This window comes from Vipera ursinii (genome assembly GCF_947247035.1).
Source record: "Vipera ursinii genome assembly, chromosome: 7".
NCBI lineage: Eukaryota > Metazoa > Chordata > Lepidosauria > Squamata > Viperidae > Vipera > Vipera ursinii.
The window spans coordinates 36,174,613-36,306,000 of NC_139521.1; the positions used below are offsets into that span (position 1 = coordinate 36,174,613).

Consider the following 131,388-nt stretch of genomic DNA (forward strand, 5'->3'; position numbering starts at 1 on the left):
CCCATTAACCACATACCGCACCCTCAAACATGTACTTGTGTAAAGGGCTTTAATCAAAGCCAGGAGTCTGGGTTCTATTTTAACAGATGTCAATTTACTCCATAGTACGTCTCTATTTACCATATGAAATGCTGCTGTAAGGTCTATGAAAGCAGCAAACAGGGGTCTCCTCTTATAGGCATATTTGGCAATTAGACGGTTCAAGACAAAACAGTTATCAATAGTAGATCTGTTTTGTCTAAAGCCTGCTTAGATTTCAATTCTTTCAAAAGGTACCTAGCATATATTTTTGCTACAATGTCAATCAGGCTGATGGGCCTATAATTACTAGGATCCTTTTTATTCCCTTTTTTATATATGGGGACAACTATTGCCATCTTCCACCCATCTGGTATATGGCAGGTGTTATTTATGTGTGTAAAAAGACCTGCTAATACAGGGCCCCACCAGTTGGGAAATTTCTTAAATAATTCTGCTGGTAAAAAATCCTCACCTGTGGCTTTACTGCTCTTTAAGCTTTTAATGATGGACTGTATCTCCTTTTCTGAGACTGGTGGCCAAGGGGGGAGTTCTAGGGTTTACTAAATCAATGTTTAAAAATAATTTCTTTACCGGTTCGGTGGCGGCAAACAAGCACTGATAATAATTCTCCCAGTCCTCAGCAGAGATTCGCATGTCAAATGCAAATCTCTGTTCCTTCAGGATACCTGCTACAGAGTGCCAAAATAATACTGAGTTATGACTTCTGGCAGCCAACTCAAGTTCTGACCAGATTGAAATGGCAAAAAAAAAAAATTCTTTAATGTTATAGGTATTTATTTATTTATTTATTTATTTATTTATTTATTTATTTATTTATTTATTTATTCAATTTATATACCGCCCTTCTCCCGTAGGACTCAGGGCGGTTCACAAGGTTTTTAAAAACAGTACAACAAATTACAAAACTTAAAATCAATTAAAAAGATTATATTGACCTTGACTAAAACCCCAGTTAAAATACAATTAAAATCCCAATTAATATTCTCAGACTAGGCCAGAGAGCTCAAAGAGCCAGGTCATCAAGAGGGAACTGTCGCTTTAAATCTAGGCTGCAACAGCCCTCACACTACTAAGCCTGAGGCTGCTGCAACTGAACTGACCCTGAGAAAGCAAAGAAGCAATATACAAACTGTGTTACCCACAGCTGCAGGAACTGCTGAGGATGTGCCAGAGGAAATGTTGATTGACCTATTCAGTGCATTGCCAGAACCTGAGCAAGTTAACATCATTCAAAGATTGGCTCCACTAACCACGCAACCTTGTGACAATATATTTAATCACCAATCTGCCTTTACCTCAATAGTAAAAAAGGCACTGTCACACAGGCTGACAATGGGGTAACTGCACTGACTGACCCAGCCTCTGAGAAACAACTGAAAGAGAAAAGGCTTCATCACACAGTGCCCCCTAAGCTGACAAACACTAAGGATATAATCCAGCTTCCATCCTCATTTGATTTAGAAGTTCCCACAACATCTTTCCACAAGATGAATCCTCAGCTATGCCTCTCCAAAAATGGACATAAATCTACATTTATAGACTTAAGCCAGAGTACCTGCCCATTGAAAAAAAATCATTCTTGGAGCAAGAGCAGAGGCACACTGGCAACTGAGATATAGAGGAGCAACAACAAGTTCTGCAACCCATGAGGAGAAATATTGAACCTCACAACAACTGTGTTTATATGGGAAGCTTAGATGATATCGACCTGGCTCCAATGTCAAGTTGACATCTGGCATTTGTACCATCTAGCCAATCAACCAAGCCAGACCACCTTGCCTCTGAGAACCCCATACAGTTGATGACCTGGAACACAGCTGGCTGGAAAGGGATGGTTGATAGTGGACTAATGAGCTTTCTCTCTAGATTTGATGTAATAGCGTTTCAAGAAACCTGGCTAATCGAAGTGGACGAACCAGTACAACTGCCAGGCTTTCAAGGATGGGCCTCCCCAGCCCAAAAAACAAAGAACAAAGGGAGACCCTCTGGTGAGCTATGCATTCTTATAAAGAAAGAGTTGCAATGGGAGGGAGAGAAATTATATAACGAAGATAAGTATCCGTACATTCTAGCTGTCAAATTTGAATATGACCAGTTTGAGTTAATATTGGTAAATGTGTATATTCCTCCAAGCACATCCCAGCACTACAATTCCGAATATTGGATGGGCTTGGAAGTTATCCTAGAAGATATATCTATACTGTACCCTCAGTCCATAGTGATATTATTAGGAGATCTGAATGCTAGACTGGGTCCCTCTCTGTATGAGCTTGCCCAGAAGAAGGGAATCCCAGGGGAGTTCTTTGATAACCATCCTCAGTAGCTCTTGAGAGACTGTAAAAGTAATGCCGCTGGCCTGCTCCTAGTCTCCTTAATTTTTAAGGGTAATCTCCAAATTTTGGGAGGTAAGGACAAGAATTACACATACCCTTATACATACCACTCAGCCAATTCAAGTAGTGTGCTGGATCTCTTTTGTGTGTCTAGAGATAAGGCTGACCTCTTTTCAGAGGTCACAGTACACCTTAGCGACAATAGCGACCATCAGCCTGTAAGCGTGACATTGCAAGGCTGCTCAGATTTAAGACCATATAACATGGCTGACATATGGCTCACCAAAAAGGTAGAGGTGACCCAAAATAAAAGGTTAATTTGGGCCAAAGTTGATACTAGCCTAGATTTAAAGCGACAGTTCCCTCTTGGTGATGCTGTTTCAGGAGTGGGCACACTTTTTCTGAGCAAAAGACCCTTATTGGAAATACTGAGAAGGTGCTCAGAAAGGGCTTCATTCTGAAGAGCATGGAGGGAATTGTGGGCTGCTTGAATGATAGGAAAATTCTCATACATTGCGTTCTTGCTGGCAGCCACGGAGCAGCTGGCTCAGGGAAAGCCTAATAGCTTCTCTATTGCTTCAACACCCTCTATTTACTCTCTTGTCATAAATTTGCAAAGTAACCTGGTTAGTTTGCAGACTGTAGTTATATTGGTCATCTATTAGGCCTTTACCTGATTGAGTGTTTTCTCTACGTGTGTTCAAATTTTGGGGAGGAAAACAAGGTCCTTCTCTAGTTTCATTTTCTGAGTTAGCCATCCCATGTCTATCCATAGTTATCCTCCCAAGTCCTTCTACAGTATTTGGGTGGCTCCTAACAAACTTTGTGAAAGATTCTTTCAGGCAGTCAACCTTATTTATGACAATTGACAAAAGATCATATATTGCATTTACAGTTTGAGCTGTAAGCAAACATTGTGTAGAGAGGAAGTCTGTCACATTTTCTCCCTTTAAATTTGTTACATCTCCCTCCTGTGCAAAGAAGGCTGCTGCTGGGCTGCAAGGATGGGAGCCATTCTCCGAGAGGGAGGAAAACAGCTCTACATGCTGTTTGCCCTACAGTTCAGTTTGTAAGTCCCATTCCAATGAGTCACATAAATTAAATTTATCTGATAACGTGCCTGTGAATGAGTTACTTACTGGAACAGACTGTCCATATGCAATATAATCTTCCATTTTCTGCTGCTTCAAAGCCTTGGATAAACTCTCTGCTGCAGAGTGCTGTCTCTTCCCCCTTTTCCCCATTCAAGTTTGTTAAAACAGGTTTAAAAATAAGTTTAAAACTAGGTTTTAAAAGGTTAAAATGGGTTAAAAATGGGTTTAAAAGGTTAAAAGGGGGTAGGTTAAAAATACAATATTAAAAGAGGTTAAAAAGTTAAAATAAAGTAAAATAAAATAAAACTTTTACTTTTGGAGGAGCTCTTTATAGCCTTTGCTGCCTGTCCACCATCTTGGCTCCTCCCCCCAACTCAAATCAATCAACAACTTTTATAAATTATGTATTTGCCTTAATTTTTATTACTTCATTTAATGGATAAAATATATGGTCACTAGTAGTTGAAAACAGTTTGATAGCATATAATCAATCAATTATTCGCAACACTACACTACCTTGGTTTTTTAATACATTAGTTTGAAATTCATACTCCTTGTTCTATCATACAGTCTATCTGTTGTGTAGTGGGCTTCTTGAAAGCAGGAGGCGAGACGAGAGGGTTCAAACAGGAACATTGCTTTATTGTAGTAACAGGAACAGAACTTGTAACCAAGGCTTCTACGCAGCTGCTTATACAGTTGGCCACTAGGTGGCAGCCAATAGGTTTGAAGGAACCTATTCCCATCCCAGAGCCAACCAACGATTGTTCTGGAGACTGCATATCTGGGCAGCCAGCGACCGTTACACAGACACCCTGATTAAGCAATCTCAAGCAGCATTCAAAGACACGTGAAAACAGTTCAAGTAAAAAGGCCCAATATATTACAGCCCTCCCTCCTAGAATGTACAAACATTATTAAATTTGTTAAGAATAAAGTACAATATTATTAAAATTATTTGAGAATAAAGTCTTGTAAATAGGGTGGTGGTCTGCGTGACCTTGCAGATCGCCTGGGGGATCCAGGCAAATCCTGGTCTACCAGCTTTCTCACCGGGCTGGTTAGACCAGGACTTATGAGTTCACGAGAGTCGAATTGACTCAAGTCCCTTTGGCTGGCCATTCCAGGTCGGCCCAGACCAAAGTCCAATGAAGAAGCAGAGTTAGCATAGCAGCTGTCTTGAACGGGTTGACTTTCCCCGTCAGGGGACCCATGTTGCACTCCCGAGCTTTGCCCATCTAAGACCAACTCCCCATTGTACTGACTGGTGGAGTCCTCAGAGCATGTGAACTGCCCTGCGTGGCTGCCAGTTTCTGGCTCTAGGAGCAGACCCGTCGTGAGGTCCTCGCTTTGTGGCTGTTCTGCAAACCACTTCCGCAGCTGATCAATATGGCGGCGAACGACTCGCCCCCTATCCAGAGCCACTTCATACAAGAGAGGGCCCAAGACCTTGACAATTTTACCCGGCACCCACAAGTTCCCGTACCCATAGTTCCAGGCCCACACCCCATCACCCACTTGCAACCCCCTTGGAGGCTTTGGGCGAGAGGTGTCTGCTGCCACCCAGTCAGGATGCAATCTGTCCAGTTTTGTGATGAGCCTTCTTCTCCAGCGAAGCTCTGCTGGGCTCTTGCCTGTTGCTGTGCAAGGCGTTGTGTGCTGGCAAAGCAAGAAATCAGCCAGCCTATGGTGCCAATCTCCAGTCACTATGCACTTAAGTGACTCATTTGTAGTACGCACCATCTGTTCGGCCTGCCCATTAGTCGAGGGGTGAAAGGGAACCGATGTAGAATGCCTTATGAAGTTAGTCCTCAAGAAGGCTTGAAACTCTGCCTCTGTGAACTGGACCCCGTTATCAGAGACTACGACGTCCGGTAGCCCATGTGTGGCAAAAAGCTTTCTAAGCACCTGGATGGTCCTAGCAGTAGTCATATTTGCAATAGGAATTACTTCCAGCCATTTAGAGTGGCTGTTGACAGTGGGGTAGCGTGGAGGGTGCAGGGGGGGCCGCCTCACCAGGCGCAACATCTGGGGGGGCGCGCTCGCACTCGCAGCTCTCTGCCCCTGCCTGGCTCACTCACTCTCTCTCACTGCAGTGTTGGCTGTGCGAATCCGATCCGAGCCTCCGGGTCGCCGCCCACTGTGGAGGGGTGTGTGTGCCAGGCATGCGGTGCAGTGCGGAGAGCGAGGGACTATCTGGGGGAGGGACAGTGCAGCGGCCGCCCAGCGCAGCGCTGAGCGCAGGAGAGAACCACACCAGACCAGACCAGGCAGCAGCAAGAAGAAGCTAGATTGAAGTTTGGTTGGTTCAACAGGGATGAGACAGATTTCGATCCATATGTAGCTGCTCCAGCTCAACATAAGTTGATGTAAGCCAGTGGGTTTAGCAACCATTAATTAATTTATTTATTTTTTTGCTGAAAGAGTAAGGCAATAGGCATGAAGGTGAATAAACATTATGTTAAGAGTAAAGAAATGGTTATACAATGAAGGGGTGCTAAAAGTGCAGCAAGGCAAGAAAGTGATTTTCTTTTTTTCTTTTTTAAGAATTTTAGGAGAATACTACACCTATATCATGCCATACAAAAAAGAATCTGGTGCACAAGGCAGGAAAAGGAGAAAGATAGAGACAGAGCAACAAGCTAAGTTAGCTGGAAGCCTTCACCGGTTTTTGGTGAGTACTGCTGAAATTACAGCAGGACCATCAGCAGCACCACAGGAGACTCATAATCCTGATCCTGTGTCGGTGGACATTCCTGTTCCTGCATTAGAAGCAGAGACAGTTTCATCTAAGGATGTTTATACTCAGCCAAATCTGCCAGAAAATATTGACCAAAAAGTTTATACTGATATTGGCTATTGGCCTGAAACCATGGATGAAACCTTGAAAACTGAACTTGTCAGGCGAGGGACAGAGGAACTGCAGAATAAGGATGCATGGTTTCCAAGAGACAGTAATGGCAGGTCATTTTCCAAGGATTGGTTCTACATACAATTGGAGAATGGTGAGACTATGTTAAGGACATGGTTGGTGTTTTCTCCTGTAAACAATGCTGCATATTGCTTTCCTTGCATGCTTTTTCAGAAGGCTAAAGGGAAAAGTTCATTTGGAAAGTCAAGTGGATTTAATGCATGGAGAAAGTTAAGCCCTAGATTACTAGAGCATGAGCGCAGTTCATATCACTTGAGTGCATTTACAATGTGGAAAGAATTAGAAATGCGGCTGCATAAACAGGAGACTATTGATGCTGCTGCCCAGCTTGCACAACAGAGGTCATTTGAAAAATGGAAGGCATAATGACATATGTTTTTTTCTCTTTCTTGCATTTTTGGAACCCAGTACTAACCGAAGTAAATGATACTCAGATCTACCTGCAGCAAGAAGGACTTGCGCTTGATCAATGCGTGCAAAAGTTAAAAGCATTGGCTTTATTTTGTCATGAAAAACGTGATAGTCTAGTGTCAAAGGCAACTGAGAAAGCTCTGCAGGTATGCAAAACCTATTGCATACCTACAGAGAGAAGAGTTGGAAGACAGAAGAAGATGGATGGTGAGAACAGTTGCGATGCTGGCTTGACCTTAATACAGGAAACAAGCAGAGAAAAACTGGAAGCAATTGATCAGCTTCAGGCAGAAATTAAAAAACGTACTACGCAGATGAATACGCTTCACCAGCTATTTGCTTTTTTGCAAATCCAAACATTGTTGGATACTGGAAAAGATGATTTTATTAAGAAACAAATTCAGCACACATGTACTCAGTACACAGAATTGAATGCTGCATCTATGCTCACCGAAATAACTCGACTTCGGCACCACATTATCTTGTATAAGGAGGTCAATCCTGATCAGCAGGTTGCAAACTGGTCAGCTTTAGATTTGCTTCGCTGGGTGTATAAGTGGAAGCTGCAAGAAAGTTTAACTAACTTTGTTGTCACATTAAGAATCTTTCTTACTATCACTGTTTCTACAGCGAGTTGTGAAAGAAGTTTCTCAAAACTTAAACTAATTAAAACATATCAGAGATCTACAATGAGCCAAGAAAGACTGAGTAATCTAGCAATACTGTCCATTGAGAGAGACTTTAATGTAGATTTCAATTCCGTTGTTGAAAAATTTGTGCTAATTAAAAGCAGGCGAATTTAAATTAATCTGTATATACAGATTGATATCTTGCACTTCTATTAAAGAATTACAATTAGAGGTACAGGATTGAGGAAGTTGGCTCCATCTAGCCCAGTCTTGGATCATCTCCAGGGTATGGTTTCATTTTGATGTTTAGTTTTTGTTCTTGATATTTTTTGTCGTTTACGATGGTTGTGAGACGACATATAATAGCATGGCCCATGCTAGGTTACTACATTTGTAGATTTGTATTCATAGACCTGCTGAAAATGTGGAGAATGTGTAATGCATGTTCGCACTCAATAAAGTGTTTGAAAAGAAACTTGTATTTAGATGCATTTTACTTTAATTACATCAGTATTTTCATAACAAACAATACATGTGCTTAGAGGGTAAGGGTTTCTTTAACTAATATAGTGGAAGAGACTCGAGTGCTAAAATCCATGGGTTAGGGGGCGCAAATTACTTGCCTTGGCCTGGGTGCTGACAACCCACGCTACGCCACTGGATGTTGACCACTATGAAAAATTGCTGTCCCTGAAAGGGCCCAGCAAAGTCGATGTGAATCCTTGTATGAGTTTCCTCCCATCTGTGGACAGGAGCAGGTGGCATTTCTGGTCTGGACTGTTGACACATGTAACACCCATGTACTTGAGCCTCGATAGCCTTATCTAACCCTGGCCACCATAGGTAGCTTCGTGCCAATGCCTTCATCCGGACTATGCCCGGATGTCCCTCATGCAGAGATTGAGTACACGATCCCTTAATGAACTGGGGACAATAACCCTGCTCCCCTATAGAATGCAACCCTTATGAGCTGAAAGCTCATGTCTACATGTGAAGTAGCTCTGGAACTCAGGTCCAGGACTATTTTCAAGCCACCCTGCGTGAAACCAAGACAATGCCCTACTTAAAACCTTGTCTGCAGCAGTTTCTGCAGCTACATCCCCAACATGGAGGGGAAACTCAGGCAAATCCTGAATTGACAAAATGTGAGCTGCTGGAGCCAGATCTGGCTCTACCTGTGTCTGTGGCAACCTGCTAAGGCCATCTGCGTGGCCCATGTCTTTGCCAGGTTTGTGAACCAACCTGTAACTGTAGGCTGACATGAAAATGGATCATCTTAACATCCTAGGGGACAGAATTTGAGGCGTCTCCCTATCAGTAATAAATAATCCCAGCAGTGGCTTGTGGTCAGTGAAGACTGTGAATTCCCTGCCATACAAGTAATCATGGAATTTCTTCACCCCGGCCACAATGGCCAAGGCCTCCTTGTCAATCTGAGCGTAATTGCACTCAGCTGAGGACAAAGTCCTTGAATAATAGGCAATGGGAACGTGAGTCTCATCACTTGACAAATGGCTTAGGACAGCCCCCACCACATAAGGGGATGCGTCACACGCAATGCATACTGGCAATGATTCTTTAAAGTGAATGAGCACTGAATTGGAGGACAGTAGTGATTTTATTGCCTTAAAGCTTTTTTTCGTGAACCTTGGTCCACTTCCATGGGGTGTTTTCGTCTAAGAACCGGTGTAACGGCTCTTCCACTGCGGCCTTGTTAGGAAGGAGCGCATGATAAAAATTAAGGAGACCCAGGAATGCCTGAAGCTCTCCCTTTGACCTGGGGCTAGGTGCCAGCTGAATGGCCTTCAGCTTGGACTCGGCAGGGTGGATGCCTTCAGCATCAATACGGAAACCCAGGAACTCAGTAGAAGGGACCCCAATGTTACATTTATTTCAAGTTTAAGGCCCGCTTCACGGAACCGTTGAAAGACAGCTTTGAGCCTCCTTGCAAGCACCTCAGTGGACTCACCGGCAATGAGTACATCATCGAAATAGGGGCAAACCCCCAGAATGCCCTTGAGCGTACGTTCCATGACTCCTTGAAAAATCCCAGGGGCCATTGAAGGCGTTTAATTTTAAAAGCCCCCCTGTGTGTTACAATGGTTTGCGCAGCTGCTGTGGCCTTGTCCACAGGTAACTGCTGATATGCCTGTGCCAAATCTAAATACAGTACCCCCTTGCAGTGATGCCAAGATGTGACTAACGACTGGCACCAGGTACGTGTGCTGCTTAAGTGCTCTATTTATAGTGCACTTGTAATCAGCACAAATTCTGACCTCCCCATTGGCCTTAAGTGGCGTGACAATTGGGGTTTCCCATTCACCCCCATCTACGGGATGTAGTACCCCCTGATTAACCAGCTTGTCCAGCTCTGCATCAATCTTATGTTTAAGTGCAAATGGCACTCTGCGGGGTTTGATCCTAATAGGCATTACGGCAGGATCAAGTTTAAAGGCTATCGGAGGGCACTTGTACTGTCCCAGGCTAGTGTCAAAAACGTCTGCGAATTCCTCACATACTGATGCCAAGTTCGCCACTTGTGTCCGGTGGATTCCAGTGACTTGGATGTCTAATGCATCAAACCTATCAAGCTTGTTCTCTAGCCCTCCACCACAATCACATCCAGGGGTCCCGAGAACCCCTTCAACTTGATGGCCAAAGTGTCCTCACCTTTGATGGCAACTCGGGACTTTTGGAAGTCAGTCAGGATGATGTCGGATGGCCTAAGCTTGGCCCACCTCTTGCAGCGGTTGCAGATGAAACAGAAGGTTTCGAGGGAAATGATGGACACAGCTGAACCAGTGTCCAGTTCCATCCTGCAAGGAACGCCTTGCAGTTCGACTTGAAGTCGCAGTTTTGGCTTAAGGGGGCAGTGAGCTCCCGTGCAGCAAACCCTCCGACGACTGGAGCAAAACCCTACACTAAGCTGCCCTGGGGCTCCAGTACTTCTCCTGATCGGAACGTCCGATTGACAATCCTTCTGGCGACCACTACAGACTAATGCGATGTGGCCTGTCTTCCCACAGTCCCGACACATGGCTGTCCGGAACCTGCAGTCCGGTCGTTGGAGGAAAGAAAACTGCCTTGCAAGGAGTCTTTGGTTCTTTGTCGTGGTGCTGTTGGATCTTTTCAACTTCATGGTCGAAGTCAATGTCTTCTGGAAGTTTGGCTTCCTCGTGGTGGATGGCTTCCTCGTGCTGCATGCTTTTGGCAGGCCGCATGGCTTTCACGGCTCTGCCGGCAGCTTCGTCCACCATAATTTCTTTTAAGGCTTCCTGAAGCAAGAGAGTCTGTTTTGCAAAGAGTTTCTGTTGTAGCTCTCTGCTCCTAAGTCCACAGATGAGTCGGTCTCAAAGCCTTTCTTCTAAGTCCGAAAATTGGCACAGGCGAGAAGCTTGTCTCAACGCCGCAATGAATTCCATTGCCATCTCTCCAGGTTGTTGAACTTGTTGTTCAAAGATGTGCCTCCAAGCTATCACTGACAATTTGGGCTGAAAATGGTTGCCGAGCCATTTCTTCAGGTCTGCGTAAGTAACAGACTCCAGCTGCGCTGGTGTGACCACGTTCTCTGCGATATTGAAGGTTGCAGGCCCGCAGACCCAAAGGAGTGTTGTGGCCTTCAGGCCATCTTCGGCAACTTGGTTGGCGCAGTAGTTTTCAACCCTCAAGATGTAGGATGCCCATCTCTCTGGGTGAGTAACATCAAACTCCTCAAGCTTTCCGACTTTCGCCATCTTCGGGAAGTCTTCGTGGCTTGGGCCTCTTGTTGGCTCGTCCTGCTTCTTCTGTAGGCCCTGGGACTTGACCGCAGGGTGGGTGGTCGCTAGGCCGACCAAGGGGGAGGGAACACATTCCCTGCCAGGCACTTTGCTGGCCTCACCTCCTAGTGACTTTCAGCTCTTCCAAAGAAGCAGGATCCCACCTTCATCGCCAGTGTTGTGTAGTGGGTATCTTAAAAGCAGGAGACAAGGCAAGAGGGTTCAAACAGGAACATTGCTTTATTGTAGTAACAGGAAGAGAACTTGTAACCGAGGCTTCTACGCAGCTACTTATATGGCTGGCCACTAGGCGGCGGCCAATAGGTTTGAAGGAACCTATTCCCGCCCCAGAGCCAACCAATGATCGTCCTGGAGACTGCACGTCTGGGCAGCCAGCGACCGTTACACAGATACCCTGATTAAGCAATCTCAAGCAGCATTCAAAGACACGTGAAAACAGTTCAAGTAAAAAGGCCCAATACATTACACTATCATTTGCTGAAAATTTGCGTTCTCAGTTCCCTACCCCATGCAGCCAATCTCTGCTTAAGCAGAGATCCTTGATCAATCACTCTTCATCTTCCTCTCTTCTCTAAAATCCTCTTTCCAGCATCTCTTCTTTTCTCATCCCAAATCTACTATCACTTTTATCATAATTTTTATTATTTTATATATCCTTCTGATTTCTACAGGTTTCCCCCTTAAGCAAGGGTCTTGCTTGAAAGCACATCCCCCAGTAATTTGTATTTCAGGTTCTTTTATGAATTTGGAATATTTAAATCCCTTGGGTGGCTTCAAATGAAAATTTAACCTTTTTTACAATGGAAAAATGGTCTTCCATAATCGCTATTCATAGGTCCTTTGGATGGAACACTGGTTTTAAAATACATTAAAAGAAAGCACAATTTCTCACGGAATCCTCATATTAATACCACTTTCGCACTGACAGGGAGAAGGTAGTAATTCCATCCCCGCTTCTGGCCTGAATGGTACGTTCCGAGTCAAAGTCACTTCCCTCCCCAGCTGTTGGTAAATTCCGAGCAGCGAGTCATATGAAGGAGCGGCTGCCCCGGGTGGGAATCACGTGTCGGAGGAGCCTTTTTAATCCCCGGAGCAATTGGATTTGGTCAGCTGGAAGGACGATGCGGTGTTGGGTGTTCCTAGCGGTGGTGGCCGCAGCTTTGCTGGCCGTGCGAGCCCGGGATCCGGTGAGTTCCAAGCAGGGCGCCACTCTTCCGTCTCTGCTTCTCAAGCCCTGGACGGCTGTTCCTTCCTAAATAGTGAGAAAAGAGCTTAGTCTGTTGCGGTTCCAGAGGGGAAACGGGAGGATGAAGGATAAACTCTCGAAAGCGTTGCCATGTGAATTCGATTGGGGCAAGAGAAAAGAGAAAGGGGCTGGTATTGGCCCGGCTCGGCTGTCTGTCTCCAAGGTTGAAAGTAGGGGAAAGTTTCTGCGCTGTAAGAGTTTTTTGTTGTTGTTGCTGGATGCTGTGCGTGCCGCAACAGAAATTAAGAAATCATAGGATTTGCAGCAAACCTTGTAAAAACTAGAGTTCTAAGAAGGAAAACACCAATGCGTGTTTTTTTTTAAAAAAATAAAATAAAATAAAAAGAGATCCTAGGTTAGTTCCAGATTTATTGGAACTTAAGAAAGACCCAGTGAAATCGGTGAGATGCAGTTGATTGCAGTCATTAGTTTCTGCTCCTACCTGGTCAACTTTGGGCTGGTAGAAAAAGTATTTGGTGCGAGTACGATCCATGGCTTTGGATTAGATTGAAATGTTGAAAAAAAAAGTTCTGGAAAAGTACCCTGGGAAACTATTACAATGTTGTGAACAAGGAAATAATATTGGCCTGCCCTAGTCATAAATTGTGAGGAACTGAAAGAGCTCAACTAATGCTCTTTCTAGATAGGAAAACAGATTATAGTTCACCAAATAATAGTTCATATTGAAAAATAAGTTCCCATTTTATAAGAGACTTGGTACAAAACAAGCTATTCTGCACATTAGTGACAGAAGAGAACAACTTGATGCTCCCTAAATAGGGTGTGGTATTATTTGCCTCCAGTTATATGGCCATTTCTTGTTTTTCCTGGTGAAGGAGTTGTAGGTCAACAAATCTGGAGAATTTCAGAGATGTTGAGAAAGGCTGTACTAAGCAGTCTTCAAAATTGTATTCAAAAGATGGACCTTGTTAGTCAGATTGACTTGTTCCATTAATTCTCAGTTGACTGGCAAAAAAGGATCGGGCTGAAGGAGAAACAAGCTTATAGTAACCACAAACTTAGGTAGACAGTTTGCAGGTTGCTTGTTAGCCTTTAGAAGTATTGAAGTATGAATTTATACAAATATAAAATAGTGCAGGATAGTCTTCTCATACACCAAATTAAACAGCATTTAGTAGAAAAGTGCTACCCAACTTGAGCAATTTGCCCATTTAATTCAGTGACTGTCTTCATATTCTAACAGTAGATTTCACTTTAAACTTCCTGTTTTACTCAATACTGCAGAGAAACTGAAACATTATTTCTCTGCCTCATTGCATGGTTTGCAAGTATGGTTGCATGTCTCTGAAATTAATTATTTATAGAGAAAAAATGAATGCTTGGATGGTGACTTATATTCAAGAAATTTCTACTGATTATTTTGAAACTAGGTAGTTGTGTGTCAGTAAACCAACTGAAAAATTTAGTAAATGACAATGTTATTTCTTTTCAAAAGATTAGCTTCATGGTTTTTTTTCAGATTTATCAGGGATACCAATTATTTCAGAATTAGGAACCACTAAAAGCAAATTGCATTTCCCCCCAAAAAAGTAACCCAATTAATTCAGATTTTAAACCGCTTAAAAGTTAAGGTGTATCACAGCATTAAACCAAATCATACTGGCATACATTACATAAATACTTGGAGGAGAAATGGATGCCATGATAAGTGTAAAAAGTTCCAAACATACATGAGAGGCAAGAAATGTCACTGTTCTGAAAAGCTCACCTCCATATAAGAAAAATACCTCCATATAAGATCCATTGGGACACCCTCTGAAATGTGTTCTATTTCAGAGGGCATCCCAATGGATCTTATATGGAGGTGTGATTTTTTAAAAAAAAATTAGTTTACTTGTGTGCATTAAATTATTTGAAAGTAACAAATCAAGAACTGAACAAACATAGCTAAAGAACATTCTGGTGCTGCCTTCATGGGAGTTATGGAATTTTTCTTATGGTTAGCATCAGGTATGAAATAAGATAGTTCATAAATACAATATTTACTGGGATTATATGCATGCCATCAATCAAATTGGAACAAATTGGCTCATATCTTTTAAAAATGTGTATGGTTTTTTTCAAATCCATGCTGGCAAAATTCAGCTTCTGGCAAAACTCAGCTGAGATTTCCATTATCTTCTAGCTTTTTGTAGTAGCTTTTTTCCTCTGACTTTGCTATTGCATCTTAAATTATTCAGATAACCAGTGCTTTTTCAGATTCCTAACTGGATTTAAGCATTTATTTTTAGCTCAATTTTGTTTCTAAAGTTTTCATGAGCTATTTTACTTGTAGCCCATACAAGAACAAACATATTCTTTATTAAAATATTTTTTCTTCTATTTTATTTTTACATACATAAATTATTTATAATGTGAAAGTTCTAGCACAGACATGTCAAACACAAGTCGCGGGGGCCAGATCCGGCCCGCGAAGTGGTTTCATGTGGCCCCCGAAGCCACCCTGGAAACAGTGAGGGAACGGTCCCCACTGCCTTGGCCCTGGCCCAGAGACCCTCCTTTTGCCAGAGACCCCCCCAGATCTGTCCCACTCCTGCCCAGGCCCCCATAGGCACCCTTGATGCCAATGATGTAGAGCTGGCCATGCCCACCAAGTAGGCCATACGCACTCCAGCTGCGCCCACCCAGTAGGCCGTGCCCACCCTGGCCATACCCACCCGGCCCCCTGAGGGCAACCACAATGCTGATGTGGCCCTCAATGAAATTGAGTTTGACACCCCTGTTCTGGCATGTTCAAAGAGAACAACAATTAAACTTGGAATAGTTTTATGCTCCATACAATTCCTGTTCTCTTCTCTCTTACTAGTAATATTGTTAGAATGGTTCTGGCAGTAACATTTTGGCTTGAAATACCAACGTATTAATGGCATATGTGGGGATATATGATGGTATTCCATGTGCCCGTTTTCAGGGATATGCAACTGCAACTTTTCTTGTTTTATTTTCTCTCATAGGCCCACAGATCAGGTGACTTGGGTCAGAAGTATAGTGAAGTTTTAATAAAAAGTAGTTTAATGAAGAGGGGTTTTTTTTGCTTGTATGCTTGTATTTAAGAATAAAGGAGCAAAGGATCATATATATCTCAGTTCATGAAGCAAACATATAATCTTCCTTACACACACCAAAGACAATGTCACCTTAATATTAACATCAGAGTAATTAGGAACAGGAAGAATATGAGTAACTTCAGAATTAATGTTTGTACTTTTCTAGATGCATCTTTGATCTTGCTGCATTTCTCACTCTGTATATTTTAGAAATGTGAAACTGTGCCTTGATTAATAATTCATTTCCTTGCATGATCTTATTTGAGATGCCTTTCTCTTATTTTGGCAACAAATAACTTCCAACATACTTAGAATATTACTTTATTTGCCTATTGTTTGCTTACCTGGTCATTCTTTCTGTTTTGTATTCATTAATATTTAATTTCTTGCATAAAGAAATTGCTTACCTGTAAGGAATTATATATAAAAGATACATGAGCCATATATAAAATGATATACAATTAGAGATGTCCCTGCTACAAATTGCTTGTCTTTTAGGAAGTAGATGCCAAACTCCATCCAATAGATGTACTCTAGTTTCTGGAAGCTCATTGGTGTCTCAAGTAAAGTAGCTCCCCTTTCTTTCCAAGGCCCCCTCTCTTTCCTATTATTTGTATCAAAATCATGTTTGCAAAAGCTAAAGCTGGTCTTGGCCATCATCACCTTCCCTGATGGTCCCCACAAGTTAGAACAATTAACCAGCGGAACAACCTGCCTCCAGAAGTGGTGAATGCTCCAACACTGGAAGTTTTTAAGAAGAGACTGGACAGCCATTTGTCTGAAATGGTACAGGGTATTATGCCCGAGCAGGAGATTGGACTAGATGATCCCTTCCAACTTTACTATTATGATTATGATTAAGTGACAAGAACTGTGTGTGCCGATTTCCTGACTAGATCGCTTGCAAGCAAGACTTGTTGTAAATTGAGAGGTGAGGAAAACAATTGGGACATTTCTGGAGCCAAAATAAATGGTACTTTACAGATGCGCAGCTTCTTAAGTATTTACTGTATCACTGTCTCCAGTTCTGTTTTTTTTCCTTTTACGTTGTTGCACCTGCAATGTTGAAGCAACAACTAATTTGTACCTTTTTAATAAACATGTACATTATCTTTGCCATTAGAGATTCCCTGATTGTGCAGTTTCTCAACATTGCAAAATTCCCATCCTAATATATTCTTAGGTGCAGCACCGGAAACCAAATTTTTGCATTTCTGCTAATGAATATCATTGAAATAGATCATGGAATGGGAAGATTACCACACTACTATTTAACATTGAATTGCATAGAAAGTTGTACTTCATTGCTTTTTCAGGTTTGTTTAGCCTACAGAGGAGATGCCTGAATTTCTTTTCCCACAGAAGATAAAACAAATAAGATTCTTTCATGGGTATTTGATTTTATTTTTAAATGTTTACTGGGTTTCCTGAAAAAGCCCAAACTTGAACTGTTGTCATCATTGTGTTTATTTTAGCTGCATGATCTAGTTCAGGGCTTTTCAGCCTTTTCACCCATTGTACCACTTTTAGGATATGGTAACATCCGAGTACCACCAGTCAACTAGGAAGGTGTCAAAAATGTGATGACCAAAAAAAAAAAAAGGAAAAAAGTGATGAAGTTCAGGTAGTCCTCGACTTACAACAGTTTGCTTAGTGACTGTTCAAAGTTACAATGGCACTGAAAAAAGTGCCCCCCAAGCCACAGCCGAGCAAGACACCTGCCTGCCTGCACAGCGGCGCTCTTCCTCATGTCCGAGGTTTTCATTGTTGTGAGCATTTCTGTTGAGGATTGGCAGCGGAGGTGGGGTGGGGTGGGATGTTTGGTTTTTATTTCCCCCGTCTGCTGGGTGGTTGCAGCAGGTTTTGGTCACTTCACGTGACCCTGGGACACTGTGACTGTCATAAATATGAATCAGTTGCCAAGCATCTGAATGTAAATCACAAGACCCTGGAGATGCTGCAACATTCCAGCTGATTGGCGCTTCTTCTGGGCTCAGAAGCGCCAGGATCAGTGCCAAGCTCTAACTGGAGCCTGGTTCTGATCCTGGCACTTCCACTGAGCCCTGACAGCCCCAAAGAAGCGCTGATCCTGGCGCTTTCGCTGAGCCCTGACAGCCCTGCAGCTCCAGCCATCTCTCGCTTAGGCTTGTGTGGTGCTGCCATCGGTTCAGCTCATTCCCCTCCCCCGCTACTTTTCTAGGATGGTCGCGTACCACCTGCCAGGTGCCAATGTACCACAGGTGGTACGTGTACCACTGGTTGAAAAGCCCTGATCTAATTAAATGATACTTTTCAAGATCTATTGGCTTTGGTTTTGGCTTCTCAGTGGATTTAGAGGTGCACATATTATCAGGAACAGAATATTTTTGTGAATGTGATCTATATAATACTGCATTTTTAAAAAAAACATATTTCATTCTAACTTCTTCTGCCACATTTCTGTTTTTAATAATGAAGTTAATAAATACATTTAATGAATTTAATATACATTTGAGGGGGACAAATCCTCTGACTAAATGCAGTCAAAGAGGAATTTATTTAATATGGTTCTTTGCATAGCTTGATTCATGGAAAGTGATTATCTTGTCCTGCCAGCCCCCTCTATGTGGCATCAGGTTTGTACCATCACTTTGAAAGTCAAGAAAAAATTCTGGGAGCTATTGATGGGAAAGAAATTATACAGAAATTATATGTGTCCCAGGATAATGTTGCAGGATCCAATCTGAGTGTGTCACCATGACCAAAGATTTATTCTTTCAAGCTTTGGGGCTAGTGCTGGAGACACTGTTGCAATAGTTATTCTAAGAAAAGATAATGTTGACATAAAATTATTCAAGCACATTCCCAAAAGGAAGTTCATCTTTTGATTTTATGTTTAATAATTTTAGTTATACCTAGTGTTGGAGAACACTAGTTAATTTTTCAGAAAATTCTAGTACAATGATCCTAGTTTTAGAAAAGAATACCAAACCTATTGTTTAAATAAGAAGAGCTTGCTGGCTCCAGAAGATTTGTATTTATTTCTACATTTATTTTATTAGCTATGGTAGCAAATGATTGTGGTATTGTATATTTGGAAAGCTATAATTGTGTATCCCTGTTTAAATCAATTATAAGTCTCCAACTCAGAGAAACTGAAAGCTCTTCCTAATTTATAGCCAAAGTAACTTTTTTCTAAGCCTCTCTTCAGCTAGTAAAGGATGGAAAGGAAAATTTTCAGAACTTCAAAAGTCTCATCAAAAAGGAGCAGCTTTACAACACAAAGTAAAATACACTGGGGCCTACATGACTTAATTCTTGCACTGTGTGTAGGATTGAACCTACAGTTCCTTTTTTCTTATTACAACAGCAAAAAGTGCAAGGACTCTATAAGTGTTTTGTACTTCATTTATGTAAAAATGCAGCTTCTTAAAAAGGCTTTTATTTTACTCCCAGTTTGCTGAAGATTGCAGAATAGATGAATATCCTCCAGCTGGACCAACGTATGTAACTTACTAACAAATCTTCTGATATTTGCAGATATAAAAAGAACCTTGTTTACTTAGGAATTTTGAAGTGTTTGTACTATATCAGAATTATGGTAGTATTACAAAGAAAATTAGGATTTTCATGTATTGCATAATAAACATACCTGATAGAGGTAGTCCTTGATTTATGACCAGTTGCTTGGCAACTATTTGAAATTCCAATAGCCCCCCCCATCATGTGGTCACATTTTGAATTCTTATGAACCAGCCCATGTTTGTTGCTGTTTGCAGAGTCCTGTGCTAACATGACTTTTGCCAGAAACTGGTGTTTATTTTCAGTTTCTGGCAAAAATGTCTATTAGCCAATGGAGTCAATTAATGCTTGTGGTGATTCACTTAGCCGCTCCAAAACAGGTGAAAAATTGAACATAATCACAGCACAACTTAAATTATAATTCTGTATATCTGGAAAATATATATATCTCTAATCACACATCTGATGGGATTAGAGATAGTTCTAATTAATTCTCTTTAGAAATAACAGGTTTGTCAAGACAGAAAACAATATGTGCCTGTTTCAATAAACATTAGAGAAATCAAGTTTTATGTAAGATGCACCTGTCTTAAATATTGGTGAATTAAAGCTAGGCCGCTAAAGTAATTGAGACAATAGCATAAGAAATAATAGATTGGAAATTAACAGTTTATATGTAACAGTTTGATTTGGAAATTTATGGAAATTCACCTTTTTTCAGGTATAAAGGAACAATTCCTGAATATGTCATAAACCTTGACCTACCACCAAGTGAGAGATGGGTCCAAGTGGTACATGACAAAAAAAATGAGGTAAGGACCATAGCAGAAAGAATTAAGTTGGCCTCATATGGGTGCATTCTGACATCACTCTTTGCACCCCTCACTGTCACTTTCCAGGTTGAAATGAGGCAGTGAAGGATGTTCAGGAATGTGAATAGATTCCCACTTCAAAGCTTTTTTATATACACAAAATGAAGGTTCAAAGTGCCTATATAAGAATAGATCAGCAGTTTTGTAAATTGTTGTACATTATTTTTTGCACTTCTTTATAAAGTTTGATATATTTCCATTTTATTAGATCTTGCATTCCATTCCACCAACATAGGTTAATCTCTTGTCTTTTCTTACACTTTTGTAGTTAAAGACTGTAATCAAGATTGTTAGAGATATTGTATTGTCATTCATCCCTAATGAGAAATTCGTAGCATCTATGGAGTCAAAAATAGTGAGTATATTTTCTATGTTCAGTTTGGAGAAGAAATTAAAGAAATTAAATCAAGTATAACATTCTAGCTTCTACTTATGAATGAAAGACTATATCAGTGGATGGAGACTTATTAATAATTATATATGTGACCTGCTGTTTAAGAATATAATCTCAACCAGTAAATATAGTGCTTCTTTCTCCCAAAATAAGACTACTTTTTTAGGAAATGGAATGTTTTTTAATGAGTACAGTAGATTTTCCAGAGTACAAGGCTCATAAGTACCCCAAATTTGGAACATAAAGGAATAATCCAGTCTGATTATCTATTGGCGCATTATACCAACTAACAATAGTGGTACTAGGTATCATTGTTCATTGGCCCAGCCAGACAGAATAGTCTGGACATGTTCTATACAACAGTGGATTCTTTTTTCCAACTGAGGCACAAAACTGAAACTTATTTATGGACAATTCCATTGATGAACTGTACATTATGATGCACTCCAAAATGAGTTTTTGCAGAGAGAGGAGGAATATAGATGTATAAAAATGCATTAAAATAAGGTAACCAAAAGCATTTTTTTATATTCTATTAATGTTATATACCTTAAAATGTTAATGTCATTCAATGTTCCAGTATTTTAATGTGGGCTCTTTTATTGGATTTTTGTGCTTCTATTGGTTTCAGTACAACTTACTGTGAAATTAGAAGGAATTGTCTAGTTGCTTCACTTTAAAACATGAGATTTAATTATTTAATGATCTCATCCATTATCACTACTGTACTCCCAGCATATGCAGTTATGGGAGTTAACATAATAGCAATAGCACTTAGACTTATATAGCACTTCACAGTGCTTTACAGCACTAAGAAGCTTAGTGTCAGCATATTGCCCCCAACAATCTGGGTCCTCGTTTTATCGACCTTGGAAGAATGGAAGGCTGAGTCAACCTTGAACCAGTCAGGATAAAAGGAATTGAACTGGCAATGTGAGCAGAGTTGGCCTGCAATATTGCATTCTAACCTCTGCACCAAGATAATGAAGGAGAACATAAAAGGGAAATATAAACTTGACAAGCCCAGTATGAGCTTTAAACTACATACTTAAAATCATTTGGCTCCACGAATTGAGCCATCATAAAATCATTCTCTTCCATTTTCCTACTGTGACATTCTCTTTTGAAACAGGCTCTTACTAAAGCAGTGCAATATGTTATTTTATAAAATAATACTGGGATGGTCTTCAACTGACTTGCTGGATTCAAAGAAAAAGACAACCGTGTAGAATTTAGAACTTTCAGCAGTTTTGGTTTCCTAGAAATAAAATATTTTCATATTTCTTTGGTTGACTTGTCCTTGAAAATCCATAGCCAAATGACTGGCTTCATTGTCTTCTGCAGGAGTTGTATTTTTTCCTGTTTTTTATCATCCTTATCTGAACATTTTTCAGAGATTCAGACATTGCAGTTAATGAAATAATAATAAAAGAAAGATGTATTGTAGTTTATAATTTTTCAGCAATTTCAACTATTCTGAAATACAACAGTGTTAGTCTTTGTTCTTTCTATAATATCTAAAGAAGAGAGAAAGAATAAGTTGTCTACTGCAAATTACCCTAAGTGAAAAAATAAAGTTGATTTTTTTTAGCATATATCATAATTTGTCAAATCTAACTAATTAATTCATGGTTTCCTTTTAGGGTTGGTTATGCTCTACCCTTCCCTATCCTTTCAATGAAGAAATAAAAGGCATTGCTTCTGCTATTGATGGTCCTTTAGGTAATTTCCATATTCCTGTAGTATTTGACTTTCAAATATATAGGTTCCTTTGTTGCCACAGTTTCGCTACTCCAGCAATCTGTGTTGAGGTTCCAGCAAAGGCATGGATCTTCAGTGCCCAGGTGTACAATCTGCATGTACTAGAAAATATGCATAAAATCAGATAATTAATTCAAATGAAGAAATGCTAAGTCCATTAATTACTTCCATTAAATATCAGTCAACAAACACTTTAATGAAGTCTCAAATGTGCATTATATTTTTTCTAATTTTCATGTAGGAAGCATAATGTTTAAAGCATTTTAACTTCATGTATTGGAATATCTGATCTCCTTTACCTTATAACCTTTTTCCTTGTTTTTCATAAATTGCAAAATACGGTATTATATAATTCAGAAAGGCATACTGGTTCTAGAAAGGCATGCTAGACAATTTATGAACAAATGCAAATTAAAAGTAACATCAGATAAGGTTTATAAATTCTTTTATGGGAAGTTAAATACTGTATGAAATAGTATCTTATGTAGCTTCTAATGTATCTCAAAATAAGAGAAAGGAGTAGCACAGATTTCTTGTATGCCTTTTCAACATTTTTGAACGTTTGTAAGTTATTTTTTGTTATTATTTTTCTACCTATAATCTAGTCACCTTTGATTAGTGTTGCCAATTATATTTCTTGCTTTGGTTTGTACACATTTGTGTCTATATTTTATTGAAAATTCAGTAACCTTTTCTTCTGCATTCCCACTGTACAGGTGATGTTGTTTTGTTCAACATCTTCTACGAGATCTTCACGGTGTGCACATCCATAATAGCTGAAGACAAAACAGGTAGGCAATGCATAGCTATTGTGATTCATTTGAGAAATGCTATCTCAAAACATATGAAGCTCCGCTTGAAACACCACCAGTCGATTGCAAAAGGCACCATACTTTTTTCAGTGCCATTGTGACTTCAATCATTCAGTAAATGGATGGTTGTAATTTGCGGACTAACTATACTAAGGCAATGAGGCCTGGTACTGTGCCCAGGTCCAGGGTCCAAGGCGTGTGAAAGGTCTCATCTCCTGGTTGTGTTAACAACCATCAATAGTGGTATCTCCCTCATCAGCTAGATATTTTATTTTTTGTATTTATAAGGAGAATTTGTTTTTTAACTTATTTTATAATATTGTTTGCTGTTCCCAGAGTTATTTGCTGAGATGATTGGCCTTCAAAATTGAGTAAATAAATAACAATTAAACATGTTTTCAAATTTGTTTTGTTTTCAATCAGGAAAGCTATACCATGCTAGAAACCTTGATTTCGGACTGTTTCTTGGGTATGTAATAGCTGCAAGATTATTATACTTCTTTCTGAATGTTAGTATTATTTGTGACTTCAGCATAGTGATATTTTCCATTTTTCTTTAAGGCAATGTCTTGTTTACTTGACAATGCATGTTAAATCTCCTATTTATATGTGAACTGAAATCGAGGATTAGTTTTGTTTTGGGCCCTACACATTACCTAGAATTTGATATCTAATAGCAAAAATATCAGTGCAAGTATTTGCAGTTTCAGAGATGCAAGTAACAGTTTATACATTTGCTTAATGCTGGGTATAAAGCTGGAAGGTCATCACAGATTTTACAGTATGTCCTGTCTGTATATGTACTTTTTGTTTTTTAATCTGTAACGGCAGATTACATCCTGTTTTGTTTTGATTTTAACAGTTAACAAGGTACTAGGGTGTCCTGATCTTTCTTAATAGAATTAGTCAAAGCATTATGTTTTACACAGCATAGACGAATTTTAAGATTTAGTGCTTGGAGTAAAATTCAGCGTTAATGAAAAACAAGACTGAATGGGATGAGGAAATTGACAATGTATGCAAACTTTTCCATTAACTAGTGAGACTTATGTTACACTTAACTAGTGGAGAAAATAAAAGTGACAAACACATGCTGTTCTACATAGTAATTTTTGTTAAACTGAACAAGTTGTTGAATATATTACGGTATATTGATATAAACCCATTCAAAATGTGAGGGTTAGATCAAAGATGATGGTTAGAGTGACATATTAAGACTAAGGAGATGTAGGTTGAAATCCTAATTCAGGCATCAAGATCATTGGTTATGTAGACCAGACATGTCAAACTCGCAACATCACATGACATCGCGCGACGTATCAGGACTGTTTTGCCATTGCCGGCAATGGGGTGGGTGCAGCTTCCATATAACGCGTCTGGCCCATGGGCCAACAGTTTGATACCCCTGATATAGACCAATCACAATCTCCTAGTTAAACTTAGGATAGGATAAAATTTTAGAGACCTTGGATCCTCTACCAGTAACTTTGAATGCACTATTTATGAATCAAGGAATTTGAAGAAAGATTCTTCTGTGATATTTCCAAATTAAGATTTATAAACCACCCTGTTGTGAAGATTAACAGGGGTGATACTATATCAATGGTTCTCATAAGTAAACATGAAGCTAGCAAATATTGACTGATCTAGATGATGAGATACAGTCTTTGACCAGAAGAAGAAAAACTCCAATTTCCATAGCTTTGATCAATAGGTGAAACTCAGATGTTATGTAGTCCTTGTTAAGTGAGCAGCACATAGATTACTAAATAGTTTTTCTATTGAATGAAGCTGCCAGAAAGGACTCGGTATAGTTTTGAATATATATATATATATATATATATATATATATATATATATATATATATATATATATATATATATATATATATATATATATATATATATATATATATATATATATATATATATATATATATATATATATATATATATATATATATGTTTTCTGAGGTTTTCGCGGGTGCCTGTATGTGGATCCTTGGTTTTTCGGGTTTTTCCCCGCGTAGAATTAAAGGTGTAGGCGCAACGTTTCGACGGAATCCCATCCGTCATCATCAGGCTTCTGCTTCCTTCTTCTGGGAGAAGCATGTGGCTGTTTGTTCCTCTTTTTTAAACTGCCAGAGGGGGTGTGTTCTGTGGAGGTGTGCTCTGATTGGGTAGGGGACCAAGTGTGTTCTGATTGGGTGTGAGTGTGTTTTGAATCGTGGGTTTGTTCTGATTGGGTGGGGGTGTGTTCTGAGTGGATGGGCTGGTCTCAGCTGCCAGCTTCAGACCTGAGCTGGTGAGTTGTGCTGCTTTTGTTCGGCTTCGTGTTTGTGGTGGTGCCATGTTTTTATAGTGGGTGTCAGTTTGCTTATTGTGTGGTTTGGAGGGGTTTAAAGTGGCTGATGTTGCAGCTGTAGTTAGGTTTCTGTTTTGTGGTTGTGTGTCTTTATCGTTGTGGGTTCGGATTTGCTTTTTGAATGGTTGTGTGGTGGTGATGTCATGTGATGTTATCATGAGTTTGGGTCTGGTATCATTCTTGGTGGTTGGGCTTCGTCTGTCAATCAAGGCGGGTTTCCAAATGGCTGGTAGACGAGAGGTATCATCTCGTTTATTCATGCTGTGGGGGCGTTTTTCTATCTCAATGGCTTCTCTGATTATTCTGTTGTTAAAATGTTCAATTTTGGCGATAGTTTTGGTTTTTTTAAAATCAATTTCATGTCCCGTGGCTTCAAAGTGTTGGACCAGGGATGAAGTTTGTTCTCCCTTTCTGAGTGAGTTTTTGTGCTCTTCAATGCGTGCACTTATTCTTCTGTTGGTCTGTCCGATGTATGTGGTGGGGCAGGTGGTGCATGGGATTTCGTATACTCCTTGGTTTTCTAACCCAATTATGTCCTTGGGGTTTCTTAGGATGGTGGATATTTTTCTGTCTGTGTAGAATGCTGTTTTGATGTTGTGTTTTTGGAGGACCTTGCTGATTCTGTCTGTGGTCCCTTTTAAGTATGGGAGGAGGGCTTTGCCATTTTCTTGTTCTCTGTCTTGGGTTTTTGTGGGTGTCTCTCTTCGGATTAAGTTGGTAATCGTGTTTCTTTGGAATCCATTGGCTGTTAGTACATTAGTGAGAGTGTGTAGTTCGGTTTTTAGGTGTTGTTCGTCAGCTAGGTGTTTTGTTCTGGAGATGAGTGTCTTGGCTACGGAGTTGATCTGTGCTGGGTGGTGGTGTGAGAGTGCGTTCAGATAGCGGTTTGTGTGTGTTTTTTTATGGTAGATAGTGTGTCCTAGGGAGCCGTTGGATTTCTTGTAGACTAAGACATCAAGGAAGGGAAGTTGATTGTTAGCTTCTGTTTCCATGGTGAATTGTATTTTGGGGTGTAGGCTATTGAGGTGTATGAGGAAGTCATCCAGTTTTTCTTTGCCGTGTGGCCAGATTACGAAGGTGTCATCTACGTATCTGAGCCAGAGTTTGGGTTTGTGGTTGGATTTTTCTAGAGCGAGGGTTTCAAAGTGTTCCATGTAGAGGTTTGCGATGACAGGTGAGAGGGGTGATCCCATGGGTGCTCCTTCCATTTGTTTGTATCTTTGTCCATTGTAGATGAAGTATGTGTTAGATAGGCAGTGGTTGGTCAGATCTAGGATGTGTTTTGGGGGGTTGTATTTATTTAGGATAGCTGTCAAGGCTTCTTTGATTGGCACTTGGGTGAAGAGGGATACAACATCGAAGCTCACAAGTAGGTCCCAGGGCTGTAAGTTTAGTTTACTTATGATCTCTATGAATTGGAATGAGTTTTGTACGTGTGAGGTGATGGAATTTGCATAAGGCTGTAGTTGTTTGGCAAGAAATTTGGCTAGATTTTGTAGAGGTGAGCCTATGGAGCTGACTATGGGTCTGAGTGGGGTTCCTTCTTTGTGTATCTTGGGCAGACCATAGAGCTTAGGACATCTGGATGATTTTTCTCTGGGAATGATTGTTTTCTGGATCTCTTCACTGATGGGGGTGGCTTTTATTTTTGATTTTGTGGTTTTTTCCAGGTAGGTGGTGGGATCTGTCTTGAGGAGTTTGTATGTGGAGTCTCGGAGTAGGTTGGATAATTTGGTATGGTAGTCAGATGAGTTCATTACCACCGTGGCGTTGCCTTTGTCTGCTGGCAGAATGATTATGCTGGTGTCATTTTTTAGGTTAAGTAGTGCTGTCTGTTCCTCTTTGGGTAAGTTGCTTTTGGGTGGTTTGCTGGTGCAGAGGATGTTGGTAACTTCGAGTCTGATTTTGTTGGCGTCATCAGGGTTAATTTTGGTCAGGCTGGATTCGACTCCGCATATAATGGTTTCCGTGGGAATGTGTTTGGGAGTGACTGCAAAATTAAATCCTTTAGACAGGACGTTGGTTTCAACTTCCCTTCCTTGATGTCTTAGTCTACAAGAAATCCAACGGCTCCCTAGGACACACTATCTACCATAAAAAAAACACACACAAACCGCTATCTGAACGCACTCTCACACCACCACCCAGCACAGATCAACTCCGTAGCCAAGACACTCATCTCCAGAACAAAACACCTAGCTGACGAACAACACCTAAAAACCGAACTACACACTCTCACTAATGTACTAACAGCCAATGGATTCCAAAGAAACACGATTACCAACTTAGTCCGAAGAGAGACACCCACAAAAACCCAAGACAGAGAACAAGAAAATGGCAAAGCCCTCCTCCCATACTTAAAAGGGACCACAGACAGAATCAGCAAGGTCCTCCAAAAACACAACATCAAAACAGCATTCTACACAGACAGAAAAATATCCACCATCCTAAGAAACCCCAAGGACATAATTGGGTTAGAAAACCAAGGAGTATACGAAATCCCATGCACCACCTGCCCCACCACATACATCGGACAGACCAACAGAAGAATAAGTGCACGCATTGAAGAGCACAAAAACTCACTCAGAAAGGGAGAACAAACTTCATCCCTGGTCCAACACTTTGAAGCCACGGGACATGAAATTGATTTTAAAAAAACCAAAACTATCGCCAAAATTGAACATTTTAACAACAGAATAATCAGAGAAGCCATTGAGATAGAAAAACGCCCCCACAGCATGAATAAACGAGATGATACCTCTCGTCTACCAGCCATTTGGAAACCCGCCTTGATTGACAGACGAAGCCCAACCACCAAGAATGATACCAGACCCAAACTCATGATAACATCACATGACATCACCACCACACAACCATTCAAAAAGCAAATCCGAACCCACAACGATAAAGACACACAACCACAAAACAGAAACCTAACTACAGCTGCAACATCAGCCACTTTAAACCCCTCCAAACCACACAATAAGCAAACTGACACCCACTATAAAAACATGGCACCACCACAAACACGAAGCCGAACAAAAGCAGCACAACTCACCAGCTCAGGTCTGAAGCTGGCAGCTGAGACCAGCCCATCCACTCAGAACACACCCCCACCCAATCAGAACAAACCCACGATTCAAAACACACTCACACCCAATCAGAACACACTTGGTCCCCTACCCAATCAGAGCACACCTCCACAGAACACACCCCCTCTGGCAGTTTAAAAAAGAGGAACAAACAGCCACATGCTTCTCCCAGAAGAAGGAAGCAGAAGCCTGATGATGACGGATGGGATTCCGTCGAAACGTTGCGCCTACACCTTTAATTCTACGCGGGGAAAAACCCGAAAAACCAAGGATCCACATACAGGCACCCGCGAAAACCTCAGAAAACAAATATCTTACCTCTACGGGGAGGAAATCTACCAGCTAACCAAGACCTACGAAAAACTCGAAGTACGAAGAGCTTCCATTCTGTGTGACCTCACATTCCTACGCAACTGCCGAGATCAAAATTTAATCCCCACATCCTTCCAATTGAAATTCCACTCCAACTCTGCAGCCATCAAACGCATCCTGATAAGAACAGAACTGGCCCTAATCAGAAACGAACTCCACACAAAAAGATTCCTCTTGGACCGAATCAACAGAGACCTCCTCACACTTCACCTCAAACTCAGCAACAAGATCCACCCCACACTTTGGGACAAATTCAAACAAATCGCCGTCTGGAGAGCTGAAACAGAGACTGCCTACAAAACAGACACACACACCAATAAACTCCGAAGACTAAAGGAACGCCAGAAACAAACCCCTCCTCTCCCACAGCAACACATGAAACAAACTGTGCACAACATCTCAGATAGGATTCTCACCAAAGCCGAAACCAACGTCCTGTCTAAAGGATTTAATTTTGCAGTCACTCCCAAACACATTCCCACGGAAACCATTATATGCGGAGTCGAATCCAGCCTGACCAAAATTAACCCTGATGACGCCAACAAAATCAGACTCGAAGTTACCAACATCCTCTGCACCAGCAAACCACCCAAAAGCAACTTACCCAAAGAGGAACAGACAGCACTACTTAACCTAAAAAATGACACCAGCATAATCATTCTGCCAGCAGACAAAGGCAACGCCACGGTGGTAATGAACTCATCTGACTACCATACCAAATTATCCAACCTACTCCGAGACTCCACATACAAACTCCTCAAGACAGATCCCACCACCTACCTGGAAAAAACCACAAAATCAAAAATAAAAGCCACCCCCATCAGTGAAGAGATCCAGAAAACATCATTCCCAGAGAAAAATCATCCAGATGTCCTAAGCTCTATGGTCTGCCCAAGATACACAAAGAAGGAACCCCACTCAGACCCATAGTCAGCTCCATAGGCTCACCTCTACAAAATCTAGCCAAATTTCTTGCCAAACAACTACAGCCTTATGCAAATTCCATCACCTCACACGTACAAAACTCATTCCAATTCATAGAGATCATAAGTAAACTAAACTTACAGCCCTGGGACCTACTTGTGAGCTTCGATGTTGTATCCCTCTTCACCCAAGTGCCAATCAAAGAAGCCTTGACAGCTATCCTAAATAAATACAACCCCCCAAAACACATCCTAGATCTGACCAACCACTGCCTATCTAACACATACTTCATCTACAATGGACAAAGATACAAACAAATGGAAGGAGCACCCATGGGATCACCCCTCTCACCTGTCATCGCAAACCTCTACATGGAACACTTTGAAACCCTCGCTCTAGAAAAATCCAACCACAAACCCAAACTCTGGCTCAGATACGTAGATGACACCTTCGTAATCTGGCCACACGGCAAAGAAAAACTGGATGACTTCCTCATACACCTCAATAGCCTACACCCCAAAATACAATTCACCATGGAAACAGAAGCTAACAATCAACTTCCCTTCCTTGATGTCTTAGTCTACAAGAAATCCAACGGCTCCCTAGGACACACTATCTACCATAAAAAAACACACACAAACCGCTATCTGAACGCACTCTCACACCACCACCCAGCACAGATCAACTCCGTAGCCAAGACACTCATCTCCAGAACAAAACACCTAGCTGACGAACAACACCTAAAAACCGAACTACACACTCTCACTAATGTACTAACAGCCAATGGATTCCAAAGAAACACGATTACCAACTTAATCCGAAGAGAGACACCCACAAAAACCCAAGACAGAGAACAAGAAAATGGCAAAGCCCTCCTCCCATACTTAAAAGGGACCACAGACAGAATCAGCAAGGTCCTCCAAAAACACAACATCAAAACAGCATTCTACACAGACAGAAAAATATCCACCATCCTAAGAAACCCCAAGGACATAATTGGGTTAGAAAACCAAGGAGTATACGAAATCCCATGCACCACCTGCCCCACCACATACATCGGACAGACCAACAGAAGAATAAGTGCACGCATTGAAGAGCACAAAAACTCACTCAGAAAGGGAGAACAAACTTCATCCCTGGTCCAACACTTTGAAGCCACGGGACATGAAATTGATTTTAAAAAAACCAAAACTATCGCCAAAATTGAACATTTTAACAACAGAATAATCAGAGAAGCCATTGAGATAGAAAAACGCCCCCACAGCATGAATAAACGAGATGATACCTCTCGTCTACCAGCCATTTGGAAACCCGCCTTGATTGACAGACGAAGCCCAACCACCAAGAATGATACCAGACCCAAACTCATGATAACATCACATGACATCACCACCACACAACCATTCAAAAAGCAAATCCGAACCCACAACGATAAAGACACACAACCACAAAACAGAAACCTAACTACAGCTGCAACATCAGCCACTTTAAAACCCCTCCAAACCACACAATAAGCAAACTGACACCCACTATAAAAACATGGCACCACCACAAACACGAAGCCGAACAAAAGCAGCACAACTCACCAGCTCAGGTCTGAAGCTGGCAGCTGAGACCAGCCCATCCACTCAGAACACACCCCCACCCAATCAGAACAAACCCACGATTCAAAACACACTCACACCCAATCAGAACACACTTGGTCCCCTACCCAATCAGAGCACACCTCCACAGAACACACCCCCTCTGGCAGTTTAAAAAAGAGGAACAAACAGCCACATGCTTCTCCCAGAAGAAGGAAGCAGAAGCCTGATGATGACGGATGGGATTCCGTCGAAACGTTGCGCCTACACCTTTAATTCTACGCGGGGAAAAACCCGAAAAACCAAGGATCCATATATATATATATATATATATATATATATATATATATATATATATATATATATATATATATATATATATATATATATATATATATATATTATTTCTTATATTTAATTGTAGGTGGGATATACAAAATAATTCCTGGGACACAACGCTGAAGCTGAAGCCATTAATGGTATCATTGGATTTTCAGAAAAACAATAAAACAGTATTTAAATCTGCGAATTTTGCTGGCTATGTGGGAATTGTATCTGGAGTTAAACAAGTAAGTGTCCATTTATCAATTTATTGATCTATACCAGGGGTATGCAACCTTGAGAACTTTAAGCTGAAGTCCACAAGTCTTAAAGTTGTCAAGGTTGCAGACCCCTGATCTATACAATGTAAATGGCATTCTGATCTTAATAGCACAGAAATATCATAATTTATTACTCTCAACCTGAACATATTTAAACTTGGGGGGCAGGTGCCCAGTTTCTCTTTTTTGTGACTGACAGCCAAAGCTTGCCACAGAACGTACAAAGCATAAAGTGTGCAATTTTTCAATATCTGAAAAAGGGTCTGCTCTTATTTTGCATGTTTATTTACTGCAACATATATGAAATCAGTCATTTTACCTTTTCTGCTTGAGTTCTACAAAGGTAAACAGAGCAAATCAGACCAAAAATTACATGATTGGAGAGATGAAGAGGTTAATTTTGGCCTAAAACTTTCTTGGGTTGCATTTTTTGTTCACAAAGTATATTTATTTGACAGTTTGACTAGGAAATGAAATTTGTATCCTGCGAGTTTCTACAATCCAGGCTGCCACTGGAAGTGCCTCATGCACAAGTCTTAAGAAAAAACAAAATAGACATACTTCATGTTATATAAATATGTTTGCTTCAACTTAATGTTCTGCAGTTTGGGCATTGAGATGGAAAAATGGTTCAATTCCTCTAAATGTCAGGCTTCCTCCAAATTTATTTTTATTTTTGAATCAGACACACCCTTCCCTGTTCTGAGGGATTATTTACATGAATAATTTTGAAAGAAACACGACATTTTCAATTTTTCTCTTCTCTGTTCTGGTAATCTTAACTGGTGTAACAAATCAGGATAGTTGACAGCGAGTTAATGGTACAATCATTTTGCAGCCCCTGTGAAGGCACTATGAGGCTCAAGCATCTTGTCTCCTCTGTCATGAGAATTTCTAACTAATTACACACAGTTGATTGCTTCAAGTTTATTGATGGTTTGGGATTCTTTGAATTGTGAACTTGAAAACAGTGGCTTTGGGTTTTGGGTAGATGAGCCAGTTTTAGCTTACTAGTGAACCACTATTAAACAAGGTATGATTGGATTAACACGTTAATCATGTTAATCCAATGACACTCTTGCACACAAACATATAATAAATATCCTAAGGTATAATTTCCTTATTTAAGCAACCCTCATTGTCTGAATTCACACAGCTTGCTATGTCAATATGATTTACAATTGAGGCTGGTGTCACATAGCACATTAGATTATAAACCAGCATTTATGTATGATTAAGTCCATTGTATGCAATCATGGTGAACTGTGGTTTAATTTTGCCTTATTGCATAATTTATAATTGGTTTGCACATCATTGCAAGCCAGAACTCATTGCTTATAATCACAAGGATGGATTCAGTGTTTTATGCCATATCAAAGGATCATATGATGGTTTAAAGTAGGGGTGACCAACCTTTGCAACTTTAAGATTTGTGTACTTCAACTCCCAGAATTGGCTGGCTGGGGAATTATGGGAGTTGGAATCCTCAAGACTTAAAGTTACCAAGGTTGGACACCCTTGATTTAAAGTGATTTATTAATAGAATCATACTGTATATAAATAGTGGAGCCCAAAGCTCTCTAACAGGAAGTCTGCTAGTCATGTAGTGCTCCTTTTCATTAGATATGAAAATATTACAAATGAATTTACTTTATTCAAGTAAAGTATTGCATTATTTGGCTTCTGTTTTAGGGCTTGTTTACATTAACCATGAATGAGCGATTCAGTCTTAATGGAGGTTACATTGGTGAGTACCCCTAATGAACTGCTCTTGTCTAAAGGAAAATATCAAGAGTGTCATTATATTAAGAGATAAGTCCTAAATTCCTCAGATTATCAATTATATCTGATGTCAGCATTGGAAGAGAAATAGTAAGATTCAAAAGATGAGGTGTAACTGAATAGAATTAAAGCTCTGGATCTTTTACAGGAATCTTTGAGTGGCTTATTGGCAAGAGGGATGGTTGGTGGATGAGTTTTCTCACCAGAGCTGTGTTGGAAAACAGCACAAGGTAACATGTTAGGTGCTTAAGCAGTCCAAGATAATTAATTGTTCTGTAACTGCTGTAAAGTAGCTCAGAAACCATTTATTTTATTTTCTGCTTGCGCTCTTTTCCACTTTTTTAATCTTTCTTTTTAAATTTCGTTCTGTATAATTTCATTCTTATTTTTTATTTATGTGAAATTCTTTAATAAAAATTATTCGAAAGTTGCTTAAGCAGTGAAGCAGCAGATATGACTATATATTGGTGTTGCAACTAATACTGTTTTCTTTATGTTTCTGCAAAGTTAACCATGTGGGGTTATGTCATCAGTTTTTTCCCCAAAAATTGGGATAGGTGCACAAGATAAGTTATGAATGAATCATTTTGCTTATGTAGATAATGATTATTAAGAAAAAAATTGTCAACTCCTAGCAAATCTAGAAATAGATTTTCTCCATGACAGTCTATCCCCTACTTAATCTTTTAGGTCGCACTCATCAGCACTGTAACGAAATCCATCAATCTTGCTGCTGTCCTTCCTAGAGTTCTCTTTCTTCCCATCTTTTCAAGCATTAGCATTGTTCCCAAAGAGCTAGGTCTTCACATAATGTGTCCAAAGTAGGATAATTTGATAATTCAATCACTTTCATAATTTTATTTTCAATTTTAAGGCTGCTTGTTCTACCTGTTGTCATTAGTTTTGTCTTCTTTAAATATAATTTAAGTCCCATTTTTATTGTGTTCCTTGACTTTTTTTTGCTAAAGCTTATAGATCTTTTGCGTATTTGGCTATCAAGGTTCATGTCATCAGCATAGCACAGGTTATTAAAGTTTGCTGCTCCAATTTTAAAACCACATTCTTCTTCCAATCCAGCTTCCCTTAATAAATATTCAGTACATTGGTAGCTCAGTACTCGTAGTTAATAGATTCCAGGAGGCGTGATGAATACCAAACATATTTTTCCCATAAGGAATAAAGAAGTGAGTCATAAGGCAGCCAACACTGACAAGTTCTAGCTTGTGAATTGAATACAAATGATAAGCATTGGGACAAAATTTTCTCATCAGAATGCATTGAGTACCAAATTCGGTAAGTTTCAAAACAGTTGAGTACCAAAGTTCCACTGTATATAGATTGGATAAGTAAAAGGAAAATCAAACTCCTTTGCCAACTTTTAGCCACTCTGTTTCATTATGCTCAGTCTGAACTGTGGTTTCCTGACCTGTACATACTGTAAGTTTCTTGTGACAACAATGAGCTTTTCTAGGATTTCCATTTTTCTGAGCACATTCCAGATCTTGACCAGAATAACACAGCAAAAGCCCGTTTTATCATCAATGAAGCACCTAGCATCTTCTTTTTCATATTCTTTGGCTTTCTCGGTTATCTCACCTGCAACAGCAATGATGTCTTGTGTTCTTCAGCCTTTTCTAAAGCCTGTTTGGACATCTGACACCTCTTTTTCAATGTAGGACTATAATCGGATGGTCCTAAGCATTATTTTGTTAACATGTGAATGTAGATATCTTACCCATTGATTTATTTTTAGGACAATAGTGAATACAGCCAACACGTCATGGTTGGCTTGAGTCATATTTTCTGACTTGTACACAATCACATGTTGATCTTGTGATCAAACTCTACTCCTTTTTATTCTGATTGATCTTCATTGCTGCCTCTGAATAGCAGAATAACTATTTGTCATAGAAGAAAGGAAGAATAGGAGAAACCATCTTTCCCATTATTCTATTGGCAGTCAAGGAGCCGCATTAGAGGCACATTAGGTCATGGGAGCTCTATTGGTGGATGGACTAGAGGAAGTGTTATAAAGAGAATCTACTATTTGTATCCCTTGTGGCTTTCCTACCATCAGTTGCCATGGTTCTAATCCTTTTTAAATTAGCCATGCTGTAACTGTGTCCTGCAGATACATAAAACAGCCATTCCTAGAAGTGACACTGAGAATGACTAATATTTCTGGTGGATTCCAAGTTCGGTAAAGCTACTTGAAAGTTTTTCAGTATCTCTTTTTTTGTTGCCTGTTTTCTTGGGAACAATACAATGCAACTTGTCTTTCCCCTTTCTTTGTCTTTTGCAGTAGAACAATATATCTCTGTCCATCCATCCATGCATTTATTCTTATACACTGCTCTATATGGTACATTCCCAAACTGGTCAGAGGTTATTACATCCTTGGGTATAGGTATCTCTTCTCTCCCCACTGCCCCTAATCATGCTACTGAAACTTACAAGTACTAATGACTTGGTAATCACTGAGATAACTTTTTCCCATTATTTTTTGCTGGGAAAATGAAGAGAAAGCCCATTAAACAGCCACTTTCACAGTCTTATGCTGAAAATAATAGAAGGATGTGTAGCACATAGCCTCCACAAACATATTTCCTATTCTGTGTATGGAGCATTTTGTTTACTGTATAATGCTCGTCTGTTTCTTGTAATCATTACATTGTTTCTCTTGTTGCATATAGTTACGAAGATGCAAAGGATAAATTGGTCAACACAAAGCTGCTGGCTCCAGCTTACTTCATAGTAGGAGGAAACAAATCGGATGAGGGTTGCATTATTACACGTTCTCGAACTGCTACTTTAAACATTAAGAAGTAAGTATGGCCACTAAGGGAAATATTTTTATTTTATTTTATTTATTTGCAATTTTTAATTTATTTTTAATTTTAATTTATTGCACAGATGACTTTAATTTTAATTTTATCTTAATTTCTGTACTTACTATATGTTATTGTTGTTAGCCGCCCTGAGTCCTTCGGGAGATAGGGCGGGATATAAGTCCCATTAATAAAATAAATAAAATAAAAATATCACCATTGCCTATAATAGTATGTGTTAAAACAGCCATGTTGATATTTACAATGCAATAAAGGAGGTGGTTTTAGCCAGTTTTTGTATTTGTTTTCAATCTCATTACATCAGCTGTGCTTTAATAATTTTAAGTTTTCTTTTTAAAGATGAAATGTTTCTAACTGTGAGGGAACTGGGATGTGTTTTTTAAGAAATAGCTTGAATTTACCTGCTAATATTTTAGAAATATCATATCATATAATCTTTGGTAGAAAATGCTAATATTTATCTTTTATTTCAAGTTTGGATGCAAAGAACGGCAACTGGTTTGTTATAGAAACCAATTATGACCCCTGGAAGGCTCCACTTATTATAGACGACCGGAGACACCCTGCAATGAATTGCTTGAATCAAACGGGTCAAGAGGTAATGCTGTGTAATAGGAAATATAATTATGCAGAGAACTAAAGCCATTAATTTGATTCTCTATGCAAGCTGGTGTCAAGATGGAACATAGAAGTACCATTAAAAGAACAGCTGATGTGGTTGTTCCAGATAGTCAACAAATGTACTGCAACATAACCATGGTTGATATAGCATATTTGCACTAAATTAAAATATGATTCAATCCTAAGGAACATATTATTTTCTTCCTGTTTGTTTTGGCAGTAAAGTAGTTTTAAACTACAGTTTGTCATCTTATTGACTAGAATTATAGTTTAATGACAATGCATGATTTATGAGTTTGACATGTTTTTGTGGAACAGCTGAATGTCTAAAACATGCAAGGGACGAGGGTTAGAAAGGAAAGGAAGTTTTTTTAAAAAACTTTTAAAAAAACAACAACTACAAATTGGAACTAGCCATGTCTGTCACAGGACTGAATCTTGTGTTAAGCATGGCTAGTTTAGTTCTTGTCTTTAACAAATAATGAATTAGTCTCATGTACGAATGCAAACAATATGGTTAATAGAAATAATTTTCATTCTAAAATTCAGCTAAAATAGTTTGACTGGAGTAATAAACTCAGTCACAAGCCTAGAACTATTATTCTACAGCTGGCTGGATGGCAACATCTCAAAGCAGATTTTTGACTCTATGATGCAAAAATCATTTAGGATGGGACACCTGTTGCTGAAATCAGAGATTAGTTAATAGTATTCTGTACTATAGCTACTCTAAAGATTAAAACAGAACTTTTAATTTTGGTTTTAATCTTTACTCTCTTCCCTTCCTTAACAGAAAATCGCATTACCAGGTTTATACAATGTTCTCTCCACAAAGCCTATCCTCAACAAGGTAACATTGTTTTATTTTTATTTATACCTCACCTGTATATTTTTATAAACAACTGCAGGCAAGGAACATATCTAATAGTCCTCCTCTTCCAATTTTCCCCAACAACAACCTTGTGAGGTGGGTTGGGCTGAGGGAGAATGACTGGCCCAAAGTCACCCACACACTTGCTAAGGAGAGACTAGAACTCACTGTCTCCCAGTTGCTAACCGGGTGCATTAACAAAACTGGCTGTCTAAACTTTTAACTCCTTATTTGATGCATCCTGAAAGAATTCCATTCATTCTTGTCTATCTGCCTTTCAATTGTTCCATTTGTTCTTAAACTAAATATTGTTTTGAGCATTTTGGTTCTGCTTAACCCATTATGTGGTTGTAGAATGGAAGACAGCAGAGCTTGTCTTTTAAACTGGGGCAGTAAATTGTTTGCAACTGGAGACACATTTCCCCCCCCCCTTTTTTTGGTAATCAACAGAGTTCAAGGATATAGGCAGGATGTAGTTTCCTGCACTTCTTTCGCTGATATCTTTGAGAGGGAGAGAGAAGAATCACATTGATTTAAGTCAGTGATTGTCACTTAACGTCACAAGGCTAAGTCAATAAAAGGGACATGAAGTTTTAAAATTGTTACTCCAGCTGCAGTTTATGTGTTCTTTGCCTTGACAAGTCTGTAACTCATGATCATGTATGCTTGCAGCCAAAGATCACTGTATTCCATTATTTTCCTTGTCATACTATTTTTGGGATGCAGGTGACATTGAAAGCCCGTGAGCAGCTTTCCTTCTCCAGGAGGAAAAGCTAGGCCTCAGAAGTCATCTCTGGATGACTTGGATCAGGGCTTTTCAACTGGTGGTATACCACTTGTGGTACTTTGCCACATGGCAAGTGGTATGTGATTGCTAGCCAAGTGTAGCAGGGGAAGGGAATGAGCCTAAGCGAGCCAAGCCTGAGAGAGAGAGCTACAGGACTGAAGCCCCAGGAGCCGGCAGGGCTCCAGCTGATTGGCGCTTCCAGAAGCAGCTCGGAACTGGAGGTGAACTGAAGGAAAAAAGAGGGGGGGAGAGGAGAGGCTATAAAAGAACATGGTTTGGGTGGGGGAAGGGGAAAAAGACAACAGGAAAGGTTTCATCTCTTTGAACAAATGTAATTAGTTTTACCCCCTTTGAGTCTGTCTGTGGCTTTTAGAAAGTTTTGTTTGAAGGTGAACTGGCTTAATCTAAAGCTAAAGCTTTTCGCAATTGAACGAAGCCTTTCTGTGTGAGTTGCAACATTATGACATGTGACTCTCCTGAGGCAACTTAAAGAGGAAAAAAAATGGAGTTTGTGTTTCTTTATATTCTTGCTTTGCACTTGATTACAACCAGCCATGAGGGCTGAGGAATTCTGGGAGTTGGTCCACAAAAGTGCCAAGTTTGAAGAGCCCTGAACTAGCTGGTAGTGGTGCATATTAATAAACATGTATAAATTCATCATACGTTTGTCAGTGCAAAGGGAAAGTGATTCAGCAAAGGAACAGCCACCAAAGAAATTAAAACTGGTACCTTTTTCCTTTTTTTTTCTACAGCTGGTAATTGTTTATTAGATTATAGAATAAAATACAAAAGCAAATAGTAGGACACAGTGGGGAGGAAAAGGGGGGGGAAGTGAGGGGGAGAAGGGAAAAAGAACAGACTTCCTCTGTTGCAGTAGAAGGAAGCATTAAACATTGAACCTCAACTTTTTACTTTTCCATATTATAAACTAGCCATTTTTATAACAACAAATGAATCTAATCAGTAAAACCCAAAATCCGCCCTTTTTTTTAGTCATCAGGTTTTTGCTAAGCACTGGTGGTACTCAAATATTGTCATGACCTAAAAGTGGTATTGTTTTGTTAAAGATAAAATGTATTGAAAAACTTTTCAATTAAAAAAATATTGTCATGACCTAAAAGTGGTACAATCTGTGAAAAGGTTGAAAAGCCCTGACTTAGATAACATTTACTCTGAATCCTGCTAAATCTATAGACAATCTCTTTGAGATGATGCAAGATTACATTTTCCACCATTGTGATAAGTTCTACTTTTTGCAAAGATACAAATGCCACAAATCTAGTTGGGTTTGTACAGTTGATTGTTTTTGATTTTTTTGTGATATAATGGATGTTATTTGCTTAGCATGGTCCAGCTAGCACATGATCTATTTTTTAAATTTGTGTAAGGTCATGTAACGGCAAGCAAATCTTCATAATTTTTCTCAAGATTTTAACTCAAAGTGGTTCTGGCCCAGGGACACAATTTCTGTTTCAGTAAAAACTTGGCATTAAACATGACTGTGACTGTAAACAATATGTGGCATGAAAACATAATTCAATCGGGGCTTTGTTGTATTGTGGCAAATTAGGTATTGTTGTTGTTGGTTATTATTATTAACCCTTATTGTCACTTTAAATGTACACCAGTTCGCATATATCAAAATAAAATTTCAATGCATACAGTTCTCAAAGGGTCACCACCTTCGATATATACCCTTTGTTCGTGGCCAGCTCAAGTTTCAGAATGTCCATTTTAGTCTCTAGGGAGCAAACGATGGCAAACAGGACAGATGGAAATGGAGCTCCATGTGGATTAGTCTTCAAATTAGCTTGTATTCCTGCATGACCTCCTCACCTCCTTTCTTTTTTCTGATCCTGTCTCTTCCACCTTTTCCTTAAAGGGGCCTCGCTCCTTTTTTCCCCTGGAGCAGGCTGCTGCCACCTCCAACTCCTTCAAAAGCCTCTCTCCCTTCCTCTGGGCTTACCTTACTATACAGACTTATGCTAAAGCACAACAGCCCTAATGTAGCATAAACATTGAAAGGAGAGGGTTATTATTTTGAAAAAACATTTGTTTTTGTCACATTGCCAAACTGACATTTTTATATGAAACTTTCCCCCTTATTTAGTTGACAGTATCAACCACATTGCTAGAAGTTTCTGAAGGCCATATAGAGACTTACCTGAGGGACTGTCCAGACCCCTGCAGTCCCTGGTGAGGGCCACAAGCCTGCAGAATACAACTCATGGAAGAGGATCCCTTGCTGGGTGAACAGTGGCAGATGTTTTCCAGTGCCAAGAGCCTCTTCAACTGCAGTATGTCTCCAGAGAAACCTGGATTTAAGTGCTTGCAATTCAACCAGCAAATTAACCCAGTCTGCTTTCCAAATGTATACTTTTCATTGTATGAACCTTAAACAGGGTTTGGGGCTTCTACTTCTTCCTATTTAACATCAGTTGATCCTTGTTTAGATACAGTGTTACTAGAGAATTTCTTAAGGCAAGTATCTTATTGCAGTTTGTCCTATGAATCTTTATTCAGGAATAAGTCCCATTGCACTTGGTATGCAAGGTGTGTTTTAGGCAGGTGTGTATGAGTTTTAGAAAATCATGACAGCTTGAACTGATATTGTCCAATCCTTTGAAAGAACTCAGTGTCTGCCTTCTCCTTGGCTGCCACCTACTTTGGAACATCAATGTGTAAACTTGAAATAGTGCTCTGGAGTTCTTAACTCCCTCTACACCTACAGACTTCCACCTACTCAGCCCTGTCTCAGAGGAATAGCATGGCACTCCTCTGCGCTTAGCAAACATGCCTGGAGCTTTCCAGGGTGTTCCCTCTGATAATCTTCAGAGATTCCCAGTTACTTCTGCACCTATGACTGTTTCTCATCTTCAGCCACAATTTAAAATTGCTTATCTTTCAAGTAGTAATTATGAAGGAAATCACATTGCTGTTTTCCATAAAACATAATTGGCTAAGATGGCAGACGAACAGGAGTTTTGGGGCAGTCTGGTGAGGCCAACCATGCTCCCTGCTCTCTCTCACTGCAATGTGCCCTCCAGTTGGGCAAGTAGAGTCACACTGAGGCATATCAGAAAGTGTGGTGTGTTCCAGTGCACTGTCTCTGACTTGGTATATTTTTAGTGGTACTACTTGTTAAAATGTAGAGCCACTACCCCAGGATCACAACAGACTGAATGTTTCAATTCTGTTAATTGATATTAAAAATGTACCATTAATGTGTACTTGATAATTTTGCAATTAAAAAAAATAAATTACATTGTGTCTCTTATTGAAAAGAAGTGATATTGCAGTGATAAACAACAGTGTGTTGCATTTTCTAAATAACTTCTTTCAGTGTTTACTAAGCTAATATATGAATCAGTATCATTACTTGACTGCATAACAAAACTTATCTTTTGATAACCTTAAAAATGGCCCTTTTAAAGCAAGCCATATGCATATTTCATTGTTTGATTTGTTTGGCTATTAGCAAATAATTTTATTATAGTTTATATGAAGTTGAAGGGATGGATGAGGCAGAATAGCCTTCAATGTATCTGTAAATGTTGAAAGTTTGGAGACTTCTTGCTTTCCTGAAAGAAAATCCTAAGTACTTGACACACTGGTGGTTTATTCCCGGGCATGGGAGATTAGCTGAGTAGGATAACTAAATGTTGGTACAAAGGAGAGCTTAATGTTTAAGAGCTTAATGCCAAATATTCCAGATGATGTGAACTAACCTGACACTATTTCATCTGCTATTTTTAATTACTGCCTTAATAAGAATTTGCTTTTGCCCAACAAAGCTTTTCTAAAATATGTCTGAGGCATATTTCCATAGCATGTTTAACTTGCCCCACTGGCTGGTTTAACTCATCCCACTCTACTGCAGTTTATATCCTCCTACTACCATGACTGTAGGATGTAAAATGAATACATTTGTTCTTTGATCTGTTTTTTTAAAGATTCATTACATCTCATTAAAGTTGTTAAGATAAAATGTTTTCCATTGTGGTATTTTATATCTATGAATCAGGTAAATCTTTTAGAATCATATTTTCTCAGGCAAATAATGCTGCAGTTCTGGGCAAGATATGCAGCTTAAGCCTTTGTATTTAAGAGCTGTGCTTAGCTCTGGTCAGGGACTGATAAAATGTGCTTCGGAAATCAAGGAGCTTGAACTGAGCCTCTCTGCAAAGCAACTCTTCCCAGAGTGTTAATTGTAGATAAATTATATATCTGCATCTATCTGCACTCTTAAAAGCTTGGGAATAGACTGACATGTTGCATAGCCATGCTGTTTGTACATCAATGTGTATACATGAGAGAAAAATCAATAGAAATATTCGTTCAGAAGGAAGCAAAGACTGGCTATTCCCATTAGCTTTTTTTTTCTCTCAAGGATAAAAAATACATTTCACTGAATTATATTCCTAAAAGTTGTTTCTTAAATGAGAAGTCTCATTCTGTACATACTCTACACAGTGAATTCAGAAAAATTAATTAAATTTCATCTGTCTCTTAATTAAGCGTGTCAAAATCTGATGATTTCAACATTTCTCATTCTGCCAGAACCAGTTCTGCTTCAGCTTAATTCCTAGGGCATCTTTACTTTGCAAACTTAAAACTGACTAAACAGTTTACAGTATTAAGTACAATGCCTAATTATTATTGGCTTAACCACAACTTGCTAAATCACTAACAGTGCCTTGGCTTACATATTCTGCTATCCATAACCCATAACTTACAATTAAGCATACTTTCAAACACATACCTTTCTGGCTCAATGCAGTAAGTGAACTCAGCTTCCTTGTGCCTTGGGATCTGATAAGGTCTCATAATTTATTACTTTCAAGGATATTGTGACAACTTGTATACCTGTTGGCTCATTTGCCTCTTCACCAGGTCCTGCTCCATTACAAAGAAAAACAAGAATTATCCCACAAAATTAAAAAGCCTAGGCCAGGTACACAAGTGAAGATTACCTTATTAATGGATAGATGCCATTAGAAGGTAGAGATATATCACCATCACCACTACCATTCATCTTCCAAATTAGCTCCAGGTAAATCAATTTCTACTTCTGTTGCATAAAAGAAAGACATAACCCTTTCCAAATTATGGCCTGGTTAATAAATTACATTCTGTTGGTCTTTCAAGTACATGGTAAATGCACTGGAGCTATAGCCTATGTGGAAGATGATGGCCAGTGTAGTTCAAGGCTCTAGGAGGCATCCGCTGCTAAAGGAGCACCACAGCACAGCATAGTCAATCACAAATTTCCAGCCCTCAAGTTACACACTGAAAAAGGTCTCCAGTTACACAAAGCATGCCCTAGTCTGAAGTAGTGAAGGTTGTAGCCAAAACGATGGCTTCCCACTCAATTTTTTAGGATCAACCATACAGAAACATGGTGTTTCATCATACTGTAGTTTACTAATAAGCCAAAATTGACTGGGTTTGCAAATATCACTGGCTATAATTAACAAAAGATAATTGCTGGGATAACACAGCAGACTTCATTTATTGGTGAGCCTTTACAGCTTTGGAAACTGAGTGAGGCTATGGAAGAATTAAAATTTTAACACGTGAAGCGTTCATACTTTATAATGCCTTGGTAAGACCACACTTGGAATACTGCATCAACTTTTGGTTACTACGTTGTAAAATAGATGTTGAGACTCTAGAAAAAGTACAGAGGAGAGTAACAAAGATGATCAGGGGACTGGAGGCTAAAACATATAAGGAACTTTTGCTGGAATTGGGTATGTGTAGTTTAACGAAGAGAAGGACGAGGGGTGACATGATAGCAGTGTTCCAATATCTCAGGGGCTGCCACAAAGAAGAGGGAGTCAAGCTATTCTCCAAAGCACCTGAAAGCAGGACAAGAAGTAACAGATGGATACTAATCAAGGAGAGAAGCAACTTAGAACTAAGAAATTTCCTTACAGAACAATTAATTAGTGGAACAACCTGCCTCCAGAGGTTGTGAATGCTCCAACACTGGAAGTTTTTAAGAAGAGACTGGACAATCCATGGTATAGGGTTTCCTGCCTGAGCAGGGGGTTGGACTAGAAGACCTCCAAGGTCCCTTCCAACTTTATTATTATTACTATTACTAATAATATAGTAAATATAGAAAAACAAAGATGTTTGAGAAAAACTATATGAAAAAGAAATGAATTCCATATTATAATGCCATGAGAGGAACCCATTATTTATGCAACACCACCCACTTCTAGCCTCCAAGGCAAAAATAAAAAAGAGGAAACATAAAGAGCTTTTCTGACCCACAGACCCAGGGAATGCAAAAGGATGGAAATTGTATTACTGAGATCTCTTAAGGAAGAAGTCATTACACTATTGTTCAGACAATTGCGCAATGCAAGCTCAAGAAAGCAATACTTATTTAAATACTGCTCTTTAGCCTTTCCAAATGGGATATGCTAGGTGAGTGTGTGTGCAAGTGCGTGCATTTACACACACCTGCTTGCTAGACATTCACAATACTGCAGGGCAGGCTATAAATTCTTAGGAATTCTTTTGGGAGTACCGACATAACTTTTTGTGCAGAGACTGGCATTCAACCTATTAAGCAAAGCACCATAATTAGACCCTTTAAGAGCTTGGAACAAGCTAAAATTCCTTTAAGATCTCCTAGATATCTAAACTTTTTACCATTATAGTAAATTCCCAGCCTGGGGCCCACCTATTACTACAACCTCTTTTCCTGTGTGCACATTGTAGTGTAACGTGTGTCATGCTGATTGGTAGCATTGGCAGTGAGGCACTCCACTAAGGAATACTGACCTGGTTGCTTGCCATGCAGTTATACTAAGCCATAACAAGGAACAAAGCAGCTTTCCAAGAACATTTATGAGTTGATGCTGTTTCCATTGCTACTGAATGTAATGCTAGTGGCTGGAATTCATTGCTAATTCTCTGGGAATTGCCATATATATAATAGTGTCTTAGTGCAGAGATCCCCAACCCCCGATCCATGGATTAGTACCGGGCTGCAGCATGCCAGCAACCGGTCTGCACAAACTAGCAAAGCCCCATCTGCGGGATGCACATAGCATACAAAACCACCCTTTGGTCCATGGAAAAACCTCTCTCCACAGAACTGGTCCCTGGTGCCCAAAAGGTTGGGGACCTCTGTCTTATTGAGTCTTCTAGATGAGTGCATTTTGCAATATTCTGAATCTTTGGTTCTGTTTATTTTCCAACAAACCCTACAAAGTATGTAGGTATTAGTGGAAGACTATGGCATTTTTACCTAAGTACCTGATTTTGGTTTCTATTGAATGAATCTTCTTGTCACTACTCAGGTTTAAGCATAAGCAAATATACACAGTCTTCTCAAAGCAAAAGAATTTGTTCATTTGTACTTTTTAGTTGAGCTAAGACTAAACAAGAGTACAAGGCACAATTAAATATTTAGTATGTTAACCTTCAAAATATTCACTTCGCAACCCCAGGGATGCTTGCAGGCACTGCCCTTTTTGCCTTACAATGCTCTGATCCACTCTGCATCATTCACCTGAATAGCAATAGACTTTTAGGGTCACATATCTATTTTACATAGTGGGTTCAAACTGTGTTTACAAGGGAAAAATTTACTTATGAGAGATATGAAAACAAATACATTATTTCAAATATATTCTAGCCAGGTTGGTAAGGCATTGCTGGTATTTTTATAGAACAAAATTAGGCATTAGTGCCATCCTGCACATTCATGACAAGAAGGAATTTCATACTGTGGTAACAAAAATAACATTCTCATAGTTCCAATCTTGGGAATAAAGGACTCTGGGTTTAGATGTGTTTTCACATAATATTTTATCACAAGGTGAACAGTTGTATTCAGAAGAAACAGTTTCTAAAGCGTACAAAAACAATCGGTGAAGAATTCTGAAGTTGTTGAAATAATGATATATTTAATATATTTAACTTTCCCTAACATTTTCTGGGCTAGTCCCTTTAATCAAAATATTCTAAGAAGAAAGTACTGTATATACAACTGTTTGGTGGAGATGGTGTAAGGGAATAAGTTAGTTGGTCAGTTCTTACACACACATAAAAAGTTTACATTGGTTTGGGATACTGTCCCAAACCTTTGTCCACAGATAATCACCTCAGCCATGTAATCACTTTTGAGCTAAAGCTTTATGATGACCGATAAAAATGGTTGAGGGAACAATCATTAGAGATTTAACATTATAAGTTATAAAGACAAAATATTTATTATCATGTTATACGTGCTAAGAGATTATTATTATTATGACAATTATTTAGAGAATTATTTTTGTTTCATTTCAATCTGATCTTTTTACTATTGTTTTTATTACTCTTCATTTTCTCTTTGGCCTCTAAATCACTTTCTGATGAAATAATTATAGTCCAGGAAAGCTTATACTGTAATAAATTTGTCAGTTTTAAGGTACCCCAATATGCTGTTGATATTGCAAGAAAAGCAAAACTTTAAAGAGCACCTTTGGATCAAGCCCATTATTATGTGATGAGAACTCAATAACACTTTTAAACAAGCTACCAATAAACTGTTTTTAGAAATGAACACTTTTCTCCTTGAATCTATTATTACTCATGGATCATCTTAGCTTCATATACCGTTGTTCAAAACACACCTACATACAAGTCAAACTTTATTTAAAGCTACAGAATAAAACTGCTAAAATCACAATAACAAAAACATAAGAACTGCAGCCAGATTGAAAATTTAGCTGTTTGAACTTTTATGAGAAAAAATTAGCAAGTCTATTCTAAAAGGCAGTGTGTGAAAAACTACTTTACATTTTATACAGATTAGAACACATGAAACGTAGTAGTGATTTCTATTTGCATTTATCAATGAATTAGGCCACAGAGACATTCCAAGGGTCATTTTCATGCACTTTGAGCTCCAACAATCTCTGAAAAAGAAAATAAAGTAACTATTCACCAATTATACAGAATACACCTTTATACTGGAAAGAGTTTTGACAAAGGTGTTTTTAAACTATAGTCAACAAATATATATGATCAGACCACATGACTTCGTTATTCTCATTGTGAAGATGTGAGTTTATTGTTCCCCACAATTAATACATATCAATGTGTACTTCCATCTATGTAAATAGATAATAATTTTGTGCGCTGTCAAAAACAGTTTAATAATTCAATAACAGCAGAAAACAAAATAAGATTATCACTGTGCAGAATGTTCTGGAAATTCTGGATAGTTCCAATCTCTCTCCTGAACATCTTTGCTCCTCCTCCTAAACAGGTTGTTTGGGGATAGTTCAAAAATTTCCAGAAGTAACCTCTTTAAATGGGCAGAAATTTGCAGTGTTGAATTGCTTCTAGTTTAGACATTATTAAATATCCCTGTGAATAGTTTTTGTTTAGTGGTTAAGGTACCATGCTAGAAAGCAGAAAACCATGAGTTCTATTCCTGCCTTCACCATAAAAGCCAACAGGGTGACTTCGGGCCAGTCACTCTCACTCTCAACCCAATTCACCTTACAAGGTTGTTGTTGTGGGGAAAATAGAAAGAAGGTGCATTGGGTATATTCACCACCTTGAGTAATTTGTAAAATTAATAAAGGCAGGAATCAGGATACAAATGATTTTTTTTTTAAAAAAAAAGAAAAATAGGAAGGGCCAGAATGGGAATGGAACATTCCAGAGTTCTCTAGGCCAGTGAATTTTGTATATTTTTAAGAAAGGCTAGGAACTGCTCAATTAAATTTCACTTTGTTAACTGGTTCACAATCATAGCAAGACAAATTATAAAATGTAAGTGTTCTCTGACTTGATCTTGATTCCTGGTCATTTCACTATATAGTTCTGTTGGGCAATGATTCAGGAATAGTTTCTAACTGCCTTATTCTAGGAAGTTTCTTTCACTTCCCAGTCTTGCCTTCAGCTCTGGGTTTTTTTGATGATTTGCCACTCAACTATAACAACCCCCTCTTACTTTTTTAGGATGGCTAAAGTCACCAAACTTAACTATATAGATTTATTATTTCAGTTGATAAGCAAAAATGCTTTGAGTCTGAATGCAGAACAAAACTAAAAATGTTTATTCAACTTTTCCTAGTTCTAGAGTCTACAATCTGCATAAAGTAAACTAGTATGAGTAGAATAAGTATAACTAAAGTAATCAAAGATTCTCACCAGGTTCCTTCAACATTTGAGGATCTCCTACTAATTCCTCACCCTGCCTTTCTGCTTCAGCTAGAATTTCTTCCGTGATACTATTTGTCTGAGACTCTGCCATCATTTTTTTCATTAGTTCTTCCTGAAAATGGATCAAAAGAGTAATTCTCACAATTTACTAGTCATGTCCACTTGTTCTTCACCATACTCTTAAAAATAACCTTTTTGCTTTGTACATTTCTTAGCATAATATTTACCTCTGAGTAGACTGCAAGTTTACACTGTATGTCTTCAAGTTTTACAAAATCATCTTCATCAGATTTCTGACTCACATTTCCAGAACCAGTTTCCTATAAAGAGAATGTTTTTAATTTAAAGGAGGTGCCCTTAACATTCTTCAGTTTTATAAGTTCATTGCAATAATTACTTATTGACAACTTTTTGTTATCAACAGAAATAATATTTCAGTAGAACCAATGTAACTGAACTAAACTAAAACTAAACAATAAAACCAAAGTCTAAAAGAAACATTCTAGGTAGATAATTCTTCAACCATGCATTCTTGAGGCTCATGCCACAATACATTCAAAAGTCAAAAGCACTACGTACATATTCATTAACCAATACAGGAGATTCTGTATCAGGACTGCCAACTACAGAGCTTTCAGGTGTTTCCGATGATGATTTTGAGTCTCCACATATTGCGTCTATAGTTTGGTTTTCATTTTCTGCTAATGGAGAGTTCGTTTTTTCTGTAGCTAATATAGTGCTGCTATTAAAATCTTCAGCAACTCTAACAACTAAGGACTGCTTTTCTTCTGTAAAATTAAGATACTGAGGTACAATAGCAGGTATATTTTGATCATCTGAAAAATAAACAATATTTGATTATGCTGCTTGCAAGGACTGGGATTTTATAGCAGTTTACACAAAACAAAAGTTAGTGAATATGGAAAACATTTCAAAAGCCTACATTAAAAGATACATATATTTTATATAAATGATCATGTTAAATCATTTAAAACTATTCTGCCATAAGTAACTCAAAACTTCAATATGCTGAATTCAGTTAGAAATATTAAGATGGTACAAAATTGCAGCCTTAAAGGATGAAAAAATAATACATTGTGTCATTTTGCCAATCAAGTTTATATTCTGAATCCAGACTGTACCTAGAGTTCACACTACAAATAGATTATAATAATAGACTCTGAATAAGCAAAAATTAATTGAACAATTTATATAGAAACAGCATATTTCTATTTGCAGTCCAGAAATTATTAATATGAAGTGTTCTAAGCAAAAACATAATATGAAATCAACCTGTTTTGTCCATCTCTTTCTCTTGTTCTCCTTCTGCTATTTAATTTTTTCTTACCTATTTTACTTGTTTTAACAAAGCCAAAATAATGTAGATCTTGTTAAGGTTACTTATATTTTCAAGTCTAAAAGCATGAAATGCTAAACTATGAAAAAGCAGGATACACTTAATAAGCTCTGAAGAGCTTTAGCACATAATGGAATCCTTTGTGTTATGTTTAATAAGTGTAAAGTATTCATAAAATAAAAACTGAAGAGTAGTACCTAGCTTTTATCTAACTCCTTCCATATAACTAACATAAGAAAAAGCAATGATTTATATGAGTGCATTTCTGTACTCAATAGAATTTATCTTTCTAGTCATCAAAACACTTGTGAATTAATTCCACACCAGACCAAACCATCATTCAATTGCACAAAAGTTTCAGATGATTTCTTTTTTTCCCTAAGAACAAAATATACCTTGTAAATAAGTTTTTCTATATTTATTTTACCTTTAGTATTTACAGTGTCTTGTTCAGAAGATAAAATTTGATGCACATTTAGATTTTCTGATATGGACTGTGAAATCTGTAACAGAATAAATTTATTAACTATTTTCACTCATCTAAACATTAATTACTTAGTATTAATTAAAGCTCTAATCTTACCATGAAGCATATGAAGAATCTTAAATTCAGTGTTAATATTAATGTTCTGCTTCCATTAGTTTAGCAAGCAGAAATATTCATTTATTTAAATCCATTGTTTCTGATATATTATTACATTATTACTGATTAATAATCCCCGTCAAACTTCCAGTCTTCCAGTTTGAAAAGCTACTGTATACTTACTTAGCAAATTTAAATTTCATAGTTTTACCACAGTGCATAGTTCTAAATTTTCTAAACAATTATGTTATATATCTTTCCAAAGAATGAAGACCTGTCTAGCATCAACACACACCGATTCCCTCAATACCTGTTCTTCTTCATTTTCAGCTGTTGTTTCATTATTTGCCTGGAGGGAGGTTTGAACATCTACAGGTCCTTCTTCAAATTCCTCTATTTCTTCCTCATTTTCATCTTCTCCACTTCCATAATTAGTGAGAGCCTGGGTTTCTGCTTTAGACAAGCCTAAAACGTTGAGAAATATACTCAAAACATAAAATAGAGCACAATGGCTAAATACATACATAGAAACACAAACATTAAAAACTTTGGGTTGTTCTTTACCCCAGTCTGAGTTTGGCATAGTCTGAAGGGAAATAGAATACAGGTAATCCCTGAGTTACAAGGGTTCACTTAGCACCCGTTTGAAATTACGCAAGCGCCCCCTAGTGCTTATGAGCAATTCCCCAAATCACGAATCTTGCAGCATCAAGGCAGGCAGTTCACCCTTATTAACAACTGCAGAGGCTCTGCAACATTTACCCTATTTCCCTCCCCCGGGCCACAACTGCTTCCCCTTCCCTTCCTGCCCCTCCCTTGCAAAAATCCCTTTTGTCAGGATTTCTTTCCCTTTGAGGGATAGAAGAGTTGGCTTGGAAATGCTTTTCATGCTAAGAATGGAAATTTCTGGAGTCTGTGATCTCGCATGAGTGTTTGAAGTTGCACCAAATCACAGACCTCAGAAACCTTAATTCTCTATGCGAAAGATGTTTGTGGTGCTTGTCTCCTGCTCCGGCCCCCAAATCCTTTCTGCCTAAGGGCAGGCCTGAAGCCTGCCTCACACCCATATCTAGCCCACCAGAGCTCGCTGTGCAGGAGAAAGTGACCCCGGAGCCTCGGAGACCAGGGGAGACTTCTGCGTACCTCCAGAGGTCAGATCCAGGCCTCGGAGCCCCCCTCCAAGCTGTTGCCAACCAGAATGGAGGTCGGGGAGGCTTCTGCATGTCTCTGCAGGTTGGATCCAGCCCTCAGAGAAGTGCTCCAAGCCGTTTGCACCCAGAATGGAGCCTCCGGAGGTTGGATCCAGGCCTCGGAGGCATCTTCCAATCTGTTTGTGCCCGCAATGGAGATCAGGGGAAGCTTCTGCATGCCTCCAGAGGTTGGATCCAGGCCTCAGAAGACTGCTCCAAGCCATTTACACCTGGAAGGGAGATCAGGGTAGGCTTCTGCATGCCTCCAGAGGTTGAATCCAGGCCTCGGAGGCGTCCTCCAAGCTGTTTACACCAAAACGGAGATCGGGGGAGGTTTCTGCATGCCTGTGAAGGTTGGATCCAGGCCTTGTAGGCGTCCTCCAAGCCGTTTGCGCCTGGAACAGAGATCAGGAGAAGCTTTTGCATGGCTCCAGAGGTTGCATCCATTCCAGGCACAAACGACTTGGAGCTCTGAGGCCTGGATCCAACCTCCAGAGGCATGCAGAAGACTCCCCAAATCTCTGTTCCAGATGCAAACAGCTTGGACCAGTCCTCCGAGGTCACACCGCAAAGAGCGCACAAGTTCAGGCACCCATTCTCTTCAAGAGAGGATCGACTCTCCTGTCCCTCAAAATCAGGAACCGTGGCAGAAAGGAGACAGATATTTTCAAAGTGAGTCCAACTCGGCAAGAAGCGAGGGGGAAGCATGAGGTATCTTAGTGGGTTGGGGAGGCCTTGGGGGCCTGTTCCATCACTGGGCTCCCCATGGCCTTCCCAACCCTGAGATACCTCATGTGCACTTAACAAGATGTGTGTGTCTTAATGAGCAGGAAGTGATCTTGTTCAAGGTATGAGATTCACTCCCACGAATTTTCAAGTTACGAATGGAATGGACAGTTTTCATTACATTCGTAACTTGAGGACTACCTGTATTTCAAAGTCCTCTGAAATGGTCTGTTTACAGTTTAAAATCTGAACATCCTAAATTTTTTGCTTCAAAATAAACTATCAAGAGACATTAGACAGTAGACAAGGGAATTACTTGAATTTAAGAAATACAAAATCAAAGACTACTTTGAAGCATAGAACTAGCTATTTGAGTCTTTAAATTGTAGCCTAAATTCTACAAATTATGCAAAATACTGAATATTGAGTAAAAGCTAGATGGATATCTAACAGCATAATTTTATGTTCATTTATTTAATTATCCATAATTTTATGTTTATTTAATTATGTTTATTTAATTATCCAACATGTACAATGTAGGATACTCCCAGACAGACTCAATGAAAGTCTAAGCCTATTACACAAAGAAGCTACAAATGTTCAAAAATAATAGTATGTGCAGTATAATATTAAAAATGAATATGGATGTATTTCATTTCCTACTGGAGACACAGGAGTGAAAGACTGCTGTTGGAACAGTTCTATTTATACATGTAATCAACTTTATAATGTAAGCAAAATTCTGTTAAATCAGGCTCAAGGCCAACCTAGTCATCAGCATTAACTGTGAGAAGGATCTTGCAGTCCTAGTGGAGAATCTCTTAAATATGAGCCAGCAGTGTGCTACAGCTGCCAAAAAAGCCAACACAGTGTTAGGCTGCATGAAGACAGGGATAGAATCAAGATCATGTGAAGTGTTAATACCACTTTACAATGCCTTGGTAAGGCCACACTTGGAATATTACATCCAGTTTTGGTCACCACTATGTAAAAAAGATGTTGAGACTCTAGAAAGAGTGCAGAGAAGAGCAACAAAGATGATTAGGGAACTGGAGGCTAAAACATATAAAGAAGAGTTGCTGAAATTGAGTATGTCTAGTTTAATGAAAAGAAGGATAAGGGTAACATAATAGTAGTGTTCCAATATCTCAGGGGTTGCCACAAAGAAGAGGGAGTCAAGCTATTCTCCAAAGTACCTGAGGGGCAGGACAAGACACAATGGATGGAAACTCATCAGAGAGAGAAGCAACCTAGAACTAAGAAATTTCCTGACAGTTAGAACAATTAATCAGTGGAAGAACCTGCCTCCAGAAGTGGTGAATGCTCCAATACTGGAAGTTTTTAAGAAGAGATTGGACAACCATTTGTCTGAAATGGTATGGGATTTCCTGCCTGAGCAGGAGGTTGGACTGTAAGACCTCCAAGGTCCCTTCCAACACTCTATTCTATTTTATTCTATTATTTTGTTTCTTAAAGTGGCCAGAAAGGTAACTCTGAAAAGCTTGCAAGCAGGAGACCAGAAATACAACTCTCCCACTATTGATCCCCTACAACTGGTATATGGAGGCATGCCACTTGCCTCAAAAAATAACACTGTGGCAGAGGTAAACAGATAGCTTGTATCCTCATGAATTTATGTATTCCCTGTTAAATCCACCTAAGTCAGTATCACTTTTGTGTCAATGAATCCCACAGATTATTTATGCATTGTGAAGAAGTGTTTTTCTATCATCTTCATTCAGTAGCTCTTGATCCTAGTCTCTTTAGAAAGGCCTCTTTCTCCATGCTCTGCCTGATTTTATGTAACTTAGTTATAAGAATGTGGTAAAACTCCAGAAAACTCTGGAATGCACCACTTGAAAATGGATTCATTTTGCACAGTTCTACTAAATCATGACTATATTTTATAGACTATAGCATCTATAGCATCTATCATGGTGGCACAGTGATAAGAATGCAGTAAGGCAGGCTTTCTTCTGCTGACTGGTGGCTTGCCTGCAGTTTGGTATTTCGAGTCTCACCGGCTCAAGGTTGACTCATTCTTCCAGCCTTCCAAGGCTGGTAAAATGAGGACCCAGATTGTTGGGGGCAATAAGCTGACTCTGTAAACAGCTTAAAAAGGACTGTAAGGCACTGTGAAGTGATATAAAAGTCTAAAGTGCTATTGCTATCTCATTTAAACATAATTCAGGCTCAATAGGTACAATCTACCTGATGCATTTAACAACTGAATTGGACAAACATGAATATATTTATTTTAATTTATTTAGCATATAGCAATTTATCTACAACAAGCTAGTAACAAGCCAAAATTAGTGATCTTGAAATAAAATTTTAATTTCATTCCACTAATGTAGAATGAAACTATAATCAAAATAATTAAAGTTGCTTACTTATGGAGACTGGACAATTTTCACTCTCTTCTTCCTGATCAGAAGGATCTGATCTTGTACTGATTGGAATTTCTCGGCTGAATATTGCAGGTTCATGAATTTGCTTAATAGTTTCAGTTTCATCTTTGTCCTAGAAATAAACAGAATTATTGTCATACAGAATAAAAGCATTTTAATTTTTTAAGATTAATTTTTAATGATTAAAACAAGAACAAATCCTATAATCTCTATTCTATAAAGAATTTTACAGTTCTGCTCAAAGTGCATTATCTCTACAGATATTATTTAAAAGCAACTTGGGGGAAAATACCTGTATTGTGGAGTAAGGAATATGAAAACCATTTAGTGTGGAAGAACCTATTCAGCAACTATTACTCCTTGCTTATGAATCTCCAAGAGATATCTAGTTTGACTGCTGCTCAAAATTTTGCTGGCCACTCTCATTATTAAAAAATTAATCAATAAAAGCTCCAGCAAAAACTGATTCCTTTTACTATGCATCACTTTTAGTTAGAACCTCCTAAGCCCATTTCTCTCTCTCTCTCTCTCTCTCTCTCTGTGTGTGTGTGTGTGTGTGTGTAGGATTATTAACTTCTCTGATAATTTGAGATAAATATAAAAAGTTCATTTATCTTTAAAAATTAATATAGTATTCATCAGAGGTTATAAAACACCTTCAATTACAAAATCTGTAAAAATAAAAGAAATAGAAAGACCTACCCCGAAAATAAGCCCTACCTTGATTTTTGGGGGTGGGCCTAATATAAGCTCTATGGCAAAAATAGCCTAGTTTTGGGGCGAGGCACACGCCTAAAAATCAAGCCAGGGCGGGGTGTGTGTGTGTGTGTGTGTGTGTGTGTGTGTGTGTGTGTGTGTGTGTGCTGTTCCACATACCCTGTATCCACTTATACCTTGCACCCAAGCCTCTCCTCGCCAGCACACTTCTTCTGTGGCATCCACAGGTCTGCATTTTGCAACCAGAGGCCTTTCTGGAAGGTCACTACAGCTGAGAACCGAGCTATAGATTCAATCCATTGCTTGGTTATCAGCTGCAGAGGCCTTCCGGAAAGGCCTGACTGGGAAATGCAGGCCCGAGCTACATTCTGAGCTGTAGAATGAAGCTGCTCCTTTGGCTGCAGAAGAAGTGGGCCGGCGGGGCTATCAATGCTGGAGGTGAGTAGAAAAGACATTCCCCCCAAAATAAGACTTGGTGCCTCTTTTGGAGGCAGAAAAAAAAGACCCAGTCTTATTTTTGGGGAAACATGGTATTCCCCACATTGTTTAAAAAATCCCTTACTTTGTCTTCATCAATATCTTCAGTAGATGAACATACTCCTCCTTCAAGTGATTTTTTTACCTAATAAATAGAAATTTGAAAGAATATTGGCTTCTGTTCAAACTAAATACAAACAACCAGATAAGATGGAGATTGTAGGAGGTATATAAATGAATTCTGAGCCATATATTCATTCTGCTGTGATTTTCTTTTCAGTTGGTACAATTAAAGTATTACACTATTGTTTAATAAGATATTTTACTTTTTTGCAGCTTGCCCTATTAGAACTGGCTATTAGATTGCCTGAATACTTTCTCTGAAGGCTCTAGTTTGATGTGACAGATATATATTTGAGTAGTTAAGTTTCCTTACAACGTAAAAATATAAAGGTCAGATGGTGCAAATCCTATCGTAATGCTAGTATTTTCAAACTCCTTATTTTTGTCTTGTGTCCAAACTGAAGGTAGAGTGAAACCTTAATTAACATTAATAAAAAACTAAGAAACAAACCTTCTATTATTCTACTGTTCTACAAATAATATTTTAAATCTAAACTGAAGAATTTAAAGTACAAAGAACTGAGTCATAAATAATAGGATGTGGTCCTATTATAACAAGCTAAAGAAAACCTTCATGGTAGGGCTCTGTTCGACATTCAAACAGAAATTTCTGCATCCTGACATCTGAAGTCTTACTAATGACAAACAAAATAAAGCAAAATATATGACCTTCCTCAAATTCATGAACACTAATTTCCAAAACATGCCTGTTTGTTTGCATTATTGCATAAAGAACCAAAAATATCCTTTAAAAAGGAAAATGTAAAACATGGTTTAATTTTGAAGCTGCATTACTTTCCAAGTTGAACAGAAATTCTCTAATAGAGAATTCTTAATAAATCCAGATTTATTATCAGATCAGCGCCCATCAGCCCCAGTCATTATGTCTGGTGTTTGGAAACAATGGGAGCTAGAAATGAAAATACTGTATCTGAGACCAACAATTGGGGAAAATTGAATAATTCAGAACTGAATATCACTTGACCTCAGGAAGAAGAATATTGACAGGAAAAGAACTATCAAAACTATAATTTAACAGAATTTGAAATATATTAACAAAATTAATATATTTATATTATATGAAACAAAATTTTATATTGAACTCTTTAGTATAAGATTGTGTTATTCCACCTACTTCTATTTTTTGTTTACATTTTTGCTTTGTTGTCAGACTGTTATTATCCAAGTCCTGCATGAGTTTAAAAAAGGCTAATTCATTGAATAAGACTTCAGAAATCTCCACAAGAAGGTCCTCTCCACAATCCTTTAATTTTTTACCAGCAAATTTTGCCAGTGAATCCTGTGCAACAAAAAAAGAAAAAAGATTTAATATATCTATTATGTTCAACTTTCATCCTTTCCCACCTCCTGATTATATTCAAGGTGGCTGACATAGCATTATTCAAATTTAACATATTAGATCAAAGGCTTCGTTATGATCATTGAATGAGTTTATGAGAAGGTTCTAAGGCATATTGCATGTTATTCTAAAGCAAAACAGACAAGAATTTGGATTAAGTTCTCCCCCTTGTTTCTATGTGACAGATACTACATTTTCCAGATATTTTGATTGTATATTTCTCATTTGATTAAGAAATCAGTTCAGTACGCCAATTTCTAAAGCAAAAATAGAACACATGAATGACAAGTATTCCGGAATAAGCTCGGTCAAAAGAAATAAGAGTTGCATTTCAATCCTTCCTACAGTCCATTCCCCTTAAAGAGGATTTGGATAGTTCTCATTTTTAACCACTGAAGTAACATTTCAAATGATATATAAGAAGCAAGTTTCATTAAAACATTTGTTTTCTCATGCTGTAAAGATGAGATTTTAAGTGTCAGCTTTTACAAATCAGACAAATGGTACAGATTGCACTTTCCATACTTATACTTGAGTTGCCAGATTACTTAAGCACTTTCATATTAATTTTTCAAGAAATTATTAAGTACTTAACTTTGATCCAGTAGTTTAGCTGCTATACAAACTGATTTATTGAAGTAATAAAACCAATTGCCGTCATTGATATAAACATTCACATCAGTCAAGGTAAAATAATCTTTCCAAGCTTTCCCAGCACCATAATGATTTTGAAAATAATCTCTATTTTACGGAGCTCACGAATTATATACTTGCCTGCAAAATGCTACCAAGTTGCTTATGAAATATCTTGACAAATTCTTTGCTTTCATCATTTTGTTGAGTAAGGGTTAAGACCATACGTTTTACAGAAGTCAAGAGTTGGGAAGTACATATTTCATCCATGTGTTCCTAGAAAGAGTTGAGATTAAATTTTATTTACTTATTTTTAATATAAAAAAACTCACTGAATTTACATAGCTTGCTTATAATCTGCATATAGAGATAAGAAAAAGATCAGAGTTCAGTCAATCAAGTGCTTCTTTAGAGAATGCAGAACATGAAGAAATATCTTATCTTTGGTAAGAAACACTTTTATTTTGAACATGGGATAAGTGAAGCACCATCTTCTCTATAGAGAGAATTAGCTGTTTAAGAAAAATCTAGTTATGAGTTTTTGTAAGAGCAAATTCTTAATTTCTAACTGGTAATAACTGAAATCAGCATTATAATACCTTCAGAAAGGGGATAACTTCTTTCATAATTGCTTTTATTTGTCGATCCAGCTGCTGAGTATCTATTCGGGGGCAAGGAATAGAAGATACTTCAGTAGTCTGTGGTGCAGAATGGCTTTCAACTGCATCTGAACCTTTAAAAAAGTATGCTAATATTAATGGTTGTTCCCCTCACAAAAATGAACAATATAAGTAAAAATTTCTAGATCTTTGATTACATAAATACTTCTAGGGTTTTGATAAGCATACTGAAGAATAAAAAGTTCAATATAACAAGTGTATAGTCAGTGCCTTTTTATACAAATTATGTACAGTAAATACCAAAAGAATTACATTCAAAAATCAATGCTAATATAACAGACAGTACCCTGAATTACGCAACGCATTAATACCTTCCAATTTAGAAGAAGGAGCAGTCTGGAGATTACTACAGCAACCATCCTCGGAATCAAGGTTTCCCTCTGCAGCTATTTTCATCCGTTCATATTCTCTCATTCTAGCCAATGCTTGGTCTAAATGAATCACAGTGTTGCCTATAGGTTGGCAAGAAAATCATGTAAAACAGATCTTTTGGCACTGAAAATCAAATATTACCAGGGGTAAATTAAACATAAAACTGCAAAAAGGGGGACCAAGATTATTCTTAAGTATACCTGATAAATCATAATTAGGTTAATTGGAACTTAATGACTGAATGCATGAAGAAGCTAACTATTTTGGAGATTTATAATACTTTGAAGCTAATGCCTAACAGAAGGGGGAAAAAATTGCTTTATATATTAACAGTATTATGTTCTTTAATCTGTAACAATGGGTGTAAATTCCAAGCCACTCCACTAGGTATAAATGTTTTTTCATCAAGTTGTGGCTGTCAAGCCCCACGGGCTCAACATTTCAGAGGGGACCACGGAGGGATACGGGGGAGCACGACTGGCAGCACCTGTGCGGCCCCGAAGGCCCAGCGACGCCCGTGCACACCAGCTGATCGGCGGGCGAACGCTGGACGCGCAAGCACACCACCGGCTGAGGCGGCCGGAAACAGCTGAAAACGGCCGCGGAGTCCTCGCCCCGGCGCGGGTGGCTGGGAGGTGGCTGGAGACGGCTGCCGGTGGTCGCGCGACTCGTCCAGCTGGGAGGCGGTCAGGAACAGCAACCGGAGGGCCCGCGACTACACTACCAGCTGAGAGGCGGCCGGCAGCGTTCTCGAGCGGCGTCACACAGCCCGCCTCGGCACAACCAGCTGGGAGGCGGCCGGAGACGAGTGAACAGGGGCGCTGCCTCACGGTCTCGGGAGTTGGATGCCAGCCGATAGCAAAGCGAGCCGCACAGCTGCGGTCGGACCTTGGGGGTTGCCAGGGGGCCATGGGTGCGACACGGGGTGTTGCGGTGGAGGGGGACAACACGCACGGAACTTTAGGGGGGAGCAAGACTTACACTTTTCTGTATGCTGGAGGTTTTGGTGCTAGTGGGAAGGGCTGGGCGTGGGCTGCTGGTGTAGGGGGGTGGAGTATTTACGCAGGCCAGGCGGATGCTGGTCTGCGCGGGGAAGGGGTGAGGCCCATGGGTGGGGCTGCTGCCTAGTTACAGGCACAAGATAAAAGGTGCGTTGGGGGCGGGTAGCTTCCAACGCTGACTTTGCAATTGCTTGGATATCCTGCTAGTAAAGGTACTCTCGCAGTCAACTGTACTATGTCGTCGTTCTTGCTTGAGTTTCCCGGCATAGACAAGGTTTTGACAGTGGCATTGCTCTTTATCCAAAACCAAACCGCTCTGGAGAATTCTTGTTTAATTAATTGAAAAATAGAATGTGATGGCAATTAACAGTTCTTTTCTTTTTTGAATGCTAAGACTCAAAGAGAAATTCAAGTTTGAAAAAGGAACAACCTGTACTAAAATAGATGTTAATGTGACTGAGATTGTCAGAACCATATATTTCTTGCTTGCCTATATTTCCTGTATCTCTTACAGTTCCTATTATTTCCCTGACCCAGATTCCATTCTCTTCTCTCCCTGGGTTCTGCCATACTCCTGGAAGGGAGGGGGAATGCTTGTGGGTTTATTGCCTTGACTTCTGCTATGGCTACAACGTAATACTTGCTTTCCTTTGAAGTTTCTTCTCCCTAACTGTCAGCTAGAAAGGGGGGAGGAAGCAAGGAATGTAACCTCCAGCAACTGGCTTATCTCTACGCTCTCAGGAGACGGTTCAAAGACCCGCCTAAACATCGCTGTTACAACCAGAGATGGCCTGATGTTATTTCCCTTTTCCCACGATGGACTTAACACCAGGGGATTGGCCAACATGAGCTGACCGGACGAACTATGGAGTGGGGTTTTGCTTGGGGGACACCTTAACCCACGGGTCAGCAACCCGTGGCTCTGGAGCCGCATAAGGCTCTTTCAGCCTTCTCCTGCGGCTCCCAGTCCTCCGCCATTTGCAGAGAGAGAGAGAGAGAGAGAGAGAGAGAGAGAGATACTTGCACTTCCCTTCTTTCTCTCTCTCTGTGCGTATGTGTGTGTATAAAAAAAGAGAGTGGCCTCATGCTGTTCTCCGACAAGCTGACAAGCTTATTGGGCGGGGCTCTTGCCTTTGCTGCATCTCCGCAGGAAGCAGCAGAAAGCAGTTCTCTCTCTCTCTCTCTCTCTCTCTCTCTCTCTCTCTCTCTCTCTCTCTCTCTCTCTCTCTCACACACACACACACACACACACACACACACACACACACTGAGTGGGGGAAGAGGACTGGCAGACCAAGGGCAGGAGAGCCAGCCCAATAAGAATGTGTGTCAGCTTGTCGGAGAACAGCGTGAAGACAGAAGATCGAAGAGAGAGGGGGAGGAAGAGAGAGGAAGGGAGGGAGAGAGAGAACTCATGCACAGCAGCCTCTATTTCTTTTTAATTAAACTCTTCAATCAAGCTCCCCCCCTCGTCCGTGCGCGGGTTTTGCTGCTCCCAGTGTTTTCTTTTCTCTGGGAAACGGGTCCAAGTGGCTCTTTGAGTGTTTAAGGTTGCCGACCCCTGCCTTAACCTATCGATTCGCGCGGGAAAACTTCAGATCCTGTCTATTATGCCTGCTATCAGCTTCTCCTAATAAAAGTTCTTTTGGAAAAGTTCACTTCCATGAGTTCTGCTTTCTTGGGATGAGGTTTTGAAGTGGGCCCTGACATTAGACAGGATCTGCAGTAATAGTCAACCTGGAAGGAAGACCCTTACCGAGGGACTCTGCAAAATCCATGATGTCCGACAACGGTGCAGGGAAGAACCCGCCACTATGGGGGAGTCCTCCCTCTGGTCGGCAACCTGCCAGCTACCGGGATCCGAGACATCCTACACCTCAGAGGAAGAAGTGGTGGAGACGGGCAGCCACAAACCTTGGTGGTTGATGGGTATTGGAAAGAAAGATGAGTGGGAGAAGAGGTCAAGAAAAGTAACTCTGAGAGAAGGCAGCCACCAACCCGGGTGCAAGCAAGAAATGGAGATCCCTTCACCTTAGCGAAGATGAAGGAGATCGTGGAGAGTACTCGAGCTGGATTTTGGAGAAAGTTATTGACTTGATGAAAACAATCCTCGGCTCCTTCAAGGATGAGAAACCTGAACCCCACGGCCGTACCATTACTTTAGGCTGTAACAAGAAAGACACCAAGGGGGAATCTGAAGCTTGAGGTCCTGGGGATGTCCACTGAGGCCAAGACAGCAGACATCGCTTTGGTGGCCCCCACTCCCCGCCAGCCCGCAGCTGCCAACTGAGATGGGAGACATCATCACCGATGAAAACACCGATCCATGCAAAAATTCCCGCCACTGGACATGAAATTCCAGGGAGAATCGTGACGCCTGGGATTCTTCCTGACCCACGTCCTCACCTATATGGAGGAATATGGCTGGGACATCCCAATCGATAAAGCCCGGAACCGCATCATGCAGGCGGCCCTGGATGGCGTAGCAGCTGACTGGGTGGACCTACACAGCTCCGACGCTCCAGAATTTAAACCAGTTCATGTTCTCCCTTAGACGATAGTTTGAGGATCCGCTGGCAGACCAAAAAGCCCATGAAAGAATCAAGACCCTGAAGCAAGGCAGGCGCCCAGTGGCTGAATACACCCAGGATTTCCAAGCCATCGCAAGCAAGTTGAATTGGCCCGAGGACATCCTGCTCAGCCATTTTAAGGACAGCCTGAATTACAACCTCTATGATGCCTGTCTTCCCTGGGGAGACCCACACCGGCTGCACGACTGCTATGTCCTGGCAGAAGCCGAAATCAACCTGCTCAAACCAGCAAAGCCACAACCCACTGCCAAGAAGACCACCGGTTGCTTCAAATGCGGGAAGGAGGGACATTGCGCCACGGAATGCCGTTCAAAGAATCCCCAGGAAAAGGCAGACCAAGCACCAGCCAGAAAATCAGGGAAGTCACCAGCCAAACCGCAAGAGCCAGCTATGAAATGCAGTGAAGCCATACAGTTCCCCCCCCACACACCCAACGTCGGAAGGGAACTCCGGCCGACACTACAGGAGCCTCCAACTTGTCAGACGACAACTCTGAGGACGAACCCCTGGTAAGTGGACCCATCACGCCCCTCACCCGGACAGTGACTATACTACCCCCCCCATGCCCGAATCTGTCAAAGTTAGCACCCTAATAGACTCTGGCTGCACGCGTTGTCTTATTAGTCCAACGCTGGTGAGGAATCTGGGCATTCCGGTGAGGAGGCTAAAGAAACCAATCTCGTTCGGTCAATTAGATGGGTCCCTAGCAGGGGGATGTTGGCCACCCTAGCCACATTACCAATCCATCTCACTCTGGGGAACCATGACATTTGTGGTAACCCCAGGCATGGAGGGCCCAATAATATTGGGGATGGCATGGTTTGCAAAATGGAACCCCTAAGTAACCTGGAGGACAGCTGAACTCAGATTCCCAAAGGGCGATCAACCTGCCATCCCAGGGAATCCAAAAAAGCCCTGAACAGGAAAAAGCTGCAGTGGGAGAAGACAAAACATTACCTGAGATACCGGAGGAATACAGGGCCCTTGCTGAAGTTTTTAGCGAGAGGTTGGACGAGCTACCGCCTCACTGACCCACAGACTGTGCAATTATAATTAAGCCAGGAGCAAAGCTCCCAAAACCCAGACTGTATTACATGAGCCCCGAAGAGCTACAAGAAATGCAGAAATTCATAGATAAGAATATGGAGCGGGATTTCATCAAATCAGCTTCCCCTAAGAAAGCAGCGTGTGGACTACTGCGCTTTGAACGCAATAAGCGAAAGCAATCTGTACCCTCTTCCCCTCATGAAAGACATGTTGTCCCACATATCGAAGGGAAAAGTTTTCACCAAACTGGACTTAAGGGAAGCTTATTACCGCATTAGAATGAGAGAAGGGGAAGAGTGGAAAACCGGCTTCAACTGCCCTATGAGATGCTACCAGTTTAAGGTCCTACTGTTCAGACTATTGGGAGCTCCTGTGGTTTTCATGCAATTAATCAATGATGTACTGAGGGAGCACCTATACAAAGGGGTCCTAGTCTATTTGGTTGACATCCTTATATTTACAGAAACTAAGGATGAACATATAAAATCTGTCAGAGACATTTTGAAAAAACTGCAAACCGCCCACCTTTATGCAAAGCTATCGAAACGCAAATTCCACAAGGAAAGGATAGATTATTTAGGCTACTGCATATCGCCCAAGGGCATCAAGATGGACCCCGAAAAGGTTGAGGTTTTGAAGTGGGCCCTTACACTGATCCTTGTTTAGACAATACCTAGATTGTTCTGGTGATGAAACTAACAAGGACAGGTGGTTCTTCTTTAACAACCACTTATTCTGCAGCTGTTCTAACTTGTGGCATCACTCAAGTTCTGACTGGTGCAGCGCCTTTGTGGTCAAGAGATCACAATTGGGCATTTGGCAACTGGCCCAGATTTCTAATCATTGCAGCATTCTAATCACATTAGCACAATTTGTGACTTTCCCTGCGAGCTTCCTATAAGTAAAGTCAATGGAAAAATGGCAGAAAGTCAAAAGTGACAATTATGTGAGATCATTTCTTAATGATCTTGCACAGTCCTTACCTACCAACCAATAGTACCAGGAACAGCAACTGCTGAAACTGCCATCATGTGACATTGCACTTTGTGCCGCATTGCCTAGCAATGGAAATTCTGGTCCCAGTTACAATTGATTGAACACTATCTGTATTCCAATGTCAACGAATTGCAAACTGCAAATGTCAGGTTGATGCTTACCAAGATCATCAGTAGCAAAAGGTTCAAAATTTGAAGACGTAGATCTAGTACTGCCGTTTTCTCTATCATTTTGTTCAGATTCTATGCAAGCACCTTGGTCAAAATTCTTTGCAAATGTCTCCTTAAAAAAGGCATAACACAAAAAATTGTCAATGCTTTTCCATAATCAATCATCCTTTTTGCATTTTTATACATTATCATTCCAAACTTTTAAGTAATATTATTTTAAAACAGTCTTCTCAGATTTGATCCCTTGCAGGTATACTGACTTGTAAGCTGGGAATTATAGAAATTGAAGTGAATGCATATATTGGGGAACATAGTACATGAGTTCAACAAGACCAAGCCTCCAGCCACCTGCATAAACTGAACACAGATATATATGGAAGTTATGGCTAGAAAGAGAAGAGCTGTATATACCCTTCTACCAAAAAACTGCAAGTAAAAAATGAGACTATAACTCCTCCAGGCTATGCTCTGAAAACTTCTAACAAATCTGCTTATTTGGAATGGTATGCCATATCTGCAATACCTTGGAACTGTTTCTGGTTCAAAGATTTACTTCTGAAAAGCACCAAACTCTCCTGAGGATGATCCAAAGGAGGTGAGGCATGGTCTGAAACAGGACAGAACGTTTCCAAGTTGTTTAGAACTTTCATTTCCCAAATCAATGACTTCTGCACATTCCTAGGACCCCTGACAAGCATCTTGTCAGACCCTCAATGTATTTCTTTCTTATACCTTCATTTTCAGGTTCTGCCATCCTATTGGGGGGGAAGGTTTGTGGTTGGAAGAGGGAGGGGGAACGACCTATGAGTCTTCTACACTTTATTTCCTTTGCTTTGTTCTATCCTCTTTGAAGTATCTTACTTGGGGTGTGAATGTGCCATCTGCCTTGATGGGAAGAAGCTGCAGAGAAACTCGACAGCCTTGAGAACGGTGCCTTATCTGTTGTTTCCGACAACAACTTAACACCTATGGATTGGTTCAATTCAAACCAGCAGGTTGGACAGTTGGGAGTTGGGGTTTGAAAGGGTTCTTTTTCATGGAACATTTCAGACGGGAAATACTCAGATCCTGACTTACTCTCCTGCCATCAATACCTTCCAATAAATACCTATTGAGACAATGCCAGTTTCAAGAGTTCTGCTTCCTTGGGAGAATTAATTGAGGCAGATCTTGCTATTTCTCTATCAAGAGCAATTTTATTTCTATGAAGTAACAATTCTCACATTAAAAAGGATTCTTAATAAATGTCAAAGCAAAATACTAAGTCCATTTAGTATTGAAAGAAATCAGTATGTAATAAGAAAAAAAAACTATGGCAGTCTACATTATCTTGTGATTTTTTAAAAAAAAATCTCTTAAAAGAATGAAGATCAAAATGTTGCAGCAGGGACAAAAGATGGTATGAGTGTTAAGGAAAGAATTAGACTGCGTAGTATAATTCAAGCTGGTTTTAAAAGATCTTCACAGTTCAAGTTTTATAGGTAATTTTATCTACGCTTTACACAAAAGTGTAAGAGTATAACTAGTCCTTTGCAGTTATACAATATGCAACTCAGTAAAGTGGACAAACTAAATCTAATTGTTCAATGAGTTTTATGATAAAATCTAAAATAAAAAATACACCTTTATTAAGTAAAAGATCAATACTGATCTTAAAATATCCCTAAGATTTAGATAACTTACATCATCAGTGGTCGCAAGGCTTTCACTGGGAGTGAGCTCTGAATTTGACCCTATCCAGGCATTTGAGTTCAATTGCTTTGGACATTCTCCTCTTGTATTATCTTCAGATGTATGTCTGGTCACTATGTCCTGTATAAAGGAATAGATTTTGTTAGAAATTTATTTTTCAGAAATTAAGAAAGACAACTTCAAATCAGTTTTCTATGTACCTGTAAAGCATACAATGCTCTTTGCCTCAAATAATCTGTATTTAGCATCTGGAGTTCATGGAAAAGTTCAATTAGAAAATGAGGGCGAGATTCATTTTGAGATATCAAAGTAGCTACTTCCGAATAAATGGTGTCTCGTAAAGCTTCAAACATAGAAAGGTCACTGCCTGTTTCTGCAGAAAGACAAAGACATAAATACAATCATTATGCTCTCTTGATATTAATTTTTTATTAGAACAAAAGTTTTGAGGAGAATATATAGCACAGTTGTGATATGGTCACACCTTCTAGGAAGAAAGCAAGTTCTTCAGCTCGTGTTTGAAAGAAATAAGATATTCCTGTTCAGTAGTTAATTTTCTGCAGGATGCTACCCTAGAGTTCCCTGATCTTAGTGAGGCAGTTGCTAAAAATATGAAAAGTCCTTACATGTGAATGAATTATAGAGCATGCCAATTATGATTCAAGTTATTTTGTACTTATTTTACACTTCTAAAACAAATTAATTTCTGCATATCTTTGCAAAACTAACATTTCCAGAAAAAGGCACCTCATAGACCCAAACACACAGATACTAATGATTAACCACAATTAGATACATTCTCCCATTCACTTGTGAATCTTATTTAAAGACAGAATTAAGTTCAGTAAGAAGTCCCCAATTTAATACTGAAATTCCAAGTGTGTGTAGAAATTTATGTTTAATATACCATAGAGTGAATTTATGATCAGGAATGATATTCGAGCAAAGGGTCAATGTTCTGAACTCCAAATATTAATGCTTTAAATTTACTTCCAAATGTCTCAAACGTTTTTGCCCCATATCCTGATATCAGTTCACTTTTATCTATCTATAAATGTGCGGATTTCTAAAATGATAGCATAGTCATAAATTATTACATACATCATCTATCACCTCAGAGTACATCAGAGAGCCAAATCATTTCTGACATTTATGGACCTAATCAGTTTCTTTACTTCATGGCTGTGTCATGACTGTGAAGAGGTAGGTTATGATACTTTATGTCATAATTTTTTATTCAAGATCTCAAATAGTTGATTTTATTTGCCCTGAATTCTGAATAAGTGCAATTTTAGACATCCAATGATGAATTTTGGCAACTACAATTCTTTTAAGCATTAATTAATTCAGGTCCTTCATTTTTTAAATAATAAAAGTCTTATTCTTATTCCACTTGACCCACAAGCTGTATTTTCTTGCAGCTAAGACTTACTGCCAGAGACAACTAGGCACCAACTCTCAATTGACAGCAGACACATCATTAAAACAACATATTAAAATGTATAGCTATGTTGCGTAATATTTGGATTTTCAAAAGATCACATAATCAGATGGCCTTCAGATACAAATAGTTTATAATAAACTATCATTATTTATTACAGCTTATATTTTTTGGAATGTTAGTAGCTACTCATGGTTGATGATTCAATCACAGTTCAAGAAAAAATACAAAAAATAGTTGCATATTGGCTATCTCAAGAAACAGCTACATATCCCAGATTTACTGGTAAGCATAGCTTAGTTTCTAATATAAAAGATACCACTTATATCCTGTCATAAAAGCCTTTCTTATCTGCACTATCTGCCTCATGATCTTTTAATAATAATATCTATTGAAGTGAGTAAGTAGATAAAAACCTTTCAGTAATGAAAGGCATATTGAACAATTAAATAAGCACATAAAAATAGAAAAGTTAAACAAATGAAGGCAAGTAAGTTTAGAAGCTAAGCAGCTAGTGCATTACCTGGTGCTTGTATGCATGCATTTCTGTTAGACTGCTGCAGTATTCTCCTAGCATGTGCTGCAGGAAAGGTGCGGGTGGGAAGGACAGACAGTGATAAACACAAAATGTGTATCAGAAATAAAGGCAAGGCCTAGTGAAATAACAGGAGAATGTCTACTTTGTAATAAATGATTTTTTAAACTTCCCCTGGTAACCTTTCCACTCCAGAAAAGGAAAAAAAGAGTATCAGATTCAAAAAGTATTTTTCTAAATACATGGCTTTGCAATGGTCTCATACACAATTCTAGTTGAGACCAGAATTTACAACCATTTTGGTGCCAAATAAAGTAAAAAATATAATATAATTTCAACACTATTCTCCCATAATCTCAAAGAGCCAAAAAAAGAAGAAAAAGATAAACATTTCTTCCTTAAAGGTAAAAAGAAAAACTGGCCCTTAATCATAATTTGTATTATGAGTATGAGCCAGTCTCTAGTCTCCTGAGTCAACCACTTGTTTTCTTTCCTCTTCCATGGTAGCTATAAAATTAGACACTTTTGCTTTGGATTTACAAGTTTTTAAAGAATTATGCAAGGTATAAACTACAGTAAAGATAACTGTCACTGGAACTATGGCAAATCTCTGTTTCAGACAAATCCTGAATAACATAGGAGATTAATCTAATTTAAATATGTGGCTGAATAAAAAAGCAAGTATTTGATACAAAACCCAGTTGTAAAGTTACAAAATGATCTGGGGCTTCAGTGCTGCAAGAGATTCTACTGTTTCTATTACTTCATAAATAAGGAAAGGAATACGTCTAGTGACTAGTCTACTTTACAATTAATGGGAACAATACATTCAAAAACTTATACAGTGGTACCTTGGTATTCAATTGCTTTGAAACCCATTGAATTTGGTACTCGATGCATTTGACGTGAAAATGTTGTCCCAATCCTCACTGTTTGTTACTCAATGCACAAGCTAAAACTTGTTGGTGTTGGCTGCCTTGTGACTCACCACATTATTCCTTAAGGGAAAAAACTGTTTGGTGCTCATCATTTTTGGTACTCATCGCACCTCTCAGAACCAATTAATGATGAGTACCAAGGCACCTCTGTATTGCTTGAAGAAGAGAATTGATAGCCATCTTTGAATACTTAAAGAGTTGTCTCAGGAAAGAGAATACAGATCCATTTTTCCTGAGGTAAGATAAGAACCAATGGGTGGAAGCTTTATAAAGAAAGATCCAAGCTTGAAGTAAGGAAGAATTTCCTGATGGTAAGAATTATTAAGTAGTGGAACACTCTGCCCTCTGGAGTTCTGAGTGTTCCATCACTGGAGCTTTCAAGCAAATGTTATGGAAGCAATTTTCCTGGTTATTTTTCTGGAACTGAGAAAAAGGCAATACAGTGGAAGGTCTCAAATCTATTATAATTATGTAATGTGTCTGTAAATTTCATTCCATTCTACTACAAAAAGCTTTTAGTATGTTTTCCCTAATTGAAGAATATTTTCCTAAAGTGCCCAATTAGCCAATTTCTGTAACCTGTTCAAGCTCCATGGCCACATTTACTTTGGATGCAAACAATGCAGCAACGGAAATAAATCAAAAACAAGAGCAAAGGGCTCTGAGATAGATTACCAAAGAAAGAAGACTGGGCTCGCAATTATAATGTTAAACTATGGTTTTGTGGCAACTTCAGACCCCAGAGGTGCATGAAGTTCCTCAAATCCCTTAGAGTCCCTCCAAAGTTGCCAATAAACTGTATTCTTTAATAGTAGAAAGCATATTAACTAAATTTAACTAATCTAACTTGAATGAAATTTGAACTAAAGCCAAATCAAACAAATCTAAATTTTATCCAAGCCTCAGATAACTTTTGGGAGTGTGTAGCTCCAAAAATGTAGGCACTGCTCTGAACACTCCGTTTATTGTTAAATCTGAATATGCCCTCTCACACATTATGCATGTATACCAAATATGTTTAGAACTACAACTGAGTAATAGGAGTTTAGCTCTTCCAAGTGAAACTATTATATATAGAGAAAATGGGCCTTTCTTTTATTGAGTTTAACTCTCATTTATGAACAGAAGACTAAAAGAACCTTATTTTGACTGTGTCCAATTAATCCCTGAAAATACTTCATAAGAGATTAGAAGAGGCTGCTAAATATTCACTGAGAGTGATCTCTGAAAAATGAACAAAATCTTTATCCAAGTCCTTCTGCCTGATTTTGAGATGTCCCCTTCAGGACAAGCTAGTCTATTCATCAAAATCCCCCAATCCTTAGTGAAGTATTTTGACAAGAGAAATTATGTCTATCAGTCCCATCACACATTCTTAATTGCAAATGTTAACACAGAAACACATGTACATGCATGCATATTGGATATATATAATGCACTTTTTTATATATGTATACATACATACATATTTGAACAGTATACTTTTTCACTATATATATATGTAGGCATGTGTATAGTGAAAAAGTGCACTGTTGTACAATTATTAATCAGGAATAATTTGATTCTTGAAACTTGTTGCTATTTACTTGCTTTAAACATTTATTAAAACAAATTGGTAAACGTAGCAATTAAACATGTTATTAACATAATGACAACACAATCTATGAACAAATTATTTAAGCTGAGTTTTAATTTTAAATATGCTTACCTGAATCCATTTGTTATTATATTTAAAAGGATCTTAATAGAATGGAAATGAATTTAGGACTGAAATAAAAAAATCCATCCATATTTTCACAATTATATTTTTTATCAATATACTCTGTATTATGTTCTGTGAATATTCTGCTAAACAGTTAGCAGTTGTGTGTTGTAACAAAAGATTTAAAACCCAATTCTTTATATGCAAACATGAAGAACATATGGATCCATTTATTTTAGAGGTATATCATTTAAATATTTTAAAATAAGTACCTGAAGACATTTCTGATGATCTACTATATTTAATTATTTTCTCTAATTGTTCCCGATTCTTTTTACTGAACACTTTTGCTTGAACAAATTCTTCTTTCCGAGTTGAAGGTCGACCACTATTGCCTTTGTAAGGCTCACATGTACTAGAAACACTGGCACTTTCAAAACCTTTAAATAAATAGATTTTAGTTTTACAACTTATTCTAATTCTCCAAAGCTGTAACATTTTAAAATATCAAACCCAATGTCAATCTATTAAGCAAAATATCTTAAAGGATTCTACTTGTAAGTTGAATCAACTAATTAAAAAAATGGTTTAGATTAAATTAAATGTTGATTTGAGTCAAATAACAGAAGCTATACCAACTAATAAAACCAACCATGTTACAAGACAGTAATATTTCTGAAAGGCACTAAAAAAAGACATCTATAAGCATTATCTACAATTTTTTTTACAATAGAAATGTAAAGTGGGTGAGAAAGCATTCATTCATAAGGTCTTGTCCTATAATCTTCATAGTGTGATTTAATGTCACAAAGTGTATTAATAAATATCGTTTATATGGTGTGAATATTATTTTGAATATAGCAAAAATGTTATTTATTTGTATTAGACAGCAACAAATGATTAGTCTTCAATGTTGAAAAGTATAATCCTACTTTTTTATCAATAGACCACTCTGCATTTAATTTGTTCACTAATTCCATAAATCCCAAGAACTCTTTGACAGTTATGCCTCAAATTAGCTGGCTCGAAAAATCTCAATATTATTGTATGCAAATGTTAAACTACTGGTTGAATGTATGGTTCTTTTCTTCATGACTACTTCCATTAACAATCAATGTCTACCTCTTAAGCTGGAACAATGTCATAAAACAAAAATTATTGATTTCTGGGTAATCATCAAAATCTCTATAAACCTTGGGCTATGACCATGCTAAACATACACTTAATGACATCAAATTTCATGCAGAAGTAAATACGTCACAGAGAAATAGTTTTGGCAAGTGGCCAATTAACTCTCTTCACTGACATTTTCCAAACTAAGGAAAGCTTTCTTTTGGGCATGCATAATATTTTGCAAATGAATCTAAAATATATATTCTAAATAGGGTTAAGAGGGCAAGCAGATCTGCTCCTTGTGCCATTGGACAAGAGAGATTATAAGAGGAGCTTCCATCTAAGAGAAAAATATGAAAGTACTGGTTCAGTTACACCAGGAATTGCCACAGGACCTACCTATAGGGAAAACAATTATAAAGTTTTACACTGATGCAGCCTATTTTAAGAGTTTTGTGGACTCAGTTTTTGAGGTTTTCTCACCTCAAGGAAAAAAATGCAAATACAGAGCAACACAAGCACAAAACAAGCCCAACTTTATATATACAGTTGTCATACCATTAGCTCTAGGTCGTTTTTTAAACTGGGAACTACTCCTCCTCTTATTCTTGGACTTTGGTGTTTTGTCTTTTGAAGCCAGACTGGCCTGTGCAGATGCTTTCCTAGGTTTAAATGTTTTTGTCACAGTAGTTGGATCCACCGGGTCAGGCATGCTACTAAAGCTTTCCAGAGATTCTTCATCAAATTCCCTTTGTCTGCTTACGTCAGGTTGATTTTTGTGATTGCTACATGCTGCATTTTGCATAGGGGTTGCAAATCCAGTCCTGGGAAATGGCTGTTTTTCTTTTCCTCCTTCCTGATACTCATTTAACCAAGCTGATCTATTTTCCATTTCTTCTTCAGGCTGTCTCTGACTTCTTAATAAAGACAGAAACATTCAAACTATATTTCAGTCATAGTAGTAAAGCCAAAGGTTTTCCAAGAAAAGTTAATAAATAAAAATATAATTTAGCACAGTTCCATTGCTACTTTGCACAAATCTCTAATACAGTTCAGCAGCCTTCTTTACAGTGGTTCAGCATTCAATATAATCAGCGTTAACAGCCTTTAGCACATAACCTTGGAAACACAAATATTGGGTTCAGAAAAAGAGGCCGAATGTGTCTTCAAACAATACTGAGGTATGGTAAAAGATGATAGGTTCCTGACCCCACATCATTCTATTTGAATCACTGATATTTAAAAAAAACTACTGTTGCCTAGCAATTAAATTGATATTCAGAGTAATATGGTACTTGTAGCAAGACAAACCAAAATTAAAATTATTCTATAATTTATTTTTTCAAATACAGTTTGAAATTAAAACCAATGATGCTCTACCTTTTCTCTTTATGCATTAACCAGCTGGGTGACTTTGGGCCAGTCACTCTCTCTCAACCCAACTCACAGGCTTTTTATTGTGGGGAAAAATAGGAGGAAGGTGTGTTGGATATGTCCACCACCTTGAGTTATTTGTAAAAGTAATAAAGGCAGGGAAACAACTAAAATACCAACTTTATTAATCAAACTCTATCATAATGGAAACCAAACTATTCAGTGCTCAGAGGTTTCTACTAAGGAAGGTTCTTTGAATACAAAGCATTATTCTGTCCTTATTTTTTTTTTAAAAAAAAGTAAAATATGAATCATCCAATTAGAACAGGCATGTCAAACTCGCGACATCACGTGACGTCACTTGACGTATCGCAACTTTTTCCCAATTTCCAGCAATGAGGTGGGCGCAGTTTCAACGTGATGCATCCGGCCCGCGGGCTGGCAGTTTGACATGCCTCTATTAGAAGATCAGTTATTGCTGAACCTAAATGGAATCAGACTAATACCGAGTACCTTTGAGTAAAGGAAATTCCTCATCTCAACAAATACTGAAATATATCATTTATAAGCACCTCTTTCATTACGTCCGTGTTCAAGAGAAAAGAATACCAAATACAAGAAAAATTTTCTTTTCACAAGCAGAATATCAAGTGTAAAACATAATGGAATGCTGCTCGCCAAGCACTATAAGCGGATACCTCATACTAGGTTTCAGATACCTTTGGTTCTCTGCTCCAGAGGTAGAATTACTTTCAAATGGCTTTGGAAATGCCATATAGTCAGTTTTTCCAGTACTGTTATGGTTTAAGGTTGGCTGATGTTCACTGTTTTGAACATTACAATTATGTGAAAAGTCCCCAGATGGGAACATCTGACCAAGATTGATGCCTATAAAAATAAATGAGATCAGAAATAGGTTATCTACATAATTTAATTATTTTTTTTATCACAGAATACAAGAAAAGTAAATAAACACTAACATATTATTGGGTTTTCAAGTTATGTTGCTATTTTTCTTCAGGATACTCAAAATAGCTCAGATGAAATTATTCCATTTATAACTATGCTATGTTAATCACATGGCTATAAGAATGATTTGAATCCCAGTATATGAAATCTGTACTATAATTTATAGATTTACAGGGGAAAAAAAGTTGAAATAACTTGAGAATAAGAATATATACTAACCTAGATACTACATTTTTTACTTAAATTATTTCCTAGTTAATGCATTTGAGGAGCAAATAGTAAAATCAATCTGCACATTAAGTGCTATTTCCTCTGGCAGTAAATAAATTTTTATGTTCAACTGAGAATGTTCTCTTACAGATGAACAAATGCTGCAGGGACCATATTTCACTTTTAGTTGATTTTAGGGTGCTGTACGAAAGTTCAGTCTTAATTCCGTTATATAAAATTTACTAACATCTGAATCAAAAGAATAGCAGTTCAGTTTTGTTTAGAAAATTGAATGGTTCAAATAAACATTATTAAACATATATCGTCAATTAAATTCCTTTTATATTTTACTTCTCTTCATTCTCGATTACTGTAAGACAGGCAAACATGTACTCTTTTGTTCTTAATCTTTGTAAATATTCTTTTGAATAATATGAATTATTTTTTAATCTTAACAGTACTGGAGGAAAAATATTATTTAGATGGAAGCAATAAATTAAAACCACAAACTAAGATGTCAAATATTTTCTTCGCTATTAAAGAGGCAATTCAAGCATGTTCTACATAATATTAACAAATTTAATTAGTTAGAAGATACTTAAGAAAACCAAGAACAATTCGCTTTGAAGAGAGAACAATATGAAACTAGGTAGTGCTTTCTGGCCATTTGTTTGCAACAAGAAAAGCAGTATCATTGCTACTCCTAAATTCTGAAAATGCCTACCTGGTGGGAAAGAAGAGAAATTTGTGAATCCAGGCATATTGAACAAGTTCATTGCTTGAGAAGGGAAACTAAAGGGACAAAACACAGTTGGTGATGGATATGGTGGTGCCCTGTTGTCTTTCTCCTCTTTGGGTGTTCTGGTCTGCTGTTTTTCTTGCTGACGCATGAGATTATTTAACATTTGCTTCAACCTGTTAAGTAATTATTTATGAAAAGAGAGTAATATAAAGTTGGGGCAAGTAATTAAATTACATTTAATTATTGAGCAGAAGAAAATAAATGTTTGCTATAAGTAGCTATAAGAAAGAATAAAACCAAGATATTCTACATATTTAACATACGCCTTAACCTCTACGTATCTTTTAAAAACTAAGCAAGGCTGTTATAATTAATTCATTGTTGCTATAGTCCTGGAAATGTTCAATCTTTTAGAATGTACTGTACTGTAATAGTAGTGTATTAATTGATTATAACCTTATCAACGTTATAACCATACAAAAAATAAAAATAAAATACAGGATCTAATTCTAGATAAAAGAAAATATAGTAATAAAATACATTTGTGGTGAATACCAAAAATCAGCATGTAGATAAATATACTATCTTTGAGCATACCCTGTTTAAAATAAAGGGTTCTTAGCTTAACCTCCTTAGCTGTAAACCTAGCAGTTCTAATCATAATATATACATTAGAGCTCAGAAGGAAATAGGACAATCTACTACTCAGATCCCAGCAGGCCGTCTTTCAAGTAGGGATGTTAAATATTTAAGCCTAAGAGGGGCATATAGTTGACAGTCAAGTTGGAACACTGTATATACATGTCCACTAACGATATGGCAGGCAATGGAAGTGCACATATTTTGTCATGGAATCCAACACCTCAAAATTTGTTCTAGAAAAGGTCCTTCTTAAGAATTGCATCAAAATCTTTGACAGATATTTCAAATTGGAAAATAGTTTTGTTCTTTCGCCAACCAATTTGAAGATCTATTTTTTGCCAACACTCCTTGTCAGCACTGATATCTAGAATTCTGTTTAAAAATGTTTCTTGCCTGGGAGGCAGCTGAAAGTAAATAATGCATGGCAAACCCATGCCATGAATTAACTTAAGTTAGCTTACCCAAGAATTAGGCTGAAATCATACTTATGTGTTCTACTAAACATACATGAGTAGCATATCAGGATCCATTAAATGAATCCTTTACGAGTATGTAAAAACTTTAATTATTAATTAGCTATATAAGTAATGGTACCTATTTCTGCTATGACTGTAGGAGCTGATGTGTTCTTATCAGTTCCAAGTATGCTTCCATGTATGATTTATTCACAAACCTATGTCGGCAAAAACTATTCCCAAATCAGTAAAAATCCACTTGCTCACTAAAGTTCTTCATTAATCTTCCAGTCATATTTTGTGTCTTTTGCTAAATACCTTCACTTTAAATTTGGTTTTATTGAAGTTTAAAAAAAATAAGAATATAGACGATATTTAGTTTTCACAACAGTCTTCAATGGCCTATTTAATAGTGTGTCATTAGAAATATGTCAGGATATAAAAGGATAAAAATGAATTTATCATGGATCTTTGCATAGGAGTGTCTGAAAACTACAGGAATTCTGGAATATCACAGACACAGAGTGAAAAAGCATCGGGGCTAGAATATAAACCTATCTAACAGCCTTTTGGGTGAAGTTAAAGGACCATTTCCCCCACGCAGACTGTCAAATGGGTGTTTGAGTAGAGGGCCTTAACCAAGAGTTAAGAGTCTGGATTCCATATTTAAGTTCGGCAATATTTTTCCACAAACTGTTTTTTTATAAAACCAAAAGCTGTATTGAGATATGTAAAGGCAGTAAACAGTTTTTTGTCATTAGTTCTTGTTTTGTTATGAGATGGTGTAAAATAAAACAATTGTCTGTTGTGGGGCACAGATCTAGATCCAGCTTGTTCCTCCACTAAGAAATATCTTTCCATTACCCAATCTTTTATTTTTCACCAAAGGTATTTTGCCTGCATTTTAGTCACAATTCCAATAAAGTGTATTGGTCTATAATTTTGGGGCACCATTTTGCCCCTTTTTATATATGGGAACTGTAATTCCCATATGACTGGGATGCAACTTGTATTATTTATAAGGGAGAACAGCCCTGCAAAATGGGCCCACCAATCAATATGTATCTTGAAGACTTCTGGAAGTAGAAAATCTTCTCCACGCACCTTATTAGATTTCAGAGATTGAATAATACATTTGATTTCTGATATTTACAAAGGCTAGAGCATCAGTACTTTGCTTAGCCGGAAGCCCATGGTTAGGATTAATAAATAATTTGCATAAAAACTTTCCTAAATTGAAGCTGTAACAGAAATATGGCAATAGCACTTAGATTTATATACTGCTTCACAGTGATTTACAGCCATCTCTAAGCAGTTTACAGAGTCAGCATATTGCCCCCAACAATCTGGGTCATCATTTTTACCGACCTTGGAAGGATAGAAGGCTAAGTTGTCAACCTTGAGCAGGTGACAATCAAACTGCTCAGCTGCTTGCAACTGGCAGTCAGCAGAATTAGCTTGCTATACTGCATTCTAACCACTGCACCACCATGGCTCATATATATCCAACACAGAACTGAATTTTACATTCATTCAATAAAACAATACAGTGTTACAGAAGAAAATTGAATATCTCTGTTTTGCTGTAAATTACAGATCTGACCATATTTTAATAGTTCAGGAAGCTTTTTAGAGGTTATCAGTTTCTTGTAATCATGCCTAATTTTTAATATTTTAACAATCTTTTATGGCAAGGCGTCCCTGGACCTGGCACATTGCTGCCCTCAGTAACTGGTACATAAATAGAATCAAACCAATTTGAACTTATTTCCTATTAGTTTCTAGTAAGAAGTTCATCTGTTAAAAATTTCCAAGACGATTAGCGAATTGGATCGGGATTTCATCTGGACCTTGGATACAGAAGGAAACTGAGTTTCTCAAAGTCTAGGTTGTTTTGAATTCGGAAAGTTGGATATTGCCTTAGTATCCAGCTAGGCCCAATTGAGTTTTCAATTCTACTGCATTTCAAAATTAATTACTGCTATTACTATTATTAAAATGCACCTGACTAAAGTATATTTTTGCACTTTCCAAAATACGGTACTTTATCTGTAACTTTCACATATAGAAATTTAATGTGAAAGAATTCTCTTAGATCAGACATGTCAAACACAAGGCCCGGGGGCCAGATCCGGCCCGCGAAGTGGTTTCATGCGGCCCGCGAAGCCATCCTGGAAACAGTGAGGGAACGGCCCCCACTGCCTTGGCCCTGGCCCAGAGACCCTCCTCCTGCCAGAGACCCTCAGATCTGTCCCACTCCTGCCCAGGGCCCCATAGGCACCCTTGATGCCAACGATGTAGAGCTGGCCACGCCCACCCAGTAGACCACACCCACCCTGGCCATACCCACCCGGCCCCCTGAGGGCAACCACAATGCTGATGCGGCCCTCAATGAAATTGAGTTTGACACCCCTGTCTTAGATACATCAAAAATAATTAAATGCACATAATTATGTTGTGAAAAAATGTAAAGTTAAAGTGGATACCTTTGAACATTATTTTGTTGCCAGGTCAGCTGTGCATAGCACTGATTTAATTGATGCATTATAAGGTGTACCTGTGGTGAAGCAACATTACCAGGCATGACACTATAAGGACCTGTAAGCAAGGTCTGCAGTAAACAAGAGAGCATCTGCAAACAAAAATAATGTTAAGTATTTTAGACTTTTAAAAAGAATGCAGTAGGTCAAATATATATCGGCCACTATCGTAATTATTTTTCCAGGAGCAGCATCTTAGTCCAAAAGTTCTCCAGGAATACATGAGGTCTGGTAGAAAACCCTCTCGGCTTATCCTATGGCTCAGAGCTACCCAATGTCTGAATTTATTTTCAGTTTATTAAACTTAATTGATTTTAGTTCCTGGTTAAAACTGAGCTAGAAAAATCCAAACAGTTCATAAAATATTTAAGGTATATTACTGAAACTCTAACCATCCCCAAAATCTTTTCGCATAATTTTGCAAAATCTTTTGGTATAATTTTAGAAAGGTGTTTTAAAATGGATAAAATAAAATAACACATAATAGCTCTCCAAAGGGAGACAAGTACTATTTGCTGAAATACTCATTTACAGATTCCTATTTTAAGATCTTACGGAGGAACACAAGAAGAAACACAACTGGATAAAGAAAAATCCACATTGGTGAGAAGGAATAAATTGGATATGCACTGAAATGTTTTAGGATTCTTGACCAAAATAAGCCAAATTCGCAACCTGAAAAAATTCACCCATGCTGAAGAAATCTCTTTAAAAAACATTTTTACAACATACCTGTTGGTCCTGCATTAAAGTCTGACAAACACTGACACTGAATTCAAGATGCTTCTTTAATTGGTTAATTTGCTCTTGCCATTGTTCTTTCTCCTCCACATAAGAAAGTTCAGACATCCAGCGATGATTTTCTTGCCGTCGCATGCTGATGTTCTGTTGCTGCCTTGCTTTAGCTAGAGGGCGGTAGTTTCCATCCGCTGAAAGAGGACGAGGATTCTTCCAGCTAAGAGTATTGTTACAAAAAGAGATTATTCTAGAAAATCATCTCCTGGTACAACCAATTCATCAAATAAAATTGCAGCCATGACACAAATGCAACAGATTTAAAAACCCAGAGACCTCATTTGGAGGAAAATTTATTTCTTTTTTCATACTGTTTTACAAGTATGTTTTCTTCATCACACGTGTATAACCAGTCCCCCTTCTTTCTTAGGGAATTGCTCATCTCTGAATATATACTGGTAAACAACTTGTTTTCATTGCAAACTGAACTAAAACATCCCAAAGTACATTTAATTAATTCTTAGAAGTTACTGAGTTTTAGTAGCTGAAAAACTGAATAGCAGAATGATAAGATGATAAAGGAAATACTGAGAGGTCCTTGATGCTCTCCGAGTTTGTTTTTCTACAGATCTTTCATTACCCAAACCAGGTAACATCACCAGTGCTAGTAGGAAGTAGGGTTTGCTCTGAGTTTATATTCTAATAGCTGGTCCTGTCAATGTTCATGGGAGTGGCTTTGGTGGGCCTTTGGTTGGGCTATTTACTGTTAGCTTATTTGGTGGTTCCTTGATTGGAAAATTGTTTGCTTGTTGATTATTGGTCTAATGTTAATCTCAGAGTTAATCTCTGCTCATCTGAATGTTGATTGTTGGTGTGATGTTTTGGTTTTTTGTTCCCTTTTTGTCTTATTATCTCTTTCGAATGGTATATAGATATCATTTATGTCTGTGTGCCTGTTGACAGCTGATTTGTCGGAGTACCAGGGTTTTAGGAATTCTCTAGTGTTTTTGGACTTGGCTTAGTCTAAGATGGTCAGTTTTCCAGTTGAAACTATGGTTAAGTTTGTCTATATATTGTGAAATTAAGACGTTTTCATCATGAGTTTTGACTATTAGTTGATGTTCATGGATGTGCTCTGCTAATCTTCTGCCTGCTTGTCTTATATAGTAGCTGTTGCAGTCTTTTCACTGTATGTTGTAGATCAAAAATCTCCAACCTTTTTTGATTAGTGGACTGGAGGGAAAGGGAGGGAAGAATTTTACCTGTGTGACAATTGCTAGCACTGCCCTGTTTTCACTGCGCGGCGCCCCGTTTTCATAGTGGTGGCGGCGCTAGCACATGTGGGGGTAAGTGCATGCACACATATGCACGTACTAGCCAGCCTGTTCCGTGGCCTGGTGGCCAGTAGGCCACAGCCCGGTAGCGGGCCGCAGCTCACAGGTTGGGGACCCCAGTTGTAGATGACTCCTGTTTTTCCTTCTGGGGTTGCTGGGTTTTTTGAAATAATCCACTCTTACTTTGAGGCAGATTTACAAAATACAACTTTTCAGGATAAATCTCAAAATAAACAAAATTAATGGTGATTTAAGTAATAGCTTAAGGATTAGTCAAAGGAAATTAAAACATATCACATTACGTTTGGTTACACAATTAGTCAGCTGTTTAGACTGGATTTGGTATTTTTGCCAACCTGTCAAGTTCTTCCCAGGGACCTGGGAGTCAGATTTTGCTGTTTAGTAATTACAGTTGCAGGATTTAAGATGTTCCAAATAAAGCTGACTTTTGCAATTGATTGATGATTTTGCCAATGCCAATGGTGATCAAGTGATGCTCTGCCCCAAGGTGCCTGTGTATAGATGCTTGTCTACTTGAATTCTAAAATCCCAGAGCACTTTAGCTTCTTTATTTTCTATTATTTTGTGGTCCCACTAGTTCTTGCTTGCATGCAAATGGTATTTCTTGTACATTCAAGTTGGTCTTCCTTCTTACAGTTTTCTAGAATCACCTTGTCAATTAAGAGCTGATCTTTTGTCCCTGGGCTGCTTGGGTAGTTTCCTTTCTACTCAAATGGAAAATGTTTTCAAATAGATGCTGTTGGACTGCATTATCTACACCAGTTAGCAATTTGAAAGCTGTTGCTAAATAGGTAATTGGTCTGTAATTACCTGTTACTGCCCATTTTGTTGGATTTTTTATTATCAGGTAAGTTTTGCCTAAAGTTAACCCATCTTCAATTTCATATCTATCATCTATCTATCATCTATCTATCATCTATCTATCTATCTATCTATCTATCTATCTATCTATCATCTATCTATCTATCTATCTATCTATCTATCATCTATCTCTGCCAATCTCCATCACAGAGTGACTCTGGGCAGTATACAGATCAAATGTGATATGTTATTAAAATGTGTCAGCTTGTCTGAGAACAACGTGAAGCCAGCTTGCCTGGTGAGCGGAAGATCGGAGAGAGGGAGACAGAGGGGAGAGAGGGAGATGCACAGCAGCCTCTATTTCTTTTTAATTAAACTGTTCAATCAAGTTGCTCCCCTTGTGTGTGTATGTATGTGCGCTACCGCAGGTTTTACAGCTCCCGGTGTTTTTCCCCCCCTTTGGGAAATGTTTAAGGTTGCCGACCCCTGATCTATACTACACTATGCACTATATACTGTATATTATACACTGTACATTACATTACTCCTTGTATGTACAATCACACTTGGCCAATAAAGAATATTCCTATTATAGTTCATTAATCTGGCATAAGTTCTATAAATTATTTCTCACCATATTATTTATGGGAGAGACACTCTTCATCTGGCTCCTTATTAAGTATGGTTGAACTCTGGCCTAACTCTTACCTTGAATAATACATGTAAGCCCCACAATCACATCAAGGTAGTACCTCATTTATTACTACTACTTATTATTACTACATGCTACCTTTATTTTTAGTCAGTTCCAGGTATGGGACAACTTGCCACAATCAACTCACCATAGCCAACTCACCACGACCAACTTGCTGTGGGACAATTCACCATGGCCAACTCACCACAGGCCAACTCACTGTGGGACAATTTAACAATTCAATTTAATTATTTAAAATAATTTTAAAAATCTTTTCCTTTTTTATTCACATTTCATTTTGTTCCTCCTTTGGCATTCATTCTTTAATGGTTCTATTCTACTACTATTCTACTATTTCTTTGATATTAGTGTAACTCTTATCCCGCGGTAGAGTTCTCTGGTGGCAAACTGGCCATGGTGAATTATCCTGTGGTCAATTGGCCATGCCAAGTTGGCCGTGGCAAGTTGTCGGTGACCACAAGGCAGCACACATACTTAATGCTCCTGCCTCCTATTTGGACATAACAATCTCTGAAGTGGTTGGGCTGAAGAACAGAAATTCAACTAACCTATCTTTATCTTCTTTTGCACAATATGAGATTTGATCTATATTGGGACACATGGACATTTCATTGGAACTACATTCTTGTTCTTCCTCTTCCTCTTCTGCTTGAGCCAGCCCATCAGAAAGGTATACTTCTTCATCACCTTCATCTTCATCAAATGCACACTGTGTAGATCCTCCCCATGTTGCCATTGTCCTAGCATTAGGAATTTTAAAAGTTATGCTAAAGTATAATAAAAGTGAAAATAAGTCATACAGAGCTAAAACATTACATCATATCAAAAACAATGTAAAATATTTCCCAAATGAATATCTTATTCATTTTTTTATTGTTTAGGAATTGTGAGAATACCAAATGACATCTAAAGGATAAATATACATTTTATTAATATACTCCCTTTTGGTGGATTTATATACTGTTAATGCAGAGAAGTACAAAATTGATCTTGGAAAAACTACACAACAGCATTTAGAAACGCATGATCTAAGTCTATGACAGGAAGATTCCATTAGAAATAAACTCTTTAGCTCTGCCTCAACTGTGCTGAGTATGAAGTGAAAATGAAGTGAAAATGCTCTCGTGACTTTCAAAATTTTGTTACACATTCTTGTGGAATGGTATTTCATGACCTGGCCTATTTTAAAGGGTTAATATTATCTATAAAAGAACAAGTGATTTTTTAAAAAAGCAAACTATAATGTGATAGTTGCTGCTCATGTTTATACTGAGCTATAAACCTGACAACCTAACCAGCATTCTGGCCAATTATAGTAATAATTAAAACATGATTGAGAGGATCAAAATTTAAAGACATTTGAGCCCTAGAAATTTTTATTAAGAGAGTCACTTTATAAAAATTTTATAAACCTTATGTTTATAAAAAATAAACGTTTTTATATAAATGGCGCTGCAACCTATTAGGCAACCACTTTAACTGCAGGGCTGATGAAACAGGGTAGAAAAAGGAAGCAACAATATCCCATGCTTATCAGCATTTAGGATAAATTGTAGAGAAAAGGACCCCCTTCTCCTCAGATAATGCTCAGACAACTCTAATTATAACTATTTTAAATGGATCCTAACCCTTTTGGGGGGGAAATAGTCTTTACAGCAATTTTTTTCATACCAGATGAATAGAATTTAATCTTACTTTTCTGTTCTGCTTTGCTGGGGAGTACACCGAGTCTCTGATCCATTACTTTTAACAGATCCAGGTGCAACAGGTGAAGCATCTGCTAAATTTTGTCTTCTCTGATGCTCAGCCATTAAAGCTTCTAGTTGTTTTCTTCTTTGTCGCAATTCTTCTCTTAAAATCTCATGTTTACGCACTTGAGACCACGTCTGTTTAAAAAATAATATTTATAGAATACTCATGAGGTTTAAGTCAAAGTATGTTAATACAAAATTATATACAAGGATAATTTTTTTTGCGAGATACACTGAAACTATGTATGTTTTGCAATGCCTCGAGTTAAAGTACGATAGTATAGAGCACGGGTCGGCAACCCGTGGCTCCAGAGCCACGTCTCCTGCGTCTCCTAGTCGTCCTCCACCGGCAGAGGTTTGGGGACCTGCGTGCGCAGCTCTCCAAACCACCACCGTCCCGTTTGCACAGCTGCCGTGTTTGTCCATGTTTGACGAGCGCGGCAGGTCTCCAAACAGGCGGCAGCGGTTTGGAGAGTGCGCGCGCACCTCTCCAAACCGCCGCCGTCCCGTTCGGTCTGCCGCGCTCGTCAAACATGAACGAACGCAGCAGGTCTCCAAACGGGCGGCAGCGGTTTGGAGAGGTGCGCGCGCACTCTCCAAACCGCCGCCGTCCCATTTGCACAGCTGCCGCATTCGTCCATGTTTGACGAGCAGGTCTCCAAACAGGCGGTGGCGGTTTGGAGAGTGCGCGCGCACCTCTCCAAACCGCCGCCGTCCCGTTCGGTCTGCCGCGCTCGTCAAACATGAACGCGGCAGGTCTCCAAACGGGGGGCGGCTGTTTGGAGAGGTGCGCGCGCACTCTCCAAACTACCACTGCCCCGTTTGCACAGCTGCTGCGTTCGTCCGTGTTTGACAAACGCGGCAGATCTCCAAACGGGACAGTGGTTTGGAGAGGTGCACGCGCACTCTCCAAACTGCCACCATCCCATTTGCACAGCTGCCGCGTTCGTCCATGTTTGACGAACACGGCAGGTCTCCAAACGGGCGGCAGCGGTTTGGAGAGGTGCGCACGCACTGTCCAAACTACCACCGCCCCATTTGCACAACTGCTGCGTTCGTCCGTGTTTGACAAACGCGGCAGATCTCCAAACGGGACGGTGGTTTGGAGAGGTGCACGCGCACTCTCCAAACTGCCACCATCCCATTTGCACAGTTGCCGCGTTCGTCCATGTTTGACGAGCGCGGCAGGTCTCCAAATGGGCGGCGGCGGTTTGGAGACGTGTGCACGCACTCTCCAAACTACCACCGCCCCGTTTGCACAGCTGCTGCGTTCGTCCGTGTTTGACGAACGCGGCAGATCTCCAAACGAGACGGTGGTTTGGAGAGGTGCGCGTGCACTCTCCAAACTGCCACCGTCCTCTTTGCACAGCTGCTGCGTTCATCCGTGTTTCTTTCAAACGTGGAGTAATGCAGCAGCTCTGCAAACAGGGCGGCGGCGGTTTGGAGAGCTGCGCAGCTCTCCAAACCTCCGCCTCCACATTTGGAGAGCTGCTGCGTTCATCAAACGCAGAGGTTTGGAGGTCCTGGAAAAGGGGCAGGGCACTCGGGTGGCTCCGGCGGCGCCCGGGCTGAAGGCGCCGCTGCAACCCAGTGCCCGTCGCCAGGGAGACCCATCGCCGCCGTCGCACAGGTGCCTCACGGCTCGAGGGAGCCACGCTGCAGGAGACGCTCGCGAGGCTTCCTTCGGCCGGGAAAGGGCCCCTTGCCTCCGAAGGGGGCCGGTCGGGATCCTCTGAAAGGCCGTTTCCTTCCTCCACCTGCGAGTCCGTCCCTCCCCCTGTAAGCTGAGTCCGTCCCTCCCCCCCGTAAGCTGGCGGCACTGGGCAGCGACAGGTGCGTGCGGCTCAGGATGCAGTGCGGCCGTAGGGGTGGTGTATGTTTTTGCTTGTTCTACACATGCGCGTGCGTGCCCACATGCGCGCGCACATTTTGCGGCTCCCACTTTTTTGTGTGTATGACGGAACCGGTTCCGAGTGGCTCTTTTGCTGTTTCGGGTTGCTGACCCCTGGTATAGAGAAAAGGTTCCATTCAGAGAACTCTAACAGTAATGTTATTAAGGAAGAAAAAGAACACAAAAAAAATTTTTTCAAGCCACTGAAAAAGAACACAATGCTGCATTGACAAAAAGATGGAGTAAATATTCAGTCAATAAATGATGTAATTAAAGAGGAAGCAAGTTAGAAAATACAGAAAGTTCTTTGTCATTTGTCCTTTGGTTACTTGCAGCTTTCATAATGTTTATTATCAAACATTATCAGAGTCTTTAGGACAGTTTGTATATTCCATTTTGCTGTTTTGTTCTGAAAGTCCACTAAGAGGAAGAGACAAAGAAAACAAGTTTCTCTTTTCAGTTACAATGCTGTTGTATCGGTTTCTCTAAGAGAAAAGTATAGTAGCATTATTAAAGAAGTACACATAGTACCTCACTATCAACTGCCAATTCTTCTGGTTGATTTGGAGACTTGCTTACTGTGCTGATTTCATTAGCAGCTGCTGTGGAAGTATTCCCTGCACAATTATCCAGGCTAGATGTCAGCTAAAAAAGAATTAAAATATTAAAATTTCAATGTGAATATTCTAAAAAAACAAACCAAAAGAACAATATTGTCAGCGCTGCGACAATTGAGAAAATACAGCCATTTTACCTTTTGCTTTCCTTGTGCTTTTTTCTGTTATTTGGGATTCTCAGATGTAGAAGGGGGGAAGGGGGGGAATGCTTAAGTGTTTTCTGTTAGCCATAACATTTGCAGCTGGGTGAGAATCAAGGTCAATGTTACATAAAGTTTTGGCTGGTTGAAAAGTTGGGAAGAGAGCCGGCTTTTAGAATAATTAGTGAATGTCATTTATGACAAACTTTCTGGGGTGGGAATTGCATCTTATTACTTTGTATCAGGGGGAGGGAACTTTAGTCTTGGGTTCAACTATGTACCTACGGATACTTTGTTTCCTAAATAAAATGTTCTTTGAGGAATAAATCTTTGCCTTGAAGTTCTTTTAAAAGGTTTCATCTGTCGGAACCATGACCAATATACAGTATTTTAATTCATTCAACTGATACCTCATGTCAGTAAATGTAGGCATCCTGGCTGTGTACTATGTATCAACAGTAGACTGAAGAGACCTTGATTAGTTTCTGGATTTTACACCTAACTCTTTCTTCAATTTATTCAAAGCTGCACAGATTTTTGCAATCAGAACCAAAGCCCCCTCCTCCCCTTTTTAAAAAATACCAAGATTAATCTTCTTGCTAGTGACTCACAAATAATATTGCCTCTGAGATTCTGTCCTTCCCTCCCTTAAATTAGAAATCGAAATGAATTTACTTACTTGAAGATCTGGACAAGCCTTCTGCAGGACCTGAATTTTTTCTTGAATATTTGTAAGTTTCTTTCTTTCTTCTTGAAGATGTTTAAGTTCTCTCTTTTGTTGCTGAAGTTTAGCTTCATAAAATTTCTCCCTAAAAATAACAAATATTGTGTTACTATTTTCGGGGGAGGGGGGAATTACAGAAACAAATAACAAAATAGTAGCCTTGTAACTTAATAGGCAATTTCTCGTGTTTCTCTTATTTAAAATTTATTCATAGGAGTTAATCTACAGTTGGATGTCCAATGTGAAAGCCTGAAATATATTCATTTTAACAATGAAAATTGGTGAACCTCTAAGTTGGATCTTCCTAGAAGACCATGAAGAGATTGGCCAAGTCCTCTTATGTTTTGTAAACTTTCCAGTATGAAGCGAAAGATGAAGATCTCTATACTTTTCCAGTACGAGTCTTTTTTATGTGGGTTTCAATTCGGGTCCTTCTAATGTGTATCTTCCTAAAATGCACTAATGAATCTGCAGCTTAATTTTATAACATTCCTTAATGAAAAAAACCATACCTTGCTTTTTCATTCAGTCCAACACTTTTCTGTGATTTGTTTGCACTGGTTCGAACGTTGTTTGGTTGTTGCTGTCCTTTTTCTTCCTCAGCCAGAAAGAACTGTTCCACGTTACTTTGTCCTGCAGTCTCTGGTTCCATCTCATCATCCTAAAATTAATAGCAATATCTTCAGCAGCAGTTTCCTTAAAATTCCACCTATTCCTATTTTCAATATTTTAGTTCTCAGTCTTCAGCAATACCTGAATTCAAAGGTAAGTCTTGTCTTCCATTGTTTATTAGTGTACATTACACTAATTTAATGATAATGCAATGTAGAAAGGACATGTAAGAAATACTTATGGGAGAAAGTCTGATTATTTAATTGAAGTATGAACTTCAACTACTGAAGATCCATAGAAATGATGAGTTCCAGACCAACCCCAAATGTAATTCAGTGTTAATTTTGATTGCAAACTATTACTGCTCTCCAGAATCATTTTTTACAATTGGGTTATATAACATTCTGAGGATGAGTGGAAGCTACTGTTTGAAGAAAAGAGAGAAAATGACTTTTAGAATAAAAAAAAATATTTGAATAAGGTATGCTGAATGTAACCACCAACAAGTATATGTTAGAAATGACATTTATTAACCACTACATAAAACAGTGGTTATAATTCAGGACTGTTAAAACCTTTACCTCTGATAACAGAATAAACAATGTTTTTTTGACTCAGCTAAGATGTGCAGAACTACCGTATTTTCCGGCGTATAAGACGACTGGGCGTATAAGATGACCCCCTACATTTCCTGTTAAATTATAGGGCTATACTCGCCGTATAAGACTATCCCTCTTCCAACGCACACCAAATAAAAATTAAAAAACATCAGATTTGATTTTAATATGGTAATTTTAATTTAAATGCTTATGACATGCAGGTGCTTAGTAGGAAAACTGTCACTTATAAACATAAGGCTGTTTGTCATCAAACATGTAAACATAAAACAGTGCAAGTGGATTAAACTATAATAATAATAATAATAATAATAATAATAATAATAATAATGAATAATAATGAATAATAATAATAATAATAATAATAATAATAATAAGAAGAAGAAGAAGAAGAAGAAGAAGAAGAAGAAGAAGAAGAAGAAGTAGTTGTTGTTGGAGGGGACCTTGGAGGTCATCTAGTCCAACCCCCTGCTCAGGCAGGAAACCCTATACCATTTCAGACAAATGGCTGTCCAGTCTCTTCTTAAAAACTTCCAGTGTTGGAGCATTCACCACTTCTGGAGGCAGGTTGTTCCACTGGTTAATTGTTCTAACTGTCAGGAAGTTTCTCCTTAGTTCTAGGTTGCTTCTCTCCTTGACTAGTTTCCATCCATTGCTTCTTGTCCTACTTTCAGGTGCTTTGGAGAATAGCTTGGCTCCCTCTGCTTTGTGGCAGCCCCTGAGATATTGGATCACTGCTATCATGTCACCCCTCACCCTTCTCTTCGTTAAACTACACATACCCAATTCCAGCAACCGTTCCCTATTTTCCTAATTCACTTTTTCACTTTTCCTAATTCACTCTAAAGCTTTCCCTGCGCAGAGCCTTAAGTAACACCAGCTGCCTGCAATTAGTGCAGGTTCGCATCCCACCAGGCTCAAGGTTGACTCAGCTTTTCATCCTTCCAAGGTAGGTAAAATGAGGACCCAGATTGTTGGGGGCAATAAGCTGACTTTGTAATAATGCTGCTTGGGGGGGGGGGATGAAAGCCCTAATAAACAGGCATATACACAGAATGAAGGCTATTGCTAAGCACATTGATTTGTGCTTTAAATTGTAAGCCACCCTGAGTCTTCAGAGAAGGGCAGGATATAAATGGGATTTTTTAAAAAAAGACCAAATGGAAGATCCGCTCCAGGTTTTCCAGCCAGCCCGCCCAGTTCCTGAGTCAAATGTGTCCTTGGAGCTAAGCTGCTGCTCTGGCTGCTGCCTTCCCCACCTGCCTTTCAAATTGGGATATACTACAGATGCTCTTCAACTTTAGAAGGAAAGACGCCCAGACCCCAGCCTGTAAAAAATCACAGACTGCAGCTTCTTCTCCAATTGGTCCCGCTTTCCCTGCGCAGACTAAATGGGAGATCCGCTCCAGGTTTTCCAGCCAGCCCTGTCCCTAAATTTTCAGCACCCGGCGTATAAGACGACCCCTGACTTTTGAGAAGATTTTCATGGGTTAAAAAGTAGTCTTATACGCCGGAAAATACGGTATCACATAATTAACCCTTCTAGCAACATACTTCTTCCAATGCACAAACAGAAAACAAAATTCTTAACACACCAATTATCCATATATGTGGAGTTTAGTACATAATAAAGTATTTCACTTTCATGGAGAAAAATAGATATGCATATTTATAGCAATACAAGGCATCTTGAGTTTAGTTTTGATGATGCCAGTCATAATTAGTTAAATTTACACATTAGATTTACTTTTAAAAGGATGAGAAATTTAGGGGGAAAAATTGAAGGTAGCTGCCAAGGAATATCCAAATTACAAACTATCACAATGAACAGAGGGCAAGAATTCCAGATACATGATTATATGTATACCACCTACATATTAGCATACATTCAACAATACATTTGGATATTAAGTTGTCAATTTAAATGCCAATAGAACATATAACAAACACAAATTGAATACTTCAATTTGATAAAACTATCAGTTAAATATGTATTTCTGTCACTAATGAGTTAAAATATTACACTAAAAAGCTATATGTAATTGAACATAAAAATATAACTATAATTTAATTTTTAATAAACCTTTAACATTAGGATTCATTTTCAGTATTTCACCATTTAAAGACTTCTAAAACAGAAGCCATTACTGAACAAACCAGAACAAATAACACTCTTAAAAATTATCCTATTAATCCTGGCATGATTTTTTTTAAAAGGAAAATGTACCTGAACCATAGCCACAAGATTTTGAAGCTGTTTCAGTTTTTGCTTTGCTGCTATAAGTCTGTTAATCTTCTGCTCAAACTCAGCATCTATAGGACCGTCATCAGCTATGCTACTTCTTCGACTGGATAATGAAGTTTTGCTGACTCTATCAGCTTCAGCATCAATATCCTCATCATCATCTTGTGGGACAATCACACCATCATCCTTCCTATTATAGTGACAATCTGAAAGGGACAATAAACTAAATAAAGGAATGCAGACTTACAATATTTAATAAGCTATTTTAAAAGTAATTAGTGCATTGTTAAAATTAGTGTATTGTTAAAATTCTATTTATAATACAAATGTTTACAAAATGACAGATAACAAGTGCCACCTTAGAGCAGGTATATACTCATAAGGAAGCCGTTGTAGTCCCTTTATTGTCTCCTCTGAAATTTCCCTAGCTTTGTAATATCTTCTTCAACGTATAGCAACCAGAACTATGGACAATATTCCGGGTATGGTCCAACCATTGTTTTTTTTAATAAAGGCATTATATTAGCATTTCTATTTTCCAATAAAATTTCTTATTATCCTAATATGCAGTTGACCTTTACAGCACAGGCACACTACATCAATACCTATGTTGAGCTGCTCACCTTTACTCCATGGTCATTCACTGCTAACACTGGTCTCATTTGTTTCAACAAAGTTACAACTTTAACACTAATATGCATCATCTTACCATATAACACTTGAATGACTGCTAAAAAACTAGAATGTTACTGATTAATTAATGTTTCAGTAAGAGTTCACGTAATAGCCAATAAGATATTGAAGCATACCTAAAGTTGAAGGCATATTTGGCATCCTTATATTAGCAGATTGATTGTTTATTTCACAGGATGTATTGAGATGTCTTCCATTTCGGTTATTACTTCCACACTGCAAATTGCTATTATAGTTAATTTCACCCCAGTTACTGATTCCTTGGGGATTCCTAAAAAAAAATCCAGTACATTAAATATTAGATCAGTATCTTCAATTTTTCACAAGTTATATACTACGACAAAATAACAATTTCCTACACATATATACTAAAATATTTATTTTATCAAAAATATCCCTTTTCCCCTACTATAAACTATTCTAATGGACCTTATCAGAACAACCACCAATCTTACACAAAGCACACTTGCCAAGAAGTTGTGTGCCAATGTCAAGTTTAAAGAATACTTATTTTCATACTGACATGTTATACAAATAACCTTCAAATTCTCATGTTTGTTTCATGCTTTTAACTTAAGTAAACAAAGTCTTGAAATGCAACCATATAATTGTTCCTTTAGGAGAGACATTAGTTGAATTCAGATAGAGGTGAGCTTAGGTAGTTATTCAAATAAAAAAAAATTGATCAGCTTGATCAGCTTTAAGTTTGCCTAAGCCTAAAGATCTAGCCTCAATAACTAAACCAGCAAATGCAAGAAAATAAATATTCTAATCTTGAAATCCTCAAATAACTAAACCCAAACTCAGTTTTGTCTTGTTTCTTGTTAGCTGCCCACATGACCAGTACATACTTCCCTTCAATGAGAAATTCACATAAAACCTTGAAGCTCTAAAAAGTCATCTTCAAATAGGGTATCAACAGTAAACAAAATTCAATTAGGCCTGAAATAAGTACAAACATACAAATGAAAGATGTGAATCAGTTTTAGTCAAGCAGTAGATTAGGTGCTAAGTTACAATTAGTATCAATGTACACTATTAGCATAACAAGTAAAATAAAAAAAATATTGTGAGCAAAGTCCTGAGTTCTCAAGCTCTGAAAAAAAAGTAGCAACACAATCAAGAAAGCTTACAATTGCCCCAGTGGAGCAGATTATCATACTGTCTGTGCATTTTGCACACAAAGAAAGGGTAAACTAGATTATGTACATATTGCACATTCAAGACTGGACAATAACAAATGCTATTAGCACAATTATATTTTGATTACACATTACTTATTAACTTATGTGAAAGTAACCAACCTAATATTTGTAACAGGTTGTGGATTCTCATGTTCAGATTCACAGTCTGACTCTCCAGTCTCTTCTTCCTCCTTAGTATTTTCATTTACAGCATCTGTCATCATATCAGAAGTTTGTTCATAATAGTGGACCAGTTCACGCAATTCATTCAATCTCTTGCGAACTTCATTCAGCTTCCTAGAATAAAAAAAAATCAACACAATTTATTTGTAGATATCAAATGGTAGGGGTGAGCTCTTTAATAATTTGGTTTACTTTTTTTACATAAATGGTTTTGGCTAATGTATGCACCATTATTAAATAATTTTATAAATTATCTTAGAAAGCAGATTATTAGACAAAAGCCAGAACTTCTTTATATTTTGTTTTATTAGTAAATTTTATGATAAAGTACTAGAAAAACCTTTGCGCCAAACCTTTGTGTAATTCCTTTGAAATCTTGAATACTTAAAATACTTAGTGTTCAATTTATTTCATGCTGTATTGTGAAATAAGAAAAGATATTGCACACTTTCTGAGTTGCGCAATATGGCAACATTTAATTGAAGGGACATGGAGTGTACCCACTCTGCCTGCGTTTACAGAGTGCATAAAAATAGAAATAAAGAAGTCCCTTGGCTAAAGAGACCTAATGCATTGTGAATAACATTAAGTTATCTGTTGCAACCCACAGCTTCTGGAACATCATCCTCTACAGAGATACAGAATGTGTTCGCTCTCCTGGGGTTCCAGAAAGCCTTTAGAACCTGAGCATGGGATTAATGCAGTTGTTTTATATTGTGGGGTCCCTGCTATATTTTTCTATTGTTTACTGTTTACAGAGCTGTTTACATGGTTTAAACTGTTTAATTATTTTTACTACTGTTCCTGAGTTTGTAAACTGTCCAGTTTAATAAATTTAATCAAATTAATAAGTATACTATTATTTCTCAATCTCCACATCCCTAGAATCATCTATAAAGATTATCTTGGAACTAAGACGTAATTGTTATAACTCAGCCTTTTAATCACACTACCATCTGTAATAACATTTTTATAACTTTGTATTTTATTGATTTTCATTAACAGTCCAAGTCATATATTAGAATTAAAATTCTGAAAAGGGTATATTGCACTGCTAAATAGCGTCATGAATTTTATTTATGTATGTATCTATTTCAAAAATCCAAACATGTTAGCATTAAGCATGGAAACCTACCTTTTCTCCACAATCACTATTTATATAAACTGAAATCCCTTGTAGCATAGTGTTATTACAACCACAAAAAATAGCTACTTGGGGTTTATATCATGCAAGTCTCATCACCAACTGCTTTTTTTAAAAACCAATAAACTACAGTACTTAATAAGCCAACATAATGTAATAATGGATTACTGAAGCTTTTCTGTTGGATTTAAGTTGTCTTCTTCACTGTCATTCTGTGAGGTCACAGAATCCGGATGATATGCAGCTGAGGATGCTAAGCTGTTTGGTTCTTCATTGGCAGCTATCGTAGGCTCTACAGGTGCAGAAGCAATTGAAGCTGTGCTCCTTTGATCAATAGTCCTCTGAGGAGATCCTGCAGCTGGCAGAACTGCAAAGTTAAAAATGGTTGTTTAATCCTGGTTTACAAAAAAATGCACCTGTTGAATATCTGAAGCAATAACTTTCTGATCAAAGATTAAGGCACATACTAAATTTAACAAGTGTTTAACTCCTGTTAAATACATAGTCTTTCTAAAGCAGTAACCTGCAATCATTGGTGGAATGCACTCCCTCCCTCCTGGGAATCTGGACTCTATTCCACCACAAATCACTTATCTTAAAATCAGCATTTACTGACCCCTTTCTCAGGCATATTCTCATAGCTTTCTTTAAAGGGTCATGTGGAGAGGCTGGAACTTGGAAATATGTAAAATAAAGAAGCCTACATATTTATTTTCATAATTCTTGAGGACAGGAATCTCATCCAACATTTATATAGCAGTTGTAATTTATCCCTTCACTTCTTGTTTATGATATGAGAGGAAAAATAACTTAAGAATTTCTGAGAAAACAGTATTTATAGAAAAGGGTACCTTAAACACTTGACACCCAAATATTAGAAAACCTATCTAAAAATACAACAGAATTGACATGATTTCCATTTTCAATTATTAAGTCACAGTATCCCAAAAAGTAAAACTCTAATTTAACTTCAGGAAGCCATCTACTTACATGATGATGAGTTGTTAAGATGCTGGTCACGAAGTGTATGCAGTGCTCCCAACAGTTTATCCATCTTTTGCTTTTTATCCTGCAATGCTACCATCTTACTAAAAAGTTGCGCCTTTTTATCAGAAAGTTGCTCAGACATAGAAGAATTCCTGCTCTGGGAAACTTCTCTGGCAAGAGAGAGACTCTCTGCTTGCCTTCTGTTATCAGGCACAGGTTGAATCTAATATCAAGCATATATATTTTATTTTAAGCACTGGAATGTTTAGCAGTAAAATATTTTAAAGTACAGTTAATATGCACACTCCCCTGAGAATAGGCCTCAATTTAGTATAATTTACTTTTGAACAAATATATACAAAGTTGTATAGCAATATCTTAGTATTTTCAAAAATTGTTTACATTAGTTCTTTCTAAGTGTGGATTAAAGGTAAAGGTAAAGGTTCCCCCGCACATGCATACTAGTCGTTTCCAACAGTAGGGGCTGGTGCTCATCTCCATTTCAAAGCCGAAGAGCCAGCGTTTGTCCGAGGACATCTCCGTGGTCATGTGGCCAGCATGACTAGACGCCAAAGGCGCACGGAACGCTATTATCTTCCCACCGTAGTGGTCCCTATTTTTCTACTTGCATTTTTACTTGCTTTCGAACTGCTAGGTTGGCAGAAGCTGGGATGAGTAACAGGTGCTCACTCTGTTACGCGGCACTCGGGATTCGACCCGCCAAACTGCCGACCTTCTGATCGACAAGCTCAGCGTCCTAACCCACTGAGCCACCGCGTCCCTAAGTGTGGATTAGCACAGGGCTTTTCAACCTTTTCACCCATTGTACCCCTTTTAGGATATGGCAACATCCGAGTACCAGCAGTCGCCCAGCAAGGTGTCAAAAACCTGACCCCCAAAAAAGGAAAAAAATAATAAAGTACAGGTAGTCCTCGACTTACAATTCGCTTAGTGACTGTTCGAAGTTATGACGGCACTGAAAAGTGACTTATGACCATTTTTCACACTGTTGCAGCATCCCCAGGGTCATGTGATTTACATTTGAATGCTTGGCAACTGATTCCTACTTATGACGGTCAGTGTCATGTGATTACCTTTTGCAACTTTTTGACAAGGGAAGTCAATGGCTGGGGGGGGAGCTCATCACTCAGGTTGCAGGGTGCCTGTGAGGGGCGAACCCATGGGTCTCTGATGGAGGGGGGTGGGACTGGGGTGGGTGCCCTCCCTCTCTCCCATTTTCCCTTCCTTCCTTTCCTTTCTTTCTTCCCTCCTTCTTTGTCCCTCCCTCCTTCCCTCCCTCCCTCCCTCCCTCAGTTTGCAGGGTGCTTGTGGGGGGGGAAATCCGTGGGTCTCTGGTGGGTGGTGGGTGGGACTGGGGTGGGTTCACTCCTTCCCTCCCTCTCTCCCATTGTCCCTTCCTTCCTTTCTTCCCTCCCTCTTTGTCCCTTCCTTTTGCAAGCAGGAAATCTTGCACAGAAATTGCAGCCAGGGATTTCTCTCTCTCTCTCTCTCTCTCTCTCTCTCTCTCTCACACACACACACACACACACACAGAGAGAGAGTTCTCTCTTTTCCCCTTTGCAAAACGGGCTTCAGTTGAGCTCTGCTCTAACTTCAGGCACTGTTCCTTGGGATTCCTCTCTCCCCACCCCAAAAAGCACAGGAATCTTGCACAGGAATTGCAGCCGAGGATCTCTCTCTCTCTCTCTCTCTCTCTCTCTCTCTCTCTCTCTCTCTCTCTCTCTCTCTCTCTCTCTCTCTCTCTCACACACACACACACACACACACACCCACCCCTTCCCTGGCTTGCCCCACATCTGGGATTTCCTCATTTCTTCCTCCCTCCCTTTCCTTCTTTCCTTCCCTCTTTGTCCCTTCTTTTCCCCCGCTGGTAGCTCTCTGTAGACTGGAGCCTGTCAGCAGAGGTCGGGGCCAGGGGCCGACCGTACCAAGTCTCCAGCTGATTGACTGCCCTGGAATGCAGCCTCCCGGGCGCACAGCATCGCAGAGCTCCCAGCACGTCGGCGCAACACTGTGCGCCAAGGCTGCATCCAGGGCAGCCGATCAGCTGGAGAATTGGTACGGCCGGTCCCGACCTCCGCCAACAGGCTCCAGTGTTTTGAAAACACTGCATTTTTAGTTTTATTATTATTATTATTATTATTATTATTATTAATAATAATAATAATAATAAACCTTTATTGTCAAAGTACAACATGTGTACATTGAGATTAGCTGAGCCTCCCCCCCGTGCTCTCTCCCCCCAACACACAGTGACAACAAACCCTCCATCCCACCACACTATGTGAACCAACTACACCACACACCGGCCTCCCAAGTCAATTCTGCATAAGATTATGTCCCATTTAAAAGCCTAACAGCCCACGGATAAAAGCTATTTTTCAGCCTGTTGGTACGGCTGGCTATATTCCTATATCTCCTACCGGATAGTAGGAGAGTAAAGAGATACCGTCCAGGGTGTGAGTCATCCCTGAGAATCTTCCTCACTCTTCCAAGGCAACAAGCCCTGGCGATGTCATCCAGTGGTGTCAGGGAACAGCCCACAATGTCTTGTGCTGTGCTCACTACCCTCTGTAATACTTTCCTGATCGCGGCTGTCAGACCAGCATACCAAACCACAATACCATACGAGAGGACGCTCTCTATAGTAGACAGGTAAAAGAGGGTCATTAGCTGTTGTTCTACCCTGTTCTGTTATTTATTATTATTTCTAGGTGCTTGTTGGTTACTCCAATGGCCAAAAATAATTTGACCAATTTTGCAGGCAATACCATCCCGACTCGAAGGAAGTCCCGAAGCAGCCCAACCACTCCACCCCACTGAAACAGCAAGGAGGCGTCACTGCTCCCTCCCCTCCCCCGCAGATGCAGGTTCATCTGTTGCGTTTTTGGCATGGACTGCTACAGATTTCAAGCAAACCTTCCCAGCCCTGTGTGGAAAGAGCGAGACCCAACAGGAAATTCTGAAGGCAAAGCGGGAGCTCACTCCCCACCCCTCGGAGCGCTTTCCTCTTCCCTCGTATTTATTTCGGGAAATTAAGCTGCATCCCGGGGGAAGAAAGGCACTGAAGGCAGCCACAGGGCATTCGGCGGGCGCCAAAGCCAAACTGGGAACAGTTCTCCTTCTTGTCCGTCCTCTCCCATTAGTTCTTCCCCCCCCAGCTACTTACAATAAACGGCAGGGAGCACGTGGTGAAAAGGGCAGTCCTGAGCGCTAGCAGGACCAACTGGCCCAGTTCCTTGTGTGCCCAGAGGGAGTCTGGAAGGCGCAGTTGCGCCCTGTGGGTCAATCAGGTGGGTCCTGCACAGGAGCTGCTGGCATGCCATCCGATGGCCGGACAGTACTGCACATTGCTGCCGAAGCCCAGGGACGGCAGGGCACAGAAGAGTGCGCAGAGGACGGCCGCCGTGCTGGTGAGCAGCATGGGGATTTCTCCCCACACACAAACTCTTTCCCTGGCTTGCCCCGCATCCGCAAAGTTGGTCAAATTATTTTTGGCCACTGAAGGCAGAGTAACCAACAAGCACCTAGAAATAAAAAAATAAATGCTTCTCTAGTAGTAAAAATGCAGCGTTTTCAACAAAACACTGGAGCCTGTCGGCGGAGGTTGGGGCTGGCCGTAAGGGGCCGTGAGGGGTATTGCAAGCTCATGGGGGGGGGGAAGAGGAAAAAAAGATGGAACAGGCTGCAACAGAGAGGGGGGGGGAAAGAAGGAGGGGGCCTACTTGCCGAGGGAGTGGATGGCTCTGTCCCCTTGCTTCTGAAGTAAGAAGAGAGGGGGAAAGACGACACGGATCCTGCACGAAAAGAGTTCAATCCGGTTGCTGCACAATGAGTCCCTGGGGAGGGCTCTGCGCCTACACTCTGCGCCTGCACTCTTTGCACGTCCTCAGTAGGGTTCCTGCAGGGCAGGCCACCGCCAAGCAGCTTGTTTTCCAGCAGCAAGTGCTGGGAAGGAGCGGAGGGGGGGAAGCGGAGGGGGGAGGCAGGGGGAGGAAGGCAACACCACGTACCACTAGCCACGTGCTCATGTACCACCAGTGGTACGCGTACCACCAGTTGAAAAGCCCTGGATTAGCAGAAATCCCCAAAAATATGAAATACTGGCAAGTTATTTTTATCAGATAGAAGGGAAATCTGGGTATCATTTTTTTCCATCACAATTGCAATCATTTCTCCATCACTGCAAATACATGCTTTAATCAATTGTAGTCAACTGGATTTTTAAAATTCCAGCTAAAATCAGGCAAAAATCCCCTTCCATGTTGGGGTACAGCTAGGCAAAGTATATCTCATTTTGTATAACTGAAATATACCTTTATCTTTCAACCTCTAATATATTTTTATCTTCCAACTTTTTATTTTGCCCCCAAATTTAGAGCTTCAATGTTATGAAAAATACAAGTATTTCTGGTTTTGCCAGAAAAAATTGGAAATATCCTTCTGTTGTTAAGATAAGTCTTTAATCAGAATCAGCATAGTCTGAAACAAAAATATAGCTATTTCTGAAGATCTATATACTACAAAAACTATATACTAGAAAATTCTGAATTTTGATCAGGTGACCATGGCGATACTGCAAAGGATGTAAGTGGGAGAACAGTTATGTCACTTTTTTCAATGGTGCTATAACTTCAAACTGTCATTAAACAAATTGTTGTAAATTGAGGACTGCCTGGAGAGGGATGGAAATGGAAGCTGCCTACAAAAACCAATGGAGAAAATATTTAACTGAGTTGAGACTAAATACAGCATGTCTATTGTACAAGGAAGGGGGGGAAATGGAACAATGAAACTTGAGCATTATCAATGGACACAGAATGCTGACTAAATGAGGGAGGAAAGCTAAAAACATATGAAACCTCTAACGAAAGTTTCCCAATACATTTTATTGTGAGGCTAAATGTGTCAAGTCATATACTGCTGACCTTGATCAGCAAATTAGTCTTAAGATCATTTGTACACTCAAAAATTTACCTGAGAATCATGAAGCTGGTTATGAAAACGCTGAATTAAATCATTTAATTCTTCATTCAGCTCGGATGTTAGACTCACTCCAGAAATGCTACCTGTTGTTTCTGTTACAACTAAAAGAGGAAAAAGAGTATACTGTAGTCCTACCCACATATCAAAGTACAAGTTAATTAAAAATTAAGAAACAGAAATTAAATCATCAATAATATTTATAAATATTATTTTCCATTGCAAATATGAAAAGCCTTGAGCTGTTAATTACACACATATTTCTGGTATTAAAAGTAACCTAAGTTATAATATATAATGTAGTATAATATATTCATTATCTTTTTTTAAGTACTTCTGCCTTTTCATCTCATGCATACTTAACTAAACATTTGTCATTTTAATATGCAGATACATCCAGCAATGAACTGAAAGTCAAACTGAATGCAGCATAAACATGTTTCATTAAAAAAAAGCTTGTGGTGTATTTCCCATCCATGCTGTTAAAAATTAATCTAAACTAATTTAAATTCCTGATGAACAAATTTTTCAAGTGTCTCATTAATGTGGCCCATAAAATGTTTGTTGTTTAGAAGTTATTTTTTTATAAAGTTCCATACCAGAATCATCCATGACAGCAATAGCTTGTTCTGCTTTATGATGAAGAGCAAGCAAGGCAGCTTGCCTCCCTTTTAGAGCCTTTAATTGTTCCTGCTGTTGTAGCATCCTTTTCAGTAAGTCATGTTGCTTCTTTAGGTTTGCAAGTTCTTCTGTAGCCTCTTGCTGAGGATCTCTAGCCTGGAAAAATAACTATCATTTTTACTGGACAGAAATAATTTCATTACTTTTAGCAATTAAAATTTTCTATGAGAAAGGATATAAATCTTAATCTAAAAATATTTAAAATTTTATGTGTTACATTAAGCACAATATTGTACTTAAAAGGACTTGTCATTTTTTTTAGTAATAATGAAGAATATTGGCACTGTCTATTAAGTAAATAAAATTTTATGCTTAGTAGAGTAACTCCATTAAATGTGTGCAACTATCACACTGATAATTTTTTTTCTAAAGGTTTGGTTGAGAATGGGTTGAGAATAATTTAAAGGACAATATTTCAGAGCCAATCAATAACAGAAGGGAAATCAACAGAACATCTGATACTTTATTATTTCAATGTGAGGGAATGAAATCTATATCTTCCGCTAAAATTTAAGCTATTCAGAATAGATTACGTTACAAAAAATATGATTATGTAACACTATCTTAAGAGTAAAATCTGAAAAAAATCCTAACAGAAATAAGGAACAAAACACAATTCAGTTCAAATACTTTCCTGAAATTATCCAAAGCAAAACAAAGTACAACTCTTCATTTTTAATATCTAATGTCTAATTTAAAGTTTGAGAGGAGCGTTTAAGATGGAAAAAGGAAAGAGAAGATATTTTTTTTAAAAAAGCTAAGTATAGGAATAATCTGACTAAAATAGAAATGGATACAAATCATAAAGCAAATAACTTCTCAAACTTTTAATAGCTGTACAGGTAGCTCTCAATTTACGACAGTTCATTTTGAGACCATTTCAAGTTGCAACAGCACTGGAAAAAGCAACTTGATCATTTTTCACACTTATGACCATTGTAGTAGCCCCATGGTCATAGGATCACCTTTTACGATCTTTTGACAAAATCAATGAGTAAGCCAGAGTCAATTAACAACCATGTTACTATCTTAACTGCAGTTATTCATTTAACAACTGTGCCAAGAAAGGTCGTAAAATGGGGCAAAATTCACTTAAAAATTGTCTTGCTTAGTGACAGAGGTTTTAATTGTGATCATAAGTCGAGGACTACCTGTACAGACATATAGAAGCAAAGAAACCATATTGATAAAAATAGTTCCCACATTTCTGCCTACAGAAGTACCCAATTCACAAAGTGGGAATCTCTGCTAGAATTTATTCAATTTTGAAAAATCCAAATCACATTAAAAATGCCTTTTTAGAAAACAATAGGTAGCTTTTAAAGTAAGTAAAGAAATAAAGTTATTAAATAAATAACTTGGAATTTTGAGAGAAAAGTCCAAGAGATACTGTAGTCAATTATGCCAATGCAATCAATTAACATGAAAGATTAGTTGCATCATAGAAAAGCTTCCAAATGGAAGTCCTCAACTTTTTGGAGGGAAAAAAGGTAAGAATAATACCTTCTACAAATAGAGAATATTTTCCTGGAATAAATAATAATTGGGAAACAATATAAAACTTGTTAATTCAAGTATCAATTCTAACAGACATTACCCAAAAGAATTAAGAAATCATTGAAACAAAAGAAATACTGATCGGATTTTAAAGAAAAAAAAGGAAGCCTTAAACGATTAAGACCTTTTACTAAAAGATTCCCAAGGCAATATTTAATAGTACCTTTGAGAGCAATCCAGGTTCTTGGCTATTAATCCTACTAGACCAGATTTCCCTGCCATTCATAGCAGTTGTGTCACTTTTCCCTTTTGGAGCTGCTGTAACATCCATGTCTGAAACCTGTCCTTGAGTAGCTGAATTCCCTAGTTTGTCCTCAATGCAGGGCCGAGTTTTCAGACTAAAAGATACCTCCTTTATCAAATAATTTAGTAAGTCAGACTGTGAGCATATATTTCGGTGAAGCATAATTTTTCTATTGATTTGTTAACACAATATGTCTGTACTTTAATTGAATGCAGTTTTATTTGTCTCAATGTATGAATCACTAGGATTCATACAGGAATTTCACTCTCCTTTAGATAGTTCTTTCCATTAAATATTTCAAAAAGTAAGAAAGAAAACAGTTCAGAAGTACAGAGGAAATTATTCTAACCAGGAAAAAACACTGTTGCCTGATGGATGGTATATACACATTTCTATGGATTGTGATCAGTATAAACTCAGTAATTATCTGAAATCTGAATCTGAAATCCAGAATGTAATATTAAGCCTTCAACGTATATTATTAATGATCAAACATTCTCAAATTCAGAATTCAATTAGAGGCAACCCATATCAACACACAACAACTATTATGCATTAAAAGGGGTTGCTCCAAATTCATCATTTTGTTAAGTTCAGAATGGCCCTAAAATATTTCCTGCGACCCTTGTTTTGCTTTGAGTTTGAAATGTGTTATACACTACTGCAACGTCACATGCATAAGTAAGGTTCTCATATGTGCTGTAGAGGATTATCTTTCACGGAAAAGAATGGTAGATTAGTGGTTTGTTAAACTCGTCAAGTGTCTACAACTTTTTAAAACATTAATACCAGTCACTTTTTAAACTTTCAAGATTATTACATACTTAGCTATGTTCCCTCAGTAATATTTCCATTTTTTTTAAATAAACCTTTTGGTAAGTTTTTCAAAGGAATATGCTAATGCAAGCCAGTTATCATCACTTGTTAGGAAGAACTGTTGCTTCTAAGTAAATAGCAAACTTGTTACACCCATCCGTGACCTAATTGAACACTTTTCTACTAGCCCAGTTCAACTCAGAATTTTTCTGACACAGGACTGGCTGCAATCAACTATCAAGTACAGATAAAATAATTTCCTAATATCCCACAGAACCAATTACAAACCTTATCAGCATATTACTGTTGGAAAAGGTGAAGAAAGTAATAAAATTCTGTAATAATGTTTTGTTACAGGTTTTATAATACTTAGCATTAATAAATAATGAAAAGTAGATGTTCTTAAAATAAAATAAATTCTAGACTTAAATTATCTCAAAAATCATCATTTGTAGAACCTTAATTACTAAAAAGTAGCTTACCGTTGTATCTGAAACTTCAGACTGCACATCTAAGTTTAGTGATGTGCTCTCAGCTACAGAACCAGATCCCACAGCTGAATCTATAGTCCGACCATCCTCCTCATTTTCTCTATCCTGAAATATTTTTGTGGTATAAATAAACAAACTAATAAATGAAATAATGAAATGAATGCTATGGAGATAGTGCAATATAGAAAACCTATCCCCCATTTGATTTTATGAATTTTCTCAGTGAATTTTAATTTCTTTCAAACTTACTAGCAGTTTCTGCAAAAATTTGAGATAAGATTTCTCTTGTTCTTTCAGATGATCTATAAGATGTGATAAGCGTTCAACATTAGCAGATCTCTTATTTTTCTCAACGAGGTCTTCTTTCATGGAACTAGCTTTTGTAATGTAGTCACGAATCTGAACTAATCTGCTCACAATCTGAAAAAGTCACAAAAGTAATAATCAATTGGGTTAGCTTGATGTACTGGATCTAAAGCACTATCATAAAACAAATATAATTCAAGACCTACAGCCTATTAATATGGGACAAACTATCATTTCAAAATACAAAGCTGATTGACAAGGCAGTGGAAGCCTTTGTATGGATTTATGGTTACTTATAAATTATACATATGGAGTGCACATAAGTAAATGTTTGCAGTTCTTAAGCAGGAGTTGAGAATCCTCAAGGGAATTATGAACCACTTACAAGATGATTGCATGTTTTAAAATGTTCTGCAGAAATGGTTGCTCACGTTAAGATTTCTGAGCAATATTATTTACAAACTGATTTTATACCATCCTTCTATGTTCTTATAAAACATTCTAAAATATGGTTTTCTCCAAGTATGTGGTTTTGCAAAATGCTGAAATCTTTTAAAATTAATCACTATATCAAAAATGTCTACAAAGTGTTCTAATTTGCATTAAAATATAAGGTATTTCATGCATTGGGCCTTTCAGCATTGTAATGGAATTCATTTTTGGAATATCTCCTGGAGTCACTGCATTGGTAAAGCTCCATACTTTTATTTTAAATCTCTCAGCATTTAATATGGAAAGGTTTGATATAAGAAAAAGTCTACCAACCAGCTGATAATGATAATAAAAATAAGGCTAAATTATGAAAGTACAATAATAAAATATACATAGGTTTTGATTTCACAAGTTTTTGAAATTCTAAAAAAAGTCTTGGTATGAGAGTATAAGTCAAGAAAACTAAAATGATACCTAGAAGCAAGTCATGCCAAAAGTTCCATCTTTGTTTTATTTGATACAAAAATTAACATTAAAATTAAGTAATATGTTTATTTCTTGCCCAACCTAAACCATTCATTTTATTCTATATGTGAGGGGGGAATATTACACAAACTCTTTTATCATTATAGGGGGCAGTGATATTGTGAAGTTTGAGAACTGCAGGAATAATGAATTAACTAGCCATGAGTGCTTATTACAAGGGTTATATAAGCTTTTTAATGCATTTTTAAAGCACCATTAGATAATCACCTGTAGTAATGCATAACAAAAATATATTTACTATTGTTAGTGCTATGAAGTAAAAACAGTACCTGGCTACTATCCACGGCAGGTTCACCTCTACCATCTTCTTCAATTGAAACTGGACAATTCTGCAACAAATCTTTATTCAAAGCAGCTGTAAATAAGTCCTTATATTTTGAAGATGCACCAGTTTCTTGCATTTGAGAACTCACTGCAGGATCTCTTCCCTTGTTAGTATTAATCTGTAGTGATAGGAAGTTGAATGGTTTTCTGTTTTCATTAAGCTGGCGTTTGTTGTTAGCAGCTGTTGCTCTGCCCTGAGAATCACTTCCAATACTTCTCTATGTAAGAGTGAAACATCAACAAATTATTCATGTTTCCAATAATCATGTACTACTTGTATGTAATCATACGGATATTACTGGATCACACTCTGAATAAGCAAATATTATTGTCTACATCATGTGAACTTCGAAATCTATACAGTATGTAACACTGATACTATATATTACAACAATTCATTTTAAAATGTAGCATGCACCCATCCTTTGTTTCTACCATCTCTTTGTTTCTATCATCACTCTAATTTTTATTTCTCTTCCACTATCTTAAATATCAAAAGAAAGGGTGACAGAAGGCAGAACTGAGAGGCATGGTAGCAAGGTAGAAACAAAACTCCTAGCAAGAATTTAGTCTGGGAAAAATACAAAATAAGACAGTTTAGAATACATATTGATATTACACAGTACTCGAATAGTTGTATCAAGCAGAAACACCAACAGGGATTTTTTTATTTGAAGAAGTAGGAAAGTTATGGTTATAGTGACAATAACTTAAATCTGAAAAATGTATATTATTGTTGCTCAGAGCTACCAAAACATTAGGCACAGACTCTGTAGCTATTCTTCCCAAAGCATTCACAGACGGAAACAAAACACCAAAAAGCATAGCTTATTCTGGCAGTTGCTAGCTTTTAAATTTCTTTCTTTGATCCTTCAACAACAAAAAATCTTAATGAAACAAAATAATCATACATTATATCCAAGATTAAACCTTCAGAAGCTGAAGTGGGTATGATTCGAGAATAACTTTAAAGATAACGAAGTCAGGTTTCATCTTGAATGATCCCAAACAAACTAAGAGGACTGTACCTGTTTATTTTTTGAACAGAAGACTACCAGACATGTAGACTAAAATGACAACTCAAAACCTGGAAAACTATAATAATGTCAAGCTATTTATTTCCACATTGTTCCAAGAAAATTTTATAACAAGTTTACTGACATACAGGAAATATATTATCCTTAACTTAGTTTCAATTTTATTTTAACAGCCTTACATTTTGAAACAAGAAAAAAGCTTTTCTTTTTTTCTCAAAGGAAAAAAAATAGTTGGATATGCTGCACTCTAAGCGGAATGATGAATAAATCAAATCACTTGAAGCCAATTCATATTTTCTTTATCACAGTATGAGCAGCTGTATGAAAGCCAGCAATACCAGGAAAAAAGTTTAATGTGACTCCTGACGAAATTCCTTCTCTTCCATTTCCTCATTGAAATAATGATGACAAATGCAGACAATTTGTCCTCTTACAAATGGCACAACTGCAATTGTGCGTAATCAACATAGCTTGCAATGTAAAAATAGGTGACACACATGTCTTGAAGTGAATCATCTCAGGTTTGCATGGGCATACTATACTTTCTTCAGCACAGAATTCTATTTACAACTTTTCTCAACTCACCTAAACATTAAACTATACTGTGCACTTAATGATTATTTACTCCATTTTTTTCTTACATATTCAATTAATTATGTATACATTTTGTTTAGTAAAAACAGAGCACAAACCTGGTCTAAGTCACTGAAATTTATTCTTTGTTTAAGCTTTTCCAGTTCCATCTGTTCCGGGACAGACATTTGGGTTATATATCTAGTACGAGGGAAAGTATGAGGAGTCTTTGACTTCCTTCGTCCAACTCCTGGGGTAGATTCTGGAGAAATATCATTGGTAAATCTTGTTTCACTTTCAGCAGAAACTTTTTTTTGGTTTTTTTCTGAAGATCTATTTGGCCTCTTTGGCTGACTTCCCCAACTCTAAAATAAAAAAAGCACAGCACAAAATCACAAGGAAAAGGTTTAAAATTATTTAAATATACTGATGTTTAAAATGACAAAGGGAAAAAAATCCTACCAGAAGCATTTTAATTAAAATTTACTTCCTGTTAAAGATAATATGTTACAATCTATGTGTTTTCTCAATTCTGTAAAATTGATTTCAAGCTTATATTTTCAACATTTCTTATATTGTTGGTTTTCTTATAACAACACTTTAAGGAAGTCCTCAATTATTACACTTTGTAATTGTATAAACTTCATAATTCATTTCAAGAAGCAGAACCTTAGTGCATAACCCCCATTTCATGTGAATATACATAAGAAACGGGAGCAATACCGTATTGTTCAATCGATCATCAAGGCTTTCATGACTCCAGCTTGCTAAGTCACGGTCATCTATTCCTTCTTCAAAAGGACTCCCTCCTGTAGCCATTGTGGTGGTTATCAGCTATTGATAAAATAAACAGCTGCAGGATAGAAATATATTTTAGCATGCTATCTTTTTAATTCATACGTAATTCAGATACTGCACCAATTCAAGTGGTAATGAGAATATACTGAACAAGATCAGTCACAATCATAATGGGAAATGATTTCTATCATATTTGAACTGGTCAGTTCTTGTAACATTGAAGATGTACCCATCAGTACTTCAATTAATGTCTATTTAATAATAGTATATTTAAAAGCCCTTTATAGATTTTAATTATTTTTAAGCATATGTTGTTTCTAAATCAAGTCTCTGACACAATTTTTCTATAACAGTTTAATTCGAAGAATTTCCAGAGCTAAGCTTACTGTATGCACAAGAATGATGTAACTGTTGAGATCATATAGTAAAATATATCTATACAGCACAAGCCTATTTTTGTATTCTGGTATTTTTAAAATTTTATTCAAAGAAAACATGTTTAAGACTGCAGCTTAATCACTTAAGACATGTCTACAGTACTACTGTTAATCCTGTAAATGCAGTAAATCCTACTGAATTAAACTGCATTTATTCTAGGTAAGTTGTGTAGGACTGGATTCTATACTGATTAAATATTAAAACAGTTTTATTCTAGAAACAACACAAACATTCCTTGTATCAATGATATACAATCAATTTTACTAAATGTTCCTGTATATATGACTTGCTAACAGTGTTCCATGCATGCATTTATTTACATGAACTTTATTTAGCTTGATATAAAACCGTCTTCAATGCCAGGATCAAGAAATGACAACTGAAGGATAAAATGGTATAGACCAGGGCTTTTCAACTGGTGGTACGCGTACCACTTGTGGTACTTTGCCACATGGCAGCTGGTACGTGATTGCTAGCCAAGTGTAGCAGGGCAGGGGAATGAGCCTAAGCGAGCCAAGCCTGAGGGAGAGAGAGATGCAGCTGCAGGACTGACTGGGCTCAGTAAAGCCCCAGGAGCCGGCAGGGCTCCAGCTGATTGGCGCTTCCAGAAGTAGCTCAGAGCTGGAGGTGAACTGAAGAAAAAAAAGGGGGGGGAGAGAGAGGAGAGGCTATAAAAGAACATGGTTTGGGTGGGGGAAGGGGAAAAAGACAACAGGAAAGGTTTAATCCCTTTAAACAAATGTAATTAGTTTTACCCCCTTTAATTGAGTCTGTGGCTTTTAGAAAGTTTTCTTTGAAGGTAAACTGGCTTAATTTAAAGCTAAAGCTTTTTGCAATTGCGGAAGCCTTTCTGTCTCGAATTGCAACATTATGACATGTGACACGCCTCAGCCAATTCTTGCTTTGCCCTTGATTACTGTGTCTTTAAGGGTACAGGGAAGGGATTGGAGCGGGTGTGCATTCTTATTACACTATGGAAGAGCTCAGAAGAGCCAACCAGCTAGCTCAAGAGCCTACAAACTTAGAAATCTTAAGACCTGTGGACTTCAACTCCCAGAATTCCTCAACCAGCCATGAGGGCTGAAGAATTCTGGGAGTTGAAGTCCACAAGTCTTAAAAGTGCCAAGTTTGAAGACCCCTTGAACTAGCTGGTATTGGTGCATATTAATAAACATGTATAAATTTATCATACGTTTGTCAGTGCAAAGGGAAAAGTGATTCAGCAAAGGAACAGCCACCAAAGAAATTAAAACTGGTACTTTTTTTTCTACAGTTGGTAATTGTTTATTAGATTATAGAATAAAATACAAAAGCAAATAGTAGGACACAGTGGGGAGGAAGGGGGGGAAAGTGAGGGGGAGAAGGGAAAAAGAACAGAGTTCCTCTGTTGCAGTAGAAGGAAGCATTAACATTGAACCTCAACTTTTTACTTTTCCATATTATAAACTAGCCATTTGTATAACAACAAATGAATCTAATCAGTAAAACCCAAAATCCTCCCCCACTTTAGTTTTTGACACCTTGCTAAACCCTAGTGGTACTCAAATATTGTCATGTCCTAAAAGTGGTACCATCTTTGAAAAGGTTGAAAAGCCATTCCACATATTTTTAAACAAAAAATACCCTAGTCTAGATATCACACATGGAATTTTCTTATAAAATTCATAAACCTAAGTCAAAATTAGAAACAATACAGCAAATTTATATTATGAAATACTGATACAAAGCAGCCATGCAATATCAAATTATTTTTTAAAATTAGAATAAGTTGCTATAAACATAAAAAAATCACCCTCTCGTCACCTTATCCTGTAGTACATAAAAAAGCTAAATCCAATAATTCCAGTGATGTTGTAGACTGAGACTGGTAATAAACAGTTTACTGAAACAGTTAATGTATTACTGAAGGCAGGCATAGCCAATCTCACAAAGTTGCCATTTTTCTTCTTAGAATTATGTGAATAGTCCATATTATGAGGAAGTAGCCATGGTTTTCTTAATATGAGACAATTTTTTGCAAAAATACTAATATTTTCTCTCCTTCACCCCACTTTTTATTTAGAAGAAGGAATAAGTGTTCAATTTTGGTTTCTTTTAAACAACTATGTTTTGGGTACTGATCTTTCTAAAGTGAGAGCTTTGCACTGAATATTGTTGTTGGAATATTTAACAGTGCCTATGAACAACCTCTGTGTTTTGTGTGTGTGTGTGTATGTATGTTCATACTTGAACAATATTCACTCAGATTTGGAGAGCATCGAAATCCAATAATTTGGAAGTAAGCCAATTCCTAGAATCAATTTATGACCCCAAAGTTTGGTCTATCATGAAGCCCCTCCCATAAGAAATCCTTTCCCATATATTTTTACCCTATAATAGTAATGTAAACAAACACTAAACTCTAATCCCCTCACCAACTATATAATCTGAGAAAAGAAAAATATGTTAATTGTCAGACATGCTCAGTTTTATATATAACTACCTATTAATCCAATTTACAGTTCTTACCCCTAAAACAAGAGCCCTTTTTTACATTGTAAGGTTTTATTTATTTTTAAATCAAAACACCTTAGTTTTCATTAACCTTTTTTTGTAAATGTCTACAGTATTCTAGTGTTGCTGTAGATCCAAGCAAGAAGAACATCACTGGAGTTACTAATGCAAAGACTTGCCAAGTGTACACTGAAAACAGTTCAGTACAAAAAAGACTTAGCTATGTTGCAATTTTTAAATGGGCTCATTTTCAATGTAAAACAGCAAATATAAACAGCCTGAGATTTGATTAACTCAGCCTGGGTTTTTGATTAAGAATATATACTTAAGAATATATATACACAAGATAACTGTTCCATGATTCCATTTATTTTTAGGTATCAAATGGTCACTACAATTGGGAATGTTTGAGACTGAATTAGTTTCTAGTTAACTATAGCCACTGTATTAGCTTTCTCTGTTAGAAAACACTCAGGTACATCCAAAGGCCTATTGTATGGGCAGTTTGCTCTGGACAAGATAATTTTAGGCTGAATTTGCAAAATATACCAAGGCACAAAAATAGGTAACCACAGTTTATATACACCCTTGCAAAGTGTTTAGTTCATGGTTCACTGTTTTCGCATATGCAGAAAATTGGATTAATTCAGCAAATCATGGTTCAATTACCAGGGACTAGCAAACCATGTAAACTAAAAATGAAAATTTGATGGATAAGAAGTCAGCTGACTTTGAAAGAGCAAACAGATTTTTCACCGAATTCATAGTTTTAGTAAGATTATGAAATATCAAAAAGTTACAAAGCAAGATATTTATGACACGAGGCCTCCAAAAGATAGAAACTTAGTTCTTACATTGATTTTGTAGGATTTAAAAAATAGGCGTACATTCTATACTACTACCCTTCCCCTGAGAAGGCAAAACATTCTCGGGGCAAAGAGGAGGCAGGTAATCTAGCCTACCTATTTGGGAGACAGCTGTCCCGATCCTGGAAACCAGCCGTACCCGAAGCCCTTCAACGTATCTTTTAAAAGCTCCCAGCCGCAGCCGCCTCCTTCCAGGCAGCCAAGGTGCTATGCTACTCCCGCTGAAGGGAACGAAGAGGAGCAGAGGGTAAAAAAGACGGTTACGGGGCGGAGTCACAGGGCCCGCTTTTTTTTCTCTCAAATAGGCGGCAATGTCGAAGTCGCGAGGGAAAGGAGACGGACCGAGGCAGATGGCTCGGTGCCAGATTGCTGACTAGGGAAGCGAATGCGCCGTCACCCTAGCAACAAAGAACCACTACCTTTCTTCCACCCAAGGTAGAGGAGGAGCCTGACTAGAGCGCGCGCGGCAAGAGAGGAGGCGGGGGAAAGGGCACGCCCCCTCCCCGTCCTTTCAAGAGCGCGAGCGCCCCGAGGCCCAAAGGTTTATTTCCCTCCCCCCCCCTCAAAACACACACACTGCTTCACACTCCGAAGTTCACCTACGCCAGATTCCTTGGGAAGAGGTCTACATATATACACACGCATATAATGTACACATATATTCCTTGGGAGATATAGCGCGTGCCACTCTTTTGCCTCTCCCAGTCCCTGTGTCCAATGGAGTGAGCTCGCGCTTCTTCCTACCGTGATCCACGGAGAAGACCCGCTCGAGGAATCCTCTCACACGCCACCTCCAACGGCTGTCCCGGACGCCATGTTGGGCTTTTTATAGAGAAAAGAAAATCGGCGGACGGATACACAACGTTACTTAGTAACGTCTTCCTAGGAAACCATGATGCTCTTCCGCGCCGCGAGTCCCAGCTTCTCTTCTTCGGCCCGCTGATCCTGCGCCACGTGATCACAGCAATGTCCCGCCCCGTTCGGAGCTACGGTATTCCGTTCCTGGTTGGCGTCATGTGGACGGAGATGCTTCGCGCGTACTCGCGCGGGAGTTGCCGAAAAAACGGACCAAAAACTATGTTTCCCAGAATGCGGGTCGTTCGGTTTCCACAAATGAATGGAGCAAGAGGTGGTTGCATATTTTACTATTGATATTGTCAGGGCTTTTTTCCTCATAGAACGCTCAGAACGGAGTTCTGGCACCTTTTTTGGATAGAACCTTGTAGGGTAGGCAAGGCGGGTTGTATGACACGTGTGAGTTCCGGCACCTTTTTCTTTCACAAAAAAAGCACTGGATATTGTTATAAAGTGCCCAAGCAGTAGGGAAAGCTTTTTTTGGCAAAAGGATTTCCCGTGACATCGTCGTTGCAGGGGACGTTTAGTTAGAGCAGGGGTCTTCAAACTTTGCCCTTTTTATGACTTGTGGACTTCATTTCCCAGAATTCTTCTGCCAGCGTGCCTGGCTGAGGAATTCTGGGAGTTGAAGTCCACAAGTCATAAAAGGGCCAAGTTTGAAGACCCCTGAGTTAGAGGCTCCTTTCAGGCCCTGTGAAGTTGCCCATTCACAGCCTTGGTGGAGCAGTGGGCTAATGCCTCTTTAAGTAACACCAGCTGCCTGCAGTTAGTGCAGGTTCGCATCTCACCAGGCTCAAGGTTGACTCAGCCTTCCATCCTTCCGAGGTAGGTAAAATGAGGACCCAGATTGTTGGGGGCAATTAAGCTGACTTTGTAATAATGCCGCTTGGGGTGTGTGTGAAAGCCCTAATAAGCAGGCATATATATAGAATGAAGGCTACTGCTAAGCTTGTAAGCCGCCCTGAGTCTTCGGAGAAGGGCGGGATATAAATGGAATTAAAATAAAAAATAAAATAAAATTAATCTTCTCGCAGTTTCCTGCTTTCAAATTGCTGTGTCAGTGGGGGCTGGAGTGTGTGATGGGAGCTCATCCTGCACTATGGCAGCAATGAATCCCAAATGCAAGCCTGCCGATTGTCAGTCCAGCAATCTAATCTTGTGAGCCACCACACTCCCTTAAGGAGGGCATTTTATTTATTTAGCGTACAGCATTTACACAGGTCATGCAATCAATATACAAATTTAGCTTAAATAAAGCATCAGCAAATATATATAAATACATACATACATATACTGTATACATACATACATAATACAATAATGGAGATAATATATTAAATTAAGATAAAAACCATAATAAAAGAGCCTTGGTGGAGCAGTGGGCTAATGCCTCCTTAGGTAACACCAGCTGCCTGCAATTAGTGTAGGTTTGCATCCCACCAGGCTCAAGGTTGACTCAGCCTTCCATCCTTCCGAGGTAGGTAAAATGAGGACCCAGATTGTTGGGGGCTGCAGTGTATGCCTCCCAGCATACACAAAGGACAGCACAGCAGGAGGCTGATGGTGCAGATCAGCAGAGGGGCTGGACAGCTCCGGGCGATGACTGCTCACTCAGGATAAGCCTAATGACTTAAGCTGTTGACAGCCCCAGGCATGGTCACCCTGGTGGGAAGCCAGGATCTACACCCATTGTCACCTGCACTGGCAGGAAGCCCAGGTTTGAACTGATTGGATGCCATCCACCTGGGCAGGTACAAATAGACGCCAGGATTCCCTGTTTCCCCAGTTCGTTCTGTTCAGAATAAACTCATCTCTACCCCAGCTCTGTGTCCGTCTCTATGTGAAGCACGCAACTTTACACTGGCGACAAAGGTGGGATCCTGCTCCGGAAAACGCTAGCCGCGAACGAAACCCCATCGGCAGCTCAGGACCCGATGCAGGACGACCCCGACCGAGGTAATGGCACAACTGGGACAATACCCCATCTTCAACAGCAACCGCCCTGACGAGTGGAAGGCGTTCGTAGGTCAGCTCGAGTGCTACCTACGGGCGAATGGGGTCAAGGACGACCGACAGAGAGCGGTGGCGCTACTCTGCAGCTGTGGCACGGAGACGTATCAGCTGGTGGTCGGTCTGTGCACGCCCGACGACATTCACGCCGTCGGGTACAGAGAGCTGATATCCAACCTAACGGAACACTTTAAGCCCGAAACATCAGAGATAGCTTGGCAGTACCGTTTCGAGAAACGGGACCAACGTCCAGGCGAGACCGTGAAGCAGTACATGACTGCCCTGCAACAAGCGGCGAGACTCCGCAACTTCGACGACCTCGAAGTCCGTCTGCGGGATCGGATCGTCTGCGGGCTAAGGGACCGGAAGCTGCGGCAGAAGATGTTTGCCAAGCAGAAGCTGACCCTTCGGGACGTCCAGGAGGAGTTCTTAGCCTGGGACATAGCGGAGGAGTCCGACGCAAGGGAGTACGGGGCCTTCCATCAGCTGTCCGGTCACGACGACACAGAAGGGGGAGACTTCGAGGTAGACGCCATCCACCGCCAACAGTGATCGACCACCTACTCCCGGGACCGCGTAAGGGAGCAACGCCCAGCAACAGCCGAGCAGCGGTATCAGGAGTGCGGATACGGGACGAGCGGCTCCTGGTCTACCCAGCCCTCCGGCGACAGCGCTCATCGCTCCCGGTCTACCCAGCAGTGCGGCAGCGGCCCCAGGTCTACCCAGCCCGGCTCGTTTGGTCAACACCGGTCTACCCCGTGCATCGGCTGTGGGTCTGGAACCTCCAACCGATCTATCTGTTGCGCCAGCTGTGGAGGACAGCACCCCCGGTCTACCTGCCGCTTCAAATCGGCGAAGTGCAGAGCGTGCGGGAAGACCGGCCACATCGCGGCGGTCTGTTGGAGCCGGCCAAGGGACAGTCTGCACGAGGTGGAGGCGGATTTCCAGCTGGCCACAGGTACAGGGGAGAGGTCGCCGAGGCTTACGGTTAGCCACACGGCGGGACGGTCGGCTGTTTGCGAAACCGGGGAACACCCACCCCTTATCCCAAAAATCAAACAGGGTCAAAATTCAAGGGGTTCCCTGCGTAATGGAACTTGACTCTGGGTCAGTCGTATCCATTATCTCCGCGCGGACTTTCAGCGAGATCTGCAAGCGGAGTGGCCAGCGGGTTCCCCTGAGGCCATCCAAACTGACCCTCTCAGACTTCCAGAACTCTCCGATTAAAGTCAGGGGGGAGGCGTCGGTGACGGTCCACTACAAAGGGTTTAAGGGAAAGTTGAACATGCTGGTTCTTGAAGGGCAACGGACCAGCCTCGTGGGGCTAGGGTGGTTCAGGGCGTTGGGCATTGGGATCACCGGGATCCACCAAACGCAAAGTCACCCCTCTCTGGAGGGCATCTGCAATGAGTTTGCAGATGTATTCAACGAACGGTTGGGGAGGTACACCGGGACCCCGATTTCTTTTAAATTAAACCCCCTAATTCCGCCGGTCAGGATGAAGGCGAGGAGAGTCCCCTTTGCGCTCAAGCACAAAATTGAGCAAGAACTGGATACGTTAGTGGAACGGGGTGCTGACATTAGAATCTGCGCAGATTATAAGGGGACAATCAACCAGGCATTAAGTGCGCATTCGTACCCGGTTCCCGCCGTAAGGAGCATCCTGGCATCCCTGCAAGGCGGGGCGGTATTTGCAAAATTAGATCTTGCCCAGGCTTATCAGCAGCTGCCGGTAAACCCCAAGGCAGCAAGGGCTCAGACCATCATCACCCAGAAAGGGGCGTTCCGGGTAAACTGACTGCAGTTCGGGGTGAGCGTAGCTCCAGGGATTTTCCAGGAAGTCATGGAAAAAATCCTAAAGGGGATCCCCGCGGTTTGCCCGTATTTCGACGACGTCCTCATAGCGGCCAGCTCGGAGGACGTCCTGGCATCACGGCTAAGAGCAGTACTCGGTCGTTTTAGGGATGTGGGTCTAAGACTGAAAAGGGACAAGTGTAAAATTGGGGTTACGGAAACAGAGTTCCTAGGATTCAGGATAGACGCACAGGGCATCTACCCGTCAGCCTCCAAGGTGAGGGCTATCCAGGAAGCCCCAATTCCCAAAAACAAAGCGGAGCTGCAAGCGTTCCTTGGTCTCTTAAATTTTTATCATACATTCCTGCCGCACAAGGCAACCATCGCGGAGCCCTTGCACAGGCTCCTGGACAAACAAACACCCTGGGACTGGACTGCCACACACACAAGCGCGTTCAGGACCCTTAAGAACATGCTAGCCGGGGACGCAACGGTCACTCACTTCAGGGAGGACCAGCCCATCTGCTTAGCGTGCAATGCATCCCCTTATGGGATAGGGGCAGTTCTCAGCCACTTAAGGGAGGACGGCTCGCAGGCTCCCATAGCATACTATTCCCGGACCCTGTCAGCGGTGGAGAGAAACTACGTGCAGATAGATAAGGAGGCGTTGGCAGTGGTCGCGGGGGTAAAAAAGTTCCATGACTACCTGTACGGGAGGGAGTTCCTCATTTACACGGATCACAAGCCCCTGCTGGGATTATTCACCACGGAGGAGGAAACGCCACAGATCCTTTCACCAAGGATGCTCCGTTGGTCCATTTTTCTTCCAGCATACTCCTGTAAGCTAATCCATAAACCAGGAAAGGAAATGGGACACGCCGACGGACTCAGCAGACTTCCCCTAAGGGAGGCTGGACCGGATCCCGCTCCTGCTAATCAGATATTAGCAATACAGGAGCTGGCTGAGTGCCCATTAGACGCTAGCGGCATAGCAGCCGAAACTCCCAGGGATAAGATTCTTAGCAGAATTCAGTCCTCGGTTAGCAGCGGGTGGCAGGACAAGTCACCGGGACCTGAGTTCACAGCATTTTTTACGCGGCGGCACAAGCTCTCAACCCATAAAGGCTGCCTGCTGTGGGGGAGCAGGGTCATCATCCCCACAAAACATAGGGAGAAAGTCCTTCAGTCCCTTCACGAGAGTCACCCGGGAGTGGTAAGGATGAAGGCTCTGGCCAGGAGTTACCTGTGGTGGCCTGGGTTGGATAAAGAGATAGAGGGGTTGGTAGCAGGATGTTACACATGCCAAAGGTCTCGCCCAGAGCAGGCACACGCTCCAGTCCACAAGTGGGAACAAACTCACACACCCTGGTCCAGGGTCCAGGGTGCAGGACCATTTCAGGGACACACCTTCTTAGTCATCGTGGATAGTCACTCCAAGTGGTTAGAGGTGGTACCTGTGTCCAACATGACATCAGCGGGCACAATACAGGCACTAAGGGGAGTGTTTGCCACACATGGGCTACCAGATGTAGTAGTATCTGGTAACGGAGCGCAATTTACCTCCTCGGATTTCCAAGTGTTCCTGAGGACCTTGGGGATTAGGCATGCCATTTTAGTGCCCTTTCACCCTGCCAGTAACGGGTTGGCAGAGAGGTTCATGCGGACTACCAAGGATGCACTCAAACGAATAGTACAAGGGGACTGGAAACAGAGACTGGCCACATTCCTCCTCCATCAACATACAACACCCTGCACAGCCACAGGAAAGAGCCCAGTGGAGCTTAGGTGGGGCAGACGCCTCATAACTATGTTAGACAGACTCCACCCAGACAGGGTATCAGCAGACACAGAACCCCCAAAACTCAAAACCAATTTCAACATAGGGGAACAGATCTGGGCCAGAAATTACAGCACAGGCCATCCATGGGTGCCAGGTGAAGTGGTGGAACGGACAGGCCCCCTCTCCTACAGAGTAAGAGTGGAGGGGGGACTCCTGTGGAGGAGACACTTAGATCAACTAAGGAAGAGAGCCCCTGAGAGGACAGGTGGAGAATCAATGGAAACAGCAAGGGAGGAGGCAGAGCAAACACAAACACACACACAGCCACAGTCACAGTCACCCAGAAGAACAGCAGGAAGGGTTTTGGGGCATCCATCTGCCTGGCAGGGAGCTGACAAGGAAAGTAGGCAAGAGCCTGAGGGCAGCAGGTCACAAAGAGCCAACACAGAAACACATGCACACACACAAATCAGACCAACACAACCAGACCAAGGAACAGGAAGCAGAACCGAAACCACTACAGAGCCCAGCCTGAGAAGATCAAACAGGACACACAGAGCCCCCAGCTACCTCAGTGATTATGTTCGCTCTTAAGCCTGGGGGGAGGAGGAATCTGGAGGGTTAAATGTAAAAATTGTAAATAAGCTGTATATAGTTAAGAAGGAACGACAGAGGATCATCCTCACTATGGGGGAAGGGGTGCAGTGTATGCCTCCCAGCATACACAAAGGACAGCACAGCAGGAGGCTGATGGTGCAGATCAGCAGAGGGGCTGGACAGCTCCGGGCGATGACTGCTCACTCAGGATAAGCCTAATGACTTAAGCTGTTGACAGCCCCAGGCATGGTCACCCTGGTGGGAAGCCAGGATCTACACCCATTGTCACCTGCACTGGCAGGAAGCCCAGGTTTGAACTGATTGGATGCCATCCACCTGGGCAGGTACAAATAGACGCCAGGATTCCCTGTTTCCCCAGTTCGTTCTGTTCAGAATAAACTCATCTCTACCCCAGCTCTGTGTCCGTCTCTATGTGAAGCACGCGACTTTACAGGGGCAATAAGCTGACTTTGTAAAAATGCCGCTTGGCGGGGGCCGAAAGCCCTAATAAGCAGGCATATACATAGAATGAAGGCTATTGCTAAGCACATTCGTTTGTGCTTAAATTGTAAGCCGCCCTGAGTCTTCGGAGAAGGGCGGGATATAAATGGGATTAAAATAAAAATAAAAAAAATAAAAAATCATCATAATATGGAGCCATAGAATTACAAAGAAGCTAACCATCTAATTGCTTCTGGTGTGGCTGTGATGATATGAACCCAGGTACCTTGAAATTTCCTGAGGAGACATTTTTGAACTATATGTGTTATGTTTTGTTCCGGTACACCACAGTTGTACTGAGGGCTCACAGCCATTCCCCAATTTAAAAAATGGCTCACAGCCATTCCCCAATTTGTCTTAATTATGGTATGGTATGGCCTGTCCTGATTCTATTTAGGTGGCTATTCCTGGAAGTGATTTTGTTGGAATTGTGTGAACTGTTTGGCTGTGATTATTAAAAGTCACCCATCTTAATCACCAATCTTCATCTAGATCACAAGACTGTGGTACATTATTCCAAATTAGTTTCCTAGACTTAAGCCTGCTGAGAGGTAAGGAGTTTAATATTTTATGTGTTGGAAGATCTCTAGGAGTCAATGGTGTATTTATCTTATTCTACTCTCGAACTGTCTTTTGTTATTGCTGAGATCAGGAGGGGCAATGTTAGAAAGAACATGGAGCCGGGTTCCAGATTGCGGCGTAGCCAGATGTTTGAGGCGATTGCTCTTCATGCCATCTGGATTTCTTTCACCAGGGGACCCCTGTAAAGGGGTCAAAAGTCGCCTTGGAGGGGCGACGAGCAGGGGTGGAGAGGACCTCTGGTCGATGGTGGAAGGGCGGCAGCCCTCCCATCGGCCTGGAGCAGCTCTTCGGACCTATGAAGAAAGGATCGGCCACTCCCATGGCCTATCACTTCTGCCGTTTCCTGCCAAGGCCAAACTTACTATCAAGCACTAGAAAGCTCAGTGGAGGAACTGGGTGAGACCTGCCTTCTCTTTATTCCAATTTTTTACCTTTTCCTGTTAAAAGCCTCTCCAATCTGTTTCCACCCTATTAAATGGTGGCATTTGAATACATTGGGGGAAAAATAGATTGAAAAAAATATAACTAACTAATTGGATTTACATCCCTTCTAGCCTTTTATTTTTGATGACCCAAAACCCCAATTTTCATAGGAACTGGCTATTTTATCTGTTTGGAAATAAAAGAAAGAAAAGGAGAAAAAAAACACAATTGATAAAATTCATTCTGTCTGAAAAGGACTTTAAATACTCTGGGGACATTTTGTGGCTAAGCCCGGTACAGCAAGTGAATACTATCGCCAAATATTTTTCTCTACAATCTGAATTTGTCCTTGGCACTAGTGAAAGATAAAAGCCTGAAACAGCTGTGAGCTGAACTTAGCTTTTAAGATCTGTGGAGGTGAACATTAACTGACTTTTGTTTAAAATTAGCCCCCACTAAAGGTCTATTTACAACTATTCTAGAAATGGAGGGAGACCAGCCACAAACTTTGCTTGATTATAAGCTCATACTTGAAACAATCTGCAAAACTACTGAGATATTTATCTCCAGATTGAAAAATCTTAACTTCAATCCACAAACTGAAACCCAGACTTCAATTAAAGAACTTACAATTCAGAAAATCACAAAATTGGAACAAACCACTATTAAGACAGAGGAATATAAGTAACAACAACAAGGTATTGAAAAACCTAGTATCCAAAGCTTGACTTCATCCAAAGAACCTACAATCTTAAAAGTACAAGGAACTATCACTAAGACAGAGAACTTTAAGGAACAACAACAAAGCATGGGAAAACCTAATACTCGAATTTTGACCTCATCTAAAGAGCCCATAACTCCAGAAGTGTATCAAGCACAAGACAGTAATACTAAAATAGTGAATGCAAAACATCAACAAAGACAGTCTATTGAAAGCCTGGATAGCCAAGCAGTAACTGCAAAATTGGATAAGGCTCTCTAATTTAAGCAGATGAATCCAGCAGAAAGAAAAGTCCAAACCGAATTGAATACAAAGATATTAGAGCAAATACAGAGATCTGAATTAACAGGACAACAACCTAATGATTATAATTGGTTTAGCCTTTGTGGATTATTGATGGTTTGATGGTCTCCCTTGATTCAAATAATATGTGTTGGAGCCAAGGGAGACCTATCTGGCAACCTAAGAGCCCTGGTCTGGAAACCTGATTGGCAGAAAATGAAAGCTAGAGTTAGATTTAAAAAATGAGCTATTAGAGACCTATTAAGGGCCACTCTTTTAGTAATTTGTGATTTATTAAGATCTGAAATAGAAAATGTTTATGAGATAAAATTAGAATGCACTCATGTATTTATTAGGCTTATCTTAGATATCATAGTTTGTATACTGAAATAAGAGAAATTTGGTTTATGGATCCTATGTCTGATGTTATATCTGAATACTTTAAGAACTAAGAATTAGCTAAAACTTAAAACAGAATTTAATTATGTGCAAATAGATGTAGATTGACAAATATAGCTTGTTCTATCTATAACATATAAGGTATCAGGATGTGAAATAAATGTCTATTAGGTAAAGATTAGTTATTCAGCTATTCTGTATATGTTAGATGTTACAATTTTTGGTGTAGTGAAATATGGGAAATTTGGGCAGTGAATATTATTTTGGATGTCAAAGGCTAAACCTGAATACCATAACTTAAATCAAAATTAGGTAAAATTTAATAACAGGACATGGATACATCTAACTAAAACTGGATTGACAAACTTTTTAACTGACCATGTTATTCTTAGAAATCTATTAGTTTAAAAATGTTGTATTAAATGTTAAGGGAAATAGAGAAGGATGTTCTGATAATGTAACCTGAACTATGTACTAAAAACACTGTTATTCAATTTTTGATTACCCAGTCACCATGATGCTTTCTAAATATATAGTTGTTAAACTGGAAAACCAATAAAACTTGTTTGTTTGTTTTTTAAAAAGAAAGAACATGGAGCTTTGAGAGCGGTATCAATTTAAGAGTTCCAGATATTACTATATTCTTTTTGTGTCATTAAGGTGAACATCAATCTTGTTGCTGTGGAAACTTCTTCCCCATACAGGTGTGCAGTATTCAGCAACAATATAACAGGGAGGGCATGAGAGCAATGCACACACAAGTCTCCAATCAAGCAAGCATGCCTTAGTAGAATTCCATATCCAAACAACTGGTGCAAGAGTAGTTTATGAAGTCCAAGGAACAGAAGGTTTATCAGCTGGTTTTGGGTTCAAAACCAAAGTCATGGGATTTGAAGTCATTGTTCAAGACACACAGAATCTGGGTTAGTAAATGGTTGTTAGCAACTAAGATGCTTGCAGTATTGTAACATATTTATAATGCATGTCTTTCCAACCAACTTGCACCAATATGTAAAATTGATCTATCCAGCAGATGGCAGACCTATAAAGGAAAATACATTAAATTTTGGTGCAAGGCCAAATACTGTTTACTAAAAGCTGGAAATGTTGACTAGGATGATGAGATAAGATACATTATAAATGGACTAAGAAATTATACTTCTCTAACGTCACTGAGCTTAATTTAGGCAAATATGTATGATTACATACGAATATATAGTATGTGATTTAGCTTTTATTATTATGAGAAAAGAGATTATCCAATTCATATCAGAAGAAAGATTCCAGTTAATTTTTTCTCATAAGTCAGGGACTTCCAACTTTTACAGCCAATGAGAGCATATTGAATTTTAAGATTATGGAAATGTTACAAAGTGCTTCTACAGGATGATTGAGAATGAGCTTGTCTAAAATAACCATTTCTCACTGGGGAAATCAGTGAGATTGTTCACCACTATCAACATTTGCATCTTAAGACATTTTATAGCTTGTAGGTTTGTTTATCAGAGTAAGTACACACTGGGGTGCAATCCTCTATTTTTGTTTTTGTTAGAATGCCCCTGGGGTATAGTCATGAGCAGAAGCATTATTGAAAATAGTGTTGGGTTTAGTATTTTACACATCTTCCAATTTAATTTTTTTCTTTAATAATAAAATCAGATCTTTTAAAGAAAAGATTTTAAAATAAAATCAGAAGAATAAAAAAAAAATTGTCTCTTTACTTTATAGCTAAATGTGTAGTGAATGAATTTAGATGAATTCTAGATGAGTACATGCTGGAACAAGTTCCCAAAGTTATCAATTTCATATCTAATATATTCTCAATATTCTGAGCTATATATTAAACAGTTTCTTGGAACACTGAAACACACCAGGATCACCCATTTGATTGGGACCACGTATTTATTTATTTAGTCAATTTATAGTAGCCACCCATCTCAGCAAATGATTCTGGGTGGTGGACAATATCTAAAAATCAAATGGAGGCAACAAAAACCATAGCAAATATAACTATAAAACCTAGAATGCATAGCAGCAGAGAAAATATAGCAGTCCAGTCACTAATGGAACCAGGAGGCAGGTACATACTTGGGGCCCCAGGCCCAGGCACAAATCCAGGTCTTTAGGACCTTATGAAAGGCCAGCAGGATCAGGTCCAACCTAATCTATGGACATTCATAGGGTAGGTGCTACAGCGAAAAAGATTTACCTTCTGAGCCCCATCAGTCAGCATTCCTCAGCCAACAGGAGCATGCTGGAGCAGATAGGACAGGTATAACAACAGGGATGAGGCAATCTCTCAAGTTAAATTATATGTAACCAGACCATGATCAGATTGTTATTATACACAAAGCTTAACCAGAACCTAATATAGATTAGTTTAATGTAACTGTTGTCTGGTATTCAGACCTGGACTACTGATTAGCTTAAGGCAAAGTAGTCCTCTCTGATGCAATGTATAGTAAGGCTTCTATTGCTCTTCTCTTTTCATATCTTATGGGTATATGAGAAATTTAAGTTGGAAAATACAGGCTGAATGAAAAAGGAGCCTTTTTCCATCCCACATGTAAGAATTCTGACCTCAGATGGGCCACTGAAATATTTTTATTGGAGACAGAGTTTGAAAAAAATATTTATTTGGTTCTTCCATTTGTTGACTTTCAAGATTTTTGTTATTTTTCCCCCTTCCAGATTAAAGTTATATTAGCGATTGCAAATCATGCTTCATAACTGATGGTGTGTGCCTTGCAAAGTAAATTTTTCATCATTTTGAAGATACCCTATTTTGAATAAACTTTATTGAAAACATTTAAACGAATTAAGGAAAGAATATGTGGGATTGCAAACAATTTTTGAAAATTGGAAAAGGATAAAATGGTTGTATAATGTTTAAGCTTTTGTACAATTACATTCACAGGTGTTCTAATAAAGATTTCTTTGTTGCTTTTGTAGATACAAAACATAGGGTCAAGGAGATTAGGAGCAGAAATAGTTCCTTTGGGTTTGACAGGATTATATAAAGTGGGAAAGTAACCCTGGTTCCTATCATATTTGTCAGGTCAGAATTCTCTTTTCATTTCAGCCAAAATACTTTCTCATATATAAGTTTATGATTAGTGTACATACAATCCAATTAGGCATTTCTGAGGGATGGAATATGTGTCAGATTCTGAGATACCATAAACAAAATGCTTCAACAACTGAAATATTAACAAATGCATCTGATTCTTCTCTATTTAGAAAATCTTCTACCACTAAACTATCTTCTCCCCAGATCATTAATCTAATTGAATGTATTTAATTAATATGTTTATTATACATTAATTCCATTTGGTGTATTTAGGAATTTAGAATACATCAGTTATGGTACTGACTTCCAAGAATAATTTAACCATTTTTGTTTTTATAATACAAATTGTTTTCAATAGATGCTGATACTTAATAGAAGGTTTGTTCATTTTTACATAGCCTCTAAAGTAAAATGTTAATCTGTTCCTTTTATCCCCTGAATTGATCATTAGGACTACAGTGGATTCTGCTAACAGAATTGTGTTTTACTGAATGTCTTAGCTGATGCGAGGCTGCAAGAGGATGAGGAAATACACAGAGAGGCCCACACGAGCTGTAGTACACTTACAGAGAATGTAGAATCAGAGAACTATGAGATTGGAAGAAATTAATCCTAAAAAACAGGGTGCGATAATAGATGAATAGCTTTCATTTCTACAGCTGCTTGTTAAAATATCCATCAATAGATGAAGCCTCAATCAGCTGCAATTTAAAAAAAAAGATATAAAAATAAGAGTATCGTTTTGCCTCCTGATATTCTCCTAATGTGTTGGTCTTTAATGCCAAAATGGGGTCACTATAGCCAAAAAATCCACCAGCAGCAGACCATTGCACTCTGACATGGTCTTCTTGCAATAGTTTTAAGCTCTGTTCAATTTTTAAAAAATTAAATTTGCCAATTTGTTCAATTTGTTTTTCACATTCCACAGTTAGGAACCTAGGGGGAAATGTAAACCAATTAATTTGGGCAAGGAGTGATCAACTCTTTTTGTATAAATGTTGACCTCTGCTTTTTACATGATAGCTCAGGACAATTTCAAATTTTGCAGTCCAGAACTAAGCCTATGAAAAAATAACTAAGTAAAATTTCAAAGTATTATTTAATATAGACAAGAAAGTGTGCTAGTCTGTGGAACTCTGAAGGGCAGATATGTAACATTAACTTGCAAAGACAGAACATTTACCAAATTTTGAAATGCTGCCAAATGCAATGCTAAAGCGAGACCAGCACAGTCTTAAAAACAAATTACGTAAGAAAAAATTCTGATGAAGAAAATCTTTTACTGAAAATAGCCAAATAAAATTGGAAAGATTTATCTTCTGTAGCTCTTGAATGTGGTGTTATGTGCTAAGAAGCAATTACAGTAAAAACACAGACTGTATATGAAGAGAGCAATCACTTTTTACTTCTTTACTGAAAGCATTTCTAAGGGGTACATAATACAATCCTATAAATACTTTCTGAGAAGTCCAATTGTGTATACAAATAGGGATGGGCAACTTTTTGCTCCTAAGAATTGTGTTCTTGTGTAATTTTTGAGCCCATAGAGAATGTACGAAGTTTAGGCTGCTGGTAAGACCTGTGTCACCACCATTCTTGAGAACAACTGTGGTTCAAATCACACAGCATACTAAACTACAACCAAATCACATTTTAGTGTATTTTGCTAGCAACAGACACCATTACATTTGCAAATACTTTTGCCTAACAGCCAATAAGGAGAGTTTCCCATTCTCCCCTTTTCAGAAATAACAACCTGCAAATGAGATGAATGCCTAACCAAATTCTGTTCAAATTCTCTTATGAAAAAGAAATTGATCCTTAAAAAAAGGATTTTTCGCACACAAACATTTATAATCTCCTTTTTTAAATGGCTGAAGATAATTCTATTATCATTGTCTTTATAACTATCAAGCCCAGCTCCACCAAACATTCCTCACTCCTGACTCAAACAGCTCAAACAGTTCACAAAGGCAAAAATATTCTGGGGAAAACTTAGATCAGCTCTGAAGATATTAACTTTCCAGTTTTCAGAGGTAAAATGAAGTTCTTTCCAGTAGACGTATGTATTTTTACTAGTTGGGAAGGATGAAGATGAGGGAAGGAAGGTAGGTTGCAATTCTAAACAGAGTAGGTTTCATAGAACATTTTAAATAAGTAAGTTCAGAAGAAATCTCAAGTAAATTCACATAAGATTGCATTGATAGCACTGCATCTTGCCATTGAGGCAAGCATTGGAGACTTTCTTTCGAAGAATATAAATGCATTTCCATAGAAACAATAGCAAAAGCTATCCTACTACTACAACAGACAGGAAGCTGATTAAGATATGTTTTCACTATATAGGTTAGAATTGCCTAGTCTTGGGAACTGACCAATCTTTTGCAATTAGATATTTAAATGTATAGTGATTTGATAATGCTGGATTAAAAATGATACTGTTGATATGATAAATATAAACATAATCTTGGCAGAAACTGTAAAATGTGCACAGCAATTAAATTGTTCCAACTAGATCTATCAGATTAATTATATCTAAAATTAAAACAGACAAGCCTTTTGAAATATATTTGCATCTTGTTTCAGAATGATAAATGTTAAAATTGTATCCATATTTATATACCCTTCAGCATTTTTTTTAGTTTGATGTTATTTTTTATATACATTTGTTTTGTAATAAAAACACCTCATCAGAAAAAGAGAGAAATGGTTGTTGTTGTTGTTATTACAATATGCAATTTTCTTCTACCATTCTCTGGTGTTACACATTCTTGGATGCATTTAAAAAAGATTTTGAAAACTGATTTACTCAAGGTAGCAGACTAATTGTTGGAAGGGTGGTGAGCAGATGATCATCATGACAAGAAAACTGTTTCCCAGTAAATTCTATTAGTAAAGTTAGATGGTTGGTAGGTTTAGGATGAATATTGTATTATATAATATTTTCACTGTAATAGTAAATATATTATGATTTATGTTGCTTGCATGCCTTTTATGCAATTTTAACTGCAATTTAATTCTAAATCAGAAGGAATCTAATAACAACTTTTTTAACTATGGGATTCCCAATGCTTATTTCCCTTTCCTGTTTTATTTAGCCTCTTCATAAAGCTGATGGGTGACATATCATCAGATGATCCCTGCTATAAAGTTCTAATATGAATCAAATGGGAGATGGAGTACAAGTCCTCAGTGTAGGATGGGGAGGAACAGTCTCAGACTAAAGCCAAGCAAAGCAGAAAGGTGGCTAATCCAGAAACCAACTGATTCCAGGACTACATCAACATTAACCATTGGGAACTCTGCTTCCCCTGAAAGAATAGGGTCACAACGTAGGGGCAAGTGGAGGCTCCACCAGCAGGAGTCTTGCCCCATTTTGGCTGATGTGCCACTTGTAGCCTTTCGTAGAGTGGGAGGTATTGAGATCAGCTACTCACACCCATATCACCTCTTAGCTAGACTACTGCAATTCATTCTCTGTGTGGTTTCTCTTAAAGACCTTCTATAAACATCAAGTGTATGTTTACCAGTCAAGCATGTTATTACCTGACACCAGGACCAATGAGTTTCTGAGTGCAGTTGAAGGTGCTGCTGTTTTTTTTCAGTAGAATCTTCCTATCTATTGCACACAAATAGAGTGTCTGCTATGGATTCCCCAACCTGGGATGTCCAACAATAGGGGGCCTCAAAATAGGCATTCTCAGCGTGGACTCCCCATCTCTAGCACATCTTGTCTCCAGAAATAAGACTGTCTCCTTTCCCAATGGTATTCCAGAGACTTATTGAACCCTGCTTATTATGGAAGGCCTATTTAGAGAAAGAAGGGCCAGGAGTGAGTGTTGATGAAGGATACTATTGTATTATCTTTATTAATTTTGTACTATTGTGTTTATATTTTCTATTGTTGATTTTACCATAAATATCAGTGTGCACTGCTTAGATATAAACTGGATGTTCCTATTGTCATGCAAATGCTTCCATTTGCCCTAGGTGCCATTGTTTCCTCATCATGAAAAGCAGTGTATAAATCTCTTAATAAAAAATACCTGAGTAGGGACTTCTGGAGATATTTTTATATGCTATTTCCACATTAGCTTTATGTAGCATTCAATAACTTCCAGAAAAAAAGCAATCTGAATACTTCACAATTTTAATACTGTTTTTGAGTTGCAATCTGACATGGCATGCATTATAATAGCAGCATTTTAATAGCATAATAGCAGTATAATAAATATGGTTAAAATCAATTCCATTGTGTCTATATAGAAGAAAATGCTAAGAGCTGGAAGATTGGTATTTGATGCTATATACTATACAACAAGTTCCCACTATATTTGATATTATGTACGATAGTTTAGCTTTTCTTGCAACTGATTCTTTCTTTTGCAAATATCAATAAATAAATAAATACCATCAAGCCTAGTTAATACATGACCAGCTGTGTTTTTCAGATTAATCTGGCAACTTAATGAGATACTGTAGATTGTTTGTTGTTCCATTTAGCTAATTATAGACTTTAATACCATTTGGATTACGGTATTGTTTTGCTATCACCTATAAGAATGAATCTCATTAGCAAACAAATATGCAAATCATTATTTAGCCAGCACAATTTAAATGTGTGCTTTAATGTCTTTAGTTTGACTATTGAAACTTCCCCAAATAGCTATGTGCCTTTAATTTGTCCACAGTGAAAATGTTATTGGATTGTAACTGAGAGAACAGTTTGGGATCTGAGAAAATGTACATAGAGATGCATAATAATCTACTCAAGTTGATAAATCATGGTCCTGTTAACCTTCTAAGATCATTTGATTGGACTATCTGAGGAGCCATCTCTTCCCCAATGGGACTAGCCTACCCTTCTCGCGCCAGCAGAAGAGGCCTGGTATAGACCCCATCTGGGCAGGTTCAAAGAAAAGAGCCTTTTCCGCTGTGGCCCCTCTACCCCTACCCTTTTGGCCTTCTGGAAGGATATTAAAACTTGGCTTTGCTGGTTGGCCTGGGGCCCCAAGGGAGATGATCAGTACTGGAGGTGGCAGATGGGGTAAGAAGACCTCATCTCTGTCCCATCCATCTCTTGGTTCTTGTTTCAGTATAGATTTAAAATTTTAATCTGTGTAGTTTTAATGTTTTAATGTTTTAATTATTTTTCTACTTGTTTCATAACCTGTAAGCTTCCCAAAGTCATCTTATAAGCAAGATAGGTGGCATAAAAATTTAATAAATAAACAAAGTGTCTAGCGAATAGGTAGAGGACAAAGATAATGCAATACACAGTCCAATCAAAAGAAAAATGAAGAAAAGTCAAATTGAGACCCCTGTAAAAATCTAATTCCCAACATTTCACACTCACATTGATTATCACCCTAACTGCAGAGCTAGGGAAAACCAAATCTTTACATCCTTCAAAAAAGTCAACCAGTTTGGGGCCATCCATATTTCCAGGAGGAAGCTGTTTCACAAGGCAGACACTATGACCAAGAAGGCATGTTCATTTTTATGTTATGTCTATAGGAAAATCAAAGAGTACATTCTCTATTGCAAAGATAAACGTGGTGATACTATGAACAATGCACTGCATGTAGGTTTAGTTATATTGTACATTAAGTTAAGCCATTGAAATCAATGGGACATCAGTTGTTATTTTATTCTTATACTTTAAGGATAACTAAATTAAACCAAT

General features: G+C 38.9%; 2 protein-coding genes across 12 annotated transcripts; one reads left to right on the forward strand and one right to left on the reverse strand.

Moving 5' to 3' along the window:
* Nucleotides 1-12,261: 12,261 nt before the first annotated feature.
* Nucleotides 12,262-42,798, forward strand: ASAH1 (N-acylsphingosine amidohydrolase 1). Its single transcript, XM_083367718.1, has 14 exons — nucleotides 12,262-12,407; nucleotides 18,970-19,016; nucleotides 19,757-19,847; nucleotides 20,176-20,262; nucleotides 21,945-22,023; nucleotides 22,779-22,853; nucleotides 23,298-23,343; nucleotides 31,635-31,779; nucleotides 33,505-33,559; nucleotides 33,743-33,824; nucleotides 36,288-36,419; nucleotides 36,918-37,041; nucleotides 37,858-37,914; nucleotides 40,833-42,798. The coding sequence occupies exons 1-14, from the start codon at nucleotides 12,342-12,344 to the stop codon at nucleotides 40,920-40,922; spliced, it is 1,176 nt and encodes a 391-aa protein (XP_083223844.1). The 5' UTR covers nucleotides 12,262-12,341; the 3' UTR covers nucleotides 40,923-42,798.
* A 3,297-nt stretch (nucleotides 42,799-46,095) lies between these two features.
* Nucleotides 46,096-113,663, reverse strand: PCM1 (pericentriolar material 1). 11 transcript variants are annotated; one of them, XM_083367406.1, is made up of 42 exons: nucleotides 113,433-113,650; nucleotides 112,785-112,909; nucleotides 108,817-108,927; nucleotides 108,213-108,458; nucleotides 106,429-106,701; nucleotides 105,125-105,295; nucleotides 104,867-104,980; nucleotides 103,488-103,676; nucleotides 101,686-101,863; nucleotides 101,081-101,190; nucleotides 96,086-96,305; nucleotides 95,264-95,462; nucleotides 93,889-94,065; nucleotides 92,701-92,855; nucleotides 91,874-92,097; nucleotides 88,930-89,078; nucleotides 88,373-88,502; nucleotides 87,468-87,581; nucleotides 84,990-85,180; nucleotides 83,843-84,034; nucleotides 80,421-80,643; nucleotides 79,635-79,780; nucleotides 76,034-76,224; nucleotides 74,850-75,018; nucleotides 73,315-73,673; nucleotides 71,916-72,083; nucleotides 68,992-69,048; nucleotides 67,228-67,400; nucleotides 67,019-67,147; nucleotides 65,327-65,447; nucleotides 59,470-59,610; nucleotides 59,078-59,211; nucleotides 58,620-58,754; nucleotides 57,621-57,785; nucleotides 56,448-56,507; nucleotides 55,151-55,280; nucleotides 51,152-51,306; nucleotides 50,686-50,761; nucleotides 49,481-49,737; nucleotides 49,129-49,221; nucleotides 48,890-49,013; nucleotides 46,096-47,643 (listed from the first exon to the last, which is right to left on the reverse strand). In XM_083367406.1, the coding sequence occupies exons 3-42, from the start codon at nucleotides 108,910-108,912 to the stop codon at nucleotides 47,618-47,620; spliced, it is 6,360 nt and encodes a 2,119-aa protein (XP_083223532.1). In that variant the 5' UTR covers nucleotides 108,913-108,927; nucleotides 112,785-112,909; nucleotides 113,433-113,650; the 3' UTR covers nucleotides 46,096-47,617. The 11 variants fall into 11 exon arrangements, with proteins under 11 accessions (XP_083223532.1, XP_083223531.1, XP_083223535.1 ...); XM_083367405.1 differs by having other exon boundaries at nucleotides 108,817-108,946; XM_083367409.1 differs by lacking the exon at nucleotides 112,785-112,909 and having other exon boundaries at nucleotides 59,078-59,139; nucleotides 108,817-108,946; nucleotides 113,433-113,663.
* Nucleotides 113,664-131,388: the final 17,725 nt, after the last annotated feature.

Bases quoted from the DNA above. Each gene is read 5' to 3' on its own strand.
- ASAH1 (XM_083367718.1), top strand. From the start codon at position 12,342: ATGCGGTGTTGGGTGTTCCTAGCGGTGGTGGCCGCAGCTTTGCTGGCC. The intron at 33,560-33,742 runs GTGAGTACCCCT...GATCTTTTACAG, and splicing joins TCTTAATGGAGGTTACATTG to GAATCTTTGAGTGGCTTATT. The intron at 33,825-36,287 runs GTAACATGTTAG...TGTTGCATATAG, and splicing joins GTGTTGGAAAACAGCACAAG to TTACGAAGATGCAAAGGATA.
- PCM1 (XM_083367402.1), bottom strand. From the start codon at position 108,912: ATGGCTACAGGAGGGAGTCCTTTTGAAGAAGGAATAGATGACCGTGAC. The intron at 92,856-93,888 runs GTTGGTTACTTT...ATTTTTTTTTAG, and splicing joins CAACCTGTTACAAATATTAG to GAATCCCCAAGGAATCAGTA. The intron at 55,281-56,447 runs GTAAGGGATTTT...GTTTATTTCTAG, and splicing joins AAGATATTGATGAAGACAAA to GACAAAGATGAAACTGAAAC.